The following is a 144,179-nucleotide window of genomic DNA, read 5'->3' as shown; positions in this document are numbered from 1 at the left end:
TCAGAGAATTGTGTGTCCCCAGACAAAAGTGAATCAACCATTAAGAAAGAATGAGCATTAACTGATATTTTTTATACTCCATTATGTACATGGATAGGATCAAAGATCTAAAGTGCAGGAGGAATTTAGAGGTCATTGGATCCAATCTCATCATTTTGCAAATGAGGAAGCAGGCGAATAAATTAAATGACTTATCTTGGTTCATAGTTAGTATCTTAGTGAAGATTTGAGTCCAGTGCAGTATTCAGTAATTGATGTTACCTCCAGTCAGTTTATTTTGATATAAAGCCCGCAGCATGTTGAGTGGATCTTCTGCATCGAAAAAGGGGACTGCGAGGATTGAATATGGATCACAACATAATATTTTCTCTTGTTTGCTTGCTTTTTTCTTTCTCACTTTTTTCCTTTTTGATCTGATTTTTATTGTGTGGCATGATAAATGTGGAATTATATGTATAAATGGATTGCACATGTTTAGCATATATTAGATTACTTGCTGTTTAGGACAAAGGGTGGGGGGAAGGTAGGGAGAAAAACTTGGGGCACAAGGTTTTGCAAGGGTTAGTATTGAAAACTATTTTGCATGCATTTTGAAAACAAAAAGTTAGTTTTTAAAAAATCAAGTGGTGGAAACAGCAAAATAAAAGAATTAGGAAGTATAAAATTCTCATTAATTGTTGCAGAAAGTGTAATCTAAATTGACAGAACAAAACAACAATCTTCAAAAGCTTTTGAGAATTCAAGATATGAATTGTTCTTGGATTAGAACATCATCAAGACAGAACTATTGCCCTTTCATGTCTTGTACATAAAATTGATGTATGTAAAATTAAGATTTATTAATATAATTAATATGATAACTATTAATATTGAGATTTGCAACAAAAAGAAAAAAAAAATCAAACCAAAGAAATAGAAAGAAAAAAGATTTGCCATACCAAAGAGGCATTTTCTCCAAAATCTATGAATTAAAAAAAGTGAAAAAATATTAATATAGTCAAAGAAGTGAAAATTCCATGGAATGTAATGAAGTATATACCTAAGATCTTGTATATTCTCCTGGAATTTTACTAAAGGCAATTTGAGTGAATTTTCAGAAAACCAAATCATATCCCTATTTATTTGTTTATTCAATATTTAAAAATTCATCATTTTATCCACATGCATAAATATGTAGAAAATAGTGAATAAAAGAATAATTGTAACACAGCAATCTATTCCAAGACCATTTCTATCTGAACTTATTGATTTATATGAGACCAGTATAATATTGATGATAAATGCTTCCACATAATATTTTAAATTTGCAGAGCATTTTTTTACATATATTTTTCACTTAAACCTCACAATACTGCTATGAAGCAGATGCAGTGAATTTCATTATCCTATATTATTCATATGGAAACTGAGATGCAGCTATGTTAAGGGATTTATTATGGTCACACCTAGTGCATATTAAAGTCAGACTTTGAACTCAATATTTCTTCTTGTTTCTAAATTCAATATTTTATATACTTACCAACTGTAAAGCAAAAGGTTAGCATGGAAAATGGGCTTAAAAAAAGCACTGGGGTTAGGGAGAAGAAGAGGGGAGATGTATAATACAGAAGGATCAACTATGGAGCTTCTGATTAGAATAAGAAGATGTAAATTTGAATGCTAGCTTTGACAAGTAAAGTTGATAAGCCTGTACAAGTCACTTAATATTTTTTAAATTAGCTTTTATTTTTCATCCAATTACTTGTCAAGACAATTTTTAGCCTTCATTTTTACAAGATTTTGAATTCCAAATTTTTCTTCCTCCCTCTTCTTTTTCTTTTGAAAATGGTTGGCAATTTGGTAAAGTTTATACATGAGCTATCATGTAAAATGTATTTCTATATTAGTCACAGTTGTGAAGGAAGAAACATCAAAAGGAAAAAAAAAACTATGAAAAATAATAAAATAAGTGAAAAAATAGGCTTTGATCTACATTCAAAGTTTATCAGTTGTTTATCTGGATATAGATAGCATTTTCCTTCATGAATGTTTTATACTTGTTTTGGATCATTGAGTCGCTGAGGAGAGCTGAGTCATTCTGATACTGTGCGCAATGTTTTCATGGTCCTGCTCATTCCACTTTTCTTCAGTTTGCACAAGTCTTTCTAAGTTTTTCTGAAATCTGCCTAGTCATCTTTTCTTATTGCACAATAGTACTCCAATGCATTCATATAGCACATCTTGGTCAGCCACTCCCCAATGGATAGTCGTGTCCTCAGTTTCCAATAATTTGCCACCATGAAAAGAATTCCTCTGAATATTTTTACACATGTAGGTTCTTTTCCCTTTTTAATGATCTCTTTGGAATACAGCCCTAGTAGTGGTGTTGCTCGATCAAAGAATATGCACATTCTGATTGTCTTTTGGGCATAGTTCCCAGTTGTTTCTCAGAATTGTTCCTCAGAATTCACAACTCTACCAACGTTAGTGTCCTGATTTTCCCCATCTTTTCAAGATTGATCATTTTTCTTTATTTTTATCAAATTTGTTTTTGCTAATATGATGTGTGAGCTGGTATCTCAGAATTGTTTTTATTTGCATTTTTCTATTCAAAAGTGATTTAGATGGTCAAATGATATACACAGGTAATTTTCAGATGAAGAAATTAAAATCATTTCTAGTCATATGAAAAGATACTCTAAATCATTTTTGATCAGAGAAATGCAAATCAAGACAACTCTGAGGTACCACTACAAGCCTCTCAGATTGGCTAAAATCACAGGAAAACATAATGACAAATGTTGGAGGGAATATGGGAAATGGACATTAAAACATTTGGTGGAGTTGTGAACTGATTCAACCATTCTGGAGAACAATTTGGAACTGTACCAAACAGCATACCCTTTGATAGAGTAGTGTTTCTACTGAACTTAAAGAGATCATAAAGGAGGGAAAGGGACCTACATGTGCAAAAATGTTTGAGGCACCCCTCTTTGTAGTGGCAAGGAACTGGAAACTGAGTGGATCCCCATAAATTCGAGAATGGCTGAACAAGCCATGGCATATAAATGTCATGTAATGTTATTGTTCTGTAAGAAATGATCAGCAAGATGATTTCAGATAGACCTGGAGAGATTTACATGAACTGATGCTAAGTGAAATGAGCAGGAGATCATTATACACAAGCAAGATTATAGCAAGATTATAGGATGATCTCTTCTGATGTAAATGGCTCCCTTTAACAAGGAGATGATTCAGACCAGTTTCAATGGTTATTGTAATGAAGAAAGCAAACTGCAGCCAGAGAGAGGACAGTGGAAACTGAAGGTGGACCATAGCGTAATATTTTCACTCTTTTTGTTGTTTGTTTGCATTTTGTTTTCTTTCTCATGTTTTTTTTTTTTTTTTTTCCTTTTTTGATCTGATTTTTCTGGAATAGCATGATATTTGTTGAAAAATGTATAGAGGAATTGCACATGTTCAACATATATTGGGTCACTTGGTGACTAGGGGAGAGGATGGGGAGAAGAGAGGGAAAAAATCAAAACACAGGATTTTGTAGGGGTGAATGTTGAAAATTATCCATGTATATTTATATATAGAAAATAAAAAGCTTTAATTAAAAAAAAAAAGTGATTTAAAGCACATTTTCATTTACCTATAAATAGCTTTTATTTCTTCCTCTGAAAACTCCCTGTTCATATCCTTTGACCATTTATCAATTGGGGAATGGCTTATATTCTTAGAAAATTAACTTATTTCTCTACATATTTGAGAAATGAAGACTTTATCAAAAATAGTTGCTATAAATATTGTTTCCTAACTTTTTGCTATTCTTCTAACCTTAATTGCATTATTTTTTTTCTCCCAAAGGCTTTTTAATTTAATATGATCAAATTTATATGCTTTACATTTTGTAGTGAAGTATATCTCTTGTTTGGTGATAAATTCTTCCTCTTCCTATAAGTCTGATATGTAGACTATTTCTTGCCCTTCTAATTTTCTTATGGTGTCCTTTTTTATATCTAAATCATACATCCATTTTGACCTTATCTTGTTAAGTGGTATGAGATGTTAGTCTATACTTAGTTTGTGTTCTGTTGCTTTCCAGTTTTCCCAGCAGTTTTTGTCAGTTAGTCAGTTGTCATACCAAAATTGGGGATCTTTGGGTTTATCAAATATTAGGTTACTATAGTCATTGAATATTGTGTCCTGTGTACTCAATCTATTCCACCAATCTACTGCTCTGATTCTTATCCTGTACCAAACAGTTTTGATGATTATTACTACTTTATTGTAATATTGTTTGAGATCTGGTATTGCTAGGCCTCCTTCCTTTGTATTTTTTCTTCGTTCATTTCCTTATTATCCTTTTTTGTTCTTGCAGATGAATTTTGTTATTTTTTCTAGCTTTATCAAATAATTTTTTCTGTAGTTTCATTAGTATGGCACTGAACAAGTAAATTACTTTAGGTTGAATTGTAAACTGGAACTGTTCTATATATAATGAATGTGAGCTCTTTGGGAGAAAAGGAAAATTGGTGGGGACTGATGATAGTATGAAGGTTAAAAAATGGTTTAGTGGTGAAGCATCTAGGAAAAGGAACATTTATTTCTAGAACTAGAAAATGTGTCTGGGAAATTTAGTTTGCTGCCAGAATGCAGCCTGATGAGAATATATCTGAGAATCCTTGTTCAAATGAATGATTCAGTTGGGTGTTATTCCATCTACACCCTAATAGTCACATTGCTCCCTGACCTGCAGAATCAGTGACAAAACAAAGCAGCCCTGGTATCATCTCAAGATTTGGCTGTCAGATTTGAACAACACTTTGGTATCAATTTTGAAAATCATGGATATTAGCCTTCATTATACAGATTATGTCTCTTGCTGATTGCAATGGGAGCTTCGGGCCACAGTCTGTAGATAGTAAATTGCATCATGTGTAAATGTGGATATGACAGTCAGGCTTAGAGATGAAATGGTATAGGTTGCTGATATTAAAAAGAAAATCCCAGAGTTTTTTTTTTTTCCATGATTTATTTTTTCTCATCACAGTGTGACCATACCTATAAAATAGCATGGTTTCTGAATTTTGCTACACACAGGCATTTAGTGTCATAATGGATGTAGAATGTTGGACTGGGATTCAGGAATATGAGTTTGAATCTTATCTCAGACACTAATACTATGTGATGCTAGAAAAGACACTTCATCTTGTTTTATCTCACATTCCCCATTTATAAAATGGGATTATAATAGTAACAACTTTATGTGGTTGTCATGAGAATCAGGTGAGATCATTGTTATACTTTGTAAACTTAAAATGCTATAAAATTTCAATTATTATTAAGGGTTATAAAGTATCTTACATTCCCTGTCTCAACAGTCTCATGACTATTCTATGAGATAGCTGTTATTATTATAACAGTTTTATAAATGCTGCAATGAAGGTTAACTACTTAAACCGCTTGTTTTGCATCACATACCTCTTAGATGATCAAAAAAGAATTTAAGGCCAGATATGTCATATTCTTTCATACGCCTTTCTCTGTCTCTGTCTCTCTGTCTCTGTATGTATCTCTCCGTCTTTGTCTCTCTCTCTCTGTCCGTCTCTCTTTCTCTCTCTGGCTGTCTATCTCTTTTTCTATCTCTCCTAGATATTTCCCCATTTCTAGGAGTTCAAATGTTTTCCCAGAATCACAGAATTCAGAGTTAAGGTGAACAACAGCAACCACACAATCCAATCTATATCTGACCCAGAACCACACACCAGATAAATGATCATCTAGCCTTTCATTGAAGACCCTAAGTGAGATGTGATCTATCACCTTTTGAGGTAGCCCATTACATTTTCAGAAGACTATAAGATTTAGGAAGCCATTACTGATGACAAGACTAAATTTGTTTCTTTGAAACTTCCACCTATCATTCTTGATTCTGCTCTCTGGGGAAAGGCAGGATGAGTCAAATCTGTATTCCAGGTAACTACTCTTCAAACATTTGAATTCAGCTATTTTGCACCACTTGAACCTTCTTTCCTTTCACACCAACCCTTTTAGCTGCTGTTCTTATTCCTTCTTCATTCATGCTTTATCAGAAAATAGCTCTCCCTTCCAGGAGTCAAGACACTTTGAGTATCTACAGATAGGAACAGATTTCCTCTTTGCTTTACATTTTTCATTTTTCAAAGCACTTTCAAATTTATTATAACCCTTATTATTTCTTCTTACATATCCAAAGAAGTACTTTATACAGTGAAAAATCTAAATCAGTGGAAAGAAAGAAATTAGGAGTCCATATATCTGATTTCAAATTCAGATTAATTATAGGCAATCCTAACCAAGTCCCTTCACTTTTTAGACCTCAATCTCTTTAGATAATGAAAAAAGAAATGGAAGAACAAGTGATATCTATATGCCCCTCCTAGTTCTAATTTCTATGACCATATATTCCAGATAATAGACAAATAAATTGACAGAGTGAACTAGAGTTTAAGTGCCTTTCCCAGGACTCATGTAGTTTTTAAGTAAAAGAGCTGAATTAGATCCCATGCTTCCTGATTCCCAATTTGACTTTTTGATCTATTGAACAATGTTAAACCAAATAGGCAGTATGTTTTAGCATGTCTTAGAGTCAGCATTGGAGTCCTGAAGACTTCAGATCCAACTTTTGACCTAATTCGGCTATCCTAATAAGTTATACAATCCCTGAGGATCTGAAGCTACACTTTGATTATTCTCTGTAGAACAAGCACAAATCTGCCTTAATAGAGGGAATGCCCCTTATTGAGAGTTACTTACATCAATTAAATCATGTCCGAAATCATTATCTCCAAAACATTAACAGCAATAATATGAATTGGAGTTGCTGAATCATTTTTCAGTTGTGCTTAATTTTTCATGACTTCACTTGCAGTTTTCTTGGGAAAAGATACTGGAGTGGTTTCTCATTTTCTTCTTCCATTAATTTTTTTTTTTCAGATGAGGAAACTGAGACAGAGATAAGTGACTTATCCAGTAACATAAAGCCATGAGGCCAGATATGAAGTCAGGTATTCCTGACACAAAGCAGAGCTCTATCTCTTGTGCCTCGGACACTATTAGCATCTAAATTCATTTTGTTTGATTACTAGTGTGTGGTTCAGAGAGCATTTATACCTTTTTGCTTAGTGTTCTCATGAGCTCTTATGGATTAAATTATCATCTCTATTCAGAGGTAATCAAATCTATTTAAATGCCCCAACTTCTCTGCTGATCTTTGGTCTCACATTTCCAAGTTCCTAAAAAAAGCTGGAGAGATGTCTAGAAGCAAAGCCAAGTTTATTATAAGTTCTCTTGAGAATGGGGCATTCCACCCATCCGAGCAGACAATGGAAGGGAGGAAGCACTGTAGGGAGCAGGGTCCACACTTTTAATCCCTAACGCAAATACCCCCTCCCACCACTGACCCTCATCCTTATTGGCTGAGGATCTTATATTCTATATGCGGGAACTACCCAAGAAATTGAACTTGACCAATAAGTACATAGTTGTCCATATTTGACTGAAATAGGGAGGATAGCAAGAAGGGGACTTAAGTATGCCCTTAGGAAATAGCAGGGAGGGGGCTTAAGTATGCCCTTGACTTAATGCTTAAAGTCCTTCAGGCCTATTCAAACTTTGAAATAAATGAAGCCTTACTTGATTTTCACAACTGTCTTGAAAGATCTCACCTCATCTTGTACACTAGGGCAACTACCTGAGGAAATAGAGCACTGGGCTTGGGGTAAGAAAGAAATATTCCTGGTTGGGATCATGAAACATCAGACATGGTTAAAACCACTGAACAACAATAACAAATGTGTAGTAATAATTATCACCTTCTTGAATTAAATAGTATATGTTACCATATATTGGTGTTGAATTTTAGAGATAAAAGAGCTCTTAGTGGCTATCTCATATATTTCCTGCTTTTTGTGACTAAATTGAGAAAGCCAACTACAATATATGTCTCCATTTCCTCTCCTCTCACTGTTTACTTGACTTTCTCCATCATTCAATGGAAGCTCCTCTCTCCAAAGTTACCACTGATCTCCTCATTGCCAATCTAATGGGACTTTCTTAATCCTCATTCTTGCTAACCTGTTGAAATATCTAACATTGTTTTGTCCTCTTTTCCTTGATACTTTTCTTCTCTCTAGGTTTTGGGGATACCACTGGTTTTCTTCCTACATATCTGACCATTTCTTCTAGAACTCCTATTTTACTTCTTTTTCCCCAGGTGATTACTACTAAAAACAGTGTTCTACGCCTCTGTCCTGGATCCCTTTATCTTCTCTTTTTATACCTTTTTGCTTAGTGTTCTCATGAGCTCTTATGGATTAAATTATCATCTCTATGCAGAGGTAATCAAATCTATTTAAATGCCCCAACTTCTCTGCTGACCTTTGGTCTCACATTTCCAAGTCCCTAAAGATAAATCAATTTGAAAATCCAAAAGATATCTCTTTGAGATGCTAAAGATATTATTAACTTTACATTTCAAAAATTAAACTCATTTTCTTTTTCCCTAAAGTATTCCTCTGTTCAAACTTCTCTATTACTGTTGAGGACAGGCTTTCTACTCAAATGTTATCCTTAATGCCTTACCTCCTATATCCAAGCTTTTGTAAGACTTGTCAATTTCATATTGTCAATATTTCTTTTTCATTCTTAGTAGTATTTTATTTTTCCAAATACATGCAATAATTGTTTTCAACATTCACCTTTGCAAAGCCTTGTCTTCCAAATTTTTCTCCTTTCCTTCCTCCTCCCTCCCAAAACAGCAAACAATTGGATATTGGTTAAATGTGCAATTCCTCTAAACATATTTCCATATTCATCATGCTATACAAGAAAAATTAGATAAAAAGGGGGAAATATGAGAAAGAAAAAAAAAACCTCATCGACCAAAATGGTGAAAATTCTATGCTTTGATTCACATTCAGCTTGGCAATATTTCTTAAATGTACCTCCTCTCCTTTGATACTGCTGCATATAATCCCTTATCTCCTGATCTCTGGACTATCTCAATAGTGTGCTGATTTGGTCTATCTACCCCAAGTTTTTCCTCACTCTAGTTCACCTTCCACTCAGCCACCAAAGTGATTTTCCAAAAACCATGCTAATTTCCTGCAAAATAAACTCTGGTGGTTCCTTGTTACTTCTAGGGTCAAATATAAAATGCTCTGTGTGACATTTGAAGCGCTTTATAATTTGTTCTCACTACATTTCTAGTCTTCTTATACCTTAAAGCTCTTAACACAAATTTCAACCCAACGACACTGACTTCTTTGCTGTTTCTTTAATGAGACAATCCTTCTGTGTGCTCTGGACATATTCCCATGGGCAGTTTCTCATGCCTACCTTATCTTTGTGCACTACCTTCCTGGGCTTCCTTACCTTTTACTGGAAGCCTTTTCTAATCTTAATTTTAGTGTCTTTTCTCTGTTGCTTATTTCCTATTTATCCTGTACATAGCTTGTTCATGCAAAATTGTTTGCATGTTCTCACCCCATTCTATTGTGAATTTCTTGAAGGCAGGAACTGTCATGGTTTTCTTTCTATGCTCTGTACTTTATGTAGCTCCTGGCACATAATAGGTAATTAATAAGTGCTGATTAAATGACCAAATGACAGTTTGATCTTCTTTCTACAATTACAATTTCCCCTTTGCAACCTGACAAATTCATTCAGCTTCTGTTTGAGTACTGCTGGAGATTTTCAATGCAAGTGAATGTGTCTCACTGGGGTAAATTCTTCTTGTCCCATATATTTTGTAATTTTGAATAAATAAAAGAATTCTCTAATGGTTGGGACTATATTATAATGGAACAGATGAATGTGACTGAAACTTCTGACTTGTGAAATATCAGATAAGTCACTTAAACTCTCTAGGACTCAGTTTCCTCAACTGTAAAATTAGGGGTTGGACAAGATAAGCCCCAAGTTTCTTTTAAGCCCAAAATTCCTAATTCTTTTAAAAATGATTAGTTCTGCTGAGTAGACTATGGCTTTCCAGTAACTTCATTCCTTTATACCTTGGTCTTAGTTCAGATCTCAGGAGAATCACAGAACAACTCTAATCCATCTTCTCTGCAATATAACTTCAGATGTTTAAAGATAGCAACAAACTGCTCTTTATAAAGTTTATTTGTTCAGGAAGAACAGCTTTTTTTCAGTTTTTCATCACATGAGGGAAATACTCTGGATCTACTTCTTTACATATGATTCTGTGGACACACTCTGGGTTATCAATGTCCCTCATCAAAAAGGTCCTACTGACTCCAGGACCAGTGCTCTATCCATTGTGTAATCTAGCTGCCCCTCAAATTAAAGAATAGGAGGTTAAGGGGAAAGGATAAGGGAGGGATTATTTTTTTCTTTTTTAGGAAGGCAGTGGGGGTTAAGTGACTTGCCTAGGATAACATAGCTTGTAATTGTTAAGTGTCTGAGGCTAGATTTGAACTCAGGTCTTTCTGATTTCAGGACTGCTCCTCTATCCACTGCACCATTTAGCTGCTTCCCTCCCTTCTTTAAAATGGGGCCAAGATTTCAGTACAATATTTTAGATCTGACTGGATTAGTGTAGAGAAAATTTGACTATTGCTTCTCTTAAGGTACATATTCTCTTTTTAGCATATTATTCTCCTAGATATTTTATTCTTTTAAATTTTTATGATGTTTCTCTTTTCGGGACTATGCCCACCCTTTCTGGGCCTGAACAATCTCCTGACTTGGCTCATCTTCCAGGTCTTGCTCACTAAGTTGATTTTCTCCTAGGATTTGTTTTATACCCTTTTCCCTTCTCCTTCTATATTATTTGAATTGATGATCTCATTAATCCCCTTGTGTTTAATTATCATTTCTATGTAAATATTCCCTCATCTATATATTCAGCCTGAACCTCTATCCTAACTTCTACACTACAGTATAGATTGCCTTTTGGACTTCTCAACTTAAATGTCCTGTACAACTCTTGACCTCAAGAACCCTAAAACAGAACTCATCTTTCTCACCAAAATGCCCTTGATGAAAGTACCACCATTTTTCCAGTAACCCAGGATAAAAACTGCAAAATCATATTTTGCTCCTTACTTTCACTCACCCCACATATCCAATTTGTTGTTAAATCTTTTCTTTCCACCTCCATGGTAACTTTCAAGCCTGTCCCTTTCTTTCTGCTCATATAACTACACCTCAGTAAAGATTTTATATACCTCTTATATACACTACAATGATCGACTTCTCAGTAGTTTCCTTGCCTCAAGTCCATACCCTTAAAAAGGATCAGCCCATCATCCACTTAGAAGCCAAAATGATTTTCCTAAACTGTAAGTCTGACCCTATTCAATAAACTTTATTGTCCTCCTCTTACCAACACAATCAAATATAAATTCTTTTGGCATTTAAAGCCTTTTACAACTGGTCCCTTCTAACTTTTCATTTCTTCTTAAAATTAATTAATTTAAAACTTAAATAAAATTTTAGATCATTGTATTGCTGAGAAGAGCTAAACCAATCATAGTTGATCATGACATAATCTTGCTGTTACTGTGTACAGTGTTTCCCTAGTTCTGCTCACTTCCCTCAGAATGGGTTTATGTAAGTCTTTTCAGGTTTTTCTGAAATCCTCTGACTCATCCTTTCTTACAGGATCATAGTATTCCATTACATTCATATACCACAGTTTGTTCAGCTATTCCCCAATTGATGGGCATCTCCTCAATTTTCAACTCTTTGCCACAGCAAAGAAAGTGGATATAAACATTTTTCTACATTACATTTTTCATGATTCTTTAGGTTACAGGTATAGTAGAAGTATACAGGGTCAATGGTATATAAAATAATATAGCCCTTTGGGCATAGTTCCAAACTGCTTTCCAAAATGATTGGATCAGGGGATATCCAGAATCTTAAGAAAGAAAATCACTACTTGAAAATTACATTAAAGAAGGGAAGCCATTTAAGTTGTAAGACTCTAAACAGGGGTCCTCAAACTTTTTAAATAGGGGGCCAGTTCACTGTCCCTCAGATTGTTGGAGGGCCGGACTATAGTAAAAACAATAACTTTGTTTTGTGGGCCTTTAAATAAAGAAACTTCATAGCTCTGGGTGAGGGGAGTAATTGTCCTCAGCTGCTGCATCTTGTCTGCGGGCCATATTTTGAGGATCCCTGCAAGAAATAATAAAGCAAAATATAAAGAGTGAAAAAATAGAAAATGTAAAACTCTTCATAAAAAGTTATCAAGAAGAGAAAACATATATCAAACTGTGCATACCCTTTGATCCAACAGTGTTACTACGGGGCTTATATCCAAAGAGATTATAAAGAAGGGAAAGGGACCTGTATGTGCACGAATGTTTGTGGCAGCCCTTTTTGTAGTGGCTAGAAACTGGAAACTGAATGGATGTCCATCAGTTGGAGAATGGCTGAATAAATTGTGGTATATGAAAATTATGGAATATTACTGTTCTGTAAGAAATGACCAACAGGATGATTTCAGAAAGGCCTGGAGAGACTTACACGAACTGATGCTGAGTGAAATGAGCAGGACTAGGAGATCATTATATACTTCAACAACAATACTATATGATGACCACTTCTGATGGACCTGGCCATCCTCAGCAACGAGATCATCCAAATCATTTCCAATGGAGCAGTAATGAACTGAAGCAGCTACGCCCAGAGAAAGAACTCTGGGAGATGACTAAAAACCATTACATTGAATTCCCAATGCCTATATTTATGCCCACCTGCATTTTTGATTTCCTTCACAAGCTAATTGTACAATATTTCAGAGTCTGATTCTTTTTGTACAGCAAAATAACGTTTTGGTCATGTATACTTATTGTGTATCTAATTTATATTTTAATGTATTTAACATCTACTGATCATCCTGCCACCTAGGGGAGGGGGTGGGGGGTAAGAGATGAAAAATTGGAACAAGAGGTTTGGCAATTGTTAATGCTGTAAAGTTACCCATGCATATAACCTGTAAATAAAAGGCTATTAAATAAATAAAATAAAAAAGAGAGAAAACATAAGTATAACTAGACTACCTGAAAGTACAATTAAAAAAGAATCTTAATATAATAATAATATGAGAAATAATTTAAGAAAATTGTCCTGAGGTGTTAGAACAAGAGGGCAAAGTAAAAATTTTAAAACAATTCCACCTATCACTATCTGAAAGATATCCTATGAGAAAAACCTAAAGGAATATTATAGCCAAATTCAGAAACCCCAGGATAAAGGAGAAAAATATTATGAGCAACAATAGTAAATTAAAAAACAACAGATCCACAATTATAAACACAAAAAACCTAGCAGAATTATAGTAGAAGAACACAGTCCTTGGAATACTATATACCAAATTGTTTTTTTTTTTGTTTTTGTTTTTTTATTTATATTTAACATACCAAATTGTAAAACACTAGGTTTGTGACTGGAAATAGCATACCCAGCAAAGTTAAGCATAATGCTGAGGCAGGAAAAACACATTCAATGAATTGCCCTGTAAGTCCTAGATCTAAGAAGTTAGGTATATGGGAGATACAACAGGGCATTTCTCCTTGAAATTAAAAATCTGTGAATTTGAAATTGATTGAACAATCATGCTCATATTTTTCAATGAGCCTCTAATTATATGTATCCTTGATAATATCTTTCACAATGCTACATGTGCATCAGTCAGTGAGGGATAAGTAATTGTACCTCAAAATTTGATATCCAAGAAGTTTGTGTTCTGTGATATACAGGCATAAAACATTACTAGGAGAATATTAGTATCAATGCTTTTGCAGCAGCAGAAATAGTTTAGGATCGTGGAAAATACCGTAAAGTTTTGTCAATTAATAAACAGTTATTAATTATCAACTAAGTTCTAGATATTGTGATAAACATTAGGGACACAGATATGAAAAAGAAAATCTTTGACCTTAAAGTTCTTACAATTTAGTAAAGAAAGACAACATATAAAAGAAAGATAAAAATGGGGGTGGGGGCTTTAGTGGGAGGAAAGACAAGAGTGATTAAGCCCAAAGAAGTATGACTTTCAGGTTGGTAGAAAATGATGGGATGGTTGGCCTGGGTCTTCTTATTAAATGGAGACTTTATGAGGAGAGTCTTTTTCCTCCAATTTGATAGGTGATGGGCTTTAGGGTGCTGTGAAGTTTTGATATTGAACAAGGTGGGTTTGTTTCAGTAATAATAGGAGATATATATCTATATCTATATCTATATATATATTTATAATGATTTAAGTTTTACAAAACTCTTGAAAATATTATTTTGTTTTATTGTTTAAAAAAAACCCTGGGAGGTTAATGTTATTAGAGAGTTCCCCCCTCCCCAAATGCTATTCCAATTAATTTCATCTTCATAGTCAATTCTGATTCCAGCTCATTGTTGATACATCTAAAGTATATGAAGTACTTCTAAAAAGTACACCCAATGATGAGCTAATGCAGTTGACTAATTATTCAACTGCATATTGTTATCTAGGAAATATTCATTTTTCACTCACTTTTTTCTATGTAGGTGCTCACTTTTTTCTATGTAGGTGATTAAAACAATCTTCTTTGCATTGGTATAGAAGTCATTGAAGAAAATTTGTAATGTTTCTTGTATAGGTTTGTGATTTTTAACACTGATATAAGTACTAATTCTAGTCCAAATTGATCTTGATAGGATAGTTCCTTCCTTTTTAAACTTCCAGGTTGATAAAATGATCAAACTTTTGTTTTAACCTTCTATTCTACTGTAAAATTACTGAATTGTGAACTGAAATCTTTGCAACTTATTGAACAACATGTTGTATGCAATAGAATCCCAAATCAGTTAAATTCCTGAACAAATATGTGGAAATGCAGTTACCCAGTATAAATGTAAAGAAATACCTTGAATTAACTCCGCCTCTCATCTCAATTGCTCTTCTATTCATTTACACAGCTTCGGTACCTGAAATATTAGATATAGAGTATTACCCCGAAGAGAAGTGCTTTCCATTCTTCCAAGCTGATTTCCACTTTGAATGGAGCCTAGTTTTATGCAATTGCCATAAATTACTATAACCTTCACTAAGACTATGCTCGAGGTTTCAAAGAGCTATCCAAATGTACACATGGGAGACTTGAGATATGCCACATTAATAGACCTGTGAAAAGCCCACACAATCTTTTCAAGTGATATTCCTTATTAATAAAATACCTTTCAAAACAGGGTGTCAACTAGGTTATCAAATTTTATTACTCCCATTTGGTGGATGGAGAAATGGAGGCAGTTTAAACATCAGTGGAATCATATCTCAAAGGACTCAACAGTGGAAATATTTATCCATGGGAAAATGGTGCAAATAAAATCACACTGTACACATTAATTAATTACTATTTCTCAGTTCTTTCAAGGAAATTGAACTTTTTTTAATCTAAATGGAATTGATTTTAAAATAGCTGGTTGTTAATTATTTTTTAAATTAGCAGCAACAAGATGAGTAGCAAGATCCCTTTTCCTAACTGAAAGATTAAGAAGAATAGAATTTGTAGAGTAAACCAGACCAGGAACAAGTCTATTGTCAGGTAATGGAAAGGCAATTGATTTGAAATAATTCAAAGAAAGAGGTGTTTATGTGTTCTGGATTTGCTATTTCATCACTGTAAAGGAAACTCTATATGGGAACTCTTTGCACTGATGTAGGTTAACAGCTAGGTTGTAAATCTAGTTTTAGAGAGTGATCTGGTCCACTGAGATGTTAAATGATTTGCTTTTCATCACATAGATAGTATGAGTCAGAGGCACAATTTGAATGAAGATCTTTCTAATCCAATATCAGCCTTCTGTTGATTATGCATGCTGCCTTTCAAGTGCCTGTATATGTATAGACATTTCCCTTTTGTTCATAACCTGTGATTTTATCAGTATTTAATTGGTAACTTACATTTTTTGGAGGGTTGTTTGGAGGTATTGAGAGTTTCATCAAATAATACATGGTCACGGCCATTACATGTCAGGAGCAAGACTCAAATCCTGGTCTCTCTAACTTGGTCCTCTATCCACTGTATCATGCTTCCCTCTTGTACTTTTAGAGCAAAAAGGGACCTTAGATATCATCAAGGGTAATCCCTTCAATAAATACATTGTCCAGTTAGGGAATATGATACAGGAAAGGTAAGCCTGCCAACCTATGGTTAAATTAATAATACTCATGTTCATAATACCAATAGCTTTTATATAGAACCTATTAGGCACTTTCCAATTATTATTTGACCTTCCCTCACTTAAATCCAATTTATTTGCATATCATGGTATCACCTCCCTGATGTCATGGTGTTCTTCATGAATGAAGCACAATAGGAACAATTATTATTTCATTTGATCCTCACAACAATCCCAGGAGGTAGATGCTATTATTATCCTCATTTTATAGTTGAGAAAAACTGAGGTAGAAAAATTGTGTCTTGTCCAAGAATGTCACAACTAATGATATCTGTGACTATATTATGAACTCAAATTTTTCTTTCTCCATGCCCAAAACACTATTCCCCATGCAGCTATGCTATCTAGATGGCCATACAAGTAGTAGTAAATAGCAAAACTGGGATTTGTACATATCTGCTGAGTTGAAATTCACTATTTATCTCATATGCTGTCTCTGCAATAGTTGTGTTATGAGGGGATTTATTTTTCTTAAAATAAGGGAAAAAAAAGAAGGAAAAGAATTTCCTGAAAGGCTACTTTCTTTAATCAGTACTTTAGTAATTCATGGATGGAGTCCCACCAGCATATTCAAGGATTCTAATCTGGTACATGATCAGTTGGGCCAAGGCTAGTATGTCTATAGTCCTTCACCATGCATTTCATAATACTATCCATTAAAAATATATTTAAACACATTGTTCATTCCTATATTTTAATTTTAGTCTGCAAAATGTCAGTGAGAAACTGACAAAAAATACATGGTGTATAAAGTTAAGATAATAGCACCAAAATTACTATAGTTGATATAGTTTGGTAACAAATTCAGGAAAAATGTAATTTGTCATAATTTATCATAATTTGTTACTTATCTAAGGAAATATTTGTACTAGTGTCTTGGATGCAATATGAAGTGCTTGATCATATGTATCCTAGATATTTGAATTAAGACCAACCAGACACTGCCCTGTATGATTTTAATTTTAAAACATCCAATTTTGCTTCAAGCTGTTAGGAAAATTAAAATGCATTATTTTTGCATTTTTATGGCATTTTCAAACAGTTTGTTGTTATAAAACCTATGCTGCCGTCCATCAGGTCTTTTTCATGATGCTATTTGAATAACAGGTTTTTCCATGAGCTGCTCACCTTCTAATTATTGTATAGCTGCAATGAAACTTTCTAAAACTGTCAGAGGTTAATGCCTTTGTTGGAATCCAGGGGAGTAAGAAACAAAACTCGACACATTTAGACACACATGCACACAAATTGCAAGCTCATAATTAATGTAAATGTATCTTTGATAAATACATCTTCCTCTTAATAACAAGGTTATACCAATAATTGTAGCTAATCCTTGACACCAGTCAATAATGGTCAAAGGCCATTCACTATAAAGAATCAACAACATCACAATTCCATCATGATATGATTCTCCTCATTTCCTCTTTTTAGCTTCATCTTTTAGACTTTGAACTCAGTTAAATAAATCAATCAACAAAAAAATTATTGAATACAATATGCAAGGATCACTAACACTAAGTCCAGAATCTCTTACCTTTCCTTCTCCTAATCAGGGTGAAGTAGAATCTTGGAAAAATCAAAATATTGCTTTCTCCTTGGTCCTAATCCCATTCTCTCATTTCTATCTGTTGATCTATGCCCTTTCCATGTCCCACTACAATGTTTCTTGTCAGTTACATAATGCTCTTGAACATTTGATCTATCAGTAACAAATTATTTCATTCTTCACCTTTTTGTCTTACTAATTCCGTCCATTAGTAACATCACTGTAGGAAAAGAATACCATTATTCTTTACTAACCAGGTGGTGCAGTGAAGAGATTAGTAGGTGTAAAGTCAGGAAAACATCTTCCCAAGTTCAAATCTGGCCTCAAACATTTCTTAGCTATGTGACCCAAGATAAGTCAGTTACTCATATTTGACTCAGTTTCCTCATCTATAAAATGAATTGAACAATGAAATAGCAAATTACCTCAGTTTCTTTTTCAAGGAAAGCCCAAATGGGGTCACAAAGTGTCAAGAGTGACTGAAACAACCAAATTACAACAAATTCTATCAAAAACCTCACAATACCCTTTGAAAGCATTTCCAAGTTTTTCAAACTTTTTAGTAAGTGCTGCAAACAGCTGCTCTTCTCCTGCCTCTTATTATTCATTGAGTTTGACCTTTATTGGCTGGAGAAAAGGATAGGATTCTGACTATTCCTCCAGGATCACCCAGATTTTCTTGTTATATCTTCTTTTAAGCAAGACTAAGACTCAAACCTATAGAACATTGTATACTACATCACCCCAATATTTCACTCTCCTGTTGTTTGTTACCTATTCCATTGAATAACATGTTGATCTCAGGAAATTAAACTATCTTATTCTTGCTTTTGTTTTAGGCATGAAGCAGTGATATTAAGAAATGCTTTTACTTAAATATGAGTATTAAAAATGAAAACATTTTTCTATGATTTCACCATGTATAGTGGGCATCATAGTGCTTGCTTTCCCAATGGGTGGGTGGATTGGATGGAGAACTGAAACTCAAAGTTTAAAATAAAATGCATATTAAAATTTTTTGACCCTGTGCTGTGCCTCTGAAAGACAAAGGACACTGAAATGCATTTAAATCATGTATTCTCTCTCTATTAACTTGGATCTTGTTTTGGTATATTAATGACAAAATATTTGTTGAACAGAAATGGATGGATGAATGGATGAAAGAATTGATGGTTTTGTCAACCTATCAATCACTTCACTACTTTTCCTAAAGGAAGTCCAGAGGAAATGTTGATCTATTGAGCAGATATTATGATATGATATATATATGAGTATAACCACACATACATACATATGTATTCATTTGAAGAAGTATATTCTGTTGTACTGAGTAAAAGAAAACTGTTCACAAAACAATTCATATCATTAAGGATCTCATAATTGTCCATAATGGAGGAAAATGTTTAAGAAAAAACGTGATCAAACAACCATTAAAATATTTTCAAATAGATTCTTTAAGAATGTTTCTAGTCATGTCTTTAAAAACGCATCATATGAAAAGTCCCAGTAGAGATGAGACAAATTAAAGGATACACAAACTAGAATAGGTATTTTCTTACTAGAAAGTAAATAAAGGTGATGAATCAAGTTTATTGTAGAAAAATTCAAGGCGACAGAAATGTTAGGGGAAGGAAAAATATTTTTGCTAGTTGGACAGATGGAAAAGAAAGTGATTTTGAGTGAGTTTAGTAATCTTGGAGAACAGTTTTTAAATTACAATTGACTTTAGCATTATTTCATTGCTTTTGTTAATTATGGATGGTTTTATAATTTTATTATTATTGTTATTATCATCATCATAATCTCACTTGTCCATAAGGAGATTTTTATCACTGATATAATAAAATATGTTAATATTAATTCTTTAGTATGTTATATTGTGGATTTCTTTTTTACAAGGTCTTTGGAAGGTTTTTCTTTTTTGCAGCACTGTTTTCAGAATATAGTATCTTCCTTATTTGGTTTACTATGATCTCTTTCAAGTCACAATTTCTAGTAAAGGAAAATAAAGAAATGACAGAATTATAGAATGCTCAGGGACTCACTAGACTTCTTGACTATTCTACAACTGAAAAATTATATCAGCTGAAAAATTACACCCTCTACAATATATACAAAGGACAGTCAAACAATTTCTACTTTTAAATTCCTAATGAGAAAGAATTTGCCACTTTGTTTCAGTATAGATATCTTTTAAGTATTAGGAATTTTTTCCCCATAATATCTAATCATTATTTGCATCCTCACAACTTTCACCCATTGGTTCCTACTTTTTCCACATTGGGACAAAACAAAATAATATTAATTTTGCTTTCAAGTAACTTTTCAAGTTAATTCAATAAAGATATGAATTAATCATCCTTACTCTTACCACCACCCCTGAGTCATCTTGTATTTCAGGCCTCGGCTACACAATCTTAGTTCCTTCAACTGATTTTTTATATGGCCTATACTCAGGCCATTCAGCATTTCCTGACCTAAAAATATTCTTCATAAATATGATCTCTAGAACTAAAGATGCAGTCAGAAACATATAATCACAAAAGTTCAATTAGATGATCATCTTATCTAATACATATCTTGAAAATACAAAATCAAAAAGTAATTACCTAATGATTGTGGGAGAAGCTCCAACAAGAAAGAATCTGCTGCTTTGCTTTCCTTTCTTTTTCCTTAATAACAGCTTTATATTTTCAAAATACATACAAAGATAGTTTTCAATATTCACTCTTTTAAAATCTTATGTTCCAAATTTTTCTCCCTATATCCCACCCATTCCTCCCCTATAAATCAAGTAATCTGATATCGTCTAAAATGTATAATTATTCAATTATTTCCATATTTATCAAGCTGCGCAAGAAAAATTAGATCAAAAAGGGAAAAAGTGAAAATACAAAGGTGAAAGTACTATTTTGTGATCCACATTCAGAATCCTTTCTGGATACAGATGACTTTTTATCACAAATTTATTGGAATTAGGTCTGACTCACCTCATTGTTGAAAAGAGCCAAGACCCAGATAATTGATCATCACATAATCTTGTTGTTGCTGTATACAATGTTCTCTTGGTTCAACACACTTCACTTAGGATCAGTTCATAAAAATCTTTTCAAGTTTTGCTGAAATCAATTTGATTTTCATTCCTTATACAAGAATAATATTCTATTGCATTGACATTCCCCAGCTGATGAGCATTCACTCACTTTACAATTCCTTGCCACTGCAAAAAGGGCTGTTACAAACATTTTTGCACATGTGAGTCCTTTTCCATTTTTTATGATCTCTTTGGGATAAAGACCCAGTAGAGACACTGCTGGATCAAAGTTTATGCACAGTTTGGTAGTCCTTTGGGCATAGTTCCAAACTGCTTTCCAGAATGGTTGGATCAGTTCACAACTTCACCAACAATGTGTTAGTATCCCAGTTTTCCCACATCCCCTGCAACATTTATCATGTTTTTTCTGCCATCTTAGCCAATCTGAGAAGAGTATTTTAGTATTTCAGAGTTCTCTTAATTTTCATTTCTTTAATAAATACTTATTCAGAGCATTTTTTCATATGGTATGAAATGGTTTTTATTTCTTCACCTGAAAATTTTCTGTTCATATCTTTTAACTATTAATCAATTGGAGAAAGGTTTGTATTCTTATTAATTTGAGTCAATTCTCATCAGAACTCTTAGATGTAAATTTTTTTCTCCATTTTTTTTTTTTTTTTTTTTTGCTTCTCTTCTAATCTTATCTGCATTGGACTTGCTTGTTTAAGTTTTTAATTTAATATAATCAAAACTATCCATTTTGTATTTCATCATATTCTCTAGTTCTTCTTTGGCCATGAATTTCTTCCTTTTCCACATATCTGAGAAGTAGACTTTGCCTTATTCACCTAATTTGCTTATAGTAATACTATCTATATCTAAACCATGAACCCATTTTGACCTTATCTTGTTATAAAGTATTAGGTGGTGGTCAGTGCCTAGTTTCTACCACACTATTTTCCAATTTTTCCAGCAATTTTTGTCAAATAATGAGCTCTTATCCCAAAAGCTATTGTCCTTGGGTTTATCAAACACCAGATTACTATAGTCACTGTCTATTGTGTCTTGTGAACCTAACCCATTCTACTGATCAGATACTTTATTTATGAGCAGGTATCAAATGGTTTTGATGACTACTGATTTATAATATAATTTTAGGTCTGGTACAGCTAGACCACCTTCATTTGCATTTTTCTTTAATTTCTTTGAAATTCTTAATCTTTTGTTGTTCCAGATAGCTTTTTTTTTTTCTAGCTCTGTAAAGTAATTTCTTGGCAGTTTGATTGGTATGACACTAAGTAGATTAATTTAGGTAGAATTGTCATTTTTATTATATCACATTGGCCTACCCATGAACACTTGATATTCTTTCATTTGTTTAGTTCTAATTTTATTATGTGGAAAGTATTTCATAATTGTGTTCATATAATATATATATAATACATATAATATATAATATATATATATACTATATATATAATATATATGATACATATAATATATATAATATAATAATATATAATATATTTCTGACTTTGCCTTGGCAGGAAGACTCCGAAATATTTTATATTATTTACAGTTATTTAAAATGGAATTTCTCTTTGTATATCTTGCTCCCGAACTTTTTTTGATAACATATAAAAATGCTGATGATTTATGTAAATTTATTTTATATCCTGCAACTTTGCTAAAGTTGCGAATTGTTTCTAGGAGTTTTTTAATTGATTGTCTTGAATTCTCTAGGTGTACTATCATATCATCTGCAAAGAGTGATAATTTGGTTTCCTTATTACCTATTCTAATTCCTTTTATTTCTTTTTCTCCTCTTATTGATAAAGCTAACATTTCTAACACAATATTTAATAATAATGGTGCTAGGGGGCAACCTTGTTTCACCCCTGATGTTATTGGGAATGCTTCTAGTTTATCCCCCTAGAATATAGGATGCTTGTTGATGATTTTAGATAGATGTTACTGATTATTGTAAGGAAAACTCCATTTATTCCTATACTGTCTAGTGTTCTTAGTAGGAATTGATGTTGGATTTTGTCAAAGGCTTTTTCTGCATATATTAATATAATCATATCATTTCTATTAGTTTTATTATGGATATAGTCAATTATGCTAATAGTTTTTCCTAACATTGAACCAGCCCTGCATTCCTGGTATAAATACTACTTTGTCATAATATATTAGCCTGGTGATAAGCTGCTCTAATATCTTTACTAATATTTTATTAAAATTTTTCTGTCTATATTCATTTGAGAAATTATTCTATTTTCTTTCTGCATTTTGACCCTCCCTGGTTTAAGTATATGCACTATATCTTTGTCATAAAAGGAATTTGGTAGGACTACTTCCCCCCCATTTTTTTCCCAAATAGTTTGCATAGTATTGGAATTAATTGTTCTTTAAATGTTTTGTAGAATTCACTAGTAAATCCATCTGGGTCTGGAGGTTATTTTCTTAGAGAGTTAATTAATAGCTTGTTCAATGTCTTTTTCTAAAATGGGACTATTTAAGTAATTTATTTCCTCTTCTGTTAAACTGGGTAATCTATATTTTTATAATTATTCCTCCATTTCAATTAAATTATGAGATTATTGCAATATAACTGGGCAATATAATTCATATTTATTTCTCTAATTTCTTCATTTGTGGAAAGAAATTTCCACATTTTTGATACTAACAATTTGATTTGCTTTTTTCCTTTTACTAATCAAATTAACTAAAGGTTTATTTTTTCATAAAACCAACTCTTTTATTAACTTAATAGTTTTCTTACTTTCAATTTTATTAATCTCCACTTTTATTTTTAGAATTTCAAATTTGGTATTTAATTGGGATTTAAAAAGAAAACATTTCTCCCATTTGTAGTTGCATACCCAATTTACTGATTTTCTCTTTCTTTATTTTATGTAAATAAGCATCTAAAGCTATAAAATCTCCCCTAAGAACTGTTTTTGCAATATTCCATAATTTTTGGTATGTTTCCTCATTATTGTCATTCTCCTTGATGAAATTATTAATTGTTTCTATGATTTATTGTTTTACCTACTCATTCTTTGTAATGCCAAAGAAACTGAGCCACAGATTAGAGACCAATTCAATAATTTATTAAATGGAGAGAAATACTGGGACCAATGGATCCATGTTGATCCCAGGGCTAGACGAGACTATCATCTCAAAGAGTCTGACCCCAAGTATCAGGGCAGCGAACTTTTTATGGAATAACAAGAACAATGACATAATGGAGGTACTAGGTGGGGATAACCTAATAGAGGTAGGTTACTGATATTCTAATGACATCTAAAATGGATAAACCTTTATCTTGTCAAACATTAAGGAATGTCTATAAAACCTTTATCTCAAACATTAAGAAGGGATGGTTATAACCTAAGGCAGAATAAGGAAATTGGACAATTGGGGGAACTGGTCATCCCATTAAAAGGGAACTTTAGCATAACATTCCCCACTCTTTCTCTTGGAACTATTCAAATCTTTAAATTACCTTCCTCTAGAAGGCCTTAGCACCATAATTTGAACAATCCTATGTGAAGTAAATAGACCAAATAAAAGTCAAAATAAAGCTAGACCAATGCAAGGACTTATGGCAAGGTCAAGTCTCTCCCTGATAACCCCAGAGTTAATCAGCAATATACAAAGTTCCTTATTTCAATTATTTCTGACAATCAATTGTCAGATCCTCTGCAGTTGGGGAGCATATGGACAGCTGTGGTCATTTGTGCATGACTCGGCCTCTCCTTACAGAGCAGCAGGCTCAAGGCAGTTGTGTTGCCCATTCAGAGGGGCAGCCTGCTTCAGGGGAGGAGGGCGAGGCTTGGAGCAGCTCTACCTGTCCTGCCCAGAGGAAGGTCTGCTATTAGAAGACAGATTTCTGAGCAGATTATGCACAGTTAGACCAAGGCAGGCAAACCCCAAACTTTTAGAGGACTCGATATCAACAAAGTCCTTTTATGTACGCTGAAATATTAATTAAGGACCTGGGGTAACAGGAGTGGAGAAACAGCTCAGAGAGACTTCCAGTTCCAAGACAGGTATCCAATTTATGGTTGTTTCTAAAAACTAATCCCCAAAACTGAGTCTGCCAGGGCAATTCCAACAGAAGAAGGGATTTCCAAAAAAATCATAGTCTAGTAAATTTAAGCAAGGAGTAAGGGACTTCCAATTAAATCTGAACTATCAAGATACCAGTTTTCCCAGTTTCCTATTTCTTCTCCTCCTTATTTTTCTTTTGGAAAGGAATTATCAAACAACCATCCCACATATAAATCATATACATATGCATATATATACCAGACTAAAAGTACCTCTAATATAACAGCAATAGTTACACAAGTTTAACAATTTCCATCCCAAGTCTTAAACACAACACAGTAATATAGTTACAATTCTAACAAGTCAACCACCTCCCCACTCCCCCATATCAGTCCAAATTACCTCAGGAAAAGTGGGCGATGACTTTCAATTGCTTCTTCCTACTGAACAGGGACGATGCTCAGTCCATGAGAGGGATGGGTCTGTAGTGTGGCGTGCTGACAGCAAAGGTTGATCTAGGTCCCAGAAGCAAGTCAATATATCTGCAATTTGACCAAATCTAGAAATAAAAACAAATCTAACAAAGAAAAGTTAGGATAGTCTGAGATAGAAAGACCAGTCCACAAGGACTGCTACAAGATGTGGCCTCTCATTAGTTATAAACCTTAAAAAAACTTGAATATCCAGACACAATATCTAGTAACCAATAGATGACCAGATTAAATACTTATTTGCTCAAGTATTTAGGATATAATGATTACCGATGACCAGATTGGAAACAGCAAGGTATGACATAATTGAATTAACCATTTCTTATTGACCATTGTTCTGATTATAGAAATCAGTTACAGGAGGAAAAAATGCAGTGACATATTAATTACAAACCCAAGATATTTTACCTCTAGTAACAAATCCTAAACAGTTATTTACCATAACCTTATCAGTTTGCTGCTTTTAACCAAGAACCAGGTAGCTACAACTTGATTTAAAAAAAAAATGTCTGGAACAGTTTAGAGGGAGGGGGGAGAATAGGATTCCATGTGACTACCCCTCCCCCAACTCCACTTCCAAAGAGACAAAGGTGGAGAGCGAAGTGGAATTAAACTTCACTCCAGGCTAACTAAATTCTCCAATAGCTGAAGTAGCAGCAGTGGGGGGTGAGTTTAAATCTTTACAAAAGATCCCTACCCCACCCAACATTTAAAGTAGCAGAAATCAGTGGGTGGGTGGGGCAATCCCATAAAACTTACATGTCCAGCAGAGCTGGATTTAAAGCATATAATCCATTTCTATCTCATTTCAAATAATAAAACAACATAGTTTCTTTCTCTCCTTCTGGCCCCACGTGGCCATTATTCCCAATGGACTTCTCCTTAGGTCCAACTTGGCCATAGTTGAAATTTTCAGAAAAGTCCTTGTTATATACTTTAAATAAAATTAGAGGCACATGACCTCTTTCAGGCAAGTTAACAGAACTTCTTTAACAAGCTATTGTTCCTTTAAGATCTTATACTTAAGGATAGCCAATTAATTTCCCAAATTTAGAATCATCTTTAAATTCCTAATCAAATGTTTTCACCAGCTGGAGCTCAGTATTGAAATAACCAATTCCCAAATTTGATCATTATTCTTAAATTTAACAGAGCTCTTAAGTTACTGAACAGACAAACAAATTACAAACAATTTAACACAGACAAAAATCACACCGAACACAGAGCACAACTAGACTGTCTATTAACCTACAAGACATACAGAACACTGATCACACTTAGACTGCACAATTACAACATTTGTAGGGCACTAACATTAAAGCCAAACCAAATGGCGTTTTAAAATCCCCAGTCTTTGTAGATAGCCTCCTGAGCATGCAAAAGTGGTAGGGGCGGGCATTGCTCTAACACGGGATGACCAAAGCAGGGAAACTGAGTCCCGTATTCAAATGTATACACTCCTCACTCCAGAGCGAGGGTGGGGGAGGACCTCTCATAGAAATGCATTGAGATGCAAAGGATGGGCCTTTGTCTCTGGAAAAGGCCTTGGACAGAAAGAGTTTCCTCAAGCAAATCATCTGCTCCAGGAAAAGATTTTTTTTTGAGGAAGCAGAGTGTCTAGATTGTGGACAGTTAAAAACTTAGTTTTCCAAATCTTTGCAGCCTCACTCGTACCTCTTTTTAGAGATAGAGCCGCAGCAATTCCTAAAGAATTGTGCCAGAGCTCCCAAGAGCTCCAAACTATGACTGCAGTCTTGATGACTGCAGTGTCCACCACAAGATAAAGAAAGAAAGTCTTTTACCTTGTTCAGAGTTCTGTATTTCACACTCCAGTAGTGACCCCCGTGTCCAGTAGGCCATTCATCAACCAAGCAAATGGCACCCCCAAAAAGGGCACCCCAAATGTGACAACCGTGTCCGGTTAGCCACTAATCAACCAAACTACCCAACCTAGTTGAGCACCCCAAAAGTGACAACCGTGCAACCGTGTCCGGTTAGCCACTAATCAACCAAACTACCCAAACCAACTGGTACCCCCAAAAGGGCACCCCAAAAGTGACAATTGCTTCCTATTAGACACTAATCAACCACTATTTCGACACTACTGAGAACCCAGATGTTAGCATGAGCAAGTGTATTCTAATCTTGTGAGAATCCAGATACTAACACAGACAGACAAAAACAAATCAGATTGGACTTACTCCCTCCTAGCCAAATGGGGATTGTCTACCATCAGGCTATTGTGGCTGAAAACTGCTCTCTTTCCTGGAGGCTCTGGAAAAAAAAAATCCAAGAGGGCCCGACCTCTCCAAGCCAAAGATTCAGATTCGCAGCCACCCTGCCCAAGGCAGAGACCGGAAAATCTCTTATCTCTAATCCTGCTCATTTTCTAATTATCTCGCTGGGGCCTCCAAATGTAATGCTGAAGAAACTGAGCAAGACAAAGATTAGAGACCAATTCAATAATTTATTAAATGGAGAGAAATACTGGGACCAATGGATCCATGTTGATCCCAGGGCTAGACGAGACTATCGTCTCAAAGAGTGTAGCCCCGAGTATCGGGGCAGTGAGCTTTTTATGGAATAACAAGAACAATGACATAATGGAGGTACTAGGTGGGGATAACCTAATAGAAGGAGGTTACTGATATTCTAATGACATCTAAAATGGATAAACCTTTATCTTGTCAAACATTAAGGAATGTCTATAAAACCTTCATCTCAAACATTAAGAGGGGATGGTTATAACCTAAGGCAGAATAAGGAAATAGGACAATTGGAGGGTCTGGTCACCCCATTAAAAGGGAACTTTAGCATAACACTTTAGGATTAGATTATTTAGTTTTCAATAAATTATTGGTCTATTTTTCCTTAGTCCTTTATTTCATGTAATTTTTATTGCTTCATTATCTGAAAAAGATGCTTTTACTATTTCTGCCTTTCTGTATTTGATTTTGAGGTTTTGGTCCCTAATATATGGTCAGTTTTTGTGCAGATTTTATATACTGCTGAGGGGAAAAAAATTATATATATATATATATATATATATATATATATATATATATATATATATATATTCCTTTCTATCCTCATTCAATTTTCTACAAAGGTTTATCACACCTAAATTCTAAAATTCGATTTACCTCCTTAACTTTTTTTCTTATTTTATGGTTTGATTTATCTCATTTTGATAGAATGAGATTCGAAGCATCCAGTAGTATAGTTTTGTTGTCTATTTCTTTTTGCAATTCTCTTAACGTCTACTCTGGGAATTTGGATGCTATACCTCTTGTTACATATATGTTTAGTATTGATATTAATCCATTATCTATGGTAACCATTAGTAAGATGTAGTTTTCTTCCTTCTCTCTTTCAATTAGATCTCTTTTTGCTTTTGCTTATTCTGAGATCAGAATTATTACCTCCTATTTTTTACTTCAGCTGAAGCACAATAGATTCCACTCCAACCTTTTACCTTTACTCTTTTTCTCTCTGCTTCAAATGTGTTTCTTTTAAACGACATATTGTTGGATTCTGGCTTTTAATCCATTATGCTATCCACTTCCATTTTATTGGAGAGTTTATCCTATTCCATTTACAGTTAAAATCACTAACTCTGTATTTTCTGCCACCCTATTTTTCCCAAATTATACTTTTCTCTTTTTTCCCCCCTTTCCTTCCTCACCAGTGCTTTGTTTCTGACCACCCATCTGACCTCAATCTGACCTCCCCTTTTCAGCCACTCTCCTTTTCTTAATTGTCCCCTTCTCCTTATTCTTTTGTTATCTCTTCTATTAGTCCCTGCCTTTTCTTCTCCCTTTAAAAGGGACTTCCTCCTTCCTATAGGTTGAGATAAATTTCTTTATCAGACTAAATATGTCTGATATGCCCTCTTTGAAGGCAACTCTAATGAGATTAAAGTTTAAACAAAACTTATTCCTCTCCCTTCTTATCATCAAATATAACAGATCTTTTTTTGCCTCTTCATTTGATTTGATTTTCTTCATTTTACCTGCTCTTTCCTCTTCTTCCACTACAATCCATTTTCCATCCCTAGTTTCTTTTATATCATCACAATAAAATCAAATTATACCTACATCCACTAAGTATACCCCTAATAAAGATAGAGTTCTCAAGATTACATATATAATCTTCCCATGTAGGGATGTAAACATTTTAACCTTTACAAAATATAATTATTTCCTTCCCTTTTTACCTTTTTATGCTTCTTTTGAATTCTGTATTTGAAGATCAAATTTAATGTTAAGTTCTGCTCTTTTCATTAAAAAATAATTGAAAATTTCCCATTTCATCGAACGTTCATTTCCCCCCTGAAAGATAATGTTTAGTTTTGCTGGATGCTTGATTGTTGGCTACAATCCAAGCTCCTTTACTCTCTGGAATATCATATTTCAAGTTCTTTAATCCTTTAATGTGAAAGTTGCTAGGTCCTGGGTAATGCTGCTTGCAGCTCCTCAATATTTTAATTGTTTCTTTTTGGCTGCATGTAGTATTTTCTCCTTGAACTGATAACCATGGAATTTACCACTTCCTTGTTTTCATTTTGGGGTCTTTTTCAGGAGGTGATTGGTGGATTCTCTTAATGTATATTTTATCATTTAGTTATAGCATATCATGGCAGTTTTCCTTTGTGATTTCTTGAAAGATATTGTCTAGTCACCTTTTTTGTTTTATTGTTGCTTTCAAGTAATTCAATAATTCTTAGATTATGTCTCCTGGATCTATTTTCCAAGTCAGTTTTCACAATGAGGTATTTTACATTTTCTTCTATTTTTTACTTGGTTTTGGTTTTGTTTGACTGATTCTGGTTATCTCACTTGGTTATTCACTTTCATGTTCAATTTTAATTTTTAGTAAATTATTTTCTTCAATTAGTTTTGTTTAACCTCCTTTTGCTTTTGGCCAATTAAATGTATAAATGAAATATTTAGTTTAGTATTATGTGAATTATTCACCACTTTTGTTTTTTTAGGTAGTTGTTCTCTTTTTCCATTTTCTCAATTCTGTTTTTCAATAAGATATTTTCTTTTTTCTATTTCATCAATTGTATTTTTAAGGAGTTGTTTTCTTCAGAAAATTTACATCTTCCCTTTTCCAAATTCTCCTGCAAAGTTCTCATTTCCTTTCCACATTTTTTGTTTAACTCTCTTTTAAGATCATTTTTGAATTCTTCAAAGAGAGCCTTTTGATTTGGAGAGCAGTTCATATCTTCTTTTGAGATTGCATCTTGAGGCATTTTGCCTTTAGTATCCTCAAAATTAAAGGTCTGTTCTTTCCTGTCTCCATAATAACTATCTATGGTTAAAGTTCTTTTTGCTTTTATGCTCATTTTTACAATTTGAGGTATGCTATTAGGGCAAAGAGGAGATTGTTGTGAATTTGCTCTACCGGGCCACAGGGATTTTATGCTGGTCTGGAGCTGGTGGTGGTACTGGCTTCCTTCCCATGTTGAATGAGCATGGCCAGATTCCACTGGTTATTCTGGAGTTCAGGGGCTCACTATTTTCCTTCTGCAGTTGCTTTGAGTACTCATAGCTACTCTGCTCATCCACTGACTTCTGAACCAGGACCTATTAGCCAAAGATGCTATATTTTGGCTAAAAGCCCCTCACTAGATTCCCCCCTTCCCTCCCCCTGTACAGAGCCTCTCTGCCCTAGGCTTATCTTTCACCTCCATTCCCTACCAAATTGAGACAGTCCTTTCCTAATGTCCTTCCAAGATATCTTCTATTGGAAATTTGTTACACTCCAAATATTTGTGAGTTCTGTCACTCTTAAATCCATTTGTTGATTCTGAGGGAAGCCAGGAAGAGCTCAGGCAAAGTCCTGTTTACTCTCTTCCAACTTGGTTCTGCCCTCAAACTTGATGCTTTTCAAGGTAGTTTGTATAGCTCTAATTTTAGATAGCTTTCCTCCTTTAAATCAAGGTTAAATCTCATCCTTTGCAATTTTTTTTTGTTTTCCTCATCTGGTTGATCTCAAGCTTCTCAATGATTTTCATAAACTCTAAGGACATGAACTTAACAAACAGGATACTCCAGATATAGTCTCACCAAAGCCTATATAATTCAGGATGACTTTCAATTTCTTACTCCAGGAAGGGATGCCTCTAATAATGTATTCTAAGTTTGTATTCACATTCTTGGCTGCCATATTTCACATTGTTATCTCTCACTGAGCTTACTGCCTTAGTATAATTTCCTTAAGAGAAGGTACTTCCATCTCCCCAGTAGATTTATAAAATCACACTTACATTTGGAAAACATCTTGGAGGTCATTTAGTTCAACTAACACACACACGCACACACACACACACACACACACACACACAGATATATAGATAGATAGATAGATATTGTTTTCTCCTTTACAATATCCCCTACATACAGCTATTTCTTCCTGGCTTGAGAGCCTCCAATGTACCTCATAAATCAGCCTTGTTCTACTTTTAGACAAATATTTGTTAGAAAGTTTTTTTTTTTTAATTTGGGGAAAAACATCTGATTCTCTTAAAATTTTCAAAAAAATATTTTTTCTGCCTCTGGGACCAAGTAGAATCTGTTCCTTTTTTCATATGACAGCATTTTAAAAATCTAAAGGAGGCTATCAGGTTCTCTCTAGGTTTTCTCTTCTTCATGTTAGAAATCTCCAATCACTGGATGACAAATTTTGAATTGGAAAGAGCTTCTTAGATTATATGATCTTAGATCATATAGTCTAATCTACTAACAGGAATTAAGTGACTGAATGAGAATGGCCAGTATAAGTTTAGAGATGGGGAAAGATTGAATAGATGTTATGAAAGAAGAAATGATAAGATTTGACAATTAATTAGATATATAGAGATAGCGAGTATAAATAGACAAAGATGACAACAAAGTTATGAACCTTGGTGACTAGAAGAATGGTACCAGCCTTGACAGGAAAAGAAACAGATTTTGAAGAAAATCAATTAGTTCTGTTTTAGATGTATTGAGTATAATATACTTTTGGCACTTTGATTCAGGCATTTCTAATAAACAAGAAAGAACTGGATTTGAGGAGAGAGAATCAAACTGAATATATAGTCTTAGGAATTATCTGTAAAGACATAATAATTGAACTCATGGAAGATGATAAGATCACCAAGAGGAGAAGATAAAAAGAGAAGATAGACTTTTCAAAAGAAAATAATAAAACCTTGAGATACATATAGATGATATGGTATGAATTTATGATAATCCATCAAGGTAAAGGGAAAAACATGAAGTTATGAGGTGAAACAAGAGAAAAGAATATCACAATTAAGAAAGAGAATACAGGAAGAGATTGTCTTTGCCAGTACATGTTGAATTTTGCAGAGAGGTCAAGAAAAACAAGTACTTGGCTATTAAAATACTGCTGATTGCATTTGAAATAGCATCTTCAGTGGAGTGATGAGGTCAGAGGTTCATAAAATAATTTGCAACTGTTGTCATTTCTAGGGGACAAAAAGACATTATTTCTCTTCTAGGGACCTCTGAAAACTTCAGCTTAGTACTTTGCATCTTCAGGTGATACCTGACCTGCTTTTGTATTTCCTCACTTCATGACTAGCATCTGATTTTCTCTTTGTGTTTCTCTGTCTCTGTCTCTGTCTCTCTGTCTCTCTGTCTGTCTCTCTGTCTCTCTGTCTCTCTGTCTCTCTCTCTTTGCAAGCCTGGAAGGAAAATGTTAGGTTTTCTTGATCAGCTAAATGGGAAAATATTAGACATTAGGTTTTTTTCTTTTCCCTAATAAGTGGCTAAATCCAGTGTCAAATTCTGAGTTTGTCCGTTCCATGACAAATAACTTCACAAAGCTTATGAAAACATATGAGGTGAGAAATGGTAGAGATAATTTTGGGAAAAGAAGAATTATTGAGCCTCTTGAGACTATGATATGTATATCAGATAATCTCTTTTGAAAGGTTAGAACAAGCATAATGGCAGAATTCTGACAGTGAGTTTTAGACTTGTGAACATGTTTCCTGTTAATAGAACACATAGAGTGAATTATCAGAGTAAACAATTGTTTTTCATGAGACTTTTAGTCAAAGCTTATATCTAACTTCCTTAATTCTTCCTAAGATTGTAAAAATCACTGATTTTGAGTATGTTATGTACAGGAGATACCCCAATTTCCTTCTTCTTTGTTGGAGAGATTCCTATTCTATAGTCTGTGAATTTCTAGGGATTTGTGTATGTAGGTTGGGGGACTATACTTGTAAAGAACTCTTCACAATTATAGGGTAAGCAAGATCAATATGTTAATAGTCTTTAAATTAATATGAAATTAGAATTTTTTTTGCTATTTTTGTATTAAAATCTAAGTATTTAGAAAGTAGATTTTGATCCAGTGTAAAACTTTTATTCTGCCAGATATCACATCTCACAAATTCAACAAGTATTTATTAATGTACTAGTTACTGTGTTAATCCCTGGAGCTAAAAATAAAGGAAAGAAAAAGAGACATCCTGCTTTTAAGGAGCTTTATATTCTAATGGGAAGGCAGCATTTAAATTATTTGGTAGACTCACGCTATCAAGTAGATAGAAGGTATTCTGAGAGGGACAGGAATTAGCAACTGGGCTTCAGAGGAGGAATAAAAAGGTCTCCTGGAGATTCTAGATGAGGGAAACAATACAGAGGCCAAGTATCATGTTCCAGGACATTTAAATAGGCTAATGTTGCTAGAATATAGAATGTATAGAGAAGAGTAAAGAGTAAGAAATAAGAAGACTTGAAAGGGAGTAAGGAAACATATTATTAAATGTCAAACAAAAGAATTTGTATTTGATCCTTATGGTAAACTGAAAGTTAAAATTCAAGATGAGTTATTTCATTACAAATAAATAACTGTGGAGATGGAGCCAAAATGGTGGAGTAAAGGTAGGGTCTCTCCCCCAAACTCGTTCAAATACCTTTTAATAATTATTATAAACAAATTTTAGAGAACCAGACCCTCCCCAAAAAACATGGAGTGAAACAATTTTCCAACTGAAAGCAGCTTGGAAGGTTGACAGGAGGACTCTGTTGGATTAGGGTAGGTCTGGAGCACAATCTTGATATAGATGGCTCCAGCATAGCCTGATTTTCAGAAAATCAGAAACAAGCTTTGGGGCCTCTAAATTGACAGCAATGTCTGGGATCTCTAAGTCTTCAGTTAACAGAGGCCATGGACAACTCAGCAGGGAAAAATTTAGCTTACTAGGGGCAGCTCCCACTCAGGATCAGGTTTAGGAGCCACAGAATCAACAGTGGCAGCAACAGCATTGCTGTAGTAGCAATGACTATGACATTGAGACTGACCAAGGGAGTGGCCACAATAGCAGTAGCTCCTGGAGATCTTACAACACAGGTGAGGGCGGGGGTAATGATGCGATAACTAGTCAAAAATGGATTATAGGGACCTTTTTGCTGGTATGGAGACAGGACTCTCTTGCTTTTTCCATACTGACATCTGGGTTGTAGTGCTGGCTCATAGTACAGGTCCATAGAAGGAACTCAGAAAACAGCTGGACAAAAACCTCTGAATCTTGGGATATTACACACTTGAAACAGAACCCTAATTTAACAAAGAGTTTTAAAAGCCAAGTAATAGGGTTGGGAAATGAACAACAACAACAACAGCAACAACAGCAACAACAACAACAACAACAACAACAAAAACAGAAAAAGATTCAGACCATAGAAAGCTATTATGGCAATAAGTAAGATATACACGCAGAAGAAGATAACAAAGTCAAAGCTCCTACATCCAAAACTTCTAAGAAAAATAAGTATTGGCCTCAGGCTCTGAGATCAAAAGAGATTTGAAAAAGTATGAGAGATAGTGAAAAAATTGTTAAGACAAATGAGAATAGTGCAAAAGCAAATACAAAAAACTAATGAGGAGAATGCCTTAAAAAGCAAAATTGGCCAAATGGGATAGGAAGTATAGAAGCTCACTGAGGAAAGTAATTCTTTAAAAATCATAATTGAGCAAATGGAAACTAAGGACTTTATGAGAAGTCAAGATAAAATAAAACAAAACCAACAGAATGAAAAAATAGAAAAAAAAATTGTGAAATATCTCATTGGAAAAACACCTGATCTGGAAAATAGATCCAGGAGATCTTTTTCAAAAAACTGTTTGTCTACCTGAAGCTATGATCAAAAAAAAAAAGAAACTGGATTTCATCAAGGAAAGCTGTCCTGATATTTTAGAACCAGAAGGTAAAATAAAAATTGTAAGAATATACTGATCACTTCCTAAAAGAAAACCCCAAATAAAAACATTTTTGTATACATTTTTTAATTAAAGCTTTTTATTTATAAAACATATGTGTGGGTAATTTTTCAACATTGACCCTTGAAAAACTTTCTGTTCTAAATTTTCCCTTCCTTTCCCCCACTCCCTCCTCTAGATGGCAAGTAATCCAATACATGTTAAATATATTAAACTATATGTTAAATCCAATATTTTATCTTTCTGCACAAGAAAAAATGGATCTAGAAAGAAAAAAAAAATACAAACCTGAGAAGAAAAACAAAATGTAAGCAAATATCAGCAGAAAGTGTGAAAATACTATGTTGTGGTCCACATTCACTTCCCACAGGCCTTTCTTTGGGTGTATTTCTTTCTTCATTATGAACAAATGGAAGAGGTTTGAATCATTTCATTGCTGAAGAGAGCCACGTCTGTCAGAACTGATCATCATATAATTTTGTTGTTGCCGTGTATCTACCTTTACGCCATCATTTTGGCTCCATCTCCATATTTATTTATTTGTAATGAAATAACTCATGTTGAATTTTAACTTAGCATGTCATTTTTATTGCATCGTGCTCTGAAAAAACACATTTACTATTTCTGCCTGTTGGCATTTGTTTTGAGGTCTTTATGTCTTAATATAAGGTCAATTTTTGTATAAATTCCATGAACTGCTGAGAAGAAATTATACATCTTTCTGCCTCCATTCAATTTTCTTCAAAGTGTTATTATACCTAACTTTTCTAGTATTCTATTTATCTCTTTAACTTCTTTCTCATTTATTTTGTGGTTCAATTTATCTAGTTCTGAGAGAGCAAAATTGAGATCTCCTGCTAGTATAGTTTTGTTGTCTATTTCTTCTTGTATTTCCCTAACTTCTTCTCTGGGAATTTCTATGCTATAACATTTAGTGCATATATATTTAGTATTGATATTGCTTTATTATCTATGGTACCCTTTAGTAAGATATAGTTTCCTTCCTTATCTCTTTTAATTCGATCAGTTTTTGCTTTTGCTTGATCTGAGATCAGGATGGCTACCCCTGCTTTTTTTGTCTCATCTGAAGCATAATATTCTGTTCCAGCTCTTTATCTTTACTTTGTATGCTTTAAATGTGTTTCTTGTAAACAACATATTGTAGGATTTGGCTTTTAATTCAGTCTGCTATCTGCTTCTGTTTTATGAGGGAATTCATCTCATTCACATTCACAGTTAAAATAATCAATTCTGTATTTCCTGCCATCTTATTTTCCCTAGATTATGTTTTTCTCTTTCCAATCCCTATTCTTTTCTCCCCAGTATTTTGCTTTTGATGACTACTTCCCTCAAACAGTTCCCACTTTAATGCCACTCACACTTTTTTACACCTTTCCACTAACTCTTCTGTATTCCTTTCTATTGGTCTTTTACTTTCTTTTCCCCCTTTCTCTCCTACTTCTCTATAAGGTGAGAAAAGTTTATGATACTAAATACTCTAATATTCTCTCTTAGAGCCAATTTGATGAGAGTAAGATTCACACAATGTTCATCCCCTCCCTTCTTTTCCTCAATTATAATAGGTATTCTTTGCCTCTTCATGAGATGTAATTTCCCTTATTTTACCTCCTGTTTCCTCTTCTTCCAATTTGATCCTCTTTCCACATCTAATTTTTTTTCATATTATCATAATAATATCAAATTATGCCAGCATTCTCTAAGTATACCTATAAGAGAAATAAAGTTCTCAAGAATTCTTTCCTTTTTATCTTCATATGCTTCTGTTGAGTTCTGTGTTTGGAGATCAAATTTTTTTGTTCAGTTCTGGTCTTTTCATTAGAAATAGGTGAAATTCATCTATATCATTGAATGTCCATCTTCTTCCCTGAAAGATAATGCTCATTTTATCTGGATAGTTTATTCTTGGTTGTAATCCCAGTCCTTTTGCTTTTCAGAATATCAGATTCCAGGCCCTTCAGTCTTTTAAGGGGAAGCTGCTAGGCCTGGATAATCTTAATTGTGTCTCCTCAATATTTAAATTGTTTATTTTTGGCTGCTTGCAATATCTTTTCCTTGATATGATAGTTCTGAAATTTAGCCACAATATTCCTTGGAGATTTAATTTTGAGATCTCTTTCAGGAGGTGATTGGTATATTCTTTTGATGGCTTTTTACCTTCTGATTCTAAAATGTAAGGGCAATTTTCTTTTATCATTTCCTGTAAGATAATGTCTATGTTCTTTTTTTTTTTTATCATGGCATTCAAGAAGCCCAATAATCCTTAGATTGTCTCTTCTAGATTTATTTTCCAGTTCAGTTGCTTTTCCTAGGAAATATTTCATATTTTCTTCTATTTTTCACTTTTTGGGTTTTTTTTTTTGACTGATTCTTGAAATCTTATTGAGTCATTCACTTCCATTTGTCCAATTCTAATTTTTAGTGTATTATTTTCTTCAATTTACTTTTTAAGTTCCTTTTGCAATTGGCCAATTAAATTTTTTTGTTCATTGCATTCTTTTTCCATTTTTTCCATTCCTTCTTGCAGTGATCTCATTTCATTTTTTTCTAACTCTCTTTTAATATCCTTTATGCAATCTTCAAAGAGAGCATTGTGAAATGGGGACTAGTTCACATCTCTCTTTGAGGCTTCTTCTGGAATTGCTTTGCCTTTAGGAACCTCAGGATTTAAGGTCGGTTCTTCTCTCTCTCCATAAAAGCTGTCTATGGTGAGAGTTCTTTTTGATTTTTTATTCATTCTTTTAAAGCTTGAGGTCTGTTTAATACAAAGGAATTACTGCTACTTTATTTGCCCTGGGACAGTTCTACTGATTGATTTCCAGTGCTGGGTAATAGTGGCTAGGTCTGGCGTTATTCCAGGGCTCAGTGGTTTACAACTTATCTTTTACAAAAAACAAATTTGCCAAACCAAATACTTGCAACTAGGACAGAGTGGCCTAATAGGCTCACATAAGACTCCTAGATGTGTGGAAGCTACAATGCACTGTCTTTCCACTCCAGATCCTTGCCCCCTCTTCCTATGATAAGGTTTGGGCTGGGCAGACAATCCCCCTGTCTGATTGAAATAGACCTGTTCTGAAGTTCTTCCAAGGTATCTTCTTCTAGAAATGTGTTGTACTCCAAATATTTGTGGATTCTTTGACTCCAAAACCGGTTTGAGAGAAGGTTAGAGGGGGTAACAAAGTAAATTCTAGAACTCCTTGGTCAATAAGAAAATATTGCAAGCTTTCAGAAAGAAACAATTCAAATATAGTAGAAATTCAGTCGGGACAATACAAGATTTAGCAACTTGTACGTTAAAGGATGGAAGGGCTTAGAATATGATATTCCAGAGAGCAATGGAATTCAACCAAGAATTACCTATCCAGTAAAACTGAGTATAATACCTTAGGGGAAAAGGTGGATATATATGACAAAATAAAGGACTTTCAAGTATTTGTTAGGAAAAGACAAGAATTGAGTAGAAAATTTGATTTTCTAATACAGAATTCAGGAGAAGTATAAGGAGATAGTCAGGAAAGGGAAATCATTAGCAACTTAAAAATGCTTATCTGTTTACATTCCTATATGGGAATATGATTCTTGCAACTCATAAGAACTTTCTCATTGTTATGATAGTTAGAAGGAATAGATAGATAGATAGATAGATAGATAAAACAAGTATCAATTGAATATGAAGGGATAATATTTAAAAATCAAAATTAAATTAAGAGGTGAGAGGAATGTATGTGAGAGAAAAAGAAAGAAGAGATGGAATGATATAAATTATCTGTCATAAAAAAAGCAAGAAAAAAAACTTTCACAGTGCATGGGAAGAGTAGATAAGAAAGGAATGTGAGTGAACCTTAGTCTCATCAGAATTGGCTCAAAAAGGAAATAATATGCTCACCTGATATGGATTTAGAAATCTATCTTACCCTGCAGGAAAATAGGAAAGGAAGAATAAGAGAAGGAAGGAGGGTAATAAAAGAGAGAGCACATTGCAGGAGAGCCTGGTCAGAAGCAAAAGACTTCTGAAGAGGGTGAGAGGAAAGAGAGAATAAAATAAAGAGGAGGAATATAGTTAGCAATAGTAATTACAAAAAGAATTTTGAAGCAAGTTTCTCTGATGAAGGTTTGATTTCTCAAATGTATAGAGAGACCTGAGTCAAATTTATTTTAAAAAATAAGTTATCCCTTAATTGAGAAATGATCAAAAGATATAATTGGTTTTATAGTTATGTATATCCTTTTACCTAACAATACCTCTACTAGGAATGAATCCCAAAAGAGATTTGTTGTTGTTGTTGTTGTTGTTGTTGTTGTTGAGGCAGTTGGAGTTAAGTGACTTGCCCAGGGTTACACAGCTAGGAAGTATTACGTGTTTGAAATTGGATTTGAACTCAGGTCCCCCTGACTTCAGGGCCAGTGCTCTATCCACTTTGCCATCAAGTTGCTCCTCCCAAAAAAAGATTTAAAAAAATGAAAAAAGGAGTTTTGACATGACCATAATCATAAAGATGATTGTTCTACCTGCTTCCACACTTTTTTAAACTAGATTTTTGTCAATTCTGATGTTTTATTTTTCTTATAAATTTAATTGTCATCAGCATACTAGAAATTTCAGTCTACAAAGAAGAAAAACAGATATATTTCTCTTAACACTTTTACAGTGTTTCAAAACTAAGTTAAATTTAAAGAGATAGCACCAAAGATTTCCAGTTGTTCTCTTTTGAACTACCTTAAAAACAAAACAAAACAAAAAACAAACAACAACAACAAATGTTTCTTTTGTTCTTTTAAAATTATCTTATTTTTTACCTTTTGTACAAACAAAACTAATGCAGACGAGATTAGAAGGGAAACAAAAAACTGGGAAAATATTTTTACAGTCAAAGGTTCTGATAAAGGCCTCATTTCCAAAATATAGAGAATTGACTCTAATTTATAAGAAATCAAGCCATTCTCCAACTGATAAATAGTCAAATGATATGAACAAATAATTTTCAGACAAAGAAATTGAAACAATTTCTAGCTATATGAAAAGATGTTCCAAGTTATTATTAATCAGAGAAATGCAAATTAAGACAACTCTGAGATACCACTATACACCTGTCAGATTGGCTAGGATGACAGGAAAGATAATGCTGAATGTTGGAGGAGCTGTGGGAAACCGGGACACTGATACATTGTTGGTGGAATTGTGAATACATCCAGCCATTCTGGAGAGCAATTTGGAACTATGCTCAAAAAGTTATCAAACTGGGCTTATATCCCAAAGAGATTTTAAAGAAGGGAAAGGGACCTATATATGCAAGAAAGTTTGTGGCAGCTTTTTGTAGTTGACTAGAAACTGGAAACTTAGTGGATGCCCATCAGCTGGAGAATGGCTGAATAAATTGTGGTATATGAATGTTATGGAATATTATTTTTCTGTAAGAAATGACCAGTAAGATGATTTCAGAAAGGCCTGGTGAGACTTACATGAACTGATCCTGAGTGAAATGTGCAGGACCAGGAGATCATTATATACTTTAACAACAATTTAACAACAACAAACTATTTCATGATCAGCTCTGATAGATGTGGTCATCTTCAGCAATGTGGTGAACCAAATCAGCTCCATTGTTCAATAATGAATAGAACCAGCTATACCCAGCAAAAGAACTTTGGGAAATGAGTGTGAACCACTACATAGAATTCCCAGTCCCTCTATTTTTGTACACCTGCATTTTTGATTTCCTTCACAGATTAATGGTACACTATTTCAAAGTCCGATTCTTCTTGTGCAGCAAAATAACTGTATGGACATGTGTATGTATATATATAGTATTTAACATAAACTTTAACATACTTAACATGTATTGGTCTACCTGCCATCTGGGGGAGGGGTGAAGGGAAGGAGGGGAAAAATTAGAACAAAAGGTTTTGCAATTGTCAATGCTGAAAAATTACCCATTCATATATCTTGTAAATAAAAAGCTATAATAAAAAAAATCTTATTTTTTTCCAATAACGTATAAAAACAATTTGTAATATTCATTTAAAAACTGAGTTCAAATTCTTCTCCAATCTCTTTTCCTACCTCATTGAGAAGGTAAATAATTTGATCTAGTGATATATATGAGAAGTGAGGTATATGGGATGTTCAAGGAGGACTAGCACTTCTGGTGTGAAGGTTTGCCAAGCCCTTTCAAGGTTGCTTATTCACCTTATGTGTCCAACCCATCACCTAACACTTACCTGCTACTCCAAAAAGCTATAGCATGTGCTATGGCCATACCCCAAACCTTGTCTCTGCAGAAAGGCTAAACCAGACTGAGACTAAGTAATGGGCCTCAAACCCATCAGTGAGTTAGAGAAATGTCTATCCTAAGCATGTGAAGACTTACCCTTGTGGATTGCACGGAATGGAAACAATTTGTTCCAATAACTGTGAAAGTAGCATAAGGAGGCACTAGGAAACACTTAGAGCTTGATCAGAATTTTAAGATACCAAGCTTATCCATTGTATTGCAAGCCATCACCAGTCATATTGACTTTTGTCTTGCCAGTAGACTTAAATGACTCAGGAAGAAAGAGGAAGGCTGATGATTTTGCACAGTTCTGCTTCATTTAAATCTAATTCATGTGCAAGTCAAGACATCATTGTGATAACACTGATCCTCTACAAAACCTAAGTATAAGAGGTATATATGAACAAAGTTATAAAATTTCTCTGTGTTGTGTTCTATGCTTTTTTATTTCCTGTATATTTTAAATGTTTTATTGGTGGTTTTAAACAATTTTTATAAGTATCCAGTAGCTCACACGAAAGCCCTTTCCTAAAACAAAAATGTATAGTTAAAAGATATATATTTCCTTTACACTATTTTGCAAAAGATTCTCTTGGTTTTCTTCACTTTACACTGTACCGTCACTTTAGAATATTTGCAATCTACCCACAAATCTATCTCTTTTTTATTTGTTAGGATGCATTGATATTCTATAACACTTGTAGTGAAGGTCATACTGTGTAACCAGGGTATTGTGTGACACCAGAAACTTTTCTCTTTCTCTGAATTATCTTGTCATTCAATTCCCTCTAACCACTTCTGGGAAACTGGGGTAATTCTCCTAATTACTCAATTGCAGGATAATAAAGGTTTGAGTCCCTATTCTGAGGGGAGATATATTTATACTTAACCATTAGAACTCCTGATCTTCTATCAGTGTACTTCCTTTTTAAACACAGCAGTCAAAATGGCATTATTAACCCTTAATCATGAAACATTTACTAAGAGAATGTAAAATGGTGCTAATCTTTAAAAAACACATTGTCCATCCATAAATAAAATTGCTATTGCTAATAGTGCATATCGACATAACAATTAGGAAGGATGCATGAGACTAGAAGAACGCATATACCCAGGACAACTGAAACTTCTGGACCATAAGCTTGGAAGTACTTGTACTCTAATTTAGAGTATGGTCTGTACCACACTCCATTTACTAGAAGGCAACTTCTCTTTGGGACTTCTCTCTCCTGTTGAATGAAACTTTCTTTGTCACTCTTAGGCCACTCAATAAAGTAACATTAAGCTCTTTCTAGAAACGAATAACCTTAAGCCAGGGCCTGCTGTTTTCTAGGTCTGTTCTCTTGGTTTGCCACTAAATCAGTGTCACACTCTGAGCAAAAAGCATACCTTTTAATCCTAGGAACTGCGGAGCTCTTCAAATGGTTTGGTTTTTTTTTTGGATCTTAAAGGATTCCTGTCTCACTCCCCAATCTCAACCATAAAGTATAGTAAAAAGTGATGTAAACAAGTCTTTTAGTAGTTTCCTTTCTCTAGAGATATCGAAGGCTATAGGGAGAAAAATCATCTTTTTAACACCTCTTCAAATAATAGCCATTTTTGCCTAGTCCAATTAGGTGCAAACATCAATAATTACTTAATCAAACTGATTCCATTAAAATTCATTTATGGCAGATATAAATGTTTTAGTCTTTGTACTTTATCACAGCATCTGGCACAATGGCTGGCACAAAGTAAGTACTTAATAATATACTTGTTGACTGGTTGATTGGTACTACATAGAAATGATAAAAATCCTATAAAATCCCTTGCTCAAATCAGAGCCTCCACATATATAGTGACCCAATTTTACCTTAAATTTGGAAAGCCCAATTTCACATTTTTTATACATGACACAAAAAACTATGTAATTGCATTAATAACTCTTTGATTCAATATGTGATAGCAGTAAACTTCAAAGACCTAAAAGCAGTCAAAAAAACAAATTAGTTGTTGGAAAACAAAGCATAACATATTTTACCATCAGTTAGTACTTTTGTCTCTGAAGAGATCCTCTTACCTTGTTCTTCTCAAGACTGTGTTAAAACACTTTGATCTGTGGGGCTGCTTTCTCATAGTTGCTCTCATAAGCTTATGTGTTTTTTTGCAAACATGCTTTTTTTCTATGTTTCACATACAGATGTCTCTTTTCTAACCTTTTCAGAGAATAAAATATAGCTATATGAAAAGAGCATCAACATATACATTCATATATGACAATTTGTTCAGCCATTTTTCAATTGATAGGTACCCTTTTTCTTAACAGTTCTTTATTAAAACACTATGTTATTGTAAATGTTTTTATACCTATGAGTCTTGGCTTTCTGTCTCTGAAATACTTGACTGGATTTTAAGTGGATTCTGACAATACCCTTCGATTTCTTTTTTCTTCTGAGGACATTACTAAACCTCTAAAAGTTCGCAAGATGGATTCCCATCTCTTCTAGAAAATGGTCACTAACATTATTTCCTATAATTAGCAGAACATAACTCTAAATCTACTACAACAATCTGATATTTCTCTTGATTTTTGCTACTAAGAAAGATTTAATTTTATTGCCAATGTAGAAATGATGAATCTAGAGCTAAGAAAACTTAAATTACTTGACAGGAATAAATGACAGTCGTAAGGCGGTAGAGGTCATGTTTGGAACACACAGTTCTGGTTCTGGTGGACATAGATCTTGACTTGAACTGATAGTTCTGCATCTTTCATTTATATATTCTTTATAGTATTTCATGATACAAAGTAACATAAAATATTAACTAATGCTGTGGGCCAGAATTATTCTACTACATAATTCTCAAATTCTATGTGGGTTTTCTGACTAACATTTCATAGAATCTCAGTCACTCTAAGTCTAATAAATATCACAGTTTCAAGCATGGACTCAGGTTTAAGGGGAAAAAAATTAATAAATGTAGTTTGTGAGCACTTGGGAAGAAAGAGATGAAACAATGAATATTAGCCATTAGCCCTCTCTACCCCCAAAGCCCTCTCCCACTAAAGATCAAGTCCCAGTTCTTCTCTAATATTAATGAACTACTTTTGAAATTCACTTGGTTAAATAAATCACTTCATGTATTGTGCAACACACACACACACACACGCACACACACACATAACATGGCAAAAAAGAACATTATTTCTAATTTGATTTATTTGGTCTCCATACTTCAGAGACCAACAGAGGTAATTTTCCTGTGTGCTGGATAATTATCCCAGGCTGACCATCATTGAGAAAGGCCTCCCTGGAGCTATTTTCTGATCTTTGCACTTTATCTTTTACTTCATGTCAATATAGTATGGGGAAATCCAATCTTAGTAAGACTTTCCCCCTTTTTTTCCAGTGGTTCTTTTAGCTATTTCATTTGCTTAAATCTCTCCATTTTCTTTATTGAGGAATCAAAAGGGGATAAAAGAATAAAATCCAAGTTAACCAATGATCATAGGAAATGCTAACAAGAATGCAACACAATATGACTGAACCTGGCTGACATTAACTTTTAAAATGTGATATACCATGGAATTCTCTATAGACTTACAATAATAAAATATACCTCTATTTTTGGCAGAGAAAGTGTAATGATAAAAATCAGAACATTATCACAGATTGAACTATTACCCACAAACTTTGATTGATCTAAAAATCTTGACAATAATAGGTTTAATAGTTATTTTCATAACAATATCAATTATTCCCAAGCTGCAAGAAATTAAAAGCTTTTAGAATATAAAGACCCTGTAAATAGTATCCTTTCTTGAAAAAGAATGAGACATGTTTCCTACCATCCTGTCTACTTTGAGATTTGTACTAGGGATGCTTTCAGCGAACCTATGGATGACCCTATATCTAATACTTTCATTTAACAACAACAAAGTTATTTTATCTATCTGTGAAATAAATGGTATATCATAATTAATTTAGAACTAGAGCTGACTTTAGAGGTCATCTTCTAGTTCAATTCCCTCATTTTCATTATATTTGTTCAGTAGCTCTGCTTTTGTCCCATTCTTCTTGACCTCATTTGAGTTTTAAAAAATTTTTTAGTGGACATATTGGAGTGGTTTGCCATTTCCTTCTGCTCTCTTTTTTACAGATGAGTGAAATGAGGCAAACAGGGTTAAGTGACATGTCTAGGATGATATGACTAGGGTCTGAGGCCAAACTGGAACTAGGGAAGCTTAGGCTTCTTGGGTCTAAAGCCTGGCTTTCTATATACTGCTTCATGCAGCTGTCCTTTTATAGACGTGGAAATTGAGCCTTCATGATTTCCTCTATTTTAGTTGCAAACCTGATCACATGGCCCAAGTCATCTATTAAAAGGAGATGGAGCAGCTGCAGAGCAGAATATTACATTAGAAATTTATATTACTACTACTAATTGCTGATATTTACATAGTACTTTAAGGTTTATAAAGTATTTTATAAACATTATTTGATTGTAGTTTCTCAATAGCTCTGTAAGATAGTTATTGTAATTATCAGTGTCTCTCATTTGACAGATAAATTTGACAAAAATATTTTTTTAAAATATGGAAAAATTGGTGAAGTTTGAGTCACGAGACTTAAGTTCAAACTCTGGATAGGCCATTTACTCATCATGTGAGCTTGACCAAATCACATTATCTCTCTGGGATTTAGTTCCCTCATTTTAAAAATAGTATTGGACTAGATTAACTCTTAAGGTCCCCTCTGATCCTAAATGATTTTATTTGCCCATGATCACACAGATAGGGCATATTGGAAGGCAAATTTGAATCCATGTCTTTCTAATGCTAAAGCAAGAACTGTATTCACCAAGCTTTGATAGTTCTCTAAAACTTAATTTTGATGGTACATAACTTAAAAAAAAAAGATATTGAGAAATGTAATCTTATATAAAGTCCTGATCCATACAGATTATTTCAAGATTTAACATGTCTAAGAATTTAAAAGTGTTAGCTTTATAATCTTCATATTTTCCAGAAGAAAATTCTGCCTCTTTCAACTAATTAGAAAGATACAATTGGAGTATTGATAGAAAGGCAAGAAAGGAACAATTATTTATTGAGCATTTAATATATACTAGGCCCTGTGCCAAATTGTGGGGATACAAATACAATACAAATGAAATGATTTCTTTTCTCAAGGAGCTTTCATTCTAATGGGGTGTGGCAATAGAAAAAGAGGGCCAAAATGAGGGCAATGTGTGGAGATGCCAAAGGAGAGCCAGTAAAGCAATGAAGCAATAAAATATAGGCTCCAGAAGGAACTCACCAATGAGAAACCGGAGCCAGTATGGCAGAGAAATGTTTTAAGAGGAAAAGACATAAGTAGTTGAAAGAAAGCTTGAGGTCTGAAGATGAAGGTGTGTCAGAATCATGGCTTTCAGGGAATTTAACATTGTCAGTATAGGTTGACTCCTAAATGGAGGCTCTGGCAGGAAATCATGAATGGGAAAAGGGAGCCAGCATGGCAGAAGAAAGTCCTGTGGCAAGAAGAGAACTAGGACATAGAATTAAAGTCCATAGAGACAGAAGCACAACTGGGAAGAAAATGAATGTGTACTGAAAAGATAATTAAATTTTGTGTCTGAAGACCTTGTTTTCAAACTCCTCTTTGTAGTTATTAGCTATGGGATCTTGGTTGATTCTTTATATCTGTAAGTATCAATTTCTGATCAGTAAAATAGGAATAACTACTTCATTACTTATTGCACTAAAGCACCCTAAAGCTCAAAAGATAAGATGACTGTATAAATGCCATCAATCATCATTATAAAAAGTCAGCTCAGTTTGAATCTTCTCTTTCAATATGAACTATCCTATAGTTTGGTCATTAGTCACTAACACCTCAAACACTTAGGTTATATAATTTTCAAGAGGCGTAAAATTTATGCCTAAATCTAACCATAAAATTATAAAATAGACAATGCCCACAAGAAGGTGACCAGGATAGTGAGAAACTCTAAACTAAAGTTTAAAACGACTTAAAAAACTAGAGATATTTAATCAGTAGAAAGGAGACTTAATGTGACAGCTATCTTCCAATATCTGGAGAAATGTCATGTGTAAGAGAGATTAGACTGATGCCTTTTGGCCCCAGAGGACAGATTTTGGACTAAAAGGTTAAAAAGAAGAAGATTTTGATTTAAAGAAAAAGAAACTTTCTAACAATTGGAATTTGGGAGACTGGGTGGGAAATGGAATGAACTGTCTCAGGGTCACAGAATCCCACAGATATAAGGAACTTTGGGGCTAATCTAATCCAGCCCCCACCTGAAGAAAAATCCTATTTACAACATCCTCAACAAGTGATTGTGATTATTCAGATTAGGCTTGAAAACTTTCTTGAAGAAGATTTGACTTCTGTAACATTCCATTCCAAATTTCAATATCTTCAATTGTTAGAAAGCTTTACTTATATAAATCCTAGATGTACCTGTTTGCAACTATCCCCCAAATACTCCTAAGAACCCAATAAAGATGCATAATCTAGTCAAAAATGGCAAATAGACAATATTGTTGTTTAGCACTTTATTTTTTTACATGAGTTTCCTCATCCTCCACAACATGCTCACTATCTGCTCTCTCCCTGGCTTCCAGAGGCTACAACTTTGGTTCCACACCTAAATATGAGATACCTATCCTTCTAATTATCCTTTACTCCCTTCAATTAAAACTCGTATTTTCGCCGGGACCTGCCATTCTTCTAAATCAGATTTCTTAAAGGAGAGCAATTTTGTTAACACCTCCCTGTGAACTCATTTATGATTGACAGTTTAATGGAATTCTAGAGGCAGCTAGTTCTATTGTAGTAAGAAACACTGAGTTTCATGTTAATCATAAGGACTGGGTTCCTGTAAGTGTCCCTTTATATAATAGCCATGTATCTGTGGAGAAGTCATTTAATCTCTCTGATTTTAAATTTCATTTTCTGTGACTTGGGAATGGAGATAGGAAATATATACTGCAACTATGCCACACAGTTAGTTTTATTCAATTCATTTCCATTTAATGAACAAGCATTTATTACCTATGATGTACATTGATTGTTGTACTCTTAACATTCTCTACCAACCTCTATGCACAGGGAAACTTTTTGTCCCCCTCTCCCACATGACATTTTTAAATCTTCCTTTTATATATATTTTCTTCCCTTCAATAGAAGTAAGCTTCTTGAGGGCTTTCTGACTCTTTTCCTACTTGTATTTGTATTCCCAGAGTTTAGCACAGTACTTAATACAAAGTAAGGGCTTTACAAATACTTCTTAACTGACAAGAAATTAGGTTACAATAAGTAATTGAGATACAAAAACTCCCTGTGTTGCTTAAATTCTCTATCATTCTTCTTCCCACTGCCAGCACTTATCTTTGTCATATGGGCATAATACTTGTACTATCTATCTGAAAAAAGTTTTTAGGAGGAAAGTATTTTGCAAGCCATAAAATCTCTTAAAAGAGTGGAATGAATTTTTCATGCTTATATAGAGAAAGGAAGATAGAAACATGAATTTATTAGGCCTCTGGTATGTGCCAGGACTGTGTTAAGAGCTTTACAAATATACTCTTATTTGATTCTCACAATAACCCTCTGAGGTAGATATTATTATTACTCCCATTTTATAGTTGAGTAAATGGATGCAAATAGAGTTTAAGGGATTTATCCAGAGACAGTGTGTTAGCTGAGGCCAGATTTCAATTCAGGCATTCTTGATTCCAGAACCAGTCCTTTATCCACTGAGTCACCTTCCTGTAGAACACAAAATCAAATAATTTAACTAGGAAATGTCACAGGTTAAAAAGATAAACAAATATGATTTACTGAAGAAGAAATGCCTGTTTTCATAAACGATAGTAAATGTCCTTTCAGATTCTAGATGAAACTCTGAGATGACCATCTAGTCTAGTGATCACATTATTTTTAGTGTCAGAGTGGTGACTTAATTTGCTTACCATTATACATTTAGTGATAGCATTGGACTTATACTAAGGACAGCTAAGTTTTAGTCAAAACTCTGTCACCATTAATAATCTTTGCACTAAACTAATATTTCTAAGGTACCTCTGTCAGGCTGCCTGGTCCTTTGGTTGGTTCTGTATCAATCATCATCCCTACTGACTTGTAAGAAGTATCAGGGCCTTGAACAAAGTAGATGCTCATTAAAAATTTCTTTGATGAGAAAGATGAATGAATGATCACATATTATGCAATTAGATGGTTATATCTCATGACATTTTAAGAGATTCTGAAATAATTTATCTCAACCTATTATCACCTTGAAAGAACCTGAAGTTGACAGAGAAGGGATTAGTTCAAATAATCCCATAGTGTTAGAATTGGTGACTATACTAAAGAACACTTTTCTGGAAAACATCAGAAAGACCACTTCATTAAAATGGTTGGGGATGGTATGCAATCTACATAAAATTTAGAGTTGGTTAGAACTTCTTAGGATCTAACTATTTTTCTTTCTCATTTTAACATGCTTAAAATTGTGTTCATCCCTAAGGCACTGGGACATGGGGAAATTATGTCAATTGTCAGCATGCAATAAGAAAGGATGATGAATTTATTAGATGGAATATTTTTGGGACTTCAAGGATTTATGACTTCCTTGATAATTCTGATCACAATCCTTCAACATTTTACTAGATAGTCTCTGAGAGTTATTGTGACCAAAACCAAAACAAAACAAACCAAAATAAAAATTAAACTCTCATTCTGAAGGCAACATACTGCTGTGTATGAAGTTAGCGTGAGGTATTTCTTTGAGATTTGATAGACCATGAGACCCTTAATAACCATATAAAATTCTCCTGCAATATTTTATTATAGTCTTGTGGTATCCCCTACAAAACCAACCAACAAAAATCTAACAAAACAACAACAAAAACAAAAACACAAACCCACTACTAAATGAATTTGGCACAGAAAGCAAAATTACTGCTCTATTGTGAAAGTAGAATAGATGACTTGGGTTAGTCACCACTCTGATACTAAAAATAATGTGATCACTAGACTAGATGGTCATCTCAGAGTTTCATCTAGAATCTGAAAGGACATTTACTATCATTTATGAAAACAGGCACTTCTTCTTCAGTAAACCATATATGGTTTATCTCTTTAACCTGTGACATTTCCTAGTTAAAGTGTTTGATTTTGTGTTCTACAGGTAGGTGACACAGTGGGTAAAGGACTGGTTCTGGAATCAAGAATGGCTGAATCAATAGATGATTGAATATGAGGGAAAAAGAGAATTTTAGAGTGGACTCAGGTTACAGCAATTTGTAACTAGAAGGATGATGGTATTTTCAATGAAATTAGGCAAGAGGAGGAATGAATTCAGAAAGGAGAATAATTTGTTGTTTTGATCATTTTGAGTTTGAGATAGAGTTTGCCATGTAGAAATTATTTAAAAAGCGCTATAGAAATGTGTTATTATTACAATTACCTCCCCTCTGGTATATTTTCATTAAAAAGGATGCTTTGGAAATAGAAATTCTTTAATAACAAAGTAACAAAACTTAAATGGAGGAATTTCAGATATCAGTGGAAGTTTTCTCTGTGATCAACCAAATCATTTCTAATGGAGCAGTAATGAACTGAACCAGCTATGCCCAGAGAAAGAACTCTGGGTGATGATTAAAAACCATTACATTGAATTCCCAATCCATATATTTATGCCCACCTACATTTTTGATTTCCTTCACAAGCTAATTGTACAATATTTCAGAGTCTGATTCTTTTTGTACAGCAAAGTAACGGTTTGGTCATGTATACTTATTGTGTATCTAATTTATATTTTAATATATTTAACATCTACTGGCCATCCTGCCATCTGGGGGAGAGGGTGAGGGGTAAGAGGTGAAAAATTGGAACAAGAGGTTTGGCAATTGTTAATGCTGTAAAGTTACCCATGCATATAACCTGTAAATAAAAGGCTATTAAATAAAAATAAAAATAAAAAAAAATAAAATCTCAAAAAAAAAAGGAAGTTTTCTCTGTGAGAAGTATTTCTGGATATATGCATCTCATTTAATTATGTAATCATTTATGAACAGAAAATTCTTTGAGCAATACTAAAATTAGTGGGTGAGTATGGAGAGGGCATGGTAGAAGAATCATCTTGCTTCTCATTAAATTGCACAATATGTATTTGGGGAAGATACTTTTCAAGACATGAGTTCATATCCTGTCTCAGACATTTAACATCTATGTGACTTTAGACAAATTATTTAAAATCACTCTGCCTAATTTTCTTCACTTATGAAATAAAGAGCTAGGACTTGATGACCTCTAAGTTTTCTTTGACATATATTGTTATCCTTTATGGGAAGCCAGTCCTGATGATTAATGGACCAAGGGGCATTTGAATATATAAAAATGATAGTGTCCTGAAGGAGTTGATGTCTTGGTAGGGAAGCTAAGAAAACAACATATTGAAGAGAGAGTGATGTAAAACTGTATAAGTCAAATATTTTTTAATACTTTGTATCCCTGGCTAGCAAGGAATTATCATTGTTGTTATTCATCTTTTATTTCTGAAAAGAATCAATGGTATTATTGGATAATGTCTTGATTTGTTCATGAGTTGCATTTAAATAAAGTAGTTACACAAAGTCTTCATCTTTACTCTTTCTTCCATGTCATTCAAGTCCATGATCAACCTATATAAGTTCATGCTTTTCATGTTATGGTGAAGCATTAGTTAAATAAATACAATTTAGAATGCTTTAAGTACAAATATAATAATCCTTGAATGATAAAACACCAGTTTAGACTGTGTTTCTCTTGAGATTTAATGTTGTACAGTGGTCCATCCATCCTTCATCAGTCTCATTTTTGGTTCAACAAAGAGATTCTTAAGTTTCTCAGTCTTTTCTGTTCTCCATGAACCCTCTCCCTCACTTTCACCTTCTCTTTCTCAGTCTCTGGAAAGAGGAGGAAGAGGAATTTGACAAGGAGTCTCACACTGTTCAGCCCACTCATCTTTCCTTTCCTCAGTGCATCTCCAGGAACTTGTTTCTTCCCACTCACTCTTTAGGGGCCCTCTTCTGTCACTGTCTCTAAAAGTATACAATGAATGATCTTGACGTCTTTGATGTTTGAACAAGCTCTTAAGTGTTCTGCAATGCTTCACTTTCATGGCTGTTGGAACAAATTGCTTTCATCTTTCCATTCCTGGGAAATGTCTTCACATCTTAGGTCAGATATTCTCCTAACTCCCTAATGGATTTGAGGCTTATCAGTTATCATCAATCTGGTTTACTGTCTGCTGAAATGGTTTTATGGGGGTGTGACAGCTTTGTATATTACATCTTCTTGGAGCCACAGATGAGAGTTGGGTGACAGGTGAACACCAAAGGTAGATGAACAACCTTGAAAATGATGGGTCTAAGTTTGAATACTCCATAGATCCCTTTAAATAAATTATCTGTTGAATGTGTTTGGAGATTAAATTTTTTGTTCAGTTCTAGTCTTTTCATTAGAAATAGGTGAAATTCACCTATATCATAGAATGTCCATCTTCTTTCCTGAAAGATAATGCTCATTTTAGCTAGATAGCTTATTCTTGGCTGTAATCCCAGTTCTTTTGCTTTTCAGAATATTAGATTCCAGGCTCCTCTAGGTCCTGGTAAATCCTAATTATGGCTCCTTGGTAATTAGATTTTTTTTTTCTGGCTGCTTGCAATATCTTTTCTTTGGTGTGATAGTTGTGAAATTTAGCCATGATCTTCCTTGGGAATTTAGTTTGGGGGTCTCTTTCAAGAGGTGATCGATATATTCTTTTGATGGCTATTTTACCTTCTGATTCTAAAATATCAGGGTGGTTTTTTTTTTTTTTTATGATTTCCTGTAAGATAATGTCTAGGTTCTTTTTCTCATCATGACTTCCAGGAAGTCTAATAATCCTTAGATTGTCTTTCCTTAGATCTATTTTTCAGGTCTGTTGTGTTTCTTAGGAGGTATTTCATATTGTCTTCTATTCTTTCATTTTTGTTTTTGTTTTTGTTTGACTGATTCTTGGAGTATTATTGAGTCGTTCATTTCCATTTGTTCAATTCTATTTTTTTAGTATCCTTTTAAGCTCCTTTTGTAATTAGCCAATTCAATTTTTAGTTCAATGCATTCTTTTTCAACTTCATAATTTTTTTTTCAGTGAATTGGTGTCTTTTTCATATCTCTTTTGTAGGGCATTATATGCTTTTTCCATTACTTCTTGCAGTGATCTCATTTGATCACCCCATTTTTATTCTAACTTTTTTAAGATCCTATATGCAGTCTTCCAAGAAAGCCTTGTGAAATGGGGATCATCTCATATCTCCCTTTGGGGTTTCATCTGGAGTTGCTTTGCCTTTAGTAACCTCAGGATTTGAGGTCTGTTTTTCTCTCTCTCTCTCCATAAAAGCTGTCTATGGTGAGAGTTCTTTTTGGTTTTTTATTCATTCTTTTTAGGCTTGAGGTCTGTTCCATGCAAAGGAGCTACAGCTGCTTTAATTTGTCCTGGGTCGGTTCTCCTGATTGATTTCCATTGCTGGATAATGACAGCTAGGTCCAGTGTTCTTCTGGGGCTCAGTGGTTTACAATTTGTCTTTTATAGCAAATCTGCTTCATCACCCACTTGCAACCAGGACAGAGTAGCCTAAGAGGGTCACAAAGGATTCCCAGGTGTGTGGAAGCTGTAATGCTCTGACTTCTTATCCCAGCTCCTTGTCCTGATCTCCCTGTGCTGCAGTCTGGGCTCCACAGACTGCTCCCCTGCCTGTTTGAAACAGACTTGTTCTGAAGTTCTTCCAAGGTAACTTCTTCTAGAAATGTGTTGTATTCTAAATATTTGTGGATTCTTTAACTCCAAAACCAGTTTAGAGCTTAACATGCTGTTAATTTGAGAGAAGGTCAGAGGAGGTCACGGAAAGTCATGTCTGCTCTCCACCCTTGTTGAATGAATGAATGAAAAAAAATCAAGAGATGGTAAAGCCAATCTGGCTTTCCTTGTTCCCAGTGTGTTTGGCTTTCTTCTCATTGCCTTTCAGTAGTGACCTTTCATAAAATGTAAATTAATTCAAATAGGGGTGCTGGAGCAAAAGAATTTTAGAAATTCAAGCATGAATCAGATCAATCAACCAATCCATAAGAGTTTATTAGGTGTCTATTTTGTGCCAAAAACTGTGTTTATTCCTGGAAATACAGATACAAAAGTAGGCAGTTCTTGCCTTAAAGGGGTTGATGTTTAATTAGGAGAAATATGACATGTTCACATTTAAGTAATGATGAAACCTATTCAAAATAAATTTGTGGTGAGAAGGGAGGGGTGACATCAATAATTAGAAGATTCAGAAAAGGATTCTACAAAAAGGTGACACTTTTTTTTCTTTTCTTTTAGATTATACATGTATATTCATTTTTTTACATATTTCCATATTAGGCTGGGATAGAAAAATTGAAACATAATGGAAAAAAATGAGAAAAAAAAGAAGAAAAAGGTGAAAATAATGTACCTTGATCTTTCTAGGTCTCTCTCTGAATGTAGATGGCATATTTCATACAAAGTTTATTGGGATTGCTTTGGATAAAAAAGTGGTACTTTAAGACTTAGCTACCTTGAAAGGGATAGAAGCTACAAAAGTCAGAAATTTGGGAATAGCTTATAAAATGAATTGAGGCAGGAAATATAATTTAGTATATAGAAAACAATAAATAATAGAATTTGGTTGAAATAAAGAAAAGTGATATGTAATAAACCTGGAAAACATTTCCTGAAGTTAGATTAAATGACAAACAGAAGAATTGATATTTTGTATTAAAATAAAATAAATTTGGAGCCTTTGAATCTTCTTGAGTGAAGGAATATGGTCTGACTTGCTCTTTAGAAAAATTGTCATGGAAGATCATAGTAGAATGGAGAGAGGCTGAATTTGTTGTCCGAAGGCTTTTATTCAAATCCTTCTTTTGTTGTGTACTAGATATGAATTTAAGCAAGTATCTCAGTACCTTAGTTTCTTTATCTGTAAGATGAATAGATTGGATAAAATGAGATCCCCTCTGATTCTGATATTTTATAATTCTGTGATCAATCCAAAGCAAATTTCCTTTATTAGTAAATAAGATGGTGAGATGTATTACCCTGTCAGATACCTTGTAAGTCAAAAGTTGTGATCTTCTGGTCTCTTGAATTTATAAAAAAAATCATGTTATTGCTTACATTAGTCTTGAGTCTTGTAACCTGATGATAATTGTACCACATGCTAATCATCTGTTCTAGATGTGAAACAGGAAAGTTGATCTGAACATTAATCACCTTCAATATTATACTAGATAAAGCAATCACCTGCTACAGAAAACTAGAACAACAATTACCATGTACTATTATATTTATCAGAGGGGCAGGAAAAAAGACCACTCAGTCATTATATTGGACCTGAATTTGCTTAAATGAACATCCTTCACACCTGTGCTGTAGCTCGGATTTTTCTCTCAATTAAACTCATGCTTGTCTAAAGTAATGAGGATTTGTGGGACAAGAGCAGAACATACACTAATGAAATCCCCTGCAGTCCAAAGGCATGAGGCAGAAAATGTTTCAAGGAAGGAATCACACAATCTGTTTTTAAAATTCTTTAAGAAGCAAACATTTAAAATCTCATTGTATATCAGATGTGAAATTGAAAATGAGTAATAAAAATCAAAGACTATTAAAGGCTGCAGCCTGGGCACAGGCCATGCAGAAAATAGGATGAAATATATATTTTTAATTAAAATGTGAAAATTTTATAAGGTTTAAAGTCTGATGTAAACATGGCTTGCTCAACACACTCTGTCTGATTATTATTATGCCCAGTTATATTTATAAATGGACTACTTTAAATAACTATCCAATTGGTAATTTCAGGCAAAACTCTTTGTTATGTATTATACCATAAATCCAGAATATTTAAAATCAATTTGTTTCAAAATTATTTAATAAAATACTTTCTATGAATAAAGTGTGGTGGTGTTTGCCTTTAGTCCCTATTATTCCTGAGCAAACTGAAGCTGATAGATATCTTGAATTTGGGAATTCTGAAAAAAAAAGACTGAAGCTACAAGAGGCAGGGAGGTATTCCAGAAATTTGGAATAGCTTATAAAATGAACTGTCAGGAAGTATAATTTAGCATATAGGAAACAATAAATGGGAGAATTCGGTTGAAATGTAAAATATATAAGAAGTGATATGTAATGAACCTGGAAAATTTTCCTGTTCAAGTTGATTAGGTGTCAATACAAAATCTGGAACAAATATGGTGACCTCTCTTCTCTTCCTTTCATCCAATGGAAATTTGCCAGACTGCTTAAAGAGGGGCAAATTGTCCCAGACTGGAAAAATGGAGCAACTTAAAGTTTCTTTAATAATCAGTATTAACATTGTATTTCCAAGTTGGGTTAGGTAGGGAAATATTATCATCAACATCATGATTGTTACAATACAGGAGCCACTTGCCAGTGGCTGCTGGAGGTATAAGTCAGACCTGTAGAATGGATCTCTTCATGTGAGAGGATGATGATGATGATGATACAAGGAGACTGAGAGGCACATCATCACCTGCTACATCCTAGTGGTCAAAAAACTTCTCTTAACTTTGACTAATGGTCAAACTTACAATCCACTGAATCATTTAGACTTCTTGGAATATATGTATACATACACACACACATACACACACATGACAAAACACATAGGTTTACAAACGAAACCAATTTATTAAAAAAAATTTATAACTTTAAAACATTGAAGTACTCCAGCTTAAGAAATTCTTGCTTTAGAGTAATAAAACCCATTTGCTATGAAATACATAGTTCTGTGATCTAGAGTGGTATTTTACCTGGAATCAGAGCAACTGGGGTTCAGATGTAGGATCTGATATTGAATATGTGATCACAGTAGTTGTCACTTCATCTCTATGTGTCAATTTACTTATTTAAAAATTGGAACTGTGATGACTGTAGTATTTAATTCACAATGTTGCATATCATCAAAGATAATATATGGAGAAAAACTGTAAACTTTAGAGTATAATATATATGTACATTATTAGTGAATTGGTAGCATCATCGTAACAAATTTCATTTTGAAATTGAGCGCAAGTGCTATTAGATGTGATTTATGTGTAGATAGATCACAAAATTTTTCATTTATGCCACTGCATAATATAGTTTGTTCCAAAGTATATTAATCTAGCAGACATTTTTTCTGCAAGTTATATTCTTAGAGACTTGTCTATATACAGGTTGAATGACTTGGCCAAAGTCAATCAACCAGGTTTTAGTAGCTTTGAATCTCTATCTATACTTCCTATTACTATGCTGCACTGAATCAATCAATCATTCAACCAACAAGGATTTATTAAGCAGTGAGACAAGCTTAATAAATACTTGCTGAGTGATATTCATTAATTAATTGCTACTCCTGGAAAACTACAGAGAGTTGGTGAATGTGACTTTTCCTTTCATTAATCCAGCCTTGCTTCCTCTCTAGAGATATTTCAGGGGAAGAATGGGGCAATAAATGGACTTCTTTTGTCACTCTACCTAGTCTTCCCTAATGATATCCATCAATCACCAGAGTTCTTCATTTAGTTCATCACTCTACTTTTAGTTCATTAATTCATAGATCTTAATTCATAACTTCAGAACATCAGCAGGAAGCTTTGATTCTCATTCCCTCCTGCCTTTATCCTTAATTTCTAATTCTTCTAAAATGCCTTTTTCTCTCTATATATGAATCTGCAAAGAATATGTAGGCTATAGCTATAAAGTTATAATACTAATAATAATTCATTTTAATAGAATGTTTTATCCTTTATAATGACATTTCCTTATAACAACCCTGTTATGTAGGTAATGCAGTATTATGAAAGTGATATATTTTAAGCAAGAATTTCAGTATATATGTATACAAATGAGCATTATTTCTTTCAAGACTTGAAATATTGGGGGAAAATATTTACTTATTGCAATAGTTTCAAATATTTCTTGGATTCCACTTTGGAGATGTAGTGAATAGAGGGCTAGCCTAGAAATTAAAGAGATTTGGTTTCTAATTCTGCGTCAGAGCCTTTCTATATGACTTTAGGTAAATCCCTTAAATTTTTTGTAACTCAGTTTTCTCATCTGTAATATGAGTGGGTTGTATTTTACTTGTCAGGTTCCTTTTAGCTCTAAATACATAGTACTAATTTTTGCTAGAACTTGTACATTTCTCTGATTTCAGTGTATTGCTATATATCAGTTATTAAAGGAAAAGAGGAAAAGTTGTTTGATTCCCAGATAAGAGATTAAATGACTTGGCCCAAACCCCATTTCTAGTAAATGGTGAAGCTGAGATATTAATACATGATTCCTAGTTCTAACTTGAGAACTTCTTGAACTTTAGCATTTTTTTTGGGGGGGGGAGGGAGAATCTAGTCAGTCAACTAAAATATTTATTAAACATTATGTTAGTCACTGTGTTATGCATGGTTTTTGCTCTAAAGGAGTTAATATTACAGTGAAAGAGACAACTCACTTGTAAGTGTGCACCTTTTTTTTTTTTTCCTTTTTTTTTTTTATTTAATAGCCTTTTATTTACAGGATATATACATGGGTAACTTTACAGCATTAACAATTGCCAAACCTCTTGTTCCAATTTTTCACCTCTTACCCCCCCACACACCCTCCCCTAGATGGCAGGATGACCAGTAGATGTTAAATATATTAAAATATAAATTAGATACACAATAAGTATACCTGACCAAAACGTTATTTTGCTGTAGAAAAAGAATCAGACTCTGAAATATTGTACAATTAGCTTGTGAAGGAAATAAAAAATGCAGGTGTGCATAAATATAGGGATTGGGAATTCAATGTAATGGTTTTTAGTCATCTCCCAGAATTCTTTTTCTGGGCATAGCTAGTTCAGTTCATTACTGCTCCATTAGAAATGATTTGGTTGATCTCGTTGCTGAGGATGGCCTGGTCCATCAGAACTGGTCATCATATAGTATTGTTGTTGAAGTATATAATGATCTCCTGGTCCTGCTCATTTCACTCAGCATCAGTTCGTGTAAGTCTCTCCAGGCCTTTCTGAAATCATCCTGTTGGTCATTTCTTACAGAACAGTAATATTCCATAATATTCATATACCACAATTTATTCAACCATTCTCCAACTGATGGACATCCATTCAGTTTCCAGTTTCTAGCCACTACAAAAAGGGCTGCCACAAACATTCGTGCACATACAGGTCCCTTTCCCTTCTTTATAATCTCTTTGGGATATAATCCCAGTAGTAACACTGCTGGATCAAAGGGTATGCACAGTTTGATAACTTTTTGAGCATAGTTCCAAACTACTCTCCAAAATGGTTGGATTCGTTCACAACTCCACCAACAATGCATCAATGTCCCAGTTTTCCCGCATCCCCTCCAACAATCATCATTATTTTTTCCTGTCATCTTAGCCAATCTGACAGGTGTGTAGTGGTATCTTAGAGTTGTCTTAATTTGCATTTCTCTGATTAATAATGACTTGGAGCATCTTTTCATATGACTAGAAATAGTTTCAATTTCTTCATCTGAGAATTGTCTGTTCATATCCTTTGACCATTTTTCAATTGGAGAATGGCTTGATTTTTTATAAATTAGAGTTAATTCTCTATATATTTTGGAAATGAGGCCTTTATCAGAACCTTTGACTGTAAAAATATTTTCCCAGTTTATTGCTTCCCTTCTAATCTTGTCTGCATTAGTTTTGTTTGTACAAAAACTTTTCAGTTTGGTATAATCGAAATTTTCTATTTTGTGATCAGTAATGATCTCTAGTTCTGCTTTGGTCATAAAGACCTTCCCCTTCCACAGGTCTGAGAGGTAAACTATCCTATGTTCCTCTAATTTATTAATAATTTCATTCTTTATGCCTAGGTCATGAACCCATTTTGACCTTATCTTGGTGTACGGCGTTAAGTATGGATCAATGCCTAGTTTCTGCCATATTAGTTTCCAATTTTCCCAGCAATTTTTATCAAACAGTAAGTTCTTATCCCAAAAGCTGGGATCTTTGGGTTTGTCAAAGACTAGGTTGCTATATTTGTTGACTGTTTTATCCCTTGAACCTAATCTATTCCACTGATCAACTAATCTATTCCTTAGCCAATACCAAATAGTTTTGGTAACTGCTGCTCTATAATATAATTTTAGATCTGGTACAGCTAAGCCACCATCATTTGATTTTTTTTTTCATTAATTCCCTTGAAATTCTTGACCTTTTGTTTTTCCATATGAACTTTGTTGTTATTTTTTCTAGGTCATTAAAATAGTTTTTTGGGAGTCTGATTGGTATAGCGCTAAATAAATAGATTAGTTTAGGTAATATTGTCATCTTTATTATATTTGCTCTCCCCTATCCAAGAGCATTTAATATTTTTCAATTGGTTAGATCAGACTTAATTTGTGTGGAAAAGTGGTCTTAATTTGCTCATAAGTTCGATTTTCCCTTGGCAGATAGATTCCTAAATATTTATATTATCAGTAGTTACTTTAAATGGAATTTCTCTTTGTAACTCTGACTGTTGGATTTTTTAGTGATATATAAGAATGCTGATGACTTATGTGGGTTTATTTTATAACCAGCAACTTTGCTAAAGTTGTGGATTATTTCTAATAACTTTTTAGCAGAATCTCTGGGGTTCTCTAAGTATACCATCATGTCATCGGCAAAGAGTGATAATTTGGCTTCCTCATTGCCTATTCTTATTCCTTTAATCTCTTTCTCAGCTCTTATTGCTATAGCTAGCGTTTCTAATACAATATTAAATAGTAACGGTGATAGTGGGCAACCTTGTTTCACTCCAGATCTTATTGGGAATGGTTGCAGTTTGTCTCCATTACATATGATGCTTACTGATGGTTTTAAATAGATGCTGCTGATTATTTTAAGGAAAAGTCCATTTATTCCTATACTCTCAAGTGTTTTTAATAGGAATGGATGTTGGTTTTATCAAATGCTTTTTCTGCATCTATTGAGATGATCATATGGTTTTGTTAATTTGGTTATTCTATGGCCAATTATATTGATAGTTTTCCTAATATTGACCAGCCCTGCATTCCTGGTATAAATCCTACTGATCATAGTGTATTATCTTGGAGATGATTTTCTGTAGTCTTTTTTGCTAATATCTTATTTAAGATTTTAGCATCAATATTGATTAGGGAGATTGGTCTATAATTTCTTTCTCTGTTTTCAGCCTACCTGGTTTGGGTATCAGTACCATGTCTGTGTCATAGAAGAGAATTTGGTGGGACTCCTTCATTCCCTATTTTATCAAATAATTTATATAGCATTGGGGCCAATTGTTCTTTAAATGTTTGGTAAAATTCACATGTAAATCCATCTGGTCCTGGGGATTTTTTCTTAGGGAGTTGTTTAATTGCCTGTTCTATTTCTTTTTCTGAAATGGGACTATTCAAGCAATTTACTTCCTCCTCTGTTAGTCTGGGAAGTCTATATTTTTGGAGGTAGTCATCCATTTCACTTAGGTTATCAAATTTATTGGCATAAAGTTGAGCAAAATAACTCCTTATTATTTCTCTAATTTCCTCTTCATTGGTGGAAAGTTCTCCCTTTTCATTTTTAAGACTACTAATTTCATTTTCCTCCCTCCTTTTTCTAATCAGATTTACCAAAGGCTTATCTATTTTATTGGCTTTTTCATAGAACCAACTCTTAGTTTTATTAATTAGTTCAATAGTTTTTTTACTTTCAATATTTTTAATTTCTCCTTTTAATTTTAGAATTTCCAATTTAGTATTTGATTGGGGGTTTTTAATTTGGTCTTTTTTTAGTTTTTTTAGTTGCAAGCCCAATTCATTAATCTTTTCTTTCTCTGTTTTATTCAAGTAAGCCTCTAAGGATATAAAATTCCCTCTTATTACCGCTGGCTGCATCCCACAAATTTTGGTATGATGTCTCATCATTGTCATTATCTTGAGTGAAATTATTAATTGTATCTATAATTTGCTGCTTCACCCAATCATTCTTTAAGATGAGGATTGTTTAGTTTCCAATTACTTTTGGTCTATTTCCCTAACTTTTTTGTTGAATGTAGTTTTTATTGCATCATGATCTGAAAAGAAAGCATTTACTATTTCTGCTTTCTTGCATTTAATTTTGAGGTCTTTATGTCCTAATATATGGTCAATTTTTGAATAGGTTCCATGAACTGCTGAGAAGAAAGTATATTCCCTTCTATCTCCATTCAATTTTCTCCAAAGATCCAACATACCTAATTTTCTAATATTCTATTACTTCTTTAATTTCTTTCTTATTTGTTTGTGGTTTGATTTGTCTAATTCTGAGTGCAAGGTTGAGATCTCCTACATTACAGTTTTGTTGTCTATTTCTTCTTGCAACTCTCTTAACTTCTCCTTCAGGAAGTTGAGTGCCATACCATTGGTGCATTATGTTTAATATTGATATTGCTTCGTTGTTTATACTACCTTTAGCAGGATGTAGTTTCCTTCCTTATCTCTTTTAATTAGATCAATTTTTACTTTTGCTTGATCTGAGATAAGGATGGCTACCCTACTTTTGACTTCACCTGAAGCATAATAGATTTTGCTCCAGCCTTTTTCCTTACTCTATGTATCTCCCTGCTTTAAATGTGTTTCTTGTAAACAACATATTGTAGGGTTCTGACTTTTGATCCAGTCTGCTATCTGCCTCCTCTTTATGGGGGAGTTCATCCCATTCACATTTATGGTTAGAATTATTAAATCTGTATTTCCTGCCATCCTAATAACCCCAGATTATGCTTTACTTATTCTTGCCTCCCCAGCCCTCTTTCCCCTTTTAAACTTATGTACCCCTCTTGTATCACGATACTTATCCTCTTTATAATCCCTCCCTCCCCCCCTTTGAGTCTTTCACCCTTCCTTTCCTTATTACTCTTTTCTTTTCCTTTTCTTCTCCCCGTTTTTAATGAGGCGAGAGATTTTCTCTAAAACAAATGTCAATTATTTTTCTTTGAGCCAACTCTGATGAGAGTAAGATTCACACAATGTTCCTCCCCCTCTCTAAATTCCCTCAGAGATGATAAGCTTCCTTAGCCTCTTTGTGGGATGTGGTTTCCCTCTTTTTTATCCCTCCTTCCACCTTATTCTGCCATCATCCCTTTTCCATTCTACTTCCCTTTTTATGTTATATCAGTACAATCAAATTAGCATGTATTCTTTTGTATATCCACAACGAAATACAATTCTCAAGAGTTATTTTTACCTTTTCTGCATCTCTTGGGTTCTATTCTTGGAGAACAAATTTTTTGTTTAGTTCTGGTTTTCTTCAGAAACAAATGGAATTCATTTGTTTCATTAAATGTCCATCTTCTTCCCTGGCAGAAAATGCTCAGCTTAGCTGGGTAGTTTATTCTTGGCTGCATCCCAAGTTCTTGTGCCTTTCGAATATCATATTCAGGCCCTTCTTTCCTTTAATGTAGAGGCAGCCAGATCTTGGGTGATCCTTATTGTGGCACCTCAGTATTTAAATGGTTTTGCTTAAAATTTTTCCTTAATCTGATGGTTCTGAAATTTTGCCACAATATTCCTTGGGTTTTATTTAGGGTTTCTTTCAGAAGTGTTCGATGAATTCTTTCAATACCTTTTACCTTCTGATTCTATTACATCTGGGCAGTTCTCTTTGATGATTTCTTGTAAAATAGTATCTAGGCTCTTTTTTTCATCATAGTTTTCAGAGAAGTCCAATAATCCTCAGATTATCTCTCCCAGATCTATTTTCCAAGTCTGTCGTTTTGCAAGTAGATAATTCATGGTTTTCAGTTTGTCAATTTTTCTTTTTGCTTGACTGATTCTTGCTGTCTCAATGAATCATTAGTTTCTATTTGTTCAGTTCTAATTTTTAAGAATTATTTTCTTCATTAGCTTTTTACTTCTTTCTGTATATGTCCAATTGAGTTTTTAAATATATTGTTTTGGTCTGGAATTTTTTTCCATTTCACTAATTTTTTCTTAGTGAATTATTTTCTTTTCAATTCACAGATCCTACTTTCTTGATGTTCTTTGTCTTTTCAATTCACGGATCCTACTTTCTTGCGAGGTTCTTTGTCTTTTCAATTCACAAATCCTACTTTCTAGTGAATTCTTTATTTTCCATTTCACAATTCTTACTTTCCTAGATTTTTTTACTTTTTCAATTCGTATTTCAGGAAGTTGTTGCTCTCTTGTAAGGCTTCTCTTTCCTTTCCCCATTTATCTTCTAACTCTCTTTTGAGACTTTTAATGGTCTCTTCTTGAGGAGCATCATGTAAAGGAGGACAGTCTGATGCATGTTTGCTGTTTGAGGTCTCTTCAGGTTTGCTGACCTGCTGTTTTCTGCATAGAAGCTGTCGATCGTTCTTTTCATCTTTTTATTCATGTTTTAAAAGCCTTTGGGTAGGTCTCCTGCTGAGGGGTTACCAGCTTCCTCTGCAGAGCAGGGAAAGATGTAAACCGATTTCCGGCTCTGAGGTATGGGAGTGCTCTGTGAGAGTTTTCCCTTCCCCCAACAGGAAGTGGATTCAGTACTGGCCGAGCTATCGAAGTGCCCAGTTGGGCTGAGTGGGTTATCGATTGCCCTCGGCTAGAGACTAAGGGGTGAAAGTGTCACTGCCCCAGGCCGGAGCCTCTTGTGGGACTGTGAGTATTAGCAGCTGACTGCAGACCGCAGACCAACCCGAACTCTGCCCCAGTGTCTCTGCCCGATGCAAATCGGCCCTGGAAAAGCTCTATGGCCCCAAGCCGAGCTCCCCACTGCGCAGATTGGAGGCTAACCCGGGCTGTGTCCTCCTGCCGTGCAGGATCACAACTGCCCCAAGGAAAAGCCCCATGCTGCAGGTTGGGGCTGCGAGCTTGTGCTGAGATCTGTGCTTTCAATTTCGGTTTGAGACTCTCCTCGGAACCTAATTTCTCTCCCAGTCTGCCCTGATCTCCCCCCTGGCCCCGGAACCAACCTTTTTTTGGCGAGACTGCAGAGTTTCTTCGGCCGGTGAGTTGTTCTACTTCTTATCTTTACGAATTGTAGCAGTCAAGACTATTTTTGAGGCTCGATATAATATTGATAAAGAGGGTAAGAGAAGAGCTTAGAAAGTCGCGTGTGTCTTCTCCGCCATCTTGGCTCCGCCCCAAGTGTGCACCTTAAATCATCAAACATTTATTAAGCGCTTGCTGTATAGCAGAAACAGAGCTTACTTTAAGGATACAAAGAAAAGTGAAAAGCGGTACAGTCAAGATGATGGAGTAATGGGAATCAAAATAGTGAGCCCTATTCATTCCCTCTCAATTAAAAAAAATATCATCTGAAGAGATCTAGATAAAATCCTGATAGGGAAAACAAAGAAGCTATAGTGAGTCATTTATTCAGTCCAGTTCTAAATAGGAAAACAGAAAGAAAGATCTTTAAAAATGGAAAGGTAGGGTCTAATTGAAAGTAGATGCAGAGGGAGATTTTCTGGGGCAGAGCAAAAATACCTAGATCAGAGAAAGCAATACTGCCATGATCACCCAGAATTCTTTATATAAACAATTTTAGTACCTCAAATCAAATTCTGGAATGGCAGAACCAACAAAAGTTGATGGTGATGTATTCTTCAAGTCCAAGATGACATTGGAAGTCAGAAGTAGAGTTTGTGATACAGGGGTGGACACTAGATTGGAACCCATGTGGTTGCAACACTGTTAGTAGTAAAAGCAGTAGCAATAGCTTTGGCAGTTCTTAAACCAGAGTGGGTAAGGATATCACACAAATACTCAAAGAGATTACAGGGAACATTGAGACTAGGAATAGATATAAAATAGGGCACTGTTTGTCAACTTTGTTACTTATATACACTTCTAGGTCACAGTTCAAAGATGGGGAGAAACACCTTCAGTCATGGTGTTGCAGGGGCCCCCAAACCAGTATCAGTTGAGGCTGAAAAGGATCAAGGGCCCTTTCTGGCTAAGGACCGGCAAGTCTAGAACAAGAGAGCAGTAACCACCTCTTCTCTCAGATCATATCACTTTGGAAGTATCTTAAATCTCTAAACCCCCAAAACTGGCTCTGAAAACAACCATACAAAAATCCCTGAAGCATAAAACAGTACTCTTTCCCTACCTTCACTCCCATGCTAGTAACAGAGTCTACTTTACTAGTAACTACTGTTTACTAGGAACTACTGTTACTAGGAACAGAGTGAACTTTAAAATAAAGTTCAAAAATAAGATATAGGCTAAGAAATGTATAAACAATAAACACAACATACTTGAACATAAAATGTTATATGGTAACAGGGGAGATCGAGACACAAACTCAGAAGAAGACCATGATTTCAAAACAATATTGCCAAAGCCTCAAAAAGAAAAAAAGTGAATTGGACACAATAAGAATTTCTGGAAGAACTAAAAATGATTTCCAACAATGAGAGATGAGGAAGAAATTGAGTAAAAAAAGAGAGGAGGAATAAAATCATGAAAGGTTGGTAACATCTAATATCCACATTTCTAATAATTCTATTATGCTCTCTTAGAATGCTTGCTTCATATTTAACAAATTTTGTGAGATATTAGAGATTAGGTTTGATGAGAGTGGGAAGAGGGAACTTCTGAATCACTGTTATAAGAAAGAAATACAAATTTATATAACATTTGCTACTTGCCAGGAACTCTGCTGAGCATAGGAAATAGAATTTGCTTTGATTTCTCACAACAAAATGGCAAAATAGATGCTGTTATTATCTATACTTTACAGTTAAGAAAATTGAAGTAAACAAGTTAAGAAACTTAACCAGGATGATATGGCTAGTAAGTGTAGGAGATTTGAACTCAGACTCTGTCTGACTCCAGACCCAATTCTACTCATTATACCACTCAGATTCCTAAGATTGGGATAATATGAAGACTAAGTCCAGGCACTAATTAGTTGTTTGTTGAGTTGTCAAATGATCCAACCATTATGGAGAGCAATTTGGAACTGTCTAGAGAACTAAAAAGTCTGTGTACTCTTTCATCCAGCAGTGTCACCACTAGACCTGTATCCCAAAGAAATAGTAAGAGGGAAAAGGATCACATGTGCAAAAATATTTGTAGCCACTCTTTTAGTAGTGCCAAGGTAAAATTGAATAGATGCTCCTTGATTGAGAAATGGTTAAATAAATCATGGTATATTAATACAATGGAATATTATAGTTCTATAAGAAATGATGAACAGGCTGATTTCAGAAAAGCCTAGAAAGACTTATGAACTGATGCTGTGTGAACTGAATCGAACCAGTAGAACATTGTACTAACAAATAGCAAGATTATATGATGATCAACTATGATAGAATTCTTCTGAGAAATCCAGTGATCCAAGACAATTATAATAGACTTGTAATGGAAAATGCCATTCACATCAAAAAGAGAACTAAGGAAACTGAATGTAGATCAAAGCATATAGTGTTATCACCTTTTAGTTGTTGTTTTTGTTTATTTTTGTTTTCTCATATGTTTTTTTTTTCTTTTTTTGGTCTAATTTTTATTGTACAACATGATAAATACAGAAATATGTTTAAAAGTATTATATAGGTATAACCCATATTATATTGTTTGCTGCTTTGTGGAGGGGAGAGGTAAAGGAGAAAGGAAGGGTGAAAATTTTTTCTTCCTTCCCTCCTTCCCTTCCTCTCTCTTTTCCCTTCCTCCCTCCCCTCCCTTCCTTCCCTTCCTTCCTTTCTTTCCCTTCCCTCCTCTCCTTCCCTTCCCTCTCTTCCTTCCCTCCCTTCTCTCTCTTCCTTTCCTCCCTTCCTCTTTCCCTCCCTTCCTTTCCTTCTCTCTTTTCCTTCCTTCCTTCCTCTCTTCCTCCTTCCCTTCCTCCCTCCCTTCCTCTCTCCTTCCTTCCTTCCTTCCCTCTCTCTCTCACTTCCTTCCTTTCATCTTTCCTTCATTGTTTCCTTCTTTTTTGTCTCCCTTTCTCCCCACTCCCTCTAACTAATAAGATATATATATATATATACATATATATATATATATGTATGTATCTTATATCTTTTTCAAGTTAATGGTGTTTAATAAAAATGGAGACATAATGCTACTCAGCATTACTAGATTCTTAAAGGACATTAGTAGGTCATGTTGGTGTTGTACTTCTCACACCATCTCTATCTTAATCATCTTATGATGTGCATAATGACACAGAAATGGGAACAACAGCAGAGAACTCAGGACAATAATGTTTTTTTTTTTAATTCTTATGTCTTAAGATGATTACCAATTGTATAAAGTCAATGCATGTAATAATACAATTAGTGATTTATGTGGCTAGATTTAAGTATGCAAAGATAAGCATGTTAATTTCTAATAAGAAAAAATGGCAAAAAGATTAGAATATAAAGATCTAAGTTATAGAACAGTTTAAAATATTCAATTAGGGTATAAATCAGATGAACAACTCCATAAAGAAATCTTAATTTAAAAACAACATTCTCCTAATCTTACAAGAAACTTATCTTCCTGAACCAGGATATGAACTCTACAAACTAAATATATGGTAAAATTGTTCAACCCTCTACTGATTTAAAAAGAAAAAGAGAAAAAAGCATGATTAATGATTTACTGAAGATGGAACTTTGTTTTCTAGAAAAATAAAAGCATTGAAGATAAGGATGGAGGAAATATTAGAAAATTCATGAGATGAACACTGCCATATTCATTATTTAGCTCTCATGAAAGTAATGATCAAGTACAGTCACAATCCCCTAACTACATCCTTCATCTAGTATTGCACTTTTAAGGGTTGCTCTGAAATGGCAGGCATTTTATTTACAGCAGTCACAAACCAAAGAGAAAAAAAATCATACCATGTGAAAATGATACCACAAAGAAACAACTTTAGATTATGTTTTTAGAGACTTGTCAGAAGTGCAAATCACAGAAATGCAAATGGAGCTATATATGGCACTTTTAAAAACCAACAACAACAACTTCTTTAAAAATGGTTTGTTGTTTTTCTGCTTTAAAAAATCAATCCCATCCACAGATTCATCCAGTAGGGCAAACCTTATACATTCTTTGACATAATCTACTCACATTGCTACTATGTAAAAATGAAAAAAAAAACTGTATAATGTATCTTCAAGCATCAGAGATTAAATCATTTTGCCTTGCAATTGCAGGAGAGAGAATAGATGAGAACTGATAGGAAAGTGTTTAGGGAGATGAATGGGAATGGAAGAATCTTTGTAGTTCTCTCTGCCATGCAGTGGAACAAGGTTTAGAGTAAAAATACTAAATCTTTTTACTATAAAAAATAAAGAAAAATCAAGAGTTGAATTTTTTTTCCTGGGGAAAAAATAGACCATTGCCCTAAACTGATTCTTCCCAGAAATTATTCAAAATTGAAAAGAAATGAACTTGAGGAATGAAAGATAATTGAACAGAGTTAAAACACACAGGCCAAGTGAACAACAAATGATTGTAGGGAGAATATTCCCTGAATGAAGGAATTGTGGCACTGAAATGCAATTTCAATGAAATTATTTAGGAAAATCAGGAAAAATGTATTAGGGAAATGTTATATGTATGTGTATGAACACATACACACATATACATTATTCAAAGGGCAAAATGTCTATGGGGAGTAATTTTACATGTGATAAAGCCATCAATGCTTTTTCTTATTTCAGTGCTTCAAAAGATTCATAACTTTACTTGCTGGGTAACTCCATCCCCCAAAGCTCTCAACATTCTTGATAAAACATGTTATAGTTACTTCAAAGAATTCCAGTTAGAAGAGACCCCAACAGCAATTCTGTTCAACCCATAAAGGCAAAATTATACAAAAATAATATATAAAAGAATCCCTTCTATAAGATACCCAGACCTTGGCCATCTTGGATTAAGGCCATCTTTGAATGAAGACCTTTAATGACAGGAAACCTATATAGTCCATTTGTACAGCTATAATTGTTAAGAAAATTTTCCTGACATCTTTGAGGGTAGGCATGATATTTTTGCATTTGTTTGTATTGTTAAGACTTACTACAGCACCTGGCATATAGTAAGTACTTCATAAATATTCTTTGCTATATTACTAATTGATATTAAATCTAAATTTGCTTCTTTTCAGTTTCTTATTACTTTAACTTCTGCTTTGGGGGTTAAAAAAGGTTCAATCTCATCTCTATTCCACTTGATAAATCTTCACTTACTTGACATTAGCTATCATAGCTTCCTTATTTCTTCTCTTCACTATATCAAAAGATTCCCAGTGACTTTTGACAAATTTTCAAGTTGATCTTACCATTATCTCTAGTCAGTCAATCAATTTCATCTATTCTACTATAAATTTAACGGTCCAATACTTGGAATCAGGAAGACATGAGTTCATATACTTCCTCAGACATCTACTAGCTGTGGGATCCTGGATAAGTCACTTAGTGTAATGGCCTGAGGTTTGAGTTGATTCACTGAGGTCCCAAGTACTTGAGGCTAAATAGTAATTGGGCTATACTCTATTAATATACATGATTGGATAAAGAATGGTCCCTGCCCACTCTCCGTGCAAGTCCTGATGTGTTGTATAGGAAATAACGATTTTGGTGGGTGGAGGCAGAGAGAGAACAGGAAGAGAAGCTGGGGAGATTGGGCCTGTTCTAGACCTGAGCTGCTGGTTGGTGGCTGCTGGTTGAGCTAGCTTCTTGACTCAGGCTGCACACATTGCTATCCTGATTCTCTCTTCCACCTGATCCTTCTTCACTGAAGAATAAAGACTGACGGTTTTCCCTAACCTGAATTCCTGACTCTGCTGATTTAAAAATACAAATCTTTCACATTTGGCCCAACGGTGGGAACCAAGAACTAAAGAAGTCTCTGGTGACCAGGAACTTGGGTGAGTATTGTTAATAGACAATAAGGAACTTATTTTCTTAAAAACTAAACCAGTAATCTTTTTTTTTTTTGGCTAAAATGGGACAAATGTAAGTAAAGACTCTCCATTCCTGCCCCTAACCCCACCCAAGAGTGGTGCTATAGAAAGCATGCTTAGCTGATAGAAATACATGGGTTACTTATAACTTGGGAACAGGTGCAAGATTTGTGGGTATATTAAACTGCATCTCCCTTGGTTTGTAGAGGAGGGAGCAGATCTCTTGAGATAACTTCCAGGTTGGACAAGAGATGTCCATGCATTTCAGAGAATGTGGTCCTCATTCAATTTCCATCGAGGCATTTTATTTATACAATATATTTCAGTTAGCACTAAGAAACCCTATCCCTAGAAGAAAGAAAAAACCCGTGGCTCCTTCTACTCCTTCTCAAATTAGCCATAATATTAAGGAAGAAGACAATGAAGAGATTAATGACCATATCCCCACAGGGCATGGAGACTTTTGAGCAAGGGTGTGGTGACCTTCCCCTCAGGAGGCAGCTTCAGCCCCACCCCCAGGAGCAAGGATTGACTCTCCTCCACCAACTCCACTCTCCGGGATGGAGGGAGGAGGGGCAGTGGGGGGGGCAGTAACAGCACCAGCACCCCCCCCAGCATCCCCAGTATCCAATTTGAGTAGGCTGCAAGAGGGCTTAATGAGGCCAAAGAAAAGGGCATGGACATCCAGGAGCTTCAGCCACTTATCTGTCCTGTAATTTCCCAGTCTAATGCCCTCAGGTCAACAAAGTCGAAGATACGCCCCTTTTAATGTAGAAATCATTAAGATCTTAAAAGGCTTGACTATTTATGGGCTACATCAGCTTATGTTAAGATGCTATACAGAATTTGCTTTTGAAATCTTGACTCTGATGACTGGAAATCTATAGCAAGGGTATGCTTAGAACCTGGACAAAATTAATGTGGCTTTCTGAATATAGTGAGCCTGTAGGACACAACCAACAAAATAGTCAAATGTTGTTCATGCTGGATCCCTATGACCTACTACAAGGTATAGGTCCATATGCAGACGTCAAGACAAATTAATTATTCAGTAGCAGATATGAGCAAATTGTTGCTAATGCTATCAAAGGTGGGCTGATTCCAAAAAAATGACAAAGGTGAGGCCTTCACAAAATAATGCAAGGGCCAGATGGGCCCTTTGGTTGATTTTGGGAGTTTGCAGACTGCTATCAAAAGAACTAATGGGGAAAATCCATCAACAGATGTTTTAATAAGGCAACTTTCTAAGGAAAATGCTAATGAGGTGTACAGGAAGGATTATATAGGACTGCACAAGGATGCTCCTTTAGAGGAGTTCATAAAGACGCTGTGCCACAGTGGGTACAAATGCCTTTTATAGCCAGACTATGATGCAGACTTCCCAAGATCCCAACATGGGTAGACAGGGTCCCTTCCGGCAAGGGACTTCTAGAGAGATACGTCAATGCTTTCACTGTGGTAAAGTAGGGCATCTGAAAGCTCAATGTTGGTATAGAGGCAGAGTGAGAAAACAGGGTGGGAGAACAAGACCCAATATCCCATGTCCAAATGCAACAGAGGCTTCCATTGGGCCTCAGAATGTAGACAGGTTCAGGAACGGGATGAGGGGCCCAGCCCAGGCCCCAGGCAAAAACACTTGGGGCATGATGGCAGCCAATGGTGCACCGAGAGTGCCTAGACGGCCAATACCCCAATATGACCAATCAGCCAGGAAGTATGATGGCAGAAAGGGATTACACAATAATCAGCCAGGAAGCAACCTGATGGGAGAAAGGGATTACAATTAGGAGAATAGAATGTATGTAGCTGAGACAACTGAGATACCCTGAGAGGTGAAATCTGTTCCTCTCCAGCCTAGGATCCCTTGCCTCCAGGCACAAGTAGGCTTGACCATTTTACCTCCTGAGAGTAACAAAACAGTGTCCATCCACATACTGATGTGGGAAACTGGGGAATGTAGATAATATCCAAGTCACCAATACAGGCAGACAATGTGTGACTTATCACCCAGGAGAAATAGTAGCATCAGGTTTACTCATACAGAATCCTAATAAGCAGCCTGGTGATAGTCACCCAGATTCTGATTCCAGATCACAAAATCCAGCAATTTACTGGACAGCAGCTGTAACAACTGACCGACCTATGCTCACAATCTATATAAATGGCCTTCCATTGGAAGGATTGGTAGACACTGGGGCAGATCGGACGGTCATTAGAGCTGCTATTGATCCAGCTGAATTTAGTGCTGCCCCTATGAGATGGACTTTTGAAGGCAAAACAGGAGTTTTTACTCCTTTTATAGTTGAAAACCTACTCGTCTGGGAAGAGATGTTTTACAGCAATTGGGTTAAAAATGAGTACTTGGTTTTTAAGCAGGGCTGCTGTTGAAGGCCTGCCAACACTTTCACCTATTCCTATCCAATGGAAAACTGATACACCAGTGTGGATAGAGAGTCCTTAAGTAAAGATAAAATTCCAGGCCTTATTAGATATAGTACAGGAACAGCTTGACCAAGGACACTAAACCTTCTCTAAGTCCTTGAATTCCCCAGTGTTTGTTGTGAAAAGAAATCTGGAAAATGGAGGATGTTAACGGATTTAAGAAAAGAATGAACAGATGGAAACTATGGGAACTCTTCAGCCTGGACTTCCATCTCCTACTCAGTTGCCTAGAGAATGGCCTCTTTGGGTCATAGATATTAAGGATTGTTTCTATTCTATCCTCTGGATAAGAAGGATATGAAAAGATTTGCTTTTCAGTGCCCAGCGTTAACTTAGCTGAGCCTTATAAAAGATATGAATGGACAGTTTGCCACAGGGAATGAAAACAGCCCTACTATGTGTCAAATGTATGTTGTGCTGCTCTTGTCTAAGAAAGCATTCCCAAAAGTTAATGCTATTACATTACATGGATGACATTTTGGATGTGCACCTGAGGAACAAATGTTAGAGGCATGTCTACAAAAGACCATAGAAACACTAAGGAATTACAAATTATACATAGCACCAGAAAAATTCAAAGACATGCTCCTTTTCAATATTTAGGATATGAAGTATACCCTAAGGTGCTTACAGTTCAAAACCTCCTTAAGAACAGAAAAGCTAAACACATTGAATGATTTTCAGAAATTGATAGGAGATATCCAATGGATGCGACCAGTTAGGTTTGACTACCTATCAGTTACAAACGTTATATGACATTTTAAGGGGAGACAGTGCTTTAAATTTACATGCCAGCTTACAAAAGAAGCCTAGAGGCTTTTGAGAGAAGTTGAACTGGCTTTATCCAATGTGGTTGAAAAGTCACTCAAAAATCCTTTTGAGATATCAGTTTTGCCAACAAGAGGCACCTACAGCAGTCCTTCATCAAGGACACAGTGTGATAGAGGCGTGAACCTCCTGGCACAACCAGAACAAAGCCTTACTTCCTTACCTGTGCTTGTGGCTAGAATTTTATTAAAGGCCACTTAAGCGAGCAGTACAATTATCTGGACAAGACATGACAAGATATACACCTTTTTATACTAATAACAAATTAATTGTGTTGTGAGACCATCCCAGAGTGGCAAATTTTATTAGCCATGGCTCCAAATTTTATACATGGGTCTCCATTAAAGATAACTAGACTATTACATAATTGGCGATGGATTCTTGAAGAAAAAGTTTCTAAAGTTCCTCTTAAAGGACCAACTCTCTTTATGGATGCATCAAACATAATTTGTGCTGTGTACCTCAGATCTAACTTATAAAGAAAGTATTCAGAACCCTTTTCAATCCACTCAGCAGAATGAACTGTATGTGATCATTCAGCCCTTACTTATTATCCAGGAGACATAAAATAATATCTGATTTTTATTCAGTAGGTGTGGTACAAAGAATTGCCACAGCCCAAATAAAATTTGTAGCCTCTAATATATATCAGCTCTTTAAGAACTTCAAGAGCAAGTGAGAAAGCATCCGGTAAGATCTATATATTACATGTCCATTCTCATAGTGGACTTCAGGTCCTATATTTGATGGCAATTAAAGGCAGATAGCCTTCTAACTATGTTGGTCAATACCCTTTGTTCCAAGAAGCTCAGGCATCTCATTCTAAATATCATCAGGCTGCTCGAGCTTTACGTTTACAATTTGGAATACCAAGAGAGGAAGCTAGGAGCATAGTAAAGCCTGTATGGCTTGCCTTCCTTTCCACGCTCCTACACTGCCTCCAGGGAAGAACCCTCGTGGTTTGAAACCAATGAAATCTGGCAAATGGATGTGACCCATTATAAATCTTTTGGTCGTCTGTCTTTCATCCATGTTGTGGTAGACACCTTTTGGGATTCACTTTTGCAATGCCAGCAGCAAAAGAGACAGCCGAGTGGTCACTGAATTCCTCATACAAGATTTCATTATGGTGTGCCACAAGCAATAAAACAGACAATGGTCCTGCTTATACTTAAAACATTTTTACACTTTTGTGCACAGTATAAGATTTTAACACCACGGGTATACCTTTTAATCCTCAAGGACAGGCAATAGTGGGAGGAGAAATAGATATTAAGAGGCTCTCCAAAAACAAAAGAAAGGGGGAGCCACAGGTAACCCTAGAGAACTTCTAAATCTAGCTCTTTATACTATTAACTTTGATTTTTGACAAAGATGCACTGGCTCCGGCAGACAGGGTTTTTATAATGCACCGGAAGGTCAGTGTCCAAAGGAGCAGCTTCACTATCTTTAGATAATCGCCAGGTAATTGGAGAGACCCAGAAGTTGTGAAATGAAAGGACCAGATAGGCTAACTGCTTTGGGGAGAGGTTTGCTTGTATCTCTACAGGTGGAGAAGGAATCAGATGGGTGCAACGAGCCATATCCGCTTTGTCCATCGAGAGAGAGGAGCAGACCCTTGAAACAAAGGAGAAGACCCAAGAAATATCAGGTGGTTCTGTTGCTGATTGTGCTACCATTGAAAGAGCGTGGGTTATGGCGTTTGATCATGGACATCAAAGATTGTTGGACTTCAAAACCCTGAGGAATCATTGGATTCTGAGCCATAGGATGAAAACTCTTTGGAATCATTGGATTCTCTGGAAATGTTAAGACTGTTACAACACTTAAAATTGCTGGAATCATGGATTCTTATACATAAAAAGACTTTTGGACATCAAAATCAGGGGGACTTGGATTCCCTGACATGTGAAGAGTGGACAATAGGTTGGTTTGGACTATCTTTGGCTGTGAAGAAGGTGATGTGTGATGTTGTTTATCCCACCTTCTAGGACTTCTGGTGATCTTTCCACCATGTTGATTTATATTGTTTGCTATTCCTACTTGTGTGTAAAATTCAGTTTGTTATATATCGAGCCTGGCACTTGACTGAGGGGAGGGCATCCTAAGTTTTAGTGTGTGTTGTGTAATTACTCCCATGCTGATGGGTTTGGTACAATAAGACCCTTCAGCCCAGAAACCGCAACAACCCCCATTTCCTTTGGTGCTTTTCTCTCCTTCCTGAGATGTCAGTGGGCATGATCATCTCCTTTTAGTGCTTCACGCCTTTTTCTGGAGAAGTCAGGAGGTGTGATCACCTTTTCGTGCTTTCACCTCTTCCTGAGAAGTTAGGGAGGGTGTGATCACCTCTTGGGGCTCTGACCCTTGAGGAGTCAGGGATGGCATGACCACCTGTGTTCTAAAAATAAAAGAAAGGGAGATGTAATGGGCTGAGGTTTGAATTGATGACTGAGGTCCCAAGTAGTGAGGGCTAAATAGTAATTGGGCTATACTCTTTATATACATGATTGATAAAGAATGGTCCTGCCACTTCCGTGCAAGTCCTTGTGTTGTATAGGAAATGACGATTTTGGTGGGTGGAGGCAGAGAGAAGAAGAGAAGCTGAGAGATTGGGCCTGGTTTCGAGACTCAAGTGCTGTTGTGTGGCTTGGTTGAGTAGTTCTTGACTAGTAAACATTGCTATCGCCGATTCTCTTCCACCTCCGATCCTTCTTCACTGAGAATAAAGACTGACGGTTTTCCCCTAACCTGAATTCCTGACTCCTGCTGATTTATAAATACACGATCTTCACAACTTAGTCTCAGTTTCTGCTGCTGTGCAATGGCATTATAATAGCATCTAGCTCACGGGTTTATTATAAGGATTGAATGAGATAGCACATGGAAAGCACATGGCCAAATTTGAAGCATAGTATACTATTGCTGTTATTCCTTTTCTTTTAATTACTTAATATCTTCTAGATCTACTGTTTGTCCTTATGATGACCTATAGTCTCTGAGTAGGTCTCTTTCTTCTCTCAGTGATCTCTTAGGTTTTTACTTCTGTTCTGATTTCACTACTTCTTAGTTTTAACCTTATAGTTAACAATTTCATCTATAGACTGTCCTCTGTTCTAAATCTCTTGTCCCTTTATCCCATCACTTCTTTTTTTTTTTTTTAATTATATAGCTGTTCTGACTGGGTCCACTATAAATTTGTATTATCTAATTTCTAGGGAGCCCACACTATAGCAAGGCCATTCTTTTATTTCGCTCAAATTGATTTTTTTCCTCTCTTTCTTCCAAGTTCCAATACTCTCTCTTCTTTTCCTTACAACAGATAATCTGTTGTAATCCTTTATTGATAGAATAATAAAAACTATTTGCTGAATGTTTCTACTTTTCTCCTATTCCACATGTAAAAACCTCATGAAATCATCCTTTGTTTTCTTTTTTTTTGGTTCAATTCCTGAAGAAGTGGTTTCTCTTATTCCCAGTAAGATTTACCCCAACTTTGCCTTATATTAATTTCCTCTGGTAATTTGTTCTCATAATTATCAATATCTCTATGGCCTTTCTTTAATTACCATTTTTCCTGACCTATTACTTCTTCCCTATTGCTTACAAACATATTCAAGAATCCTATCATTAAAAAATATTGAGTTGGCCTTAGTTTTGAATCATTTGAAACCTCTGCTTTCTTCAGCAGACAAACGTTTAGAAATAATATCTCCATTTCCTCTTCTCTTGTTCAGTTTTAAAATCCTTATAATAATGCTTTTGAACTCATCATTCAAATGAAACTCTTTTTAAGTTATCAACAATCTGGATCTACAGGCAACTGTAGTTAGTCCTTCATTCTCAAAGAGGACCATGGCATCAGAGAATTGATACCGTGACATACAAGTGAATTGGGTTGAAGTAAAGGAAATCTGTGCAAGATCAGTTGCCTCACTTTCCCCTCCAGAGCCATTTGGGTCCACTGACAAAATATGGATCAAGATGACTGGAGAAGGCCCTGGATGAAATGGGAGCCATTGACCTTTTTAAGCTAATGTCTTCAACAAGGACAGGCAGCTGGTGGTGCAGTGGCCGGGCCTGAAAATAGTAAGATCTGAGTTCAAATCTAGCCTCAGATACTTTAGCAATGTGTCCCTAAGTAAGTCCCTTAACTTCTGCCACAGTTTCTTACCTATAAAATGATGATAGTTACTTCCCTTACAGTGTTGTTGTAAAGATTAAAAGACATAATATTTATAAAAGCACTTAGCATAGTACCTGGCATGTAGTCAGTGCTATATAAATGATTATTCATTCCTCTTTCCTCCATTCTTGTGGTCATCCTCTTATCAGTTGTCATTCTTTTGATCTCCATATTCGCTATACTTTCCTGAATACTTTCCCCTCTGTGAATTTTATGACTTTGATGTCTCTTGGTTCTAATATTCTCTGGTACAATAACTGGTACATTAATAAATACTTGATGATTGATGGGTTATCTTGCTTCTTTTTATATTTTCTTGCTGGATCTCCATGCATGTCTCATTTCTTATGCATGAGTTTTCTACAGGATTTTTCCCTGGGCCTTCTCTATCTACTCTCATTGTTTCCATAAGTTTCCATGTGTTTGAATATTATGTCAATACCGATGACTTCTAGGTCGATTTGCCTAGATCTCTTGAGTTCAAATCTCATATCACAGAATTTCTACTGAAAAATCAGACATTTTTCATTAAATGTCTGATAGACACTTTAACTCTACACATCTAAAAGTTTGGCTCATTATCTTTGTCCCCAAATCCTTTCACCTTTCTGGCATCCAATTTTTGTTAAGGGTGCCACAATTGTTCCAGTTTTTCAGTTTCACAACTTTGGAGTCATCTTCTACATGCTGCCTAACTAGTTGCCAAGTCCTATCTATGCTCTCTCCACAATCTCTCTTTTTAAAATTATTTATTTTATTCTGGATTTAAGAAATAAAACAAGCATCTCCACAAAATTGTAGAATAGGGGAAAATGTACATGAAACTGCAAATCTGTTGTGTATAACTTGCTATTCCTTTTAAATATATAAGAAAGTTATTATATAATTTTCTTTTCACCCCCCCTTTTTTTTTTTGCTCTCCTCCTTCCTATTGTTTGCTCTTCATTCTTAAGAACAGCCTCCCAAGTCCTGTCATCCATTTTCTATATGATACTATGCTTTTGACCTCTCTTTTTAGTATTATTCTTTCATCTAAAATTACATTGTATTTATTGTGTATAATATTTTTTAATAATTATCCATGTTCATAGTGATTCCCCTCCCCACCAGTACAATGTCCTTTGAAGACAGAGAGTGTTCCTTTGAGTACTTTTTATCTTTGGCACTTGGAACAGTGATCAACACTAAGTGTTTCAAATGATTGCAAATGAAAAAGCCAAGTGATTCAGTGAGAGAGTACTAAACTTAACAGCCAGGAAGACTTGAATTCAAATTTGTCTCAGAACCTTCTAAGATAGATGAAGCAGGACAAATCACTTGATCTCTCTCTGCTTCACTTGCATCATTTGTAAAATGAGGATAATAACAATACCCACTTCCCAAGGTTGTTGTGAAGATCAAATCAATAAAATGTAAAGTGCTTTGCAAACCTTAAAATGCTTTATAAACGCTAATTTATATGCATACATGACCAGAAAATGAAACCAAATATCCAGGGACAGAGGCAATAGCTGAACATCTCAAATTGTATGTTGGTTCTTCCAGATGCTAAAATAACAAGAAAAAGGTCTTTTGTGTCCTTAGCAGGTCTCTTAAAGCAAACTTATAGGAAAATATAATCAGAAGTTGCATATAACAAAAAGGCAGGGATGAGTAACAATTTGCATCTCCACTAAGGCTTTCAGAGAATCGAAGCATTGGAATAAAATCATCAATAATTTAAAGTCTGTGATTGACTGTCAACTTTTTTTTCTTTTTCCCATAATGAATTGATTAATTCATGCATTTAAAATTTAAATCATTTCTCTTTATTTATAAACTCATTGAATAAATAATCAAATGGCTGACCCAACTTTGGGGAAGGAGAAGGAAGAAGGGCGTGTTTAGTTATTAGGCTCTCTGTTGGGACATGATCAGAATTAAGGAAAATTGTCATTGATTTCTATATAATAAATTCTCATTGGAGAGTAGATCCCAGGTGACAAATTCTTCAAACTTCAAAGATCTCTTATGAATATGATCAACTAAGTGACCTACTACACAAGAAAAGGAAGCTGGTGTGAGCATGCTTGTTAAAGGTATACTTATAGTCAAATGTTACTTTGAAATAGTGACATAAAAATAACCAAAAAAAAATCCCAGGGAAATAATGACCACATTACCTGGCCAGGTTGGTACTTGGATGGAAGCCATCTGATAATGAGCTGCACTCTAGGATTGATCTGCTCAGCTCATGTCAGAGGCGGTTGATGTTAAACTAAGCCTTTAACCTGGGTAAGTAATAGTTCCTGCATTAAAAAGTAGGACAGCACACACTAAGCTTCAATTTAAAGTAACAGGCAAGCACTAGGATATCAGATATTTTTTCCAAGGATGATAATAAATAGAAAATAACCTGGTGTTTTCACCTCTGTGTGGGATGCCAATCAAGATCACCTGTTATCCTACTTATGTTACTGTGGGAAATTTTCACTTTTCATATATAAGTATATGCAGATAATTTTTTTTTTCAGAAATTACTTGCCTGAGTAGTTCCCTTATTTATATATTGTCTGGAACCATTATTAATATGTGGCAACTTTTAAGGCCCAGAGATTATGAAGAATAAGTAAGATCCTAAAAGCAATTCTCTTCTAAGATAGCAAGTATTATATAAATGTAAAATAGAACAGAGCATAAGATTTAAAGGGTAATCAGACTAATTCTCCCTATTCAACTCAATCTCAAGGATGTTGGAATGGCCACAGAGGAGAAATAACCTTCTGTCCTATACGCTTTTCTTCTTAAATATGTTCAACTATATTTGTCTAGGAATAAAGAGATACTTAAAATTTACTAGGAAATTTTTTTAACATTTTTGTGTGTTATGGACCTTTTTCTGCCTGATAAAACCTCTCAATTTTTAAATGCACATAATAAAATATATAGGGTTACAAACTAAACCCATTATATTGAAATGTAGTTATCAACATATATTTAAAGTTCATGAAGCCCAATTTAAGAGCCCTTGCTTTAGGACTTATATTCTCATTTAGAAAATATTAAGATAATGCTGAGAAGGTAGCATAGTACAATGAATGGAGGTAAGTCACAGTCAGGAAAATATGGATTCAAGTTTAAATTCTGTCACAAATTATGTGATTTGGGGCTTGATTACATGGCAAGTGCATACAACAAAAGAAAAGAAAAAATATCATTCTGGGAAAGGAAGATCCTCATTAACTTTCATGGGTTTAATTATTATTTCTATACAGATGACTTTCAGATCTACCAATCTAGCACTAAACTTTCCCCTCATTTCCGTTTCACTTCACTAATTACCTCTTAAATATTGGAGACATCTCAAACTTAGCATGCCCCCACATACACTCCCAAAAAATCCATCAAACTTTTCTATTTCTGGAGGCTTATGGTTCTATGAGATAAAAACAATCAAAAAAATAAAAATAATAAAAAGTAGAAGTGTAAAATCCTTCACTGGAACAAGTGACCTGAAAAATAGACCCAGAATATGATATTTTGGAAGGTAAAGGAGTTTGCATTACAACCAAATCAAATACACAGCAACACTTAATATTATCTTTAGAAGAAAGATGGATACTCAATGAAATAGGGGATATTGAAACTTTCCTGATGAAAATACCAGAGCTGAACAGAAAATATGTTCTTTTAATACAAGACTCAAGAGAAGCATAAAAAAGTAAACAGGAAAAACAAACAAACAAGTACAACAATATATTATTTAATAAGATTAAAAAGTTTATGTCCTTAAAGGAGAAGATGATACTTGTAACACTTGAGAATTGTATCACTATTAGGGCAGTTAGAAGGAATTTACTTAGAGAATGTGAGTATAAGTTGACTTTGATGCAATGAAATAAAAACTAAAGAGTGAAAAAAGGATTGTATTGAGAGAAGAAGAAAGGAAGAGGCAGAACTAGGAAAATTACATCACATGAAGAAGTCCAAAAGATTAATTACAAAAGAGGGAAAGAAGAGAGGGGCAAATGTTATTTAAACTATATTCTAATCTGACTTATTTCAAAGAGGAAATAATATCCACACTCAGATAGGATATAGGAATTTATCTTATTCTATGGGAAAGAAGGAGGAAAAAAGGGAAATAAAATGGAATAGTTGGGGCTGATAGAAGGGAGGGCAGAAGTTGGAGGGGAAGGGGGAAAAAGGGAAGGTATGTTGAGGGAGGTGGGGATCAGAAGAGAAACACTGGTGAAAAAGCAAAGTGTAGCAAAAAGTATAAATGGGGAAAAATAGAATGGTGGAAAATAGACAGTTATCTTAACTGTGAATGTGAATGGGATGAACTCTCCCATAAAATGGAAAGGAAGATCAGAGTGGATTAAGAGCCAGATAACAAGGATATGTTGTTTACAAGGAACATATCTGAGGCAGAAAGATATATATAGAATAAAGGGGAAAGGGTGGTGCAAAATGTACTATGCTTCAGCTTGCATTTAAAAAAGCAGGAGTACCAATCCTGAACTCAAAGAAAGCAAAAGCAGAAATAGATTTATTTAAAAGATATAAGGAATGAAATTCCATCTTGTTAAAAGTTACCATAGACAGTGAAGTAACACCGATACCAAACATCTATGCACCAAGTAGTATGGCTTCCAAATTCTTTGGGTGAATCACCAGAAAAAATAGACAGTGGAATTGTACTAGTAGGGGATTTTTAACCCTTCACCCTCTCAGAATAAAATAAATATAATCACAAAATAAACATGAAAGAAGTTAAAGAGATGAATAGAATTTTAGAAAAGTTAAATATGATAGACTTCTGGAGGAAATTGAATGGGGATAGAAAGGAATATACCATTTCCCCCTCTCCCCCCAACCTCAGTGGTACATGAAACTTGCATAACAATTAACCATGTATCAAGGCATAAAAACCTCACAATCAAATGCAGATAGAACTGTTAAATACATCTTTCTTAGATGAATAAAATTATATGTAATAATTTGCCATGGAAGGGTAGACTAAAACTTATTTGGAATTTAATAATCTAATATTAAAAAATGAGTAGGTAGAACAAGAAATCATAGAAACAGTAGTTTCATCAAGAGAATGATAATAAAGAGACAATTTATCAAAACTTATAGGATACAGCCAAAGCAGTTTTTTTTAATAGTAAATTCATTTGTTTTTAATACACATTGCTTTATGAATCATGTTAGAAGAGAAAAATCAGAGCAAAAGGGAAAATCATGGGAGAGTTAAGAAAAACAGAAAAAAGAAGTGAACATAGCATGCTTTGATTTATATTCAGTCTTCTTAGATCTGGATGAAGAGGCCATTTTCTGTTTAAAGTCTTTTGGTATTCTTTGGGGTCAATGAACTTCTGAGAAGAACCAAGCCTTTCATAACTGAACATCACACATTCTTACTGTTATTGTGGTTCTGCCCACTCAGCATAAATTCATGTAAATCTTTCCAGGCCTTTCTATAATCAGTTTTTTCATTATTTTTTATAGAACAATAATATTCCATAATCTTCATGTACCATAACTTAGCCATTCCCCAATTGATGGGCATTTGCTCCTTTTCCAATTCTTTGCTACCACAAAAAGAGCTCCTACAAACATTTTTGCACATGTGAATCCTTTTGCCTCTTGTATTATTTTCTTGTGATACAGATCCAGTAATAGTACTTTTGGGTTAAAGGGTATGTACAATTTTATAGCCCTAGGGTCATGGTTCCATGTTGCTCTTCAAAATTGTTGGATCATTTTACAACTCCACCAATGATACATTAGTGTCCCAGTTTTCTCACACTCCCTCCAATATTTGTCATTACCTTCTCTTGTCATCTTAGCCAATTTGAGAGGAGTGAGGTGGCACCTCATAGTTGCTTTAATGTGCCTTTCTTCAATCAATAGTGATTTAAAGCATTTTTCATATATCTATAAATGGCTTTCATTTTGTCATCTGAAAATTCTTCATATCATTTTCACCATTTTTATTAATTGGGGAATGATTTGTATTCTTATAAGTTTGGCATATATTTTAGAAATGAGACCTTTATCAGAAATACTGATAAATAGCCAGAAATACTGGCTACATAGATTTTTTTTCCCCCAGTTTTGTACTTCAATTTTAATCTTATTTCTGTTGGTTTTGTTTGTGCAAAAAAAATTAATTTAATGTAATCAAAGATGTCCTTTTTGAATTTCATAATGGAAAGTTCTCTAGTTCTTCTTTGGTCATAAAGTCCTTCCTTCTCCAAAGATTGATAGGTAAATTATCCCTTCTTTTCCCAATTAGTTAATGGTATCATCCCTTATGTCCAAATCATGTGTCTATTTTGACTTTATTTTGGTCAAAGGAGTTCTCAGGGAAAATCTTATTTCTCTAAATACTTACATGAATAAAATAGAAAAAGAAGACTTCAATGAATTGGGCATGCAACTAAAAAAGGCAGAAAAAGAACAAATTAAAAATCCACACTTAAATATCAAATTAGAAATTCTGAAAATTTGAAGAAAGATTAATAAAATTGAAAGTAAGAAAAATCTTGCATTAATAAATAATGTAAAAGCTGTCTTTATGAAACAAATATAAAAATAAACCATTGTTTAATTTGATTTTTTTTTAAAAGAAGAAAACCAAATTATCAGGATCAAAAATGAAAGGGTTCAATTTACCACTAATGAATTGGAAATTAAAACAGTAATTAGGAGCTATTTTTCCTAAATGTATGCCAATAAATCTGACAAACTAAGTGAAATGCATGAACATTTATAAAAATTATACAATATCCTGATTAGTAGAAGAGGAAACAAAGTACTTAATAACGTACTTAAATATTTGCATTTTAGAAAAAGAAATTGAACAAGTCATCAGTGAACACCCTAAAAAATCCAGATGGATTTACAAGTGAACCCTACCAAACATTCGATACATGTGAATGTGCTAAAGTTTTTAATTATTTCAAATATTTTCTAGTTGATTCTCTATGGTTCACTAAATATACATGACATCATCTCTGACAAGTAATAGTTTAGTTTCCTCAGTCACTATTCCTTTAATTTCTGTTTCTTCTCATTGCTAACAGTAACATTTCCAGTACAACAATGAATAATAGTGGTTCATCCCTGATATTATTGGGAATGTTTCTAGCTTAATCCTATTACATATAATGCTACTTGCTTATTTTAGATATTACTTATCTTTTTAAGAAAAATTCAATTTATTTCCTTGTTTCCTCATGGTTGTAATAGGAATGAGTGCTGTGTTTTGTCAAAAGATTTTTCTATATCTATTGAGATAATTATATGACTTCTATTAGTTTTGTTATTGATATGGTCAATTATGCTGGTATTTATTATTACCACATTATTCAATATAGTACTAAAATGTTGGTTTTAGCAATAATAAAAGAAAAAAATGAAAGGAATTAGAATAAGTAATGAGGTGATAAAATTATCTTTCTTTGCAGATGATATGACAACATATTTAGAGAATCCTGGAAAATCATCCAAAAACCTATTTAAAACAATTAACAGTGCAAATTTAAGATAAACATTGACAAAGATTTTGGAAAATTGAAACACTGTTGCATTTGGTGGAATGATGAATTAATCCAACCATTTTGAAAAGCATTTTGGAACTATGTCCACAGACTTTCTAAACCTGCATATCCTAACTAGATGTGTACCTCAAAGAGATTATAAAAAATGGAAAAGGATCCACATGGACAAAAATATTTATAACATCTCTTTTTGTGACAGTAAACAAATGCACATATGAAGGAATGTGCATCAACTGGTATTTGAGTGTAATGGAATACTATTGTGCCATAAAAAAAAATGATTAGCCGGCAGATTTCAGAAAAATCTTGAAAGACTTACATGAACTGATACTGAGTGAAATGAGTAAAACCAGAAGAACATTGTACACAGTTACAAACAGCAACATTATGTGATGATCAACTATGACAGACTTAACTCTTCTCAGCAATATAATTATCCAAGACAATTTCAAAAGACTCATGTGGAAACTGCTGTTCATATCCAGAGAAAGAACTATGAAGTCTGAACGTAGATCAAAGAATACCATTTTCCCTTTTTTTGCCTCTTTGTTTTTTTCTTTCTTATGTTTTTTTTCCTGATTGTTCTGAGTTTTCTTTCACATTGCAACTAATGTGGAAATATGTTTTAAATAATTGATCTATAATCTATAACATATTGCTTGTCATCTTGGAGATGAAGGGACCTAATGAGGGAGAAAAGTAAATTTGAATCTGAAAATCTTACATTGAAAACTATTTTTACATGTAATTGGGACAAATAATATATGATTAAATGCAAAAGAAATACAGAAACACAATGACACTGAGGATTAAAGTCCTTATGAGTAGGAGGATGGTAGGAAAGATCTTATGTTTTGTCTTTTACATGTTGAATCTGAGAAGTTCAAAAGCCATCAGTAATATGGGATTGGAGTTCAGGAGAGAGAAGACAGCTATTTATAGATATATAGAGAGTTGTATGAAAATGATCATTTAACCTATGAGAGTTAGTGTGCTTAACAGGTGAGCAAATATAGAAGAGTCATAGAAGAATTCCCAGGGCAGACCCTTGGAGGAGACATTCAATATTTGGCAAAGTAAATGAGCCTCAATTAAACGTATGGGAGTACTGGAGGAATTTCTCGAGAACCTAGAGAATCAAGAGAGAGAGAGGACTTGATAAACTTAACTTCTTATTGTCTCTAAAATAAAGCATAAACTCCTCCATTTAGCTTTTAAAGCTTTATACAATCTGAACCTAACCAATATATTTAAGGCTTCCTTCTATGTTTCTCCTCCTGCTGTACTCTGTGATATTGATGACTGTCTTCTCTTTTTGCCACACATGGCTCTTCATCTCCCAAATCAAAGCCAATCTGTTTCTAATTGTGCACCAGTAGTTCCTAAAGCAAGCCTTATTTGGTCATTGTTTGGGACCTGATTGACTCAGATTGAATATAAAGAGCAATTATTTTTACTTTGAACAGAAACCCTGAGGGTCTTTCCCTCCCAGATTGATTCATTCATTTATTTATTTAGATTTTTATTTTTTTGGACTAGGTGAGAAAAGTGATTCTTTGTCTCAGTTGCTACCTAGCCTTAATCACTGAATAGATGGGGCCTCAGTGAAAGGAAGATCTGTTTAAGACCTTAGTTTAATAAAGTAAAAATCTCCCATTTTATCTAGGACCATCTCCAGTTGTTTTGCTATCATGCAAGATAGTGGAGGGAGATAGTGAGGGAGGTGACCTTGCAAAGCCCTCCCTAACTTAAATTCAGTTTACTTGCAAGTCATGGCATCAGCTCCCTGATGTCATGGTCCCTTTAAAAATGTAGGACAAACAATAATAGCTATATCCATGTGCTGATTGCCTTACCCTACCCTTAAGTCTACAATGAATTCTTTCCTGACTTCTGTTTTACTGTATTTTTCTCTTCAAGGCTCAGTTCAAGTACAATCTTCTTTTATAAAACTTCTCTGATACCTCTAATTGTTGGAGCCCTCCTTCCCAAAGACATCTAGGTGGTGCAACAGCAGTGGATAGAACTTTGGATTGTTGTTTGTCCTTCATACTCAAAGAGGACCATAATATTAGGTAAGTGATGCCATGAGATGCAAGTGAATTGAATTTAAGTGAGGGAGGGCTGTGCAAGGTCATCTGCCTTACTTTGCCCTCCAGAGCTGGAATTGAAGTTAGAAAAACCTGAGCTCAAATCTTGCCACATATGCTTACTAGTTATGTGACTCTGGACAACTCACTCAACCTCTATTTGCCTCACTTTCCTAGGCAATAACATGGAAAAAATACTGGTACCCCAGTAAACCTTCCCAAGGTTATTGTGAGGATCAAATGAGATATTTATAAATATACTTAGCATAATGCTTAGAACATATTAGAAATTTAACTGAGCTTATTTCCTTCCTTCTGAAAGGACAGTTTATTTAACTATTTTGTATTTATATTTATTTCTGCTATGTATATTTATTTTTTATGTTCTTGGTATCTCTTCACCATTATAAGCTTCTTTCATGTAAGAATATTTCTCATATTTGAATCTCCAACATCTAGCACAGTATTTGGACACATAATAGGAACTTGACAAATTTGTTGTTGTTGAATCATTTTAGTGTATCTAACTCTTTGTGATCCCATTTGAGATTATCTTGACAAAGAAAGAAAAGTTGACATTTCTTTTCTGCATTTTTCTTTTTGGTAATTTTAGACAACCAAATAGGTATGACATTGCATTTCCCTGATTAATAGCAATTTTTGTCTGAAAATTGTCTGTTCATATCCTTTGACCCTTTATCAATTGGACTACTGATTAAATTTTAATGGAATTAAAAGAACCATCTTTTTTTTCCTTTTTTGTACTCCCTCCACCAACAAAGGTCTCAACTCTTTTTTTTTTTTTTTTAAGAGTTTTAGGTGTTGCTGGTTTTAGAAAAGTGTATGTAATTTTCTGGCAAACTTTTTGGTAATAGTTGATTGATAATTTGGCTTTTCCTCATCTTCTAATGTAAGAGTGCAGAGGGGCACAGATAGTGGGGAAACTATGGATAAGGTATAAAGAAGGAACTTGCTGACAATGTCTGGTTTGGATCTCATCTTCCTTGGGGGAGTCTCAGCTTTCCTAAGAAGTCAGTGTGAGTAACAACCTGTGTTCTACTTGAAGCAGAGACACCCGCAGCAAGGAGACATCTACATAATAATGGTAAGTTGCTTATGTCGCCCTGCATGCACAGCATTCTATAGTTGGCGCATGCCTGGTATAGTTAGCACATGCACAGTGAGCTGTAATAATGTAAGTTTACTGGGGTATTTAAGACTGAGAGAACATGAAATAAACAGACTCAATGTATGCCATCCACATGGGTCCCACCCCTTCACACTTCTCCTAAGATTAAGGACTTGGGCTGGTACCAAGATCTTCCAGAGAGCTAGTCTGGGCATTACATAAGAGTCTCATAAATTAGTTCATACTGATACTGGGATCATAGATTCACTGTGACAATGACATGGTATCACTGGAACTGTACAGACTAAGAAAATCTTTCCAATTTTGTTGGAACTGACAGCATAGGTTCTCCATTGGTGTAGCTTTTGAAAACCAGGAGGTCTCCTTAGAAGGATAAGGCTCCAAATTAGAATGTTAGTGAAGGTTGATGTTTGAATATCAATGAGAAAATAAAGATTTCCTAAAGGGAAAAGGGGGAATATGATGTATAACATATCTTAATCCTCTAACTTCTGTTACTTTTGCTGGATAACATTTTAATTAAACATATCCTTCACCCTTTCTTTGTGCTTCTACACAGATGGCATCCCCCAATCAGTATCAAAACTAAATCATTGGCTTTAAATATAAAGCTTTAAAGGTAAAAATATCATTTAATTCCTAGTAAATTATAGTTCTTTGAAGGTAAGGGCTATTTCTTTTTATTTTTGTCTTTGTAGCTCCAGCATCTAGAACCACTGCCTTATAATCTGTGGCACTTATATGTTTGTCAAATTGACACAGATCACTGCAAAACAACAAAGGTTCTTTCAAAAAGACCAAACATATCATGGCAGTAATAGTCTAGCAGATAGCCTCTTCTAACATAATGCAACATTAATTATGTCAAACAGATAGTTAAATGAATTCATACCTTGAATCATCTGTTTATTTGTTAGTGAACATATCTGGCTTGGTTTCATTAACTTGAGCTGCTTTTTATGGAAGGCTAGGGTGATCTGGAAGAAGTTCTCTAGTATATTATTAATTCTGCCACATCTTTATTGTGGTGCCAACACTATTTAGCCCATTTTAAATTCATCACATTGCCTTGTTTAGCAGTGACAGCTATTCTGACTCTTGTGGCCACATTCCCCCCTGCTTCAAAGGGCATTCAGCAGCTGCTGCTCTTGTTAAAGCAGAGAAGAGATTAGTTTATGGAAGAATGTGCCTTAAGGGCTAAGAAATTGTCACTTTCTCCTTTGTCATAATGTCTCACCTTCAGGGTGTGGTCAATCTCTGTTTTCATTAAAATCAGGAGCCTGGGGAATATTTAACCTGGTCGCCTACTTTAGTTTCTCTATTTGATTAGATGGACCATTCATTACCTGTTTTTTAGAGTGCAATATGAGGTACTGCTTAATAATTCTTCAGTTTTTTTTTTTTTTTTCTGAGATTAAAGTTGGAATTTTCAGGGGATATTCTTGTTTCCCCCCCCCCCCCCCCCCAATGTTCTAAAGAAATTCATGGAACATACTGTCTTTGTTTCCATATTAATATCTTCACTAAATCCAAGCAAGGAATTTGTCAGTAGTCACACATTTAAAGCAAGGTCACTAGCACCTTGAAGTGATTGTGGTGAATTATGGGGAGCTGGCACTAATCTACGGCTACATAAGGACATATTTCAAAAAACTGCCCTAACCTTGAATAGGAATCTCCTAATCTAATCGCATCATGGAGGAATCTCCTAATCACATCCTACATGACCAAGCACTGCCCTAACTTTGAATAGTCAGATATCTAGGCATCCCCTAATCACATCATAGAGCTTCCTATGACCAGAGACACCTGAGCAGCTCATCCTTGGGTGGGATACCAACCCTTTGTCTGTGTTTGCACAACTCTGCCTCCTTTCCTACTGCTATATATATCTGTACTATTGCACCCATCAAAATGAGGCTTGATCAGATTGTTTTGTCTTGCCTCCATTCTGCACGTCCCCTCTCTCTTGCCCTTATCTCTTTTCTTCCAGGGTCCACACACTCTGCCTTGTGGGCCGAGGCAGTGAATCAAGGGGTACCTGATATCTTTGAACCCAGAATAATGATTTCTTTTATAATTCAATAGAAATCAAATATATGCATTAGTTTTCATACTTTTCACATTTTTCTTTCTTTTATTGATTTCCAGTGTTGGAATCCTATTTTATTGAAGAGCTCCTCCCTATGAATTTTGAAATGTCAATTTAGTTTACAAAATATAGCATCATTCCCCATCACTGCATTCCATTCAATTAAGTGTATCAAACTCAGGAAGATAAAGGAAACTTTTTTGGTTAAAAAATAATGTAGGCCAAGAGATTTTGATTTCTTTTGAATATCTTGAGGGTTAATTCAAATGATGTATAGGGAAATGATGGCTGCTTAGACATGTGTTTTCAAAAATCATTTGGAGCCTGCTGAATATTATTCACACTTCTGGTCCAGTCATACTGAAATATTTATTTTTGTCCAAATGTATGATTTAAAGTTTGGTAACACTTTTCTAGGAAACAGCTGTCAGTCAAGATTTTTATTGGTTCTGAGACCATGATCACATTTATTATTATAGATCTCTGAATGAAGTATGGTATATGATGATTGGCAAAAGTGGACAAGTATTAGAAATTTACAAATGCACTCCATTCAATGATAGGGGAAAAGTTCTTATCTCCTTCTGGGCTATTGATACTAATAAAAGAATGTCTAGCTAAAAAGTGAAACCAGATAAGATGATACCTTTGAGGCTACCTAGAATCATAGAAAATAAGTGACTTTCTGGAGATAGTACAAGATCTGAGGTTTGAACCCCATCATGCTTATTATAGAGTTTGTATTCTTTCTGTTACACCTTAAAAAGTATACACATATCCTTTAATATGAAAGAATTTTGTTATTCAGTGAAGAAGATTTAAGAGAAGACATAATAAGCACCTTTGAGAATCTGAAAAGTTTTCAGTTTGAAGGAACAAATCACCCTCCCCCCATTTTTCACATATTATATCTAAATATCTAAATGCCTACAATTTTTCAAAGCAAAGTGCTAGGTAATAGAAGATTATCATAGGAAGAATTTTATTGTTCTGCTGTATATGTGACTATAGCAATGGATTTGTGATTTCACCGATGTAGTTGTTCGCTCCAAATATAATGACTATAATCTGTTTTGTTTATGTTCTTAATTCATTTGTTCACATCTGTACCACCTTAAACTAAGTCATTCATTTTTTTTTTTTAAGGGTGGAAAAGTGATAGACATCATTTTTTTTTTATTTAATAGCCGTTATTTACAGGATATATGCATGGGTAACTTTACAGCATTAACAATTGCCAAACCTCTTGTTCCAATTTTTCACCTCTTACCCCCCCCACCCCCTCCCCTAGATGGCAGGATGACCAGTAGATGTTAAATATATTAAAATATAAATTAGATACACAATAAGTATACATGACCAAAACGTTATTTTGCTGTACAAAAAGAATCAGACTCTGAAATATTGTACAATTAGCTTGTGAAGGAAATCAATCTATTTAAAACCATCAGTAAGCATCATATGTAATGGAGACAAACTGCAACCATTCCCAATAAGATCTGGAGTGAAACAAGGTTGCCCACTATCACCGTTACTATTTAATATTGTATTAGAAACACTAGCTTTATCAATAAGAGCTGAGAAAGAGATTAAAGGAATAAGAATAGGCAATGAGGAAACCAAATTATCACTCTTTGCCGATGACATGATGGTATACTTAGAGAACCCCAGAGATTCTGCTAAAAAGTTATTAGAAATAATCCACAACTTTAGCAAAGTTTCTGGTTATAAAATAAACCCACATAAGTCATCAGCATTCTTATATGTCACTAACAAAATCCAACAGTCAGAGTTACAAAGAGAAATTCCATTTAAAGTAACTACTGATAATATAAAATATTTAGGAATCTATCTGCCAAGGGAAAATCAGAAACTTTATGAGCAAAATTACAGACCACTTTTCACACAAATTAAGACTGATCTAACCAATTGGAAAAATATTAAATGTTCTTGGATAAGGAGAGCAAATATAATAAAGATGACAAAATTACCTAAACTAATCTATTTATTTAGCGCTATACCAATCAGAGTCCCAAAAAACTATTTTAATGACCTAGAAAAAATAACAACAAAGTTCATATGGAAAAACAAAAGGTCAAGAATTTCAAGGGAATTAATGAAAAAAAAATCAAATGAAGGTGGCTTAGCTGTACCAGATCTAAAATTATATTATAGAGCAGCAGTTACCAAAACTATTTGGTATTGGCTAAGGAATAGATTAGTTGATCAGTGGAATAGATTAGGTTCAAGGGACAAAAGAGTCAACAAATATAGCAACCTAGTCTTTGACAAACCCAAAGATCCCAGCTTTTGGGATAAGAACTTACTGTTTGATAAAAATTGCTGGGAAAATTGGAAACTAATATGGCAGAAACTAGGCATTGATCCATACTTAACGCCGTACACCAAGATAAGGTCAAAATGGGTTCATGACCTAGGCATAAAGAATGAAATTATTAATAAATTAGAGGAACATAGGATAGTTTACCTCTCAGACCTGTGGAAGGGGAAGGTCTTTATGACCAAAGCAGAACTAGAGATCATTACTGATCACAAAATAGAAAATTTCGATTATACCAAACTGAAAAGTTTTTGTACAAACAAAACTAATGCAGACAAGATTAGAAGGGAAGCAATAAACTGGGAAAATATTTTTACAGTCAAAGGTTCTGATAAAGGCCTCATTTCCAAAATATATAGAGAATTAACTCTAATTTATAAAAAATCAAGCCATAAGTCATTCATTTTCATAGAGCCCCTCTCCTTGTAACAGCCTTTGTACTCACATGTACTCACTCTACTACAATGCCTTTGTATAGCTTGCTTTCCCCACTTTCCCCTATCACATTCATGGAATGGATTTCCTCCTCACCTTCACTTCTACAAATCCCTAATTTCCTTCAATGCTTAGCTCAAGTGAAGCCTCTAATAAAAAGTTTCCTTGATTCCCACAACTGTTAGTTCTTCTCATTCTAAATTATATTATTCATGAAATATAAGCTCTTTGATAGTAGATATTATTTGATTTATTTGTATCTTTTATTAGCCCATGGATTAATACAAAATTGATATTTACTAGATGCTTGTTCACTTATGGATTGATGAATTCATTCTCTCATAAATTCTCTATTGGAGGTCCATCCAACATAGTCAAGGTTTTTCTGGCAGGTTTTTATTTTTTAATTGTATAGCTGTCATTTGATCATATATCATATCCTTTGATTTTCCCTAGTTCTTCCTCCATGAACAGCCCATTATTTCATTCTTACCAAATCATACATGTTTTCCTGCTAGTTTCATTTATATTGAGAATGTCAAGATTGACAATCTTCACTTCTTCCAGTAACTGTTCTCTGTGGACAGGCATCTCACATTTAGAAAACTGGCAGCAAAATCTATGTTTATAGATTTTCTAAAATCTGTGCTTTTTAGTATCCTTTGATCCACTTTCAACCAATCTTTGTTTCATGTTTGCTGTGACCAAACAAATCACCAAATTGCAGGCATGCTGTTGATAAACTTTGCTGTCCAGAAGTAACTGATCCCTCAGAAACTGATAATTTGTTTCATTGGAACCGTACGTGAAAGATTCATTTTTGTTCTTCAAAAATATTTCTTCTTTATTATGAATTTAGTAAACATAATCAAACACAACAATTTCAATTAGAAAGAGAATAAGCAGTAAATGCCTGTGAATACCTCTTACATATATATATATACATATTTTTATAAAGTATATGCTATTTCAACAAAGTAGTAACAAAATTACCCTGTGTCACCTTCTAACATTCATTTTTAAATTTTCTGGATATTTGAAAATGTTTTGTTAATGTTCTTAATTCATTTGTTCACATCTGTACCACTTAAAACTAAGTCATTCATTTTCATAGAGACCCTCTCCTTGTAACAAATATATTGTTAAGCAAAAACAAATGAACACATTAGCTCATACTTCATCTCTAATCCATTAATTCTCAGTCAAAAGGTAGGAGTCATATTTCATCTTCAGTCTTTTAAAGTAATTATGGGTTATTTTACTAACCAGAGTTCTAAAGTTTCTTTTGCATTATATTTTATATTATTGGGATCATCTATTAATCTATTAATTTCACTTTGTATAAATCAGTTTATATATAATATATATATATATATATATATATATATATATATATATATATATATATATAAATTCCTGCTTTCTGTGAATCTGTCCTATTTATTATTTCTCATAGGAAAATATTCAATTATATTCATATATCATAATTTATTTAGCCATTCTCTAAATGATGGATATCCACTATATTTCTGCTTCTTCCTTAGAAAATATTTCTGATATATGTACACATACATTCCCATTACACAAATATACATATACAAATATATGAAGTATACTATACATATTTATACGTATATGTGTGTATTTAACTCTTTGTCCTTTTATCTCTCTATAATCTCTTCACTATCATCTCGCTCTCTCTGAAAGGAACAAAGTTTCCAGACTCTGCTCTAAATCTCGTTTTCCTCTTCTGGAATTGATCAAAGTTTGCCTTGGAGAAGTATTTGTTCCTACTGTGAGCCACCTATAGGAGGATTTGTGTGGACATACAAAAAATACACATGGAAAACATAATATGGAACACTTTACATCAAAAAGGTTACACACATCTATGTATGTATTTGATACTATAATGTGAAAAATGCTTGTATTTCCACAGCATTTTAAGGTTTGCAAATCATTTCCTTTATGACTCTGAGGCAGTGGGCAGGATAACAGATGGCATACAAGGCTAGAGCACTTTGGCTTCAAATGTTACCTTAAACATTTTTTAGTGAGCATTTACATGGCACTGTGGAGTGAATAGGACTCTTGAAATGGAATTGGAAGAACTGAGAGAAAATCTATTTCAGACATGTACTAACTGTGGGACCATGGGCAAGTAATTTAACATGTTTTTGCCTAAGTTCCAGCAAATATAAAACATGGATAATAATAGTACCTAATTTCCAGAGTTATTGTAAAAATTAAATGAGCTAATTTTTGTAAAAAATGTTTAGCACAGTGTCTAGTGTTGTGCCAAAGTTCCCTTTTTAATGTTGTGACCCAGTTTCTTCAATTGTCCTATTTAGTTATTCTGCCTCTTAATGTTTGAGATAAAGGTTTTATAGACATTCCTTCTTAATGTTTGACAAGATAAAGGATTATGCATTTTAGATGTCATTAGAATATCAGTAACCTCTCTCTATTATGTTATCCCCACCTAGGTATCTCCATCATGTCATTGTTCTTATTATTCTACAAAAAGCTTGCTGTCCCCCAATACTTGGGGCTAGACTCTTTGAGATGATGGTCTCCTCTAGCCCCTGGGATCAACCATGAATCCATTGGTCCCAGTATTTCTCTCCATTTAATAAACTATTGAATTGGTCTCTAATCTCTGTCTTGCTCAGTTTCTTTGGCATTACATCTAGCACATAGTAAACACTATAGAAATACCATCCATTTTTACCACCACTATTACTATTACTATTACAACTACTACCAATTGTAGTAGTAGTAGTATGAGAAAAATATCATTTAACTTTTGAACCTTAGTATCTTCATCTATAAAATTGAGATAAGTATTTTATTGTAATAACTGTAGCAAGAGGTCATGATAGGAAAGAAAATATATATTATTAAAGAGCAAAACATACTATACAAAAAAAAAAATTATTGTATTTTCCCAAAACAATGTAAGCCCTGAGGAGGATTCTGGGAAGATAGTGGAATAGGTTGAACATACACTGGTGAAAAATCAAGAAGAATTGGTGCATAACAGGGGTCCTCCTGATATAACCCCAAAAATCTGAAGGACTTCAGGCTAGGGATTAACAAGAGTGAACTGCAAATACCTTTGTCTGGCTCCTCAAAAACATTTAAGTGGAAAGCCCTGGGGCTCTTGGATCTGTCAGGAACCACTTTCATATTCTGTACTGCATGAGGAATCAGAGGTCTGAATCCAGGAATACTGAGTGAACCCCATTGGATTGGAAACACCAGGACCAGCTATGCTGCTGAGATGGCCTTGGGTGAGAAGTAACCAGCACATTCATGAGTGCAGAGGCAGTGAGGTCTGGCTGACAACATTTGAAGGAGCAGGGAATTCTTGGTTTGTGACCCTAGGTAGGAGGAGAGACCTGAAGTAAAGGCAGAATTACCATGTGCTACCCCACAATTAAAAGTGCTTGCACTAATACCTGTTATTTTTTTAAAAAAATGAAATGGCAAAGAGAAAGAGCCCAATCACAGAAACTTATTATGGAAACTAGAAAGAGCAGTTTTATGTTCAGAGGAGGACACTAAAGTAAAACAAAAAGCTTCTAACTCCCCAAAAGCTTCTACCCCCTTTCTAACATGAAATGGCTATCCCAAAGAGAATTTATAAATCTCAAAAAAAAAAAAAATTAGAAATCAAATTCAGACATTCAGAAAAAAAAAAAACTATCCAAGAATAACAAAAAGATTATGAAAAAACAAAGATAACCAACTAGAAAAGGAATATATAGCAGGATGATTTTAGAAATGCCTGGAGAGACTTACACAAATTGATGCTAAGTGAAGTGAGTAGAACCAATAGAACATTGTACACAGAAACATTGTTTTGTGATATTCAACTTGATGGATTTGGCTCTTTTCAACAATTGGGTGATTCAGGTTAGTTCCAATAGATTTGTAATAGAGCCATCTGCATCCAAAATAGTATTTTCACCTTTTTTGTTGTTGTTTAATTCCCTTTTTTCTTTCTAATTTTTTTCTATTTTTGATTTGATTTTTCTTGTACAGCATGTGTGGTTCAGACAGCATTTAATAAAAAAAAGCTGGAGAGATCTCTAGAAGCAAAGCAAAGTTTATTATATGTTCTCTTGAGAATCAGGTCCCATTAAGCAGACAATCGAAGGGAGGAGGCACCTTTAGGAGCAGGGTCAACACTTTTTATCCCTAAAGCAAATACCCCCTCCCACCACTGACCCTCATCCTTATTGGCTGAGGATCTTACATTCTAAACTCGGGAACTACCCAAGAAATTGAACTTGGCCAATAAGTACATAGTTGCCCATATTTGACTTAAACAGGAAGACACTTATGTCATAGGAGGATAACAAGGGGACTTAAGTATGCCTTTAGGAGGATAGCAGGGAGGGGACTTAAGTATGCCCTTGACTTAATGCTTAAAGTCCTTCAGGCCTACTCAAACTTTGAAATAAATGAAACCTTACTCGATTTTCACAGCTGTCTTGAAAGATCTCACCTCAACTTGTTCAAGTATGATAGATGTGGAAATATATTTAGAAGAATTGCACTTGTTTAACCTATATTGGATTGCTTCCTGTCTAGGGGAAAAGGGTAGCGGGAAGGGAGAGAGAAAAATTTGAAACGCAAGATTTTGAGTGTCAGTATTGAAAAGCTATCTTTGCATATATTTAAAAAATAAAAAGTTATTAATAAAAGTGAATACTAAAAAAAGAAAAGGAGATACAGAGACTCAAAAATGAAAATAACTCTGAAAATTGGAATTGGGCAAAAGGAACCCAGTGAAGCTATGAGAGACCAAGAAATTAATAAAAAAAAAAAATGGAATAAAAAGAATGAAAAAATAGAAGAGAATGTGAAACATAAGAAAAATGATAAATCTGCAAAACAAATCAGCAAAAAAGAAAAACATAAGAAAAATTGGATTACCTGCAAGTTGTGACCAAAAAAAAAAATAATAACCTTGATACAATAATACAAGAAATCAAAAATATTGTCCTGGAGTGATAGATTTTGAAGGGAAAGTAAAAATAGAAAAAAAAAATCCACCAATAACTACCTCAATGAGATCCTTTGGGTAAAACACATAGTGTATTATCGCCAAATTTCAAAACCCCCAGATCAAAGAGAAAATTTTGCAAGAAACATGGGAAAAAAACCACAATTCAAATATGCTGGAGCTACAGTTAGAACTGTACAGGAATTATTAGCAGCCACAATAAAAGACTGCAGATTCTGGAATCATATCTATCAACAAAAGAAGTAAGTTTGTGACCAAAAATATCATATCCAGCAAAATTATCTGTAATATTGAATGAGAATATATATACATACACACACACACACACACACACACAGAGAGACATACACTTTCTTGAACTGGTAATTTGTTGTTATTTATTTGACTCCTCCCTGATGTTCTACTGGAATGTTCTCTTTTGTTTTATTTTGTTTTGTATTACTTTTCTCTCTCTCTTTTTTAAAATAAAATATATAAAAAAACCAAAAACAATTTAATCCCTTTGGTGTAGGAAGGAACAAATCTCTTTGTTTATCTTTATATTATGAAAACCTAATATAGAGCCTTGTACATATTAGGAATTTAATAAATATCTGTAAGATTGTATTGGAGGCAGAGAGTAAAAGTGTTGCTGATCCATGTTTTATAGCTCATGCTTAACCTCGGTTAAGTAATTTGTCCAGAACCATATGGCCAGTAAATGTTGAACACAGAAATCATGTCAGTGTTTTCTTACTACAAGATTAACCACAACTATTAAAACTCTTTAAGTTACAATCATAAGTTTCAAGAAAGAGTAATCCAGGTAAGGAGAGAAAAAGGAAGTGATAAATATTTATTAAACACTAGTATGCTAGATCCACAAGCTTTAAATATGCATAAATGCAAGCACACACATACACACACACTCAGATGATAGATGATAGATAACTATTTCAATATAAATATCTTCTCATATATATTGTCGTTCATGGATTTGAAAATAATAATACTAGTAGAGGGTCAGAGGCTTCACCAGATTGTTAAAAGTATTGAACAAAAACATCAAAGAACACTGAGCTAGAGAAATATTAGTATGTTCCATGAGAGATATGGCTTTTTGAACTAACTGGGGGAAAAAATTGCTCTCCCTTTCTAGGATATATACCATAATTCTTTTGCCCTATAACTTTGGTTATGTCACTGTAGTTCAGTCCCTGAAATAAAATATTTTTGAAAAGCATGAAAGTTACATAAGGTTGGTAACACTGACCCTACTAAACCTATGAGTAGTCATGTAATGTATTTGATTTGTTAAGGAAATAAATACAGAAGAAATAATAACAATAAGAACTAATAACAATAACAATACACTAAACCTTGTCTCTTTCCCCACCCTACAACTGCATGATAAGGGGAGTTATCAAATCACCATTACATAATTCTGGCTAGGTAGTAGAGAGGACAGAGTGTTGAAAACTTCTGAAAATCTGAGTTCGAATGCTGTCTCAGATGTGAATTAGCCAGTGTCTCAGATGGGCAAATTGCTTGAACTTTCAGCCACAGTTTCTCCCCTCCCCCCCTGTAAAATAAAAAGAGAAATGACACTTACCTAACAGTTATGAGGATCAAATTTGATAATGGTTAAAAAGTATTTTACAAAACTTAAAGTTCTGTAAAAATGTTAACTGTTATTATTATTTACAGTTCATATATATACTAAAAGTTTATATGTCAACTTATTTTATTGTTTTTATTATTAAAGCTTTTTATTTACAAAGCATATGCATGAGTAATTTTTCCAATATTGACCCTTGCATAACCTTTAGTTCCAAATTTTCTCCTTTTTTCCACACCCCTCCCCTAGCTGGCAAGGTAGTCCAATATGTGTTAAATGGCCACTACAAAGAGGGCTGCCACAAACATTTTTGCACATGTGGGTCCATTTCCCTAATTTAAGATCTCTGAGATATAAGATCAGTACAAACATTGCTGGATCAAAGGGTATGCACATTTTGATAACTTTTTGAGCATAATTGCAAACTGCTCTCCATAATGGTTGGATTTGTTCACAGTTCCACCACAGTGTATCAGTGTCCCAGTTTTCCCCCATTCCCTGCAACATTCTTCATTATCTTTTCCTGTCATCTTAGCCAATCTGACAGGTGTGTACTGGGTATCTCAGTTGATTTAATTGGCATTTCTTTGATCAATAGTTACTTGGGGGACCTTTTCATGTAGCTACAAATAGTTATAATTTCTTCAGCTGAAAATTGTCTATTCATATCCTTTGTATTTCAACTTATTTTTTTATTATAGCTTTTTCTTTACAAGATATATACATGGCTAATTTTTCAGCATTAACAATTGCAAAACCTTTTGTTCCTATTTTTTCCCCTCCTTACCCCCACCCCCTCCCCCAGATGGCAGGTTGACCAATATATGTTAAATATATTAAAATATATGGTAAATACAATATATGTACACATGTCCATACAGTTATTTTGCTGTACAAAAAGAATCAGAGTTTGAAACAGGATACAATTAACCTATGAAGGAAATAAAACATGCAGGCAGACAAAAATAGAGGGATTGGGAATTCTATGTAGTCATACTCATTTCCCAGAGTTATTTTGCTGGGTATACCTGGTTCAGTTCATTACTGCTCTATTGGAACTGATTTGGTTCATCTAATTTTTGAAGAGGGCCACGTCCATCAGAATTGATCATCATATAGTATTGTTGTTGAAGTATATAATGATCTTCTGGTCCTACTCATTTCACTCAACATCAGTTCAAGTAAGTCTCTCCAGGCCTTTTTGAAATCATTCTGCTGGTCATTTCTTACCGAACAATAATATTCCATAACATTCATATACCACAATTTATTCAGCGATTCTCCAATGTAGGGGTTTTCAGTTTCTAGCCACTACAAAAAGAGCTGCCACAAACATTTTTGCACATAGAGGTCCCTTAACCTTCTTTAAAATCTCTTTGGGATATAAGCCCAATAATATCACTGCTGGATCAAAGGATATGCACAGTTTGGTAACTTTTTGAGCATAGTTCCAAATTGCTCTCCAGAATGGCTGGATGTATTCACAATTCCACCAACAATGTATGAGCGTCCCAGTTTTCCCACCATTCTCCAACTTCACCATTATATTTTCCTGTCATCCTAGCTAATCTGAGATGTGTGTAGTGGTATCTCAGAGTTGTCTTAATTTGCATTTATTTGATTATTAATGACTTGGAGCATCTTTTCATATGTATAGAAATAGTTTCAATTTCGTCATCTGAAAATTGCCTGTTTATATCCTTTGACCATTTATCAATTGGAGAATGGCTTGATTTCTTATAAATTAGAGTCAATTCTCTATATATTTTGGAAATGAGGCCTTTATCAGAACCTTTGACTGAAAAAATGTTTTCCAGTTTATTGCTTCCCTTGTAATCTTGTCTGCATTAGTTTTGTTTGTACAAAAACTTTTCAATTCGATATAATCAAAATTTTCTATTTTGTGATCAATAATGATCTCTAGTTCTTCTTTGGTCATGAATTGCTTCCTCTTCCACAAGTCTGAGAGGTAAATTATCCTATGTTCTTCTAATTTATTTATAATCTCATTCTTTATGCCTAGATCATGAACGCATTTTGAACTTATCTTAGTGTATGGTGTTAAGTATGGATCAATGCCTAGTTTCTGCCATACTAAATTCCAATTTTTCCAGCAGTTTTTGTCAAACAGTGAGCTCTCATCCCAAAAACTGGGGTCTTTGGGCTTGTCAAATACTAGATTATTAAAGTTATTGACTATGTTGTCTTTTGAACTTAACTTATTCCACTGATCAACTAGTCTATTTCTTAGCCAACACCAAATGTTTTTGGTAACCACTGCTTTATAATACAATTTTAAATCTGGTACAGCTAAGCCACCTTCATTTGATTTTTGTTTTTCATTAGTTTCCATATTAACTTTGTTGTTATTTTTTCTAGGTCATTAAAATAGTTTTTTGGGAGTCTGATTGGTATGGCACTAAACAAATAGATTGGTTTAGGTAGTATTGTCATCTCTATTAGATTTGTTCACCCTATCCAAGAGCATTTAATATTTTTCCAATTGGTTAGATCTGACTTTATTTGTGTGGAAAGTATTTTCTGGTTTTGCTCATATAGTTTCTGATTTTCCCTTGGTAGATATATTCCTAAATATTTATACTTTCTATAGTTACTTTAAATGGAATTTCTCTTTGTAACTCTGACTGTTGGATTTTGTTAGTGATGTATAAGAATGCTGATGACTTATGTGGGTTTATTTTGTATTCTGCAACTTTGTGAAAGGTGTAGATTATTTCTAATAGCTTTTTAGTATTTCTGGGATTTTCTAAGTATACCATCATATCATCAGCAAAGTGATGATAATTTGGTTTCCTCATTACCTATTCTAATTCCTTCTCAACTGTTATTGCCAAAGCTAGCATTTCTAATACAATATTGAATAGTATTGGTGATAGTGGGCAACATTGTTTCCCTCCTGATCTTATTGGGAATGGTTCCAATTTATCCCCATTATATATAAAGCTTACTGATGGTTTTACATAGATGCTACTGATTATTTTAAGGAAAAGTCAATTTATTCCTGTACTCTCAAGTATTTTTTAATAGGAATGGATGTTGGATTATATCAAATGTTTTTTTCTGCATCTATTGAGATAATCATATGGTTTTTGTTAATTTGGTTATTCATATGGTCGATTACACTAATAATTTTCCTAATATTGAACCAGCACTACATTCCTGGTATAAATCCTCCTTAGTCATGGTGTATCATCCTGAAGATGATTTTCTATAGTCTTTTTGCTAACATTTTATTTAAGATTTTAGCATCAATATTCATTAGGGAGACTGGTCTGCTCTGTTTTCAATCTACCTGGTTTAGGTATCAGTACCATGTCTGTATCATAAAAGGAATTTGGTAGGATTTCTTCCTATTTTTTCAAATAGTTTATATAGCATAGGAGTTAATTATTCTTTAAATGTTTGATAGAATTCACATGTAAATCCATCTGGTCCTGGGGATTTTTTCTTAGGGAGTTGACTAATAGCATGTTCTATTTCTTTTTCTGAAATGGCACTATTTAAGCAATTCCTTTTCTCCTCTGTTAACCAGTGAAGCCTATATTTTTGGAAGTAGTCATCCATTTCATTTAGGTTATCAAATTTATTGGTATAAAGTTGGGCAAAATAACTCCTTATTATTTCTCTAATTTCCTCTTCATTGGTGGAAAGTTCTCCCTTTTCATTTTTAAGACTACTAATTTCATTTTCCTCCCTCCTTTTTCTAATCAGATTTACCAAAGTCTTATCTATTTTATTGGCTTTTTCATAGAACCAACTCTTAGTTTTATTAATTAGTTCAATAGTTTTTTTACTTTCAATATTTTTAATTTCTCCTTTTAATTTTAAAACTTCAAGTTTAGTATTTGGGGGTTTTTAATTTGGTCTTTTTCTAGCTTTTTAAGTTGCAAGCCCAATTCATTGATCTTCTATTTCTTTATTTTATTCAAGTAAGCCACTAAACATATAAAATTTCTCCTTATTACCGCTTTGGCTGCATCCCACAAATTTTGGTGTGATGTCTCATTGTTGTCATTATCTTGGGTGAAATTATTAATTGTGTCTATAATTTGCTGTTTCACCCAATCATTTTTTAAGATGAGAATATTTACTTTTTGGTCTATTTCCCCCTAACTTTTTGTTGAATGTAGTTTTGATTGCATTGTAATCTAAAAAGAATGCATTTACTATTTCTGTCTTCCTGCATTTAATGTTGAGGTTTTTATGTCCTAATATATGGACAATTTTTGTATAGGTTCCATGAACTGCTGAGAAGAAAGTATACTTCTTTCTGTCTCCATTCTGTTTTCTCCAAAGGTCTATCAAACCTGTTTGATTTATCTAATTTTGAGAGTGCAAGGATGAGATTGCCCGCTATTATAGTTTTGCTATCTATTTCTTCTTGCAACTCTCTTCACTTCTCTTTTAGGAAGTTAGACGTTATACCACTTGGTGCATATATGTTTAGTATTAATATTGCTTCATTGTCTATGCTACCCTTTAGCAAGATATAGTTTCCTTTCTTATCTCTTTTAATTAAATCAATTTTTGCTTTTGCTTGATCTGAGATAAGGATGGCTACCCCTGCTTTTTTGACTTCACCTGAAGCATAATAGATTCTGCTCCAGCCTTTTACCTTTACTCTGTATGTATCTTCCTGCTTCAGGTGTGTTTCCTGTAAACAACATATTGTAGGGTGGTGACTTTTGATATAGTCTGTTATCTGCCTCCACTTTATGGGAGAGTTCATCACATTCACATTTATGGTTAAAATTACTAATTATGTATTTTTGCCATCTTATTATCCTTAGATTATGCTTTTCTTTATCTTGCCCCCCCCATCCCTTTTTTTAGTATTAAACTTATGGGCCCACTTGTGTCACATAGCTCTCCCTCTTTAGAATCCCTCCCACCCCCTTTGAATCCCTTCACCTTTCTTATATCTTTCCCTTATTACTCTTTTCCTTTTCCCTTTTCCTCAGCCACTTTTTAGTGAGGTGAGCAAAATTTCTCTGTAAACCAAATATGTCAATCATTTTCTCTTTGAGCCAACTCTGATGAGAGTAAGATTTACACAATATTCCTCCCCCTCTCTAAATTCCCTTAGATATGATAAGATATGTGGTATGTAGTTTCCCTCTTTTTATCTCTCCTTTTTATCAGTAAAATCAAATTATACATGTACTCTTTAAGTATATTCATAACAGAAATATAGTTCTCAAGAGTTCTTTTCCCCATTTTCTGCTTCTCTTGAGTCCTATGGTTGGAGATGAAATTTTTTTTTTTTTGTTTAGTTCTGGTTTTTTCCTTAGAAACAAATGGAATTCATCTGTTACATTAAATGTCCATCTTCTTCCCTGGAAGAAAATGCTCAGCTTAGCTGGCTAGTTTATTCTTGGCTGCATTCCAAGTTCTTTTAGCTTTTGGAATATCAGATTCCAGGCCCTTCAGTCTTTTAATGTGGAAGCAAGTAGATCTTGAGTGATACTTATTGTGGCTCCTTGGTATTTAAATTGTTTTTTTCTTCTGACTGCTTGTAATATTTTTTCCTTAATCTGATCATTCTGTAATTTAGTTACAATATTCCTTGCAGTTTTTATTTTAGGGTCTTTTTCAGAAGGTTTTCGATGAATTCTTTCAATGCCTATTTTACCTTCTGATTCTATTACCTCTGCACAGTTCTCTTTGGTGATTTCCTGTAAAATAGTATCTAGGCTCTTTTTTTCATCATAATTTTGGGGAAGTTCAATAATCCTCAGATTATCTCTCCTAGATGTATTTTCCAGGTCTGTTGTTTTTCCAAGTCGATATTTTACATTTTTTTTTTCTAATTTTTCATTTTTTTTTTGTTTTGCTTGACTGATTTTTGATGTCTCAATGAATCATTCATTTCTGTTTGTTCAGTTCTGATTTTTATTGAGTTATTTTCTTCATTAGCTTTTTTTTTAACTTCTTTTTGCATATGTCCAATTGAGTTTTTAAATGAGTTGTTTTGCTCTATGGAATTTTTTCCCATTTCACTAATTTTTTTTAACTGAGTTATTTTCTTTTTCCAGTTCTCAATTCCTGCTTTCTTGGGAGTTCTTTATCTTTTCCAATTCACAAATCCTACTTTCTTGGGAGTTCTTTCTTTTTTTCCAATCCACATATCCTACTTTCCTGGGAGTTCTTTGCCTTTCCCAATTCACAAATTATGTTTCCCTGAGCTTCCTGGGAGTTCTTTACCTTTTCCAATTCATATTTCAAGAGGTGGTTACTCTCTTGTGTAGCTTCTTTTTCCATTCCCCATTTTTCTTCTAGCTCTCTTTTATGATTTTCTATAGTTTCTTCTTTGGACAGCCTTGTGTGATGGGGGTCAGATTACATCCCCCTTGGGGTATTGCTTGGAGACTGTCTGCTATTAGTCTCCTCAGGGTTGAAAACCTGTTCTCTTTTTGTATAGAAGCTATTGATTATCCTTTTGATTTTTTTTTTACTCATTTTTTTTAAACCTGTAGGGTCTGCCTTCAGGGCAAGGAGGTTAACAGCTTTCTCTCCAGAGCAGGGATAGTTATATGGATAGTAGCTATCCTGCCAATGGGCTGCAAAGAGTGGCCGAGCCACAGGGGTGCTCTGGAAAAAGCTCCACACCAGAAGTGGCTCAGGCCTGGGTCCTACTGGGCTGAGCTGCAGAAGTGCCCTGTGAGGAACCCACTGTGAGGATTAGCGACTGCCCTGGTGCTAGATGCTGAGCATCTAAGATGTCATTCCCCCCCCCTCCTTCCCCCCCAAAAAGCCTGCTTTGGGTATTAGCTATTGCCCTACCCCTCATGGCACTGGAAGTGTCTCTCTCTCTGGGGAGCAGAGTCAGGCTGTGGAAATTCTATTGCCACAGGCAGAGCCCCTCATTGTGTAGATTAGAGGCTGCCATGGGCTGTGCCACCTTGCTGTGCAGATTTGTGATTGCCCCCCCCCCCGAAAGCCACTGCTGTAGAATGCTGCTGCACAGCTTTGTTGTGGCCTGTGCTAGTTCATTCACTTTCAGTTTTGGGTGGGTATAGCCAGATCCTGTTAGGTTCTGGCTGTTTTTTTAGAGTACCTTCTACCTTTGACTTTGATTGCTCTGCTGGTATATTGCTTTGCAACCAAAGCAGAACAGCCCAATCTATGGTAGAGTCCTCTCTGTAAATTTTCTAACCATGGATGCCACCCCCGCCTGTTGTGCTCAATATGCTAGCTTCTAGTTCTATTCCAGCTTGCGCTGGTCTGTTCCTGTGGCTCAAGACAAACCTTTTATGGCGATCTTCCAGATTATCTTCGGCTGGTAAGTTGTTGTACTTCCAATCTTTGTGAATTTTACCAGTTAAGCACTATTTTTTGAGGCCGATTTTAATAATTAGTAATGAGGGTATGAGAGAAGCTCAGAAAGTTGTGTGTGCTTTTTCCGTCATCTTGGCTCCACCCCTCCAGGTTGCTTTTTTAAAAAAAAAGGCATATTGTCTAAGCCTAGGATGATGATAATGTTGTATATTTTAGCCTAATAATTACATTTGGAATATTGTTAGTTCTAATTATCTTATTTTATGAAGGACCTTGAAGTCCTGGTTAAAATAAGACAGTGAAAACCTAATAGCTGTCTTCAGATATATAGGGATTAATCATGTTGGAATCAACATTTTTTATGGGCCCCCAAACAAATGGGGGAAAATAATCAACAATAAAACAAAAAATAGATTTTGACTTAATTTAAGAACTTTGTAATACTCGAAGCTATGGAAAAACAAAACGAGCAAACTCCAAAAGGAATGTATTTTCTCTTCACTGAAGGTCTTCAAAAAAAGCTGGCTGAGCATGTAGGTTTTAGACAAGATCACCTATGAGATCCCCTTTCTAATTTGAATTAAGAAAATCTGCTTTTAAAAAAATTTAACAAATATGGAGGATGAATAGGAATTGTAATCTTTTCTTAAATAACATTTCTGTTAAAATTATTTTTCTAATTATATATAGAAATAATTTTTTAACATTCATTTATAATAATATTTTCAGATGCTCCTTCTCCTTCCCTTCCTTTACCCCTCTTTGAGAAGGTAATCAATTTGATATACATTAGATATATGCAATCATGCAAAACATATTTCCATATTAGCCATATTGAGAAGGAAAACAGATATAAAAAAGAAAAGAAAAAAGATATAAAAATATTTTTCAATCTTCATTCAGAGTCTATCAATTCTTTTTCTGTAGATGGATAGCATTTTTTCATTAGATAACATTTTTAATCCATCTTCCTTTGCAAATGGCTCTATAATAATAGGGTCAAAATGACCACAAGATTTTTCCTATGAAAACATGTTCTTTCACCCTTCAATAACCCCCCTTTCCTTCTGTTTATACTATCTTTGAAATAAAAGTCTTTGTAACCAAATCTGATTTAAACATAGGACTCTGCTTTGACATAAATTACTGCAAGCCAGAGCAGTTAATCCCCATGGTCTAATTTTATTGGGAGCCAGTATAAATAACACATAATAATTTTGTTTTATTAATATAGCAATTCATCTTTATTGCCCTTCTTGTTGATGAAGATGGAAATCAAAGGCACTGAACTATAAATTAGAAGAGTTTAAGCTATGACAGAAAGGGTTCAAGTTTTACAACTGATTAAACAGTCATTTACTGGTTGAGTTTCCACTTAAGACTTGATGTCTGTTTCTAAATATATTTCTTAAAAGTTAACCTAAAAAATCAGAAGTGCCCACTTAGAATCAGTCAATTAACAAAACTTACATTCAAAGAAGAAAAGGTACACAATAGCCCTGTATATCACAAGACCTGGATTAACGATAGTTGTATAATAAACCGCTGTCAAGAATGCCAAAATCACCTATAAAGGTTCCAACCCCAGGTCACAGCTCATGTTAAACATTATAATTTTCTCATTTCTAAACTTTTTCTTAGAATCAATCTAAGGGATCTTATCCTTTGTCTTTTTACTGTTATGAGAGATAGTCTGACATAAGAACAAAAGTTTTGGATATAAAATCATGGAGAACATAGGTTAAGTGTTTATTGTAGTTATGATTATGGGAAAGCCCTTAATTTTTCCCTCATGTATAAAATAGAGATGTTTATAACCATATTTATTCTACTGATCTCAGAGATATTTTTTCATTAAAATTATTTCTAACTCTTAAATTAACAGTAATATTATTTCCTATTCTATATTTTGCTGGTTTTTAAACCTAAATTTAAGGCACTGAGTCTTTTGAACTTGATTTCTGATCATGTTTTCAATTTTGTGTTAAAATTTTTGATTCTCCCCAATTACTTTTTAAAATTCTTTCATTAATGATGCCTACCATGGTTGAACACTATCCCAATTTCTGCTTGATGAAATTGTTACTCAGTGCTCCCTTCATAGCTTTCTTTTTTCAGGAAGTTTTCACTATATCTCCCTCCATTCCACCCCTTCTGCCTCAACATTCTGTCATTCAAGTGAAATTTATTACATAATTTTTTTCTGGCTTTCTTCTTTTATTTGATCTAAGTGGTCTTAATGAAAGAGGTTGTTTACATGTATTCCATTTTCCTCATCTTCATTTAACATCTCAGCTTGTAAGAAGAGATTAAGATACATATTGCATCTATTTTTTTTTTTTTTTTGGCGTATCTAGGGACTATTACAGTACTTGCAAGTTTATAAAATTACTGAAATGGTGTGGTGGAGTAAAAAGAATCTAGATTGGGACGTAGAAGACCTGTGATAGAATTATAGCATTATAATACATTAAGTCTTCAAAATGCCATTTAATCTCTCTTCTCCGTCTATGAAATGGATGGTAAGAATGGTTAAAAAAGATGACAACTAAAGTATCTTCCAAATCAAAATCTATGAACCTATAAAAGTTTGTTTTAAGCAGAGTAGTATAGCACTATAATTATGTTAACTCCATACCAATAGAAACAGTGCCTCAGTGATGAGATCAAATCTCTCTAAAAATGATGAGATAATGATAGATGGAAGACTGTAAGTTCTGGATGAACCATGGAGGCCAGTTCTAGAGAAGTCAGTGATGAAGTTTGGTGGTCATTTAGACAGAAGTCTTTCTGAGGTGTTATCTTTTTCAAAGATAAGAGAGAAGTAGAATAAAGAAAAGAGAAGAGAGACAGAGAGGAGAGGAGAGGAAAGGAGAGGAGAGGATGGGAGAGGAGAGGAGAGGAGGGGAGAAGAGAGGAGAGAACAGGAGAGGAGAGAAGAAAAACAGAGACAGAGATAGAGAGAGACATAGACAGACGGACAGACAGAAGAGACACACAAAGACGGGGGAAGGGGGGAAGAGGGAGAGATGTTTTTAAAAAATAATAAAGACAGGGGTGATCAACCTGTCAGAAAATCAAGAGTAGAGAAGAGAAAGAAAATTATTAAAGAGTATCTAGAATTGTTTTCTCTTTGTTCTCTAGCTTCTGCTACAAACTAGCCCTTTGTCTACACACAAAAAATTAGAGCCAAAGGAATTCTTTGCCTCAATTAATAAGGTCTGCCCTTGTTTCTGGTGACTCACATTTGTTCCCTGACATCATGAAAGCCTGGGCTGGGTAGTACAATAAAGAATAGGAAAGGAAACAAAAAAAAAAAAAAAGAGAAAGAAGTCAAAGAAATAAATGATACAATTAAATAACAGGCAATTTGGAAAGTTGAAGGAGTAATTAAAGATTCCTGAAGTCTGCAGTACTGCAAAAATAATATGTGCAAATGAGGAAGCACCATGCAAAAAAAGATATGTATTTGCTTCTGATCTTTACAAGTAATCTTTTCTTGTAGGAAAGGGGTAGTGGGAATTGAAATATTCTTTTGCTCTTGTTTCTTTTGAGAAATAATGATTTACATTTTCTCTTTTATATATATTTAAAAACAATGTCACAAGTTAAATTCAATTCAATAAATATTTAGTTAAGTACCTACAATGTGGCAAACACATGCTAAGCTGGGGAAAGAAGAAAGGAAAAAAAAATAGCATCTCTTTTAAAGAACCATGTAGTCTACTAGGAAAAGAAAAAAAAAAGTACACAAACAAATAAATGCACAATAACAAAAGTAGCAGTTATGTGGAAGAGAAAAATAGTAACTACAGAGAGAAAGAATCAAGAAGAACTTTATTGAAGAAATAACCAAGGGATTCCAGCCATGAGATGGGGATGGGAGTGGGGTGAAGGTGGGAGAGTCTGTTTTATAAGAAACATTTGGCTTAAATGTTTGAATTACATTGTATCATCAACCTTATTACTTGTGTGACTTTGAGGAAAATTTTTCACTTACAAAATGAAGTAGTTGCAAAAAGAGTTACAAAAAGAAGATAACCTTTGAGGTACATTCCAAATCTCAATATATGATCTTAGGATCTTAGGATCCTTTGGACTAGCATCCAGCTTTCATCATTTAATTTTTTCCCCTCTTAATGACTTTACTAGTCCTAATTACATTCTGGGTAGAATAATTGCAGACTCTTTTATAGGATTTAGCCACATCAGCCTCTAAACATATTCATTATAAAATTTTAATTTTGAATTATTAGCTTGAGGCTGAGTTGATCTATGAGCTTTCAGGGATATACATTAAAGAGTAATTCTGATGGAACTATGGACAATGAAAAGAATTTCAAGTAAAGAAATCATTGAAGGGAAAGAAATACTGGATTAGGTTTGCCCAACTCAGGTCAAATTCTACTTTTATCCACTACAAATCCCTTCAGATTTTTGGCTTCCCAATTATGCAGGACTTTGTTAATGTTTATTGAATATCTTCAATGCCTAGGCATTGGTTTTTGGCAGATGTCAGTTAGAAAGAAAGGACATTATTTGACAAAGTAATGGGATATGACATTACCAATAACAACTTTCCTTCATTGTCAATCTTCCTTCATATGTCCTGCTTTCCCCCTTCCCCTTCTTCCCGCTGTGCCGCCAGACCCTCAGAATTTAGTAATAGGCACTTGTAAAAATGTTGAATGATTCTTCCCAACATTATTATTTTATTTAACCAAGACTGGGAGGGTAAGAGAGGAAGTGAATTTAAGTATTTGAATGATCAAAATAGTGATGCATTTCAGTTTAATTTTCTATCTGACTCCAAATATTTCTTCTAGTTATAATAATAAAATTTATACATATATATTTTTGAAGCACATCTGAAAGAATCTTGAAAAATGAATAGAAGGCAAACTTTTGAGTCAGGAAGATCTGGCTTAAGTATTGCCTCTAATAGAGAATGGTCATATAACAATGAGCCATTCACTTAACTTTTTTGTACTTTGTTAGAAGATCAATTACTAGAGGTATTTCCAATCAACATCAATGTAATTTACACATGGGGATCACTTGGATCTGAAGACATTCCCATTTCCACATAATTTGAAATGGAACCAGGTTGAATAGACTCCTTATTTTTCCTTTTAAAAATAAACTTTCTTACAAGGATATAAGGACTTTCTATGGTCCACATAAGATTTAAGACAACCTGTTTGATTTCTACATTGATTAAAAAAAAATGAAACTGGTCTCTGAGCTTTGGAAATAGATTATAAGCAAGGCTTTGCATAGTTTTTAGTTACTTTATATGACATTAGAGAACATCATATAAGAATTACAACTAAATCAATATTGAACTTTAAACTTCCTTGGTTTGATTTAAAATGACTATGAAGATAGTATATAATGCCAACAAAGTTTTCAACTGTTTGGCATTTAATGTAGCTAGTTACTTATAGAGAGGAACCAAGAAGGCGAAATAGGGAAAGAACTTCCCTGAACTATCCCTAATTCACCCCCAAACAACCATAATAATGACTCAAAATAAATTCAGGAGTGGGAGAATCAGCAAAATAAAGGGATAAAATAAATTGCCAGCCCAACATAATTTACAAGGTTTTCAGCAAAGGTCTGTCTCACTTGAGTAAAAAAGGAGTTCAGTCCAGTGTAGGTGCTATCTGGGTAAATCAGTTACAGGCCACACTCTGCAAGGCCCTGAGCTCCAGCAAATCATTTATGAGGCCCCACACTCTTGGCAGAGTGGGTCAGCTGCTAAGTCCTCTGTCCATGGGGAAACAGGTTGGCATGGAGGGCATATGTTCCTGGCACAGCAAATCAGTGGTGTTGTCCAGGACTCTTCATGCAAAAAGCCTGTAGCAGTGCTTCTTTGACCCCAGGAGCAAAGCTCAGTTTTAGTTACAAAATAAGCAAGACAAGTGAAGAAACAACAATAGCAACAAAAACTGACAATAGAAAATTATTATAGTGACTGAAAAAAGAAAAGAAAATGGAAAAGATGGAAACTAATAATAAGTGAATAAATATCTTTAAAAAATAAAGTGATTAGGAGGTATCAGAATATCAAATCTAGAAGGAAGAAAACTCACTCACATCTTCTTCAATCCATACCTGAAAAAAATTGCCCTCTATAATATCATCAACAATTAATCTTTCTGCTATTCCTTTGTGAACCATCAATCAGAAAAGACTTGTTGCTTCTTGATGCATCCTTTTGGACCTTTAGACAGTTATAATCTGGAAAAACTTTTCTAGATTTACAGCCTAAATTTTCCACCTTGGAACATCTAGCTATTGCTCCCTACTTGCCTTCTGAGGGATTCTAGGCAAGGCTGAGCAAGGGTGATTTTAGTATTTCAGACTGAGGATTAAAAAACAATGAAACACTTATAGACTATAATGTGCAATAGTAATAACTTTGTCTACAATAAAAAGTATACAATTTATTTAAAATAAGCACTGCTCTTTATGCTCTGGCAGTGGGTTACAAAGAAGTCATGAAGGGCATGTGGACTTCGGCCAAACTACTAAAGAGTTTTCTCCACATGAATTGAGCTTTTAATATTCCAGTAAACCATCTTGCCCCATCAGAGGAAGACTGCTCTATTTTAGTTCAAAGATATGTTCTTTCTATCATATCTTACCCCTTAGTGACAAGGCCTCCAAAAATTTTCAGGGGAGATTCCTTTTTCCATTCAGTAGGTTTAAAGTAATTCTCAACTTGAGAATACAATTAACATAAAGAACACTAAAAATAAATGATTTTTTAAAGAATCACAAGAATATTTAAAAGTTTTTTTTTTTTGGTACAATGCTGTGGTTTTGTTTTTTAGACTAGGATCCACAACAAATGTGCAAATACCAAGGGTAGTTAAAAGTAGATCTTTCACTATAAAAAATGTAGCCTTTATGGAAAGGAGTTGTCTGAGTCATGCCTAGGAGAATAAAAGCCTTCCAATTAAGGAGGGACTTGAACTATATTTAATCAACTGGAACCAGTTACAAAATGCCCATATATGCTCAATAATCTCTCTAAGGGACTCCAGTCTATGTTGTCATAATGTTTTATGAAGTAAGCTTCTCAAGGTTCCTCTACCTCGAGAAACTGCATTAACCAAGCAAGCAGATGGGGTCATCATAAATACATATCATATGGTGTATTTCCTATTGGTTTGTGAAACCTCACTTACTTTGCCTTGGTTATTATATTAAGGACCTAAGTGTCATTATTTTTGGTAGCTATTTGTGTAGGTAGACAATGAATAGGTTGTATGTACAAGAACTAGAATAGGAGAACTACATTTCCCTTTAGTGTATTAGCTCTGGATTCAGAAGAATTTTGAACATGTAGTTTTTCTCTGCTAGTATGAGAGCAGGGCAAAGTGAGGGAGAAATGGAGTGTCCAACACACATCTAGGTAAGAGATGTGAGGCTCTTATATAGGATAAGTACTGATGATCTACTGTATAGACACCATAGGATACTAAGCTCTTTGGGTTCTAACACTTAGGACATGATGGGTCCTTAATAAAGGCATCCATTTGTTCATTTGCTTATATGATTTGAGGGCAGAATCAATTAAAATTGACTTCCCTTGGTTTTGTTTATTGGCTATTTTATTTTAACTTTGTATGAGATCTTGGGCAAGTCACTTAACTTTTATGAACCTTAGTTTCTTCATCTATAAAATGAGGATAATAATAATTATACTATCTTCTTTGCAGTATACTTGAGAGGATCATATGAAATAATATATAAAAATAAGTTTGTAAATGTTAAAAGACAGTAAAAATTCAAACTAGAATGGTTTACCCTATAATGAAGGCAATCGTTCTTGGAAGGCTTTTGTGATAAACAACAGGTGGTTATTAAGAAGATCTAAGTATATCTTAAATAAATTGGTTAAATATCATGTCATACAGGAAGATGATAAAGATGATGGTATTGTAGTAATGAATATTTATAACCTCCAATCTATCTGGAATGAAAAACTTTCATCCTATTGAGATGAGCAGAAGAAATAAATACCAAATAAGAACATAATGAAGAATATATCATTCCAATAAGGCTATATGCTATTGCTAATACTTTAAAAATGCTTTCAATGAGTCTATAAAAGACAAGCTTTTTATTCACTACTCAAACACTAAATGGCAAAAAACAGCAAAAAGATGATGGCTTTTCTTTGAACTGTTTCAAACTGAATAATGATATAAGAATAAATAAAAATAATGAGAATAATATTTATAATAATAGAATAATTAGAAAATACAATAATTACAATAATAATTACATCAAAATCCAACCTAATATCCATAACAAAAAATAGGGATTGCCACTGGCACAATAATGTTAAGAAAATTGATGTCAATTTGGTATTTTTTCAGATACATACATACATACATATGTACATTATAGAAATTCAAATGTTAGAAATTCAGGGTTTGCCTTCCTTTAGATTTAAGATCATTTCTCCTAAAAAACAATTGAGCATGATCCATCATATAATGACAAGGTCAAACTGGTAAAATATTATTAATCATTTGATTTATGTAGATGACATTGATGTATGTATGTATTATTTATATATCTGACTCCCCCTAAAACAAAATAAATAAATCCTTTATTTCATGGAACATTTTGCCAATTTTATCAAAATATCATTTGTTTTAAATTAGTATATTATTCTTAAAATGTGTCAAAGACAAAAACTAAAAAAATTGAGAAATTGATTGCATAAGTAAAGGTGACAATTACGTATTCTTTGATTTGCTGTATGCAAGACACATCAAGCACAAAGAAGAAAGATGACTGAATATGTTAAGAAACTAACTGGCATACTGAAATCAAGATCCAGGGAGAACAAATTTTTTTTAAAAGCTGCATAAATTCAGTCATGATATACATTTTCACAATTCTAATATAAAATGTAATAGATTTGTACCTAATCAAATAGTTGCATAAAGTAGTTTCTCCAATACTATAAGCAAATTAGAACAACAAAGGATAGTTGATCTCTCATCTGTGGAGAAGCAAGGAATATGGCCAAAAAAGAACTAGAGTAAATTATGGAATGCAAAATGGATAATTTTGAATATATCTAGTTAAAAAGTTTTTGTACAAACAAAACCAATGTAGATGAGATAAGAAGGGAAGCAATAAACTGGGAAAAAATTTTACATCCAAGAGTTCTGATTTGTGTAGTGCTTTTAAACTTACATAAATTTGCAAACATTATCTCACAAATCCTGTGAACTTGATGCCAATATCATTTGCTTTTTATACATTGGAAACTGAGGCTAGGAAGAGTGACTAGCCAAAAATCAAGAAACTAGTTTAAAGTCTAAAGCACTCAGTTCTTACCTGTGGCTCCAAGAAGTTGTACCATGAGAAATGGCTTAATCTCACTGACAAAGCATCTCAACATACAGGTTGAATTAGGTTCAGGGTAACTGATAGGCCTCAAGCTAGTTGGGGGGGGGGGAGTGAAGTTTATCCCAAGTATGTGAAGAATTATCTTTTAGGATTGTGCCTAGGAAGGTGACTGAAGGAGGATCTGGATAGTGCTTAGAGCTTGGTCAGACATCAAAGACATCCAGGCCATCACCAGACATCTTGACTTTTGTCTTGCCACTGGACTTCATTGTTCCTAGAATAGAAAGTTAGGTTGATAACTTGATGCAATTCTTTCTAACTTAAGTCCAGTTTATTTACAAATCATTTTGTAACTCTTCCCATTTTGTCATTTTTCCTCTTCAAAGAGGAAGGTACAACAATATTTAAGGCATGCTTTGAACTCTGGTTTTCCTAATTTCACATCCAATATTCTTTCCATTGCACTATCTAGAAGGCCAATAATACTCTATATACTTATCTATGTACATGTTTTATGCAAGCTCTCTGAAAGGAGGCAGTTTCACTTCCTCTGTTTTCTCAGCCCTATAAAAATGCAAATATTCATTGAATTGAACTGAATTGAATTGTATTCAAGAAAAATATAAAATGGTCCCTGCCCAAAGGAATCAATATACACTACAACAACAACAAAACAAATATGACAATGCAAAAATTATTTTAAGTGAGGCAGGATTTTGGGGGTTTATTATGTAGTGGAGGAGAGACTGAACTTTTCAAAGGCTAAAACTATTAACTTGAAAAGAATAACCATAATGATTCTTTGCAATCAAAAAGGAAATAAAATGTCTAAATAATGTTGTTAAATTTGTGACCAGATGACAAACCCAAAAGCAAGTTTCACTGTTGACATGGAAATATTAGCTTATACAGTAGGTTGCTCTGATCCAGCTCTCTACTGAAAATGTCACATTTATTTGTTACATTTTCTTGACTCTCACTTTTTTGATATGTAAAAACCCAAAGGCCATCAGTCAATTACTCTTTTTTTCACCTCAGTAAGCAGTGGTTGATACCATATTTGTTTCATTTCAATACTACTGTTTCCTTTCCCTTTTTGTAAGCTGGAATTCCCAAGGAAGATTTAAAAGCTGGGGAAATAAAGGGGATGAGGAGGACTATGCTCTAGCCTGCTGGAGAGATAAGTAGATTTTGCTTACAATGCAGTACATTGATTTGACTTTAAGAAAATAATTGTAAAAACAAATTGTCATAGATCTGGCAGGAAACAAGCTAATGTCCAGACTTGATGATATCACATAGAAGTGTTGGAAAAGTCATGTTGCTTAGTGTATTACTTATTCAGACTTTACAACACATGGCAGAAAACATCAATCATGGGAGATATTTCTTAGCCTCTAGAAAACCCAGCCTTTGAGAATAGACATTATTCCTCCTGTTTCTGACAGAAAAGCTATACTAATTAAATGTCTGATCCCTGTGATCTAAAAATGAACCAGAAGAAATCAAGGAGTTCTGAAGGCCATATATACAAATCATAGAATTCAATTCCATTCAATAAACATTTATTAAGGGGCTACCAGGTACAAAAGTTCTGAGAATATCATGGAACCTTGCAATTTCCAAAGAATGAAAATTACAGTGCTCAAAGGAAAAGAGAAATATGAAATCAGCTGTAACATTCTAGGGATGATAATTTGAATGAGGAATGAAATAAGATATATTATCTTTTAAAATATATATAACTTATTTCTTGTTTTTTCATACTGGACTTATTTTGTTATCTCTCCTCTTCTCTGCCTAGAAATATATCTTATATATAATATACATTATATATATCATATATAATATTTAAAATAGGAAGATGAGAAAAATCATCTATACTAATTCATTAGAAAAAAATTATATGAGTTATTCCACACCTGTGAAAAAGTAGCAGAAAGAAATCCATGTGGTTGTTCTTTAGATCTAAATTTGATATTTTTAGTTTCATATCAATCAGGTTGAGCCCAATTTACAGTGTTATAATTATTTATTATTTTCCCCTTCAATTTTCATCATTTCCTATCTTCCTGTGGTTCTCTCTATCCCAGTTCTCTATTGCTTGCAAACGGACTCAAGTTTTACTGACCAAAAAAAAAAAAAAAAAAAAAAAATCCATTCTGTTCTACTAGTGTCAAGACATAATTCTTCATCTCTCCTCCTATTCTTGACCAAACTCCTTGAAACAGTTATCTAGCCTGCTGTGGAGATGTCATCAGATCTATGGATACAATAGTTCATAAAAAATTAAGAAAATAGTTTCATAGAAAATAAAATTAATACTTTTTGTACATAAATTTTAACATTCTTGTACAAATAAAACAAATGCAATCACAATGAGAAGAAAAACATGAAATAGAAAATTCATCACAGAAAATTTTTCTGATTAAAGTCATATATACATATATACATACATATATGTATATATATATATATATATATATATATATATATACATAGATATGATAAATTAAGCCAAATTTGTGAAATTAACGACTAGAACCCATTCCTAAAAGATGAATGACCAAATGATATGAACAACTTTCAGAGGAAGAAATTAAAGTTATCACTACTCAAATAAAAAAAATGTTTAAATCACTAATCACTATAGAAATTTAAATTAAACTCTGAGGCACCACTTCATAGTCATCAGATTAAATGAGATGACAAAAAAAAATTACAAATGCTGTACAGGAAGTATACTGATGTTATATCTCTATATAACAGAGCAGAACCAGAAGAATAATCTCTACAGTAAGAAAATTATAAAAATTAGCAATTATGAAAATGTTAATAACTCTGATCACTATGATTATCTGCAGCTCCAAAATTCTCATGATATAAAATGCTATCTTCTTACAAATAGAGAACTGATGTACTAAGAGAGCAGATAGAAGCATATTTTTCCTTTAATTTTTTTTGCATCCATCCCTCAAAATTGCAAATGTAGAAATGTTTTGCATAATTTCATATGAATAATGAGAATTATATTTTTGCCTCATTAATAATTGAGGGATGTGTGGAAGGACAGAATTTGGACCTGAAAATGAAAATGAAATTTAAAAGAAAAGAAAAAGCTGCTTATCCTTTTTTTTTGGTCTTCTTCACTCCTTCAACCTCTTACAAACTGCTTTCTGATGATTACCCTAAAATTATTCTCAATAGTAATGAATGGGCTCTTCTATGCCAAATCTGATAGTCTTATTTTCCCCAGTTCAATCCTTCTTTATTCATCTATAAATCTTATATTGTTGACTAATCTCTCATTTTGGATATTCTTTTTCTTCTTCTGGGTTTTTATGATATTGGTCTCTTTTGATTTTCCTGTTGGTTTGCCTGATCATTTCTTCCCCTCAATTCCCTTGCTGACTATGAATATCATTCATATCACAAAACTTAATTCTTAGTATTCACCCAGGATTTTTTTTCAAAGCCTGCTACTCTTTACACACTTTCCTTTATTAAATATATTTTATTGCATAATGGTCTGAAAAAGGGCATTTAACATTTCTACTTTTCTGAATTTTGTTATGAAGTTTTCATACACTAATACACGGTCCATTTTTGTGAAAGTGACATCTATAGCTGAAAAAAAGTATATTATTTTCTCTATTCCCATTTAGTTTTCTTCAGAGATCTATGATGTTTAACTTTTCTAGGATTCTATTTATTTCCTTGACTTCCTATTTATGCCTAGATTTATCTATCTCTAAAAAGGGAAATGTTTAAATCCTGCACTAGTATAATTTTATTGTCTATTTCTTTCTGTCATTCATTTAATTTTTTTCTTCAAAAATCTGAATGCTCTGTAATTTTGTGCTTATATATATAACATTGAAATTACTTCATTATGTACAATTTATTTTAATAAGATGTAATTTCCTCAATTTATTTCTTCTTATTAGGTCATTCTGGGGGCTTCTATTTCATCTTATATCATGATTGCCACTTCTTTTTTTTTTTTTTTTTTACTTCCTCTGAAGTATTTATTTGGAACAATTCTGTTCCAGCCCCTTATTTTAACTCTGTGTATCTCTTTATTTCAAATAACTTTCATAAAAATAATGTTGTTTTATTCTGATTTCTAATCAGTTTTGTATCCATTTCCATGTTATAGGTGGATTTATCTCATTCACATCCTCAGTTATGATTACTGCATATTTCTCCTCATCCTGTGTTCTTCTATGTATTGTTCTCTTTTTTATTCTATCCCTCCTCCAAACCCTGTCTTGTTTCTAACCACAGTCTTCTTTATCCATCCACCATCTTATCATCCCTTCTTTCTTTTATCTCCTTCTCTTTCTTTTCTAGTTCCTTGTGGTATAAGATAGATGTCTATTGTCAGTTGAGTTTGTAGATATATTTTCCCCTCTTTGAACCATTTGAGATATGAATACAATTTAAGAATTGTTCTATTCCTTGTAATTATATTTCCATTTATTGTAAAGGTTCTCCCTTGCATGCCTATTTCATATAAGATAATTTTCTGCATTTTTCTTGACATTTAATCCATTGTCAAGGACATATCTCTCTCTGATATATATAATCTCAATATTATCAACTCATTCCCATACTCTTTTTCTACGCAGTTCCCATTGAACTGCCATGGTGATGATAATGTTCTTAGAAGATATATGTACATTTATTACAAACAGAAAGATGTAAACTTTAATCTTGTTGATTAGTTTATTATTCATCTGGTTTGTTTAATGTTTTATGCTTCTCTTGAGTTTTATATTTAAATGTCAAATTTTCTATTCAGTTCTGCTTTTTTCATCAAGAATGCTTGAGGTCCTTCTATTTCATTAAATTTCATTTTTTTCTCTTTGAATGATTCTTCTCAGTCTTTGGATGGTACATTATTTTTTATTGTTATCCTGAACTTTTGCCTTCTGTACCAAGCCCTCTGATCCTTTAAAATGATATTTGTTAATCTTATGTGATCCTGACTATGGGTCTAAGATATTTAAATGGTTCCTTTAAGGCTACTCAAAATATTTTCTCCCTAACCTAAGATTCCTGACATTTGGATATAATGTTCCCGGGAGTTTTCATTTTCTTTCAGGGGGTAACTGAAAGATTCTTTCCATTTTTTATTTTATACCCTGCTTCTAATATCCCAGGACTATTTTCTTTGATGTCTTAAAATATAAAGTTGGGGCGGGGAGGAAGGAAGTAGAGCCAAAATGGCAGAGAGGACACACCGTTTCTTTCAAATATTTTCCCACAACTCTCAGACTATTTAGCAAATTCAGCCTCTGAATTAGTTCTGTACTGGTAGAATCCACAAGTATTGGGAGTGTAACAAATTACCAGCAGAAGATAATTCCGAAGTCTCATGAAAAAGTCTGTTTCAATTGGCCACAGAGGGAGCCAGGCCAAGTATAAACAGGCTGAGCACAGATGCCACTGCAGGCAGTGCACAGACCCAGACTGGGGAGGGCTCTGCACACTAGAGAATCTATGGGGGGGCGGGAATCAAGAGCAGTGTTGGCTACTCTACTCTGGATGCGATCCAGTAGATCAGCAGAGAAGTTATAAAACATCCAACACAAACACAAAAGGTAAAGAGTAAACCCCAAAATGCCAGAACTCCACAAAACCTGGCTATATCTACCTGGCACCTGAAGTCAGTCAGCACAGTCCCTGCTCCTTGTAGAGGAAGCTTGGACAATCTCCCTTGCCCTAAAAGCAGATCTCAACTTTAAAAAAAAAAAGTAAAAAAGCAAAAAGAACACTGACCATAGATAGTTTTTATGGTAAAAGAGAAGAGCAGATTTCACACACTGAGGAGACTAAAAGCAGATTGTCTCCAGATGAAGCCCCAAAGGGTGGTATAAATTGGTCCCCATCCCACAAGGCTCTACTAGAAGAGATTACAAAAGATTTTAAAAGAGAACTGGGAGAAAAATAGGGAAAGGAAATGAGAACTTTACAACAGGGTTTGGAAAAGAAAACACAGAAATTATCTGAAGACAATTTATTACAAAATAGACTTAGAGAAATGGAAAAGGCATATAACTTGACAAAATGGAAAAAGAAAAAAAAAGAAAAAAATGGAAAAAGAAAATATTTCATGGAAAAATAGAATTTGTGAAATGGAAAAAGAAAATAACTCCTTAAAAACAGAGTTTATGAAATGGAAAAAAATAGAACAAAATAACTCATTTAAAAATTCAATTGGATAAATATAAAAAGAAATTTAAAAAAGTAAATGAAGAAAATAATTCAGTAAAAATCAGAACTGAACAAATGGAAATGAATGACTCAACAAGACATGAAGAATCAGTTAAGTAAAACCAAAAAAAAAAAAAAACTATCAAACAATAGAAGGAAATGCAAAATACCTACTTGGGTTAGGGTTTTCCTATTTTCTACAGTACCTTTGGGATATAGACCCAGCAGTGACACTTCAGGATCAAATGGTATGCTCAGTTTTATAGTCCTTTGTGCATAGTTACAAACTGCTTTTCAGAATGGCTGAATCAGTTCACAACTCCACCAATAATACATTAATGCCCCTGTTTTGGCACACATTCTGCAACATTTATTATTTTTTTTCTTGTCATCTTAGCCAATCTAAGTCATCTTAGAAACCACTAGGTTTCTAGGGTTACCTGAGTGGTTGTAATTTGCATTTCTCTATTCAATAATGATCTACATTAATTTTTTTTTTCATTTGACTATTGATAGTTTTAATTTCATCTGAAAAGTGCTTATATCCTTTGATCAAATTGGAGAATGACTTATATTCTTATAAATTTGACTCTGTTTTTTTAATATTTTATATATATATATATATATATATATATATATATATGAAATGAGGTCTTTTTCAGGAATACTGGTTCTAAACAAAATATTTTCCAGCTTTCTGTTTCCCTTCTAATCTTGACTGCATTATTTTATTTCTGCAAAAACTTATTAATTTAACATAATCAAAATTATCCATTTTACATTTCATAAAGTTCTATATTTTTTATTTGGTCATAAATGCCCCCCTTCTCTAAGGTTTCACAAGTAAACTATCTATTGCTCATTTAATTTGCTTATTGTATCACTCTTTATGTCTAAATCATGAACTTATCAGGGCCTTATTTTGCTATAGAGGCTGAGATATTGGCCTATTTTTATTGTCTGCCATATTATTTTTCACTTTTCCCAACAGCTTTTGTCTTATGCCAAAAGTTGGAGACTTGTAGTTTATCAAACAGTATATTTCTAAGAAGGCCAATAATTTCACTTAAACACAGATCAAATTAGGGGCCTTCTTTACTTAATAAATTTCAGGAACTTCCTATTTTCTCTAAAATTGAATATAAAGAAATTTGTTTCACTTTTAAAGTCATATACAACTTGACCCCAATTTTCCAGACATCTTTCTATGTCTCTCTCTTTGTTTTTCTCTGTCTATGTTTATGTCTCTCTCTGTGTCTCTGTCTTTCTCTGTCTCCCTCTGTTTCCCTCTATCTCTGTCTCTAATTCTGTATTTGTCATGATCATTCAATCAGCATTACTGAAAATCTGTGGAAGAGGACATAGAAGTATATTCATTATTCTATGAGTATTTAGGTAACATGAACATTATAGCACTTACAACTCCCACAAAACTACTAACTCTTTCCTTCCCAAAATATCATGTAATGTGAATATTTTGCATAATTTTATATTTATTCATTTTATATATATGTTTTTTTAAAATTTTATGTATCCGTTGTCTTTCTCAAATGGTCTTCCTCATTGGAACGTAAGCTTCTTTAGAATTAGACTTTTTTTTTTTTTTTTTTTTTTTTTTTTTTTTTTTTTTTTTTTACTTTTCCTTGAATTGTCAGTGTTTAGGACAATGTCTGGCATTATTAAATATAAAGTGATGACTTGTGGTATTCAAGCATTAATTGCACCTTTGATTTTTGTTCCTTCCATATCAATTCTTCCTGTCATCACAAAGAGGATTTCACTGACAGTAGATTTTTCCTACCTGATAAGGAATCCAAGCTGCAATTAGACCATTGTGAGACAACTTAGTTTTATCCCAATAATAATGCGTTTTCACCATAGTAATTATGGTCAGTCTGGGAGAAAACATAGGTTTAGACATTTAGTATATTACAGTTTGCACTATTCCTATAAAAGTTTTTTTTTAGAAGTCTTCCAGTTAATGGCCATTTTCTTTGATTTTAGTCTTTCCTTGTCTCTGAAGGATTATAAGAAACTAGAGGAAATCCTATAGGACTAAATTTAGATGAATTTTCCAGAGAATGGCTCCTCTCTTAATCATTAATTTGAATTTTAAAAATATATAAATTTTAGATATTTTTGTACCTATATTAGTACATGTTATTTCTTCTGTTACAATAAGAAGTATTATTTCATTTTCAGTATCTGTATCCCCAGTGCCTAAAACAATGCCTAGCACATAATACTTTCTAATAATGCTTGTTGGTGGATTAATTGATTTGATTGATCAAATATTTTTCAAACACACACACATACACACACACACACAAACACACACACAAGAATTGCATAGGAAGAGATGTGATAAAGGGTTGTGATTATAACTGATAGTAAGAGTACATACCTGAATTGAATGATAGATACATTGTGTCTATCATTGTGTACATTCTCATCATTAAGAAAATAAAATAATTTATTCCAATGAATGAACATTTTTTCAAAAATCATAAGAAATTAGGTATTATTAAGTTTAATTTTGATTAATTAAAATATTCTTTTAAATATTTAAATAGATATATTTTGAAATGTCAATGATTTTCCAATAAATCAACTTTTCTTCCTGTTCTTTATTATCAGGTAATAACCTCATATCAATAAATATATTTATGTATTTTTCAAATTTGCCATTTTGTGACTTGATGAGTTACTTTTTATAATTTAGATTTGGGATGTATAGATTTAGAAGAGCTCATCTTCCTAAAAGTATTGTGATTCTAAAGCACTTTCTGTTGCATTAACTCCACTTTCTAATCAGCTCAATGCAGTAAGCCTTATGAAAACAGCACCTTCACATTATATTTGGAGAAAATTGATTCCCAGAGGTTATTATGCTGTCCAATGTTAGACAAATAATAACAGACGAAACCAGAGTATAAATGCTGATCTTTTAACTCTAATTTTATTGTTTTTCATGCTGTTTTAATAGTTCATTTGGTTCTGTTGATTTTTCTTTGTTTAGTGATGTCACTTATTTGTTACCAGAGTGGATGAACATAGCAAAAATAAAAAAAAAACCAGAAACTCTGATAATTTATTGGTAGCTTTAGAAAAAAAAAAGTCAATGAAAATGGGGTGAGCTGTGGAAAATTTGTACTTGGCCCAAAGTTTTATGAACCTGCCTAGAATATTTTCCCATAGGTCTCATATTTAACGCAAGCCTTTTGGAATTGAAAGTCTTGAATGCCAGTTCCTTTCCTGCCTTTCCCATTTCTTTAGATGGAAGAATAATTTAAAGAGATTGTTAGATGAGAGATCTTTAATTATAGACCTTTTCTAAATAAAAGCATTAATGGGAACTAGAGTTATTTAAGACACTAAGTTGTCTAAAGGAAATAAAAAAGCAGTCTGACTTGGCAGAGGCCCTATTTTTAATTAAGACACAGGCTGAAAATGAAGTAGGTGTGTTTAAGAATAAATGCAGAGCCTCTCCTGACATCTATGGATTGCAGCAAGTAAGCTTTCTTATTCCTCTCAGGCAGTTTTAGCTCAAGCTTAATTTCACCTTTTTAGCAAATTATTATTTTCCCCCTACCATCCTGAAAAAATAGTTTTGGAAGTCAGGAGATTGTTTTGGTGCAGGATCATCAGATTTTTCTCAACCTTGGGCATTCAAAAGTAACAATTCCTTAAACAATTGATGAGTTTTCTTTATATCCTTAGATGTAAAGATCCTTTATATTCAATATTATGATGTATATGGATAGAATAGTAGTTTTTGAATTGAATTTATTGTATTTCTTTTTAATTTGGAAGACATTGATTTTTTTTTTTTTTGGAGTTCAACATTTTTTTTTAAATTGTAATAATTTTTTATTGACAGAATCCATGCCAGGGTAATTTTTTACAACATTATCTCTTGCACTCACTTCTGTTCTGATTGTTCCCCTCCCTCCCTCCACCCCCTATCCCAGATGGCAAGCAGTCCTATTTCATGTTAAATAGGTCGCAGTATATCCTAGATAAAATATATGTGTGCAGAACCGAACTGTTCTCTTGTTGCACAGTGAGAATTGGATTCAGAAGGTAGAAATAACCCAGGAAGAAAAACAAAAATGAAAACAGTTTACATTCATTTCCCAGTGTTCTTTCTTTGGGTGTAGCTGCTTCTGTCCATCATTGATCAATTGAAACTGAGTTAAATCTTCTCTTTGTCATAGAAATACACTTCCATCAGAATACATGTTCATACAATATCCTTGTTGAGGTATATAATGATCTCCTGGCCCTGCTCGTTTCACTCAGCATCAGTTCATGTAAGCCTCTCCAAGTCTCTCTGTATTCATCCTGATGGTCATGTCTTCCAGAACAATAATATTCCATAACATTCATATACCACAATTTACCCAACCATTTTCCAATTGATGGGCATCCATTCATTTTCCAGTTTCTAGCCACTACAAACAGGGCTGCCACAAACATTTTGGCACATACAGGTCCCTTTCCCTTTTTTAGTATCTCTTTGGGGTATAAGCCCAGTAGTAGCACTGCTGGGTCAAAGGGTATGCAGAGTTTGATAATTTTTTGGGTATAATTCCAGATTGTTCTCCAGAATGGTTGGATTTGTTCACAACTCCATCAACAATGCATCAGTGTCCCAGTTTTCCCGCATCCCCGCCAACATTTATCATTATTTTTTCCTGTCATCTTAGCCAATCTGACAAGTGTGTAGTAGTATCTCAGAGTTGTCTTAATTTGCATTTCTCTGATCAATAGTGATTTGGAATATTCTTTCATATGAGTGGTAATAGTTTCAATTTCATCATCTGAAAATTGTCTGTTCATATCCTTTGACCATTTATCAATTGGAAAATTACTTGATTTCTTATAAATTAGAGTCAATTCTCTATATATTTTGGAAATGAGGCCTTTATCAGAACCTTTAACTATGAAGATTTTTTCCCAGTTTATTGCTTCCCTTCTAATCTTGTTTGCATTAGTTTTGTTTGTACAAAGGCTTTTTAATTTGATGTAATCAAAATTTTCTTTTTTGTGATCAATAATGGTCTTTATTTCATCTTTGGTCACAAATTTCTTCCTCTTCCACAAGTCTGAGAGCTAAACTATCCTATATTCCTCTAATTTATTTATAATCTCGTTCTTTAGGCCCAAATCATGGACCCATTTTGATCTTATCTTGGTATACAGTGTTAAGTGTGGGTCCATGCCTAATTTCTGCTATACTAATTTCTAGTTATCCCACCAGTTTTTGTCAAATAATGAATTCTTATCCCAAAAGTTAGGATCTTTGGGTTTGTCAAACACTAGATTTTTATAGTTGACTATTTTGGCTTGTGAACCTAACTTATTCCACTGATCAACTAATCTATTTCTTAGCCAATCCCAAATGGTTTTGGTGACTGCTGCTTTATAATATAGTTTTAGATCAGGTACAGCTAGGCCATCTTCACTTGATTTTTTTTTTTATTAATTCCCTTGAGATTCTTGATCTTTTGTCCTTCCATATGAATTTTGTTGTTATTTTTTCTAGATCATTAAAAGGAAGGAAGAATTCTTAAAGTAGAGAGGAAAATGGTGAGGTAGGAAATGGGTAATACTCATTCACATCTTAAATGGTTTAAAGAGGGAAAATGTAGCAATCATTAAAATTGTTTGGTACTGTCCACAAAATAGAATAGTTGATCAGTGGTGTAGATTAGGTTTACAAAATACAATCGTCTGATTATAATAATCTAGTGTTTCATTAACCCAAAGATCCCAGCTTCTGGGATAAGAACTCACTATTTGACAAAAATTTCTGGATAAAATTTTAAAAATAGTATGATATTTACTCATTACTAATTTACTCATTACCTTATTACTAATTACTAAATTCAGCCTCAAAAATAGCGCTCAACTGGTAAAATTCACAAAGATTGGAAGTACAACAACTCATCAGCTGAAGATAATCTGGAAGATCACCAGAAAAGGTTTGTTCTAAGTGGAGGGAGCAGACCAGCTCAAACTGGGAAATAGAAGAGGCTAGCAAACAGGGCAGACCAGGGGTGGAGGTGGTGGCTGGAAAAAATTACAGGGTGGACTCTACCACAGGTTGGCTGCTCCACTTTGCAAAGCAGTCAAAAGGCAGAGATATTAAAGCCAAAGGTAGAGGGTACTCTAAAAAACACCGGAACCTAACAGGATCTAGCTATACCCACCAAAACCAGAAATGAGTGACTCAGCACAGATAACAACACAGCTGTGCAGCCACATTCTGCAGCATGGGGCTTTCTCTGAGGCAGTTACAAACCCACAGGGCAGGGGGCACATTCCAGGACAGCCTCTAATCTGCACAGTGGGGGGCTTGGCCTGGGGCAATAGAACTTCCACAGGGCAGAGACACTTCTGGTGCCTGCAGGGGAGGGCAGCTGCTAATACCCAATTTGCCTGGGGCAGTGACATTTTCCCTGCTCAGACTGTAGCCCCAAGGCAGTCACTAATCCTCACAGTTGGGCTCCTTGAAGGACACTTCCACAGCTCAGCCCATACTACCCAGCCCTGAGTCACTTCTGGTGAGGAACTTTTCCCAGAGCACTCCCACAGCTTGGCCACTCTTTGCAGCCCGTTTGGAGGACATCTACTATTCATATACCTATCCCCGCTCTGCAGAGGAAGCTGGTAACCTCCTTGTCCTGAAGGCAGACCCTAAAGGCTTTAAAAAATGAGTAAAAAAGCTAAAAGGATGATTGATGGCTTCTATACAGAAAGATAGCAGGTTTTCAAACCCAGGGACACTAATAGCAGACAGTCTTCAGACAAAACCTGCAAAGGGGGAATATAACCTGATCCCCATCACACAAGGCTCTCGTGGAAGAAACTAAACAATCTTAAAAGACATCTAGAAGAAAAATAGGGAAAGGAAAGAGAAGCTATGTAAGAAAGTAACAACTTTCTGAAATGTGAATTGGAAAAAGTAAATAACACACAGGAAGCAGAGGGAAACAGGATTTGTGAATTGGAAAAGGTAAAGAACTCCCAGGAAAGTTGGATTTGTGAATTGGAAAAAGAAAATAATTCAGTAAAAAAAATATTGAAATGAAAAAAAAATTCCATAAAGCAAAACAACTCATTTAAAAACTCAATTGGACATATACAAAAAGAAGTTTAAAAAAAGCTAATGAAGAAAATAACTCATTAAAAATCAGAACTGAACAAATAGAAATGAATGATTCATTGAAACATAAAAATTCAGTCAAGCAAAACCAAAAAAAATGAAAAAATTATTCAATATCTACTTGGAAAAACAGTAGACCTGGAAAATAGATCTAGGAGAAATAATCTGAGGATTATTATGATGAAAAAAAGAGCCTAGATACTATTTTATAGGAAATCATCAAAGAGGACTGCCCAGATGTAATAGAATCAGAAGATAAAATAGTCATTGAAAGAATTCATCAAACACCTTCTGAAAAAGACCCTAAAATAAAAACTCCAAGGAATATTGTGGCTAAATTTCAGAACTATCAGACTAAGGAAAAAATATTACAAGAAGCCAGAAAAAAGACAATTCAAATACAAAGGAACACTAAGGGTCTCTCAAGATCTAGCTGTTTCCCCATTAAAAGATCAAAGGGTCTGGAATCTGATATTCTGAAAGGCAAAAAATACTTGAAATGCAGCCAAGAATAAACTACCCAGCTAAGCTGAGCATTTTCTTCCAGGGAAGAAGATGGACATTTAATGAAACAGATGAATTCCATTTGTTTCTAAGGAAAAAAAATCAGAACTAAACAAAAAAGGTGATCTCCAACCATAGGACCCAAGAGAAGTAGAAAATGGTAAAAAACAACTCTTGATAATTGTATTCCTGTTGTGGATATACATAAAGAGTACATATATACTTTGATTTTACTGATATAACATAAAAAGGGAAGTAGAAATGGAAAGGGGATAGTATCATAAAAAGGTAAAAGGGGAGATAAAAAGAAGGAAACTACATCTCACGAAGAGGCAAAGGAAACTTATCATATCTGAGGGTTTAGAGATTTAGAGATGAGAAGGACCATTGCGTGAATCTTAACTCTCATCAGAGTTGTCTCAAAGAGAAAATAATTGACATATTTCATTTACAGAGAAACTTCTCTCACCTCATTAAAATGTGGGAGAGGAAAAGGGAAAAGGAAAAGAGTAGGAAGGGAAAGGTACAAGAAAGGGGAAGGGATTCAAAGGGGTTGGGAGGGATTGTAAAGAGGAAGAGCTACATGACGCAAGTGGGGCCCATAAGTTTAATACTGAAAAAAGGGGTAAGGGGGGGCAAGATAAAGAAAAGCATAATCTAAGGATAATAAAATGGCAAAAATACAGAATTAGTAATTTTAACCATAAATGTGAATGTGATAAACTCTCCCATAAAGTGGAGGCAGATAGCAGACGGTATCAAAAGTCACCACCCTACAATATGTTGTTTACAGAAAACATACCTGAAGCTGGGAGATACATACAGAGTTAAGGTAAAAGGCTGGAGCAGAATCTATTATGCTTCAGGTGAAGTCAAAAAAGCAGGGGTAGCCATTGTTATCTCAGATCAAGCAAAAGCAAAAATTGATTTAATTAAAAGAGATAAGAAAGGAAACTATATCTTGCTAAAAGGTATTATAGACAATGAAGCAATATCAATACTAAACATATATGCACCAAGTTGTTTAGCATCTAACTTTCTAAAGGAGAAGTTAAGAGAGTTGCAAGAAGAAATAGACAGTAAAACTGTAATAGTGGGAGATCTCAACCTTGTACTCTCAGAATTAGATAAATCAAACCACAAAATAAATAAGAAAGAAGTTTAAAGAGGTAGATTTCTGGAGAAAACGAAATGGAGACAGAAAGGAATACTCTTTTTTTTTCAGCAGTTCATGGAACCTATGCAAAAATTGACCATATATTAGGACATAAAAACCTCAAACTCAAATGCAGTAAGGCAGAAATAGTAAATGCATTCTTTTCAGACCACAATGCAACAAAAATTACATTCAACAAAAAGCCAGGGGAAAGTAGACCAAAAATAATTTAAACAAATAATCTCAATTAAAGAATGATTGGGTGAAAAGCAAATCATAGACATAATTAATAATTCACCCAAGAAAACAAAATAATGAGACATCATACCAAATGTGGGATGGTCAAAGGGTAAAAGGGGAAATTTAATTCTAGAGGCCTACTTGCATAAAATAGAGAAAGAGAAGGTCAAGAATTGGGTTTGAACCAAAAATGCTAGAAAAAGGAACAAATTAAAAATCCCCATAAACACTAAACTTGGAAATTTAAAATAAAAAGAGGATCAATAAAATTGAAAGTAAAAAAAAAAAAACTATTGAATTAATTAAAAAAACAAGAGTTAGTTCTATGAAAACCAACAAAATAGACAAATTTTAGTAAATCGATTAAAAAAGGAAAAAGAGGAAAATCAAATTGTTAGTCTTAAAATGAAAAGGGAGAACCCCACAACAAAGAGGAAATTAGAGGAATAATTAGGAATTACTTTGGGAACTTTATGTCAATAAAAAAACTTAAATGAAATGGAAGAATACCCCAAAAATATAGTTGCCCAGATTAAAGAGGAAGAAGTAAAAATCTAAAAAACCATCTTAAAAATAAAAGAATGTTTAACCATCCTAAGAAAAAATACCCGGACCGAGGATTTACATGGAATTTACCCAAATATTTAAAGAAAATTAACCCAATGCTATATAAACTATTTGAAAAAATAGGGATTGAAGGAGTCCACCAAACCCTTTTAAACACAGACATGGTATGATACCTAAACCAAGTAGGCTGAAACAGAGAAAGAAAATTATAGACCAATCCCCTAATGAACTATGCTAAAATCTTAAATAAAATATTAGAAAAAGATTAAGAAAATCATCCCCAGGATAAAACAACCAAGTAGGATTTATACCGGATGCAGGGTGGTTCAATGTTAGGGAAAAATTATTAGCATAATCAACTATATCAATAACCAAAATAACAAAACCATATGATCACCAATAGATGCAGAAAAAGCATTTGATAAAAAAAACATTGTTGATCAAAAATAGAAAATTTGATTATACCAAACTGAAAAGTTTTTGTACAAACAAACTAATGCAGACAAGATTAGAAGGGCAATAAACTGGGACAATATTTTTAAGTCAAAGGTTTGATAAACCTCATTTAAAATATATAGAGAATTAACCTAATTTATAAAAAATCGATTCTCCAATTGAAAAATGGTCAAAGGATATGAAAAATTCCCCAGATGAAGAAATTAAAACTATTTTAGTCATATGAAAAGATGTCCGTCATTATTAATCAGAGAAATGCAAAAAACATCCTAAGATACCACTGCAACCTGTCAGATTGGCTAAGATGACAGGAAAAATAAGATGAGGTTGAGGGGATGCGGGAAAACTGGGACATTGATGCAGTTTGGAGTTGTGAACGAATCCAACCATTTTGGAGATAGTTTGAACTATGCTCAAAAAGTTATCAAACGTGCATACCCTTTGATCCAGAGGACTACCGGGATTATATCCCAAAGAGATTATAAAGAAGGAAAGGGACCTGTGGAAAAGAATGTTTGTGGCAGCCCTTTTAGTTTAAAACTGAAACTGAATGGATGTCCATCAGTTGAGAATGGTGAATAAATTGGTTAAAATTATAGAATATTACTGTTCTGTAAGAAATGACCAACAGGATAATTTCAGAAAGACCTGGGAGACTTAACGAACTGATGCTGAGTGAAATGAGCAGACCAGGAGAATTATATTTTCAACAATACTTTATGATGACCAGTTCTGATGTACCAGGCCATCCTCAGCAACGAGATCAACCAAACTTTTCTAATGGAGCAGTAATGAATGAACCATATGCCCAGAAAAAAACCTGGGAGATGACAAAACCATTACTTGAATTCAATCCCATTTTATAATTGCATTTTTGATTTTTCACAAGCAAAAATATTTAAGTCTGATTCTTTTGTACAGCAAAAAACGTTTTGGTCATGAAATTATTTGGTATCAATTTATATTTTAAATATTTAATATCTACCATCCTGCCATCTAGGGAGGGGGGGGGTAAGAGGTGAAAAAATTGGAACAAGAGGTTTGGCAATTTTAATGCTGTGTTACCCATATTATCCTGAAATAAAAAGGCTATTAAATAAAAAAAAAAGATAAAATACAGCATTCATTCCTAATAAAAACACTTGAGAGTATAGGAATAAATGGACTTTTTCTTTAAAAAGTCAGCAGTATATATTTAAAACCGTCAGTAAGCATCATATGCAATGGGGACAAACAAACCTTTCCCAATAAGACCTAGAGTGAAGCATCGTTGCCCACTATCACCATTATTATTCAATATTGTATTAGAAACACTAGCCCGGAATAAGAGTTGAGAAAGAGATTAAAGGAATTAGAGGGAAATGAGGAAAACATCACCGCAGATGATATGATGGTATACTTAGAGAACCCCAAGATTCTACAAAAAGCATTAGAAATAATTAAACTTTAGAAAGTTGCAAAATATAAAATAAACCCCATAAATCCCTCAGCATTTTATACATCACCAACAAAATCCAACAGCAAGAGATACAAAGAGAAATTCCATTCAAAATAACTGTCGACAGCATAAAATACTTGGGAATCCATCTACCAAAGGAAAGTCAGGAATTACATGAGCAAAATTACAAAAAAACTTTCCACACCAATAAAGTCAGACTTAAATAATTGGAAAAATATTAAGTGTTCTTGGATAGGTCGAGAGAATATAATAAAGATGACAATACTCCCTAAACTAATCTATTTCTTTATTACTATACCAATCAGACTTCCAAGAAAATATTTTAATGATCTAGAAAAAAAATAACCAATGGAATAAAAAAGGTCAAGAATCTCAAGAAATTAATGAAAAAATTAAATGAAGGTGGCCAGCTAAAATTTGGATCTAAAAACTATATTATAAAGCAGCAGTCACCAAACCATTTGGGATTCTAAGAAATAGATTAGTTGATGAGGGAATGGTTAGGTTACAAGATAGAATAGTCAACTCAACAATCTTAGTTTGACAAACCCAAAGATCCTAACCTTTGGGATAAGAATTATTTTTGACAAAACTGCTGGGATAACGGAAATTGTATGGAGAAATTGAGGACCCACACCAACACCATAACCAAGATAAGAAAAAGGGTTCAGATTTGGCATAAAAAAGAGATTATAAATAAATTAGAGGAACATAGGATATTTATCTCCACACCTGTGGAGGGAGGAAGAAATTTTGGACCAAAAGAGAAATAGAGAAATTATTGATCACAAAAAAGAAAATTTTGATTACATCAAATTAAATTGCCTTTATACAAACAAAACTAATGCAAACAAGATTAGAAGGGAAGCAACAAACTGGGAAAACATGTTTACAGGCAAGGGTTCTGATAAAGACCTAATTTCCTAAATATATAGAGAATTGACTCTAATTTATAAGAAATCAAGCCATTTTCCAATTGATAAATGGTCAAAGGAATGAAAAAATTTTCAGATGATGAAATTGAAACTATTACCACTATATGAAAGAACCAAATCATATTGATCAGAGAACTGCAAAGTAAGCCTAGATACATACATACCGCGATTGGCTAAGATGAGAGGAAAAAAAAATGATGAATGTTGGGACGGAATGAGGGAAAACTGGGAACTGATGCATTGTTTTGTTTGAATGAATCTATCCATTCTGGAGCAATCTAATTATTAAAAGAAAAAGGTTATTTGCCCAAGGTTTACACTGTTTTACCCCAAAGAAACTAAAAGAAAAGGCCCTGATGTGAAATGTTTATGGATTTTGTATTAGCTGGAAAAATGAAGGATGCCCTAATTAGAAGGTTGGGTAAATTGTGGTAAAGAAATTTAGGAATATTTTCAAAAATACCGAGGTTAATTCAGAAAGGTGGATTTAAATTAAAGAACCTTTTAACCCTCCAAGTTTTTCATTGATGGAAGGGATTTTTGGGAAACCAGAAAAGGGGGCAGGCCTAATCAAAGAAAGACCACTGGGAAATGAATGTAAACTGTTTTCATGTTTGTTTTTCTTCCTGGGTTATTTTTACCTTCTGAATCCAATTCTCCCTGTGCAACAAGAGAACTGTTTGGTTCTGCACTCATATATTGTGTCTAGGATATACTGTGACATATTTAACATATATAGGACTGCTTGCCATCTAGGGGAGGAGGTGAAGGGAGAGAGAGGAAAAATCGGAACAGAAGTGAGTGCAAGGGATAATGGTGTAAAAAATTATCCTGGCATGGATTCTGTCAATAAAAAGTTATTACAATTAAAAAAATACTCCAAATCATTATTGATCAGAGAAATGAAAATTAAGACAACTCTGAGGTACCTCTGCACACCTCTCTGATTGGAAAAATGAGAGAAAAAGATAATCATAAAAGCTGGAGGGGATGTGGGGAAAATGTAACACTAATTCATTGTTGGTAGAGTTGTGAACTAATTCAACCATTCTGGAGAGTAGTTTGGAATTATGTCCAAAAGGATAATAAACTATGTATACCATTTGACCTAGCAGTGTCTCCACTGGATCTGTCTCCCAAAGAGATCATACAAAAGGGAAAAAGACCCACATGTGCAAAAATGTTTTTTAACAGCCATTTTTGTAGTGGCAAGGAGCTGGAAACTGAGTGGATGCCCATCAGTTGAAGAATGGCTGAATATGCTTTGTATCTGAATGTTATAAAATTGTATTGTTCTATAAGAAACAATTAGCAAGAGGATTTCAGAAAGGTCCGGAAAGATTTACATTAACTAATGTCTAATGAAGTGCATAGGACAAAGAGCACATTATGCACAGCAGTAAGATTAAGCAATGATCAATTCTGATGGACATGGTTTTTTGAAACAATGAGGTGATTCACACTAATTCCAATAGACTTGTGATGGATTATACAAGACCTAGAAGCATTCACACTAAAAGACCCTAATTCTTGAAATACTATAGTTCACAGAGCAAAAAAGTTGGGGTTATGACCAAGGGTAACTAACTCAGCAAGTTAAATACAATGCTGAACAGAAAAAAAAAGACATTGAACAAATTTAAAGAATTCATGTATTTTTGACAAAAGCAGCAGAACTTAATGGAAAATTTGACATAAACGATTCAGGAGAGATATAAAGACTAAATACATTAATCTTTAAGATTTGAAGACTAATTATATGGGGGGAAAGAGGGAAATATAAATACATTCTGAATTTGCAATAGAAAATATATATTTACTAACAGAGATGGGAGAAGAAGGTTAGAGAAGTGAAGGAATTGATAAAAAGAATCATAGTGGAAGAAAGGGCATGTAAGTGTCTAGAGTACCAGACCAGATGTCAGGAAGACTCATCTTCCTGAGTTCAACTCTAACCTTAGACAGTTATTGTTTGTATGATTCTGGCTTATATCCAAAAAGTGGCATATGGTCATGCCTTTTGACCCAGCAATACTAGGTCTGTATCCCAAAGAGATCAAAGAAATGGGGAAAATGACATATAGGTACACAAATATTTATAGCAGTTCATTTTGTGGTATCAAAGAACTGGACATTGAGGAGATGCCCATCAGTTGAGGAATGGGTAACAAGTTGTGGTATGTGATTGTGATGGAATACCATTGTTCTAGAAGAAATGATGAGTAGTGTGAGTTCAAAAAACCTTAAAAACTTATATGAACTTGTGTAAAGTGAAGTGTGTGAAACCAAGAGAAGACTGTAAAAAGTAACAGCAATGTCATAAGGATTATCAGCCACAGAAAGTTTTAGCTATTCTGATGAAGACAATAATAAAAGACAATTCCAAAAGACTGATGATGAAAAATGCTATACACCTTTAGAGAGAGAACTGATAAACTCTGAACACATATCAAAGCACACATCTTTAAGAGTCGGGAGGGTTGGGGTTACAAAACAAACAAAAAAACCCTTTATTTTTTATTTTTTGTTTGTGCTTTCTTTTGCAATATAAATAATATGAAATATATTTGCATGATTTCATATGTGTAATTGATATCATTTTTTTTTGCCTTCTCAAGTCAGGTAGAGGGAGGAGCAGGAAGGTTGAAAACATGTGCAAACCTAAATGTAAAAATAAGATTTTTTTAAATTTAAAAGTATTTTTAAGCATTACATAAAATTGGGAACTATTTAACAAAATTAATATAATTTTAAACCATCTTAAAATGAAAAGAATTTATTAATAATTGATTATTTTAGCTATCTTTCTTAAATTTGTTCCCAATAAAATCTGTTACAGGTGTCATAATCAAGTGAAAAAAGTTATTGATTTAGGTTTTACCTTCTCTTTCTTTTCATCCCTGCTTTCTGGCTAAAGGGCTAATTAACAATGGAATGAATGACTTAAGTATTATGGAAGAGGAACAGCCAAAGACTTAGATAATCTCAAGAATTCAGTGTGTGAATAATTGAAAATCAACAGTATAAAAATGTGTAATAAAGGGGAAGGATTTTAAAATATCAAATGCAGACATTTTGAACATTTTCAGGATGAGGGACAAGGAGTTCGACTAAAAGTTTTATTTCACATAGAGAAGGCCTAGTTTCATGTTACAATTGTTCCAAATGAAGAAAGGGGAAAAAAATTACACAGGTGTCAGACTAGTCTACTTTGTGACTGCATCACTTTCTAGAGCAAGTGTAGTTCTGAGAATCAAGGCCAGGATGTAAATAATCTGTCACTGTTTTGGGGTAAAAATACATGGCAGTTTCTTAAAATCTCTCTGTCTCAGCATCTATATGCAGAAGCAATGAAACCTCTAAAAACTGAAGTAAGCATAAATTACACTCTATCATGCTTGGTTGAAGGGGAAAAGTCTTATCATGATACAAGTTTTGTTTTTCATTTTTTTTTCAATAACCTCAAGATGTCATCTGGAACTTTTCCAGTTTTGGAAAAGCAGCTGTAAAAAATAATAAGAGATTATCTGACATATTGAGCATCTCCATTAATAATGGAGCCTAAGCAAACTTGTACAGTATTAAAAGTTCATCTTCAGAATATTCCCATGTGCCTTTTTATGTGTTCCTTGTCTTTCAGTGCCCAATTACCTTGAAATATCTCTTACTGTTCAGGGTCACTTACTCTGTAAACATAACTTCATTTCCCTTCCCATCCTTTTTACTTGGTATCCTCCAATTTACTTTTTACTTATTTTTTTTTTAACAATTCCTTATTCCAATTTACAGGTTTGTGTTTCATTTCTTCAGTACCTGACCAGGCTAACCTTTACTAAAATGGTTCATAGTAATGAGAGAAATGATTATTAAATAACCAATTATTGGGAAGATTCAGACTTTTTCCCTTTGTATTTTCCCATTTTGTAATAGGTCAAACCAACATTTGTAGGACATTGCTGAAAATGAGGTTGAATCATCTTTCCCCTTAATATTGTTCAGACCCCATTTAAGTGGGAAAATCCATTGTTTTCTACTTAGGCTTGAGTCAGGGGTAGATCCATCGTCTAAATGTTGAGTCTAAGCATAGCATGGAAAGACTAGTGATCAAAGTCCTGTCCTGAGCTCATTAATTTAGTTCTCTCATTATAATATTAATTCTTTCCTTACCTTTAACTAATCAGAATTGATTTGCACCATTAGGAATACCCATTCTCTAAAGGACAAATGTGTTGAATGGGTCTATGAGGTGTCTTTGTTATTCAAGGGTGCCATTTACTCTTTTATTAATTATCCACTAGCATAATTAATAAAATGATTAAATGCCTAGAAACAATGTCTCTCAAACATTTTATACATCTCAATAAAGTGGGCATTTTGTACAATATTTTTAGTGGTAGTGTTAGGGGACAAGGGTAATGAAGACAGAAAATAAATCAGAAGACTTGAATTGGAATCCCTTTTTGTATATCTACTATTATGTGACATTGGTCAAGTCCCTTCATCTGCTAGAATTCCAATTTCCTAATGAGTAAAATATAGATCCATTCTTTCCAAAAAATGTTTAAACATCATTCATGTACACAAGGGGTAGAACTGCATGGAAGATAAAAAGCAAATTAGAAAGACTTGAGATCTAGTTTTTTTTTTTTTTTTCTGAAGAATACTATCTGTATGAACTCAATAAAGTAATAACTTTTCCATATCAGAGGGAAAAATTAAAAAATATTTAAATTTAGTTTAATTTAGAACTAAAATAGCTGCAATGTTGCATTGGTGAAGAGAATTTCTGCACTGGGAATTTTTTTTCTCATTTATTTTATTTTATTTTGCTTTTTTATTATAGCTTTTTATTTACAAGATATATGCATGGGTAATTTTTCAGCATTGACAACTGCAAAACCTTTTGTTCCATTTTTTCCCCTACTCCCCCCCTCCCCCATATGGCAGGTTGACCAATACATGTTAAATATGTTAAAGTATAAGTTAAATAAAATATATGTATACATGTCCATACGATTATTTTGCACTACAAAAAGAATCAGACATTGAAATAGTGTACAATTAACCTGTGAAGGAAATATAAAATGCAGGCGGACAAAAATAGAGGGATTGGGAATTCTATGAAATGGTTCATAGTCATCTCCCAGACTTCTTTCACTGGGTGTAGCTGGTTCAATTCATTACTGCTCTATGGGAAATGATTTGGTTCATCTCATTGTTGAAGAGGGCCACGTCCATCAGAATTCATCATCACATAATATTGTTGTTGAAGTATATAACAATCTCCTGTTTCTGCTCAACATCAGTTCATGTAAGTTTCTCCAGGGCTTTCTGAAATCATCCTGCTGGTCATTTCTTTCTTTTTTTTTTCCCCTTCCCTCAATTGTATTTTTTTTTTTATTTAATAGCCTTTTATTTACAGGTTATATGTATGGGTAACTTTACTGCATTAACAATTGCCAAACCTCTTGTTCCAATTTTTCACCTCTTACCCCCCACCCTCTCCCCCAGATGGCAGGATGACCAGTAGATGTTAAATATATTAAAATATAAATTAGATACACAATAAGTATACATGGCCAAAACGTTATTTTGCTGTACAAAAAGAATCAGACTCTGAAATATTGTACAATTAGCTTGTGAAGGAAATCAAAAATGCAAGTGGGCAAAATATAGGGATTGGGAATTCAATGTAATGGTTTTTAGTCATCTCCCAGAGTTCTTGCTCTGGGTATAGCTGGTTCAGTTCATTACTGCTCCATTGGAAATGGTTTGGTTGATCTCATTGCTGAGGATGGCCAGGTCCATCAGAACTGGTCATCATATAGTATTGTTGTTGAAGTATATAATGATCTCCTGGTCCTGCTCATTTCACTCAGCATCAGTTCATGTAAGTCTCTCCAGGCCTTTCTGAAATCATCCTATTGATCATTTCTTACAGAACAATAATATTCCATAATATTCATACACCACCATTTATTCAGCCATTCTCCAACTGATGGGCATCCACTCAGTTTCCAGTTTCTAGCCACTACAAAGAGGGCTGCCACAAACATTCGTGCACACACAAGTCCCTTTCCCTTCTTTATAATCTCTTTGGGATATAAGCCCAGTAGTAACATTGCTGGATCAAAGGGTATGCACAGTTTGATAACTTTTTGAGCATAGTTCCAAACTGCTCTCCAGAATGGTTGGATTCGCTCACAACTCCACCAACAATGCATCAATGTCCCAGTTTTCCCACATCCCCTCCAACAATCATCATTATTTTTTCCTGTCATCTTAGCCAATCTGACAGTTGTGTAGTGGTATCTTAGAGTTGTCTTAATTTGCATTTCTCTGATTAATAATGACTTGGAGCATCTTTTCATATGACTAGAAATAGTTTCAATTTCTTCATCTGAGAATTGTTTGTTCATATCCTTTGACCATTTTTCAATTAGAGAATGGCTTGATTTTTTATAAATTAGAGTTAATTCTCTATATATTTTGGAAATGAGGCCTTTATCAGAACCTTTGACTGTAAAAATATTGTCCCAGTTTATTGCTTCCCTTCTAATCTTGTCTGCATTAGTTTTGTTTGTACAAAAACTTTTCAGTTTGGTATAATCAAAATTTTCTATTTTGTGGTCAGTAATGATCTCTAGTTCTGCTTTGGTCATAAATTCCTTCCCCTTCCACAGGTTTGAGAGGTAAACTATCTTGTGTTCCTCTAATTTATTAATAATTTCATTCTTTATGCCTAGGTCATGAACCCATTTTGACCTTATCTTGGTGTACAGTATTAAGTGTGGATCAATGCCTAGTTTCTGCCATATTAGTTTCCAATTTTCCCAGCAGTTTTTGTCAAACCGTAAGTTCTTATCCCAAAAGCTGGGATCTTTGGGTTTGTCAAAGACTAGGTTGCTATAGTTGTTGGCTCTTTTGTCCCTTGAACCTAACCTATTCCACTGATCAACTAATCTTTTCCTTAGCCAATACCAAATGGTTTTGGTGACTGCTGCTCTATAATATAATTTTAGATCTGGTACAGCTAAGCCACCTTCATTTGATTTTTTTTCATTAATTCCCTTGAATTTCTTGACCTTTTGTTTTTCCATATGAATTTTGTTGTTATTTTTTCTAGGTCATTAAAATAGTTTTTTGGGAGTCTGATTGGTATAGTGCCAAATAAATAGATTAGTTTA

The sequence above is a fragment of the Sarcophilus harrisii genome, chromosome 4 (assembly GCF_902635505.1).
Source record: "Sarcophilus harrisii chromosome 4, mSarHar1.11, whole genome shotgun sequence".
NCBI lineage: Eukaryota > Metazoa > Chordata > Mammalia > Dasyuromorphia > Dasyuridae > Sarcophilus > Sarcophilus harrisii.
Note: the sequence above shows the minus strand (reverse complement) of the source record.